We start from the raw sequence: 144,179 nt of genomic DNA, 5'->3' as shown, positions 1-144,179 counted from the left end.
ATTGTTACATTCGTGACCTTATACCAAACATCCTTCATACTGAAGCTTGACTGACTGGCATGCAGATTTGTTTCATAAACAAGTAGTGTTTTCTCTCTAAACAATTCATTGTGAAAAATTTGTCATTGCAAACAGCTTCTGGCAGTTGACCAATTCCTTTCAGATAATCCTTCTTTAAACCAACTGGCCATTAAAATCTAGCCTCCCAACAAAGGCACCAATTGATTCGTAATGGATAATTTGTCTGAATTACCGTAGTTGCTGGATGAGATGGAATAAACCTTGTATATCATAAGAAAAACTAAGTTATCATTTAATTGCCTTTCTCTTATCTAAATAATCTCTAGTAATTTTTAATTCTCTCTTCTTCATGGGAAGCATCTGAACTCACAGCATTTTATAAATCCAGAGGAATATATTTGACTAGAGCTACTGATTAGGTCTTACAGACACATACTTCAGATTTTAGATTATTTTTTCCTTTTATTCTGTGGAAAAAGCCCATAGTCCACAAAAAAAAGTGTTCAGAGTAGCAAAGAATGATTATTATTTAAATTTAATGCAAAAATAGGGAAAGAACATGCAAGCATTCCAATAAATGTAATGCAATGAATGTTTGGAAACAAATAAACAGACATTAAGAGTCTACTCACTTCATATTTGGGGAATGTGAAACTACTAATTATAGTTTGGAACAGTAAGGAGAAGAATATGAATATTCATATATATACTACATTATTAAAATCTTTAAAAATGGCTTATATTGTATTCTTTTACTCTTTTTTCCTCTCAGCAGATTTTAATTTTTCTTATTGATCTCAAATGCTGTTAATAGCTGTAGGTGTGTTGAATCAAATCAATTTATATTGGCTGTATGTGTCAATCATCTCTGGAAAACAGACTGTTAAAGCAAAGTGTTGGATTGAGAAACAGAACAACTGAAATTCTACTCATATTGTCATGATGATAAATTTCTGTTCAGTTTCTTGTGTTCTTTGTGATCTAAAACAATTAACTTCTATTAAGGTGTGATTTCATTTTCTCCTCTGAAAAATGAGGACACTAATCTTTTTGGTCTCCCATGTGGTGCTAACCTCATTGGTGTCTATGAAGGCCATAGGTAATTTGGAGATGAGAGTAACAAAAAGGTCTATAAACAAGATAAAATAAAATGCGTGAAGAAGGAATTGATTTTAGTCAGGACTGACAATATTTCTTGTCAATACTGACATATAAGTTGCATTTTCCATTATTTCTAGATGTTTTACTTAAGCTAAAAAAGCACAGCCTTTCCATCAGTGTTTAGGAGGTCTTACTTATTGGACTATAATCATGTTCTCATGGCTGTGTAACTCCAGGGTAAGTTACAAAGTGGTATATTCTATAAATATACACAAGATGGGTCTTTTTCTGTTTCAGCCTTCTAGACTATGAAATCAAGAACATAAACATCAGAACTAGTAGATGACATGTGAACAAGAGATCTTCTCTGAGGTCTGAGAAACACTCATGTCTCACTGTTTGTCCATTACCTTGTCTCTACTCTGTGACATTACAGCTTTATTTATATACTTTTAAAGAAAAGCATGAAAGTTAAAATTACTAAGAAAATTAAGGCTGCTGTAATTTTCAGACATTTCTTGTATTGAAAATGAAAAAGTTAACTGTAGGACGAAAAGGGGGAGAGAAGATCCTCAACTGGGAGGCTCTCTCCTTCTTTGCGGGTTGCCCCCAGCCACGAACCCAGGTTCCAGCACGGAAGTCACTGATTACTTCTCACAGAGATATGGTCAATGCTTCAAACTTTATTGTAGGGTGAGCAGGGTTATTATACCTTCTCAAGCTACCCGCGCATAGAACAACAGTTTACAATTGGGCAACAGTGGCTGTCCACGTGTCCGAGCCACAGTGCTGATTGGGCAGCAGATGGCATCCACGCAGACAGCAACGGGGAACTCCAATCAATAACGATCTCTTTTCTCCAGCCTAACGGTTACATTCCCAACCGTCACACCTGCAAGGACGTGGAGCCCTTGACCAGGCTGTCTGTAGTGAGCAGGGTGTTGTGCATACAGGCTTCTGTTAAGATGCCATGACCTGATTCCATAAGCCATGTCCCAACAGTTAACAAGATTTTGGATGGCTAAAGGGCTAGAGATAAGGTCAAGCCTAATGTTAATGTAATATTTCTTGTTATTCTGGTCTCAATTTGTTAAATATTACTATGGCATGGACAGAAGTACCTGAAAAAAATTGCATTCTCACTGCCAAATACTATAGCATTAATATGGATGGGGACAAAGAAAAAGCTATAGGTAAATGAAAAATGTTGGTGTAATAATTTCTCTTTCCTTTCTAGACATTCACCAGTATATTATTCCATGACCAGTGTACATGAGCCTTTAGACAATGAACTGTGTATCCATTTAATATCCTGACATTTAGATCATATGCTTTTTAGCTTGAGTTATCATGAGGTTCATATTTGCAAAACTGCTGAAATGTTTACCTTGGCCAAAATTCACTTTTGTTGTTGCCTATATGTTTAAGACATTTATCTAATATGTTATGGTGACTGTTTCACCATACCTGCCTTGGTAGTACAGGTTGTTTGGTTGGGGTTTTTTCAGTCATTGAACATCTAACTTGTAGATCTGGCACATCCTATTGCAGTAGGCTACATATATTATCCTCCAAACCACATGTGTATGCATCCCTGTAACTCCCAAGTTCTGGGTAGTGTACCATATCACCTGCTACAGTCCTGGATGCCTCAGTTCCATTTTTCTCTGTAGTGTGCAAACTATTGGTTGAATAATCATTTTTTCACATGACACAGTATTATTCTCATTTCCTCTGTGGGATATGGATTCTTGGCTTGACTAGGATTATAAATTAAATACAAACAGTATTATTGCAAGTACCTTTCATTTTACAAGCTTGATCCTTGATACATGAGTGTACCAGTGCCAGAGGTACTCTATTTTTACCCATACCCATAATACTTTCTAGCAATTTCACAAGGTATTGGAACAGTCACTAAAAAGGATCCAGAGGAAAACACTGTCTTATAGTACCAGGTAGCTTTAACGCACTTTCAACAAGTGCTAATTCTCAGACCAGATGGGAACTACAAAGCTGCTGAAACACCTGGAAACAGGGTTTGCCAGGAAGTCAGTTGTCATCACTAAAAGCATGTTAGCTACACTCATAGCTGGGTCCTGAGAAAAGTAGAGAAGTTACAACTTCTCAGGTCATGGAGCACCTATGTATCAAAAACCTTCTTGAAATTTTATGTTCAAAATCTCAGTTTAGAATGCATGTTTAAAACTATATCTTAATGCTTAAGTAGTCTCAAAATCTTTTTCACTAAAGTCAGCAAAATCTACTGCATGATATAACAAATTGAGAGCATTTGACCACAGAGCTATTGCACAAGATTTTTGCCACAATGAATATGTGCAAAGAAACATATAGTCTTGATGCATTTGTTCTGCTTTCCAATTTCCTGAGATATTCCTGAAATTAAAGACCTTATGATTAAATAAAGATAATGGATATGGATATGGTGCATAAATATGTGTGTATGATGTGTATGTATAAATATACACATGCACATGCATACCCATGTATGTACTTTATGTACTTAAATAGACATGTAGCTTCCTTCTGTTATCCAGATACCAATCCTGTATGTAACAAAAGAATCCCAGAAACACACTACAAGAATAGTTCTCTAAGAAAAATACCATAATATGCATATCCAGGAACCATTTCTTCCCTTTTCTTCCTGAGAGTAGGAGCTGTATGATTCCATATATGATGTGGTGCTTTTGCTGTTATTTACCTATGTTGCTAATGTTATTTCAAGGATAAAAAATACATGTTTTTATTGAGATTTATGTAACGTCATTGAAGGTGACAGTTTAGTTGAAGGCTATGGAGAATAGAAAACTTTTTATAAGCACATTCCCTTTCAATACAGAACATACTTATAACTTTTATATCCAAGTACAGTCAACTGATAATTCAGAAGCAATTAGTAATAAAAGCTGATTATCATATGGTTTGCATCATGTGTGCTTTAAATCTCTTAACTTCTTTCAGTAAGATCAGTCTTTGGGGCTAATCTCTCCCACATGAGTAATGCTGTAAGATTGCCTTCAATACAGAGCAAATGAGAAATTTTTTAAGTAAAGGTAGAGACTGGATAAATTATAAACCACTTTCTCAGATAAAGGCCATTAGGTAGGTCTGTGTACAAATTTGACACTTTGTTTCCTTGCCTTTGACAGCTGTTTAGAAAGGCTTAAATATACAAGATCTGACTAAAGCTTTCAAAAATTCATCACAGAATATTTGTTAGCCTTGCTCTCTGTGATAGCTGTAGAACAAAGATAATACTCTTCAAATGGAGACAAATTACTGTCTTTCAAAAGATTATCACCAGTCTCAATTGAGTTTCCTCCTACAGCTGAACAGTCAGTGACCTTGTTACCTGCACAAAAAACATACCTGCTAACTTGCATTTACAGGGAGTATGTTTACTTTAACCAGGCTGCTAACAGCTTCATAGGTTTGTTATTATCCTAAATTCTAAATTCAGCTGGCTGAAGGGCAATTTTTCAATTACTTTAATACCATAATGTGTGAGCCTTGGTTAAATTTCAAATAGAGCTTGTGCATACTGATGAGTTGTTCCAAAGACACGCTGAATGTTCAGCAGAGGTAACTCAGCATGGTACTGGAGATTTCCAGGGTGCTGTATGGCACCTACTCCTGCTTCAGCTGAGAGGCTGCCCAGGCAGCTGGCTGCCCTTTCCTTCAGCAAGAAAGGAGCTCTGAACAGATAGTGTGTAGCTGTGTGCCTTTTCAAAGGGCCTGTTTTTGGTTTTATTTCAGCTAAGAATACTTCCATGCCTCCTTATTTGACATAAATGTTTCAGCACTCATTTTTCATATTATAACATGTTGGCTTGACAGGAACTGCACTGCAGGGAGTTGGCACTCAAGCCAGTTATGCCCTGGCTCTTGTTCTTTGCAGAGATGTTGGGGTGGAGGTTAGATTATTATCCCCTAATGGCATTAATTCCTGCACTGTGTGACTTTAGGACTGCCCATACCAGCCCAAGTTCAGCAGAATCAGATTAAACATCACAGCTTTAATATGCAGGTTTTGCAGAGAGAGAGCACTTTTTTTTTCCTATTAACAAGATGATCCTTATTGGAATCAGCACTTCTTGATGTTGCACAATGGCACAGCATGGTAAAAGATGAAGCTGGGGTGAGGAACAGCTCCATCTTCTCTGAAGCAGACTGTGCACTGGTGGGCAAAGCTGTCTGAGCACAGTTCAGAGTCAGTCCTGACATGAAGGTTAAGCCAAGGCCACTGTAATATAAAGCACTTGGCATTACAGTTGGTATATACACTGGAGCTACAAAACTTTCTCTGCTTTCTCCCTCTGTCTTTTTAGTTTAATAGCTATTGGGTTTACTGACTATTTTTTTCATACTTCTTGGATAAAAAAATGCCCATTGTGAATATTTCTGAGTGCTTTGATGCCTCAGTGGCAGTGGAAGTCACCTGGCACCACACAGAATCTGAACATTAACAAAGACATCTTCAAAAATCCCTAAAAATCCTTTTTGCGTATTTCTCAAAATTGTAACCAAGGAAATAGCAATATTTTGCTCTCACCCTAGAATCTGGAAAGATTTAAAGGTCAACAATAAGAATACAAATTAACTATTGTCTCATAGCCTGATGACAAATGTTCATAAAAAACTGCAAAATTATGGGTTTTGTGTTTGACATTCCTTTGCCCTCTTTCATGTCTTATTGTTCTCCCCCTTCTCATGGTTTCTTCTGCTTTTGTGATTACTCAACTGTCCCTGCAACTTTTCCTTATACATTTCTACAGCAGGCTTTGGATAAAAGAAATAAAAAGTCCTGAGCTCTTTCACTCATTTACCCACACTATCGCTGCATGAGTTTATTTTCCCAGGAAACAGTTAAGGGTGCTAAGTGTTTTTATAAACTACAGCAAACTCCAGGATTTGACTGTTGCTTTTGCAAGTGAGCTCATGTGATTTTATTTTTTTAGGGCAGAGGAAAGACTCTGTTTTAATCATATGGCTATGAACTGAGCTTCATTTTCTAAGAAAACAGCACATGAGACTTCCTTCACAAAAAACAACAGTAAAACCTTAGATCCACAGGGTGGGTTTTTTTGTGGGTTTGACACAGAATTATTTTGCATAACTTCAAAGTTATGCTTACAAGGCACAAATATGACAAAGCTAAGCAGATTCTAGTATTTATCTCTTTTTTTTTTTTGCTATGCCATTGGGTCAGTGGAGCTCTGCTTTATGGAGAGATAGCTGTGAATAATCTCTGCATCCTCCTTCCCTTGCGTGATCTGTAAAACAGCCCAGGGCCCTTGGCAGGACTGCTGTACTTATGGGGGTTGCTGTTGCTTGACTTTGCTTTGTAATTACAAGCAAACACCATTAAGTTCTCTGGGTCTGAGGATTGCAATGTATTGCATGGCACACATGCAGGCACAACAACTTCATGCCATCAAGGTAGACAGATCCATGGCATCAGTCACAGGGTCTCTTGTTCAGCTGCCTTCCAGAGCTCACAGCCCTATTCTCCAGGGCAGAAGTCACTCACATGCAAAACTCTGACTCAGGAACCACAGCTGAGTTGCACACTGAAGTAGCCCACAAGTAGCTTCCCTTTATGTACCCTCTCAGGCCAGTGCCACATCTCTAATGGACTACTTGAGTACTACAGACTTGTCTTAACATGGGGCTTCTGAGGGCATCTTTCTTGTTAGATTTCAGCTAGCAGATTTAGTCTGGCCTATGCAAATAGAAACTTGCAGACCAGCTAGCTAGGCTCGCAAATGCAAATTTTGCACATATCTGCAGATGTATATATACTTTCGGTATGCCTCCAAACTGTTCTTTCAAATTTACACAAAAAAGTCTTGAGGAAGAAGTACAAATAATTTTACAGAGTAAAAAGGCTGAGTGTTTTCAATTTTCAACTGAAACCTTCTGTTTTAAGAGACCTCACATTAACAAGGAGCTGCTAGAGAGCATTTTGTTTTCTTTGAAGACATGACTCTGAGATGTTCATCAGAGTACCTCTGGGCACTCTGATAGCACACTATTGAATACCACTGGATAAACTACATAGGAGCCAAAAGAAATTCTGAAATCCTTTATAACATGTGGGCTTTTATTATGTTGCACATGTATTGCTTGTAACACTTATTTTCTTCAGGTTTCTAAGCTGCACATTCTCTTAATCAGTAATTATAACTGTGCTGTTGCTTTGCCTTGCCATATAAGAAATTAAAATGGTTGAGACTAGAATTGTCTTTGATCTCCCTCTCTCTTTTTCTATAATTCATTCTCCCATTACTGTTCTACATGAGAGGCTTGCTATCTTGCTACAGCAAAATATTTTGGGGCAGGTCATATGCATGGAGGGTAGGTCTCAGTACTTTGTTGTTGCCTGTAATAACAAGTGAGCAGGTGATGTCCTGGTTTTCATGTTCCTGCCACTTTCTGGACAAGAACTTCCACCATCAAATACAGGCTAAGCACTTTGATTATTTTAAAGAGTCAGAAATAATGTTGTATATGTAAGCACTTATGTTCTCTAAAAAAAGACTGAGTTTGTGAATTTGATATTTGCAGGTGGGGAGTTATACAATTGTCAGGAGGTAACTGCATGCAGCAAGACTGATCCACTCCCAGCTATGGTAACTCACAACAGGTTACACAAGCTGCTGTATGCAAGGTTTTTCTCCATGATTGCACATCTGACTTTTCAAATTCAAGCCTGAAATACCAGTGATAAATATTTTTGTTTGTTATACAACTCTAGTGGTGTAATTGTTTTACTTATTACTCTTTGTTTTTATTATTTCTCTGTGGTTAACCCCAGGATTCTAGAGGAACTCTTGCTTGTTATATTATTACATGTTAATTTTGCTTATCGTGCACATTTTTCCATTTTCATGACTCAGAAACAAGGCATAGTGAATCTGTTGCAAGTAGAACAGTTAAGAAAAGGTCTGTGACTCCACAGAGTTCTTTGCTCACAGTACAGCCAGTACAAAAATGGTTTGCATAGCACTTTCTTTCAAAAGAAAGCATTCTTTTACAGAAGCATTCTTGAAACCTGGACTATAATCTGTCTCATTCAGAGTGCTTGTTTTGTTGCCTGCTTGTTTGTTGCTTTTGCTTCATTCTTTGCTTTTCCCTCTATCTGTTCATCTCTTGTATGGGCCATTTACTTAAGAGTTGGACTCGATTTTTGTATGTCCCTTCCAGCTCAGAATATTCTGTGATTCCTTACTCTGTGTCTTCTAGTACCTGAGCAGGACCAATCGCCCCTTCTTGTTGAGAGAATGAGAGAAGAAACCTTTTCCTCCATTCATCTTTTCACACCAGGACATCTGGACAATGCTAGTTTTTGTGTAGCATTTAAATTGTTAAATTGATAATGAGCTGAAACTTGTGGGAAGTTATGTAGAACCTTTACAGATAGATCCTAGAACTTGGAGAATATTTATTACAAGTTATTTTAGGCCTCTCAGAGTCCTTCCAAAAGTCTATGAAGCAAAATGTATTTCACTTACTAAATTGGTGGCAAAATCTGAATATTTTTCCAGTGTTCATATTGAAGATTTTATCTGAAGAGTACCAAAAAAATAAAATAACCATATCATTATCCTCAAGGACAGGTCCTCATCTGCTATAAATACATCTAGCCAGATACAATTTTACATGAAAACACACCTTCAGCAATCTCTGAGTGCTCGTAAATGCATTCATCTAACTAGCCAATAACATGACAGAAACTTCAATTTACATATAACACAAGAATTCCTGTATAATTTTCATCATGAACAGTTTATAGCAAATGCCTAAATTGCATTTTGTGATAGCCTGATTGGTCATACTATATAAAACCTCCATGTGCTCAACATAGTGATTCACTCAATAACAGTTGTTCTTGGGAAATTATTATCATTAGGACTTCCTTTCTTCCACTAGTGTCAGCAGTGTTTATGTCTAGCTGCATATTCTTACCTGCAACTATTTTAAATGTTGTATTCATTTAATACCCAGGAAACTTACTCCTACTTCTGTGCTACCACAGGATCATATTGCAGTTGTTTTAACACACTTCCCATATGAAATATACATTTTCGTGTCTATGGCTACTACACTAAGATCAACAGCTCAAGCACTTTATGAGCAAAGTGACACAGGAGTATCAGTGGAATCTAATCCTCCAAACTGGCAGAGTGTAAAGGCAGTATTCCTTCTATATCATGCTATTTTTCTACCCGAATTACCTAAACCAGAATGTTAGAATTCAGTGGGTAAGTTAAGGATCTGCTTCATCACGCAGAACACATTTTTCTTTGCTAATGTGGTAAGGAATGTAGAGAAAATACCCTCCTAAAGCTAAGTGTTTCAATTCAGGTGGTTTTCCAAATTTTATCACCACACCTCTTCCCCAGGTTGCTAAGGGCCAGATTTTCTAAATAACCCTAGCCCCAGCAGACAGCTTTAGATTAGCTAGGTTTGAGAAGGATCCTTGAGTGGACTGCATGTCTCAAAAGGGTGCAGTGCAGCCAGCACATGTAGCACTGATGTTGTCATCCTAGCTGGCCAATTGTCAGCGCAGCCTTGTTCTGAATTTCCAGACTGAAATATCCTCCTGCAGAAGGCTATCTGAAATCTTTCTTTTAAAGATCATTTCTCTCTCCTTTAAATACATCTAGAAAGTATCAAACTTGCAAACAAAATCATCTCATCAGGTGCCACTGTAGCCAAAGGGAAATTAAACCACCACCTCCCTCTTCTTTTTCCATGACAAAATTACCAAATGATAGGGCATTCATGGTCTGAGGTACTCATGAGTCTTTTTGCTGCAGCTATTTTATTTAAAAGAAAATAATATAAGTTTAGTAGGATCACAGAGTGGAAGCAGATTATCTAGAATTTTTTCTGATTCCTGCTTCAGCCTATGCATGTGTCAAAAGATGGACTGATGTATCTTATTAAACTGACAATTATTGTTATATTAATCCTCAAAGGTAGAGTTAGAGAATTGTGGGATTAGATAAGTGCATCAAATACTAACTTTAAAACAGATAAAAATAAACAGGCAAAGCTAAATGCAAAATGATGAGAGTACCACAGTGCACTAAAAGACATTTATTCAGAAAGAAAGGAGGACAAAAGAAAATTGAAGAGAACACAGCTATAAAGACTAAAAACTGAAAACAGTAAGAAAGGAGCTGAAGAGAACAAAGGGCAATAAAAACATTTATGAAAAATTATGAGGCCATTAGATTCCACTGTTAAAACAGGATGGACTTTGTCTGATAAAATGAGATTTCTATCCAATTATTAAGCAAAAGAGCAAATGTGGATCATAACTAAAATGACACCATCTATACTCTCTGGATAATGATTCTGTTTGATCAAAAGCCACAAGAAAATTGTTGAAAGAAATTGAAGAAATACCTTTTCACTCAGTGATTGTTAAAATTTACCTGAAGATATTATTCTGAAGTTTGCTTTCTTTGTGACTGTTACATATTGAAAGGGGAGGAAAATTATCACTGAAGGTCCTTAGACTGAATAGACTAGCTGTCTATGATGTCAGTTAAGCCAGTAGGTGAGGAAATATTTACACAAGCTTGAATTTTTAAATGAGCAAATGTGCTGGTTTAAAAATAAACTGGCAGGAGAAATGAAGCCAACTCAATACAGATTACAAGTCAGCATTACAATTTACTAAAAATATTACAATAAATACAATGGTAGAGAGAAAACTGCTTCTAACACACAGAGATAGATGTATAACCCAGCACCCTGGGATAAGAACAGAACAGTGTTTGCACCTGTGCAGAGCACTGCCTGGTCCCTCTGAGTGCAAAGTAAAAGTAAAGGAAACCTGATGGTCAGGATAATGGTCACAGTTGTATCAGAGTAATGATTGCAGTCCCATCAAGAGTGGCAGTTCTGTTGAAATTCTGGTTCCTCTCTGGATCCAGTCAGTGGTACCAGAAGTCCCAAGAACCAAAGATTATATAAACTCAGGTTCAGGTGGAAATGCCGAGTACCTCTCCCAGGGCAGGGAGTTTCACAGTGTGTGATTTAACCCTGTGAGTCATGGGATATTTTTGAATTCTTTGATGGTCTAGGTTGTTGCAGCTGCCGATTATGCCAGTCCATTATGATCATTAACATTCTCAGGCAGGCTGAGTGTGAAGGTGTTAATGCCTTCCCAGAGGGGAGTTATCACAACTGAGTCATTGGTGTGAAGATAGAAACACTCTCCTGTGTCACTGGGTTCTTGAACACTCAGCTTGTAGCTTTAGGCATCAGGTGTGCCCTGGACAGATGCTGCCAACAATCCATTATTAACAGTTCATCAGAAATGCTATAGAGGGTGTAGACTACACAGTGTTGGTCATACCCACATAATGATAAACTTGTGTTGGCTTCTATGACTGGGACAGCAGACCAAGCTTCACTGCATAATTTTGGGTGTACTTTCAATTCAACTTTTCCTTTTGAGCAAAGAATAGAAAACTCAAAGATGGCAGATACACTCAGTCATCAATTGCTGTTTCAATAATTTATTGTTAAGATATTTTAATAATTGTATCATAAATAGCAACAGAACAAAAACTCAATTCTGGATATTTTATTGTAAAAAAATGGAGCAAATCAATACTAGAATTTCTACTGCATTATTCTTCATCTCAAGAAATGCTTTAAGGAACTACTGAATCTGTTTCTGAGGGATGTCTCCAGCAGCATAAAAGAACCCGCCAAAATGATATTAACTAGTTCAATTAATTCTTTACATTTTTATTAAAATAAGTAATCTAATAATGAAGGTAATTAAGACTTAAATATAGTGATATCAAAATACGAGCTACAAATACAGTAAAACAAAATATATTAGTATTTATATCAATTTTACCGTTTTGTTATTTATTCATTGGCTCAGGGATGAGGTGAATGTCCTCTGTGCCTGAGTAAACCTCCCCTTTACATTCTGAAAAGCTCAGGATTCAATACCCAGCAGGATACTCTTGACTGACATCCAAGTCACACTTTTGAGGAGCCATGCTGGGAGGTGCCTCTGGCCCTTCCACATAAAAAGTGAATTACATTATTCCTGGATTTTATGAAATCTTCAGAGGGATTTCACACGGGAGTAAAGAATGTCGACTGGGAGAAACCAGGAGCAGAAGTTTCAGCAACCATATAAGGAGTCACTGAAGAAAACTTAATCATCCTTGTTGACCCCCTATGAAGCATTTCCATGCCTAGACTTACTGTGAAATAAAAAAAACCAAAAAACTGCCTGTTCTCTTGCATAAGTGGTGTTCATCTGAACACTCTACTCTTTCACACCTTTTTTCAGTTCCCCTAAGACTTTGGTGATTCGCAGCTTTTATTTCTAATAAGTTAACATCCTTTGTCCTGAAGTATATTTGAGTTAACTGCCCTTCGCGATGTAAGAACTGGACAGTCACGTATTCCTGTGGACTTTCTAGTACCCATAATAGCTCCTGCAGAATTCATAACAATGTTCCATGCTATACTTTGGGTAAAACAACAATATATGGAAATTCATTTTTGAAAGTTCGTAACTGCATATATGTATATTGCTTTTCATCAAGCAGCCTTTAAATCTTACAAAATATGCTTGCACACAATGTGCAGCTTTTTCCTATATACATATTTTCTTCTATGTTTACATGGCACTTTTCCTCAGCAGTTCTCCAAGCTCTCCATCCCAAAGGTAATCTTTGCATCTTTTACAGCAGTGAATCTAAAGACAATTTTTCCACTTAAGTCCTCTAAACTGTAAAGCCCAAGTTGTTTTTTTTTTCTTTTTTTTGTTGTTTTTTTTTTTTCTCCTAGCTATGTCATTTTATGCCCTAGGGAGCAGCATGGTCCTCCCAGATCACTAAACCATCCTTGCTGGAGGACCAGTAGTCCTTGGTGTGCAGGTAGAAATAAGCAGGCAAGGACAGATGGAGGGAAGAACCTCTTGCTTCACCATTGAAGAAAACAAGCAACATAATTATAAACTTTACTACACGCAGGTTCCTCAAACATGAGATGACATGAAACACTGAAAGAAATGTTGTGACAGCAGAAGCTGGACCATTTTCTATTTTGGTCTGTATGGGGAAGATTGCACTTTGGTCTCTGACAATATGCAGGTGAGAGGGCAGAGAAAGATCAGTGAGAACATGTACTATTTATTATAGTGCTTCCAGAGGTATATTCTTAGAAGCTGTGGTTTTCTCTATGTGATCAAAGGTAAGGGATCAGTTCAAATGACAACAGTGAGAACCAGTGCTGGTGATCAGCTGTGTTAAGGCAAGTCCTGTTGGCAATTTAGGGAGATTGAGAGGCTATTGGAAAGACATCACTCTAGATTTAGGGAATGCCCACATGGAGATTTTAGGCATGTTATGGAGTCATTCTCCAGGGGAATTTCACATCGTAGTTATTCTACAGATTGTCACGGTCAGATAATGATCAGTCTCAAAGGAATTAAGTTTAGTTTCAAGAGGAGTCTCTGACAATGAAAGACTTGACTTTGCAGTAGTTTAGCCAACTAGTTTCTTCCATGAACTGTGCTGTAAATTCATTGGTCTTTGGGGCATGGCACAAAGTCCTTATCTTTTGTTGGTATTCAGCAAGTCTGAAAATTTGTAAGAGAAGGAGCGAAAGATTACGGAAGATTTTGGTTAATTTTTATGAAGGACTATTGCCAGGCCTCCTTCAGGGTTCTGTGAGAATCTGTTAACAGGAAAATTCATAATAGGCAATTTAATGAATAAGTATTTTTACTGGGAAATGCTACATTTTCTGATTGAGTATTAAATTTTAGAGGATTCCAAGAAGTCTGGATAGTTATCAGAAAATAAAGAAAAATGAAATGAAATAACTAATTCCCATCAGTAAGTGATGCAGATACAAAATGATGGCAAGTATGAATTGAAATGTTTAATGTTGTTTGAAGATCTCCATCACTAAGTCTTCCCATGACAGGCTTATTCCTATAGCAAATATTTTTTAAAAATATTTATTTAAACATTGCAATACCATATGTTTTATATTGCCTAGATTTCCATAAACAGAGCACACATGCATTTTATAGCCTATTGATCTTTTTCTTGTTCTGAACAATGTCTATGGGAGCTTTTCCCCTGACTTTTATTAGAAAGTTTTGGGGTTCATTATTGTGGGGGTTTTTTGTTTTGTTTTTAATTTATTTTTATGTGTTTTGTTTGTTAGGGTTTTGTTTGGTGGGGGTTTTTAGGGTTTTTTGTTGTTGTTTTGTTTGTTTGCTTTTTACAGACTGAACCATATCATGTGCCATTTGAGGAGACTTATACTTTTCTAGGCTATTCCTTACAGTGACTGTGTAGAGTCTGATTATAGTCTAATAGGTTTTTTTTTGTTTGGAGAAGTACTTCTGTCAGTCAGCACCCCAAATGCTCATTTCAGTAAATGACTCTACCCCAAGCCCTGCTAAAGAGACTAAGTGAGGTCAGCTGGGACAACTCTCCTTTCTGTGGGTAGTCCACATCCAGGCTTTACTCGTTTTCTATTCACACACTGAGACCACCAGCTGGAATTCTTCCACTTCTACCATGAGACATATAAAGTAGGACACACTTTTCTGAAAAGTTTCATCCTTAACAGAGGCAGTTAAACAACCTGAATCACAGTCACAAATATATCTCTGAGCAGTTATACTGTTCTTGTCAGATACAGTCAATTAGCAGTTAGAGTTTGTTTGCTATAATGTTAGCCTCCTTTATATAGAAAGGAATTGAGGGAAGAGATCACAGAATTATGGGATGTTAAAGCCATGCTATGAGGTCCAAATATGCCATGCCTCTGCTTTCTTAGCTGCTGGCTGATCCTCTCCAGACTGGTGTCACCTTGCAGTCAGAGTCAGCAGAAGTGCTTGTGCTGTGAGCTGGGATCAGGAAACTGATACAGCTGAAAGACAGCCCAGCATGAACTGTCTGCATGCATTTTCAGATGGATCAATTCCCTCAGCTGCTTTTAGTCTCTGTTTCCCAAATGCTGCTTCTGGCATGCTGCTTGTCTGCACAGTGGAGAGAATGGGTGTGATTTTGGCAGCATTGCCAATTTACAGGTCGCTTCTTAGCCTTTGTCTTGGGAGGACGCACGATGCTGTCCCAGGGGGGATGGAGAGGGCCAGGCCCACCCCTGGCTCACTGGGTATCTCAGGAAAGTAACATGTGTTGTTCTGGGTCACTCCTTTCTGCTTGAGTTTGTCTCCCTGGGGAATAAGTTTATTTTTAAGTAATGTGTAGTTAAGACAGTGGACTTTGTGTGTTCGTTAAGAAGTGGGGAATTTGTTGTTGCAGACTTGTGTGAGTGTATATTTGTACTCTCTTCTAATTGTCTCTTCCTTTCTGTAAAAATAGATGTAGTTTTAGTATAAACGTGGTTTGAAGTTTTTTTTTTCCTTTCCCCTCTGTTTTTCTCCCTTTCCTTGGTGTTAGGAGGGAGGCTTTTCTCTCTGTACTTGGGGGGGGTTAGCAGTTTGCTATCTCAAACATGTGTCATGAAGCCTAAGATTTTTAATAAATGATGAGGCTTCATGACACAAGAGCTCCCTGCATTCTTTTGTCTTATAAATTAGACATGACTGAAAAATTCTGTATACTACTGGTACAGAACTTACAAATAAACTAGGAATGAAAACACACAGGTAATATAGACTTAGTAGTAATTTGATCAGAGTTGCATTTTTCACCTTTCTGTCTCTGTTTATAACATTAAGTCATCCAGTTAAGTCACACCTTATTAGAGTAATATCTTAGTTCTACAGGTTGACCTTTCCTTATCACCTGTTTTAATGACATAAACAGTACCGAATTAAGATAATTTATGGATGCAGGATCTCCTTTTTTAAGATTATCCCAGGTAATGCAGATCTGTTTGGCAGAGCAAATTTTTAAGGTGCATCATGTATATATTTCTAATAATTTGAAAATATCATAGTAGAGAAACATCTTCAAGAAGGAAAAACTGAAGCATCCTGTCATATTCTGAAAGGATTGCATGTCATTTCTAGCATAGTAATGAGAAAGTTAGCATTTGCATTATTTTATATTTCTCCATGCAGACTATCAAGCTTATAATAATTTCAGATTTTTTTCCTCTGGAATATTTTTCAAAATGTTTTATTTCCTGTGACCTGTCCAGAAGAGATCACTAAATTTCACTTGTACTTAAGGAAAAGGGAAATGAACAAAATTTTCCTTGCAATACCGTTCTAAACCATTCTTTTAAGGCCATGTCTTTCATGATAAAACACCACAGAATTCAAACTTCATACTCATTCCTCTAGCAAAAGGTAGCCATTGGAAAAACAAACAAATAAAATGAACAAACAAGCAACAACACCAGCCACAGTTGCAAAAGCTTATGTGAACCATTTGAATAGCATTTGTCTTTAGCAGATATCACTAAAATGAAAGAACAAAATGGAACTCATACATCTGATCTTAACCACTGTTTCCAATAGGTCAAATGTTGACATGGCCAGAGTGGTGTTAGCTGGTAAAGCTGCAGCACTATAGCCCATTGGGAGGTGAAAAGCTTCTACCATCTAAATAAATCCCTGTTATATGTTGATTCAGCTGCTCCTGAATTTTCTGTTTGTTTTGCCTTGCAGAGGTCTAGGTTTTAGGAGCTTGCTTAGAACAATGCTCTGTTTACCTGTGATTTTAAAATGTTGGCTACTTGCTGTATTGCACTTGAAGAGATCTGAACTCAAAAGTTGTGAGTGAATTTTTATGTCTCCCTCTCACCGTGCAGTGGTAACATTGTAAAGAAAAAAAAATCCTTTGCTTGTCACGGCTGATAAAATAAATATGTTTTTCAATCCGTTAGTGATATAATGCTTTCAACAGAGGAGTGAATAATACCAGGTGTTCCGTGGGATAGAGACATTGAACTCACATTTCGTTTCATAGGAAACCATGGAAAAAAGCCATGTTTGCATTCTATAGCTAGAAACAAAGAAGTGCGTACTCCTGAAGTGGCTGCCTTCAGCGTGAAATGTGGAATGAAGGAGGTTTTGTTTACTGTGAGGAATGTCACTACTAAGTTTCTTAATCCTTTGTCAACACCGAGCTAATTCAGCTTTCATAAAGACAGGGTAGGGCAACGAGTAAAATGGACCCGTTACATTCTTCTACTATCTCACTACATTAACATTAGAGTTTTCAGGTTGCTCTGCTGAAAGGGCTGTCTCAGATTTATGTTTTGCAGGGATTTTTTGGCTAAATCTTTGGCAGACTATGCCTTAAGAATATAAGAAAGCAACAGGATATGTCTGTGAAACGAACATGATGAATTTTATAATGATCTCAACTATGCAGTAATAGCAATTAAAAGCTACAATACCACAATGGTCACTACCATTAATGCCCTTAAAGTAATTAGGCCCAGCAGCTGTAGGGTCAAATAAAGACAGCTTTGTAATGACAGTATGACAAAAGAAAATTACTGACATTTTCATCTAAATTATATTCCCTAAATTATTGTCTCAATATTAAATAAATAAAGCTACAGTAATTCAAAGACAAATTACAGATGGAAATTAGCAAAAGTACTTGTTCCAGAGTTGGCTAGTGTTAAAATTTAAATGTAATTAGTAGCCTTTACTCACTGTCTCTGGTTATACATGGTGTTTGACATTTACATTCCTTTGCAACATGCTGACAGCACTAAACGTCTCAGAAGAAAGATTTCATCCACTGGAAGAAAATGGTTCTTCATGTTATAGTGCTTATAACGGACATGGTTACTGCACTGTTCTAATAATAATGACCAGAAAAAGGAATGTGGGAGAGAGAGGTTCTATGCTGTTTTCTTTTCAGTTTTGTGTTCCAAGCCTTTCCTGGAGTCAACGTGAAATGTAATTGCTCTTTTGACCTCTATCTTCTTTCTCCCCTGGTCTGAGGAAGAGCTACACTGGTCGATTATTGCAGGAATGAAAGGCACTCTGACCTTGCCGACCGAACGCCTTGCTGCTTTCAATGTTGCCTATTATGCTGAAAGCAGGCAACTCCTGGAGAGGGTTGAAATCTACAGGAGAGCTGCTTTCCGGGCAGCCTGCCAGCAAGGGCTCGGCAACCGCACGGCAGACACCGCCAAGCAGCGAAGGAAGCCAACTGGGGGAGGGAGAGTGGGAGACTACATCAAAACATTGTTAGCAGAGCTCTCAGATGTTGATCACAGATTGCTTCTTCATTAATAAGACTTTACATCATCCACCTGAAATGAAAATTACCAGAGACGTAAAGGAGACAGAAGAGCACAGTGATAATGTTTTTGTGGAGGAATGTAGCAGTTAAAAATACATAAATAAATAAAAATTTAAAAAAAAAAAAAAAAACAAACAAAAAACCCATACCTTTCCCCAAACCACCACCACCACTACCACTCCCCCTGCCCGAAACAAACCAAACAAACCAAACCCACAGTTTTCACAAGAATAGAGAGATTGTTGCATTAAAAATCTCATCCAAGGAAAATGGGTCAAACATTCATTTCTGTAGCTACACTAACTTGGAAAACTTTCACCAGAAAATCTTCCTTAGCATATTTCTGAAGCTCTAAAAGGGTGGAAAACATACCATCCAGCAAATATTCTCTCTTTTCACATGTGTGTGTGTTTTTATATTTATATATATTTCAGAGACCCAAACCCACAGAATTCACAAAAGTCATAAGATGATATTATTTGAAATTATTTCCTATTACTCTGACTGTAACTTTCTTTGCTCTGACCCAGCTACAATGACCAGCTGAATGAGTTTTGTAATTTGACCTGAAGATAATACAGTCTCAGGTGGAGCTGTTGAAGGCCACTGATAGTGTCAAGATGGTCCATTTTAAATGAAGCTCTCCAAACAGATGTTCGAATAACGTGGGCATTTCATTTAAAAGCAGGGTCTGTCCCAGCAGGGTCACTAGTATTTCAATGTCATCATGATTTGAAGACTGCCTAGAGACTCATACAAAATGAATTGGTCCGCTTTATTTGTTTGCTCTCTCCACCCCTCCCACACCCGCCCCCCCACCCCCCCAAGGTGTTTATCCCTATCACAGAAAAACTCAACTCAAATATGGGCAAGAAACACCGGTGTTGTTTCCCTAAGCTGAAGCAAGGACTTGATGATTGCTAGATCATTCTCACATTCACAGAAGCTAATGCTGTTTACCATAGTGGGAGAGATGCTACCGTAGATTGACAAATGTACCATATCATGCATCCAGCGGTCATGTTGCATGTTCCTCAGTCCTGCTAGATCCTCATGATTACTGCCAGGCTGTGCACAGGGGTGATGTCTGTTCCTTGTGGCAGCAGGTCTAGAATATGCTGGCAAGTGGCTGCCCTACATTGCCTCTTGCCATTCTCCTTCTCAGCTCCAGAAACCAAGGCACATGCTATGTCTTCACTTTCTGTCTTGAGAAGATGGTTATATCAGGTCACTGCAGGTCAGAAAGAGAAGCTCTGCACTACATTGATGCTGTGCTGCTAAGAAGCCTTGAGGAAGGACGAAATCAGTTGTAAGTAATGACCAGAATAGGACATATATTCTCATTGCTTGGGGCAAGGGAGGACCAGCAATGGAGAATCTATCAAAAATTTTTGCACACAGTAAAAATAGCTGACCTTTATGTTAGGAGGAATGCTGTGTATCAAGATGGCACTGAGGTTGTCTGAGTTGATATAAGTTTATCAGCAACTCATTCCATACAGTTATGTCTGTTGGAACTCCGTATCATAAAACTTCTGATTCCTTTTAGGAAATTGTGACTATGACCATTGCTCTCATTTAAGCTCTCTGTGATAAATAAAACTGCCTGCATTCTCCAAATCTTTCAAAGAGAGATTCGTTTTCCAGTCTTTAAATTTCCTTTCTAATTTTTTTTTGCATTTTCTCCAGAATATCAACATCTTGCTTCAACACAGTGCTCTTGTAGAAACCATCCTACTAAAATTACCTTGAACCTTGTTTAAGCATCACCCAGTTCTGTTATTGACTGTTCCCCATAATCCCCAGCTCATTTTTGGAGCTGCTGAAGTACTCTACCCTGAAATACTGGCTTCTATTATTTGTTTCAAGCTGAATAGCTATATAGTATGCCTGATTCCTTTCTCTTTACTTTTGCTGGAAAAAGAAAAGCCGTAGTTTTGTGTCAAAATGAAATGTCATGTTTTAAAATAGTATGTGTAGAGAACCTAAGAGAGCAAATAACAGGGGATACTTTCGTGCAGTTATCATATTTTTGATGGGTTTTCCATGGAACAAATACAGATTATAGACAGGAATTGTTTTATTAACACTTCACCTTACAGTAAAAGGGCATTCACATTGAATACTACTTTTGGTATTATTTTTATTAATACTCAACAATTCAAGAAGCAGCTGCCACATTTAGTGTGGAAATGGGAACATATTGTACAGGCAGAATTGACACAGTAACAAGAATGAAGGAGTCTAGCACACAAATAAGAGTAAATATATTTTCTTCAACACACTGAAGGAGCTAAATGACTTTTCCCCCCATTCTTTACAGAGTTCAAGTCCCTTGAAAACATCTTGCTGCAGCTCAAGTTATTTTGTTTGGAGAAATCTAAAAAGGTTAAACCGACTAACACCACAAAACAAATGGATCAGAGGTATTTGAGCTGTGGAAAGTCAAAGTATTAAATAAATTGTAAGTTCATACTGTGCCAGTTCTTAGTTTTCATTGCCTTAATCTTAAGGATGAAGTAAAATAAAAGTGTGTTGGATAAAAACATAACAAAATAAAAAGGCATGAGTAATGTGACATGACATATAAAATACAACATAATTGTTTCCAGTCAGTCAATTCACATAGAACCTCAGCAAATCAGCTTATTTTTTCTGAAAGCATTCAAAGAACACAAGCTGCCATTTGTATCCTGTATTTTTTTTGCATCTTCCATGCCTGCTACCTAAATGCTTTGTATTGTAGATACAAAATATGAGTTTTGACTGTGAACATGGCAACATATCCAGTATTTTTTGGCAGTATCCCTGGATGCAGTTCTCTGCAATACAAGTACCAGCTTAGCACAAATGGCTTATGAACATATAAAACTACATGCATTTTCAAACCCAAACATTCCTGAATGTTGAATGCACTTTGCATCTGTTGCTTGAGGCGCATATCCTTGTTTTGCCTGCAAATCAGGCAGGTATCTATTCAAAGAGCCTAGAAATGCATGTTGCATAACATGACCTGGCCACTTAGACCTTCACTCCATTAAAAAGCAATAATAAACATATTTTTTCTAAACTATGGTGGTATGTTCACCATGAAATAAAAAAAAAGTTTATAATAAAAAAAAAGTTTAGAAATTATCCTGTAATTTCTACTAATTACTAATTTATAATTACCCTAACAACAACTTTAGGAGGACTTTGTCTTGGTCAATAAAGAAAAACTAAATTGACAAGATACAAGCAATTTTCTAATGTGTGTGTACATTTTGGTGTATGGTCTAATCAGAGTTGTCTTTATTTAAACTTTCACTCTGTTTTGATTGGCATTTTTCTCACTCAGATGATACTTTCTACTCTTAAAGCTCCAAAGAAGGGTGTTAGTGAACTTCATAAAGAATGGAAATGCTGAAAAAGACATTAAAATGTTGGTTCTTCTCCTACCTGTCAAACCCTGTAAGATTCTGGAGTTTTACTGTTATCTTTGAAATGACCTGGGAGAGATGATAAACCTCTGGAAAAAACATGCACAGCTGAGGGCCAAGTGTGTCTATGGGTTCAACAACTGAGCCTGGTGCATATCTGCAATCTGTGCTTGCTCTTTCCTTTATTTTAAAGGTTGAAATATGGCATTTCAAAAACATAATGTCAAATAAGTAATAAGTCTGAATGTTAAGGGTTTGCTGAATATCAGATTTCATTGAAGGAGATAAGAAAGGCATAATTTCTGCAGTATTTGCTAGATTAGGGCTTCTATTTTTGTACGAAGAGTGGCTAGCAGTGCCTTGTCAGCAGACAGGTAGGAGTACAAGAAGCTTCCTTGTGTTCGGTATCAGCAACTTCTGTTTAATTTGCATTTGAGGGTTTTTTTTCCCATAGTGTATTCATTTGCCAGTGACTTAATATGTCCCTGCATAATCAGATAAGAATAGAATAGAATTACTGATGATAACAGGAGGTGGAATAAGGGGATGCCAGCAGAGCAGCCTTTCCATTACCCACTTAATCTGAATAGATCATAATTTCAAGTATCTCAAGTTTGGTTTTATTTCTTTTCCCAAGGCAGAAAGATTTGTTGGTGTTGGGTTTTGCTTTTGTTTTTTTTCCACTCAAAGCTGAGTTTAAAAAAATTAAATGCTGTGAACTGGCTCTGACAGCTACTACATTCTGGGAAGCCGGAAAACAAAGGGCTCATGCTTGCAGCTAGACAAATATGTCATTTACCTCTTCAATCAAATCCAAGAGCAAATTAATTACAGCAATGTAAAAAATATTCTCTGTGAAGCATGAGGGGAAAAAGAAAATCGAAAAAGGCCAGAAAAATTTTGGTCCCAGTGCAGCATACACTTAATGTGTTCAAGTCAATAGTCATAATTGCATTAGAGTAAATGTAAATGTCATAAGCCTTTAGGGTGGTATGTACCATTCATGGGGCAGCCTGCACAGTGAAGGAAGGACTTCTAAACAGCTTTGTCAGCTCCTATTGTGCCTCTAGGGCTCAGAAACTACGTTGAGAGCAGCAGTGCGTAAGGTGCCCTGCCAGACTTGTTGGTGTTCAAGTGATGGTGCCTTGACCTCACCCGGGAGGTTACAGCTGCACTGCAGGGGTTTGTGTTGCAACCAAGGACAATGCTCCAGGCTGCTAAGCAATGTACTTGTGGGCCCTTCTGTAACGATTGGTAAGGGGCACAATGACCAGTAAAAGGCTGCAATATGAAGCTCCAGCATGCTAAAACACCCCACAAAACCCCATGCATGTACCACTAGTAAATTCATCCCTTCTAGTGTCTCTTGGGCAGAGCAACAGTACAAACGCCCTGCTCTGGAGTTTTGTGTTGCATTATTACTTCTAAGCTTCTGTAATTTTCATAGATTTTCCCTTTCAGCTACAATACTTTGTAATGTAGATGAAGCTACTTTTCAATCAGAGAGACAGGTGTTAATGGACAGGATGCAGGAGGCCCAATTTTAAAAACCTGTATGACGTCATTTCATTTGGATTAACTCAGGCCCTTATTTGATTTTTTCTGTACAAATTCTCAGTGAACTCAGTGAGCTACACCATTTAAACACAATAGCTAAAACAGAAAGCGGATATTTCACATATTTATTAATTCGGTTTTAAAAGTGCCATAGTGATTTTAGCAGCAAACTGTAAGCATTTATGCTATGACATAATGAAAGGGCTATGAATATCTATAGCAGTATACATGGAGCTTGAAAGAAGGGGGGGAGGAAAGGATAATAAAATCTGAAAAAAAATAAGGGCAAGTGGAAGGGGAAAGGGAATGGGAAACAGAAATGGAAGGTAAGGTTTGGGAAGGAAAGGCTTGGGAAGGGAAGGCTTGGCAAGGTTTGAGAAGGTTTGGGAAGATTTGGGAAGGGAAGGTTTGGGAAGTTTTGGGAAGGGAATGTTAGGGAAGGTTAGGGAAGGGAAGGTTAGGGAAGGTTAAGGAAGGTAAGGTTAGAGAAGGTTAAGGAAGGGAAGGTTAGGGAAGGTTAAGAAAGGGAAGGTTACGAAAGGTTAAGGGAAGGGAAGGTTGAGGGAAGGGAAGGTTACGGGAAGGAAAGGTTAAGGGAAGGGGAAGGGAAGGGGAAGGGAAGGGGAAGGGGAAAAGGAAAAGGGGAAGGGGAAGGGGAAAAGGAAAAGGGGAAGGGGAAGGAAAAAAGGAGAAGGGGAATGGAAAAAGAGGAAAGGGAAGGGGAAGGGGAAAGGAAAAGGGAAAGGGAAGGCGAAGGGAAGGGAAACAGTCACTAAACATGTGTTATGTGGCAAAATTTAAACAGTTCCTTCAGCCTAAAGCATTCCTATGAATTTTGCTTGGGCCCCTTAAAAATCTTCTTATACATTTCCTATTTGAATATCATCTGCTCAGCAGGAAAGATATGCCAACTATAAACTATTTTGCCTAAGTGACATAAACTACATGACCTTGCACTGGCCTTTGCAAATGATTTGGACCAATGATGTGTTTAATTAGGATTTTAATGAGCGAAATAGATGTTCATATGCTTTTCCAAACCACAATTATGTTCTTCTGCTTTTACTTCCAGATAACTCTACTGACTTTGAGGGATGGACACTTTGCAGGGGAGGGGGGGAAAGCAGTGCAACAGGCCCATGTGAAGTTTGCTGTTGCACACTAGCAGAATTTACAGTACCATGGATTGAGATGCAAGTATAATAAGGTAAGTAACCATGGTGTCTGCTGAAATGGCCTGCCCCCAAAAGGAATACTAAACCCTTGAGAAATGTTTCAGTCACTGTCACTAAAACTAAACTTTTTGACTGTTAATCCTGTTGCATTGAAGAATGCTTGGTCCTGTCACTGAGATCACAAGCATCTCCCTCAAGCAATTCAGCCCAAGAATCACCCCAAGAACTATAATACTATAGTCCTTTCTGAAGAAAGCCTGTACTTGATGCTACCAAGTTCAGTCTTTACAGTAACATTACTTCTAAACTCTCTTTTTTTAGTAACATAATTGAGAAAAAATATATAGCTGTCTCAGCTGAATAGATTTTTCACACTTAGTCCATCACTGTAGTGCTTGAAGATTTAGTGCTGTCTTAAGAACTGAAGTGCTATCTATCTACATACAGACTTGTAGGATTACTCCCTTATATAGAAGTCTGCTTCAGAAGTCACCCTCAGAATTAAGATTATATTAAAAAATTCTAGCTTTGATTACCCCCTAAGTTACCTTCTAATTAGCTAACCACAGAGAAGATGCAGTATGCAAGACAGGTAAAGGTCTGAAATCTAGCACAGCAGAGCATAGAGCAAGAGGGCTGCTTCTGTGGAAACTGGAGCACATGAACACATCTCAGACATTGTTTAATGCACCGGTGCCAAGCTAAGTACAGCTAGCACCTGAGGTAGATACTCATACAGCACAAAAAAAAAAAATCCAAGCAGGATGCTTATTTTAAAGCCTAAAACAGAGAGATTCAGGTTATGGACAGTGTTCAAATCACAGAGAGATCAGGAGGAAAAGGTTTTGCTTCAAGGACAACTTGCTGTGCAGAATTTCTGCCTTTTCATTGCCTTTTATTGGTGCCATTATACTTCATTTAAAAAAAAAACAAACAAAAACAAACAAAAAACAACAACAAAAAGGCATGATCTGACTGTGCCCACACTAAAATGACAATGATTAATTACTAATTCTTCATCCCCTCATGGAGTTTATTTATGACAGGCAAGTCATAAAGTGACAAGAACTAAATGCCTCTGATTGTTAAATATCATTTTGTTCCCTCTGTCTTAAAGATTCTTTTCAAGCACAACACTTCATTCAGTGAATCACTGAACTTATAAGAATCTCAGTTTCACATAAAATTTTCAAAAATAGGCATAACTAGCTTTCATATTTCAACTTTCCCCAGTCCCATAAGGGACTGGTGTCATCCTTCAGGTACCCAGACAATGTCTGGGAATGTCTGTGATTTTCAGAATATAAAATCCTATTTCCACTTTATTTGCACAAAAGCCAATTCTGCATTTTTCCTTAAGTAACAGAAAATATCAAAAGCCATAAGGCATAATTACAGGTCAATATTAGAGTTCCTGCTACATTATTCACACACATTAAGATATGTAATAGCAATTGTCCTACATAACGAAGCCCAAACAGCTCTTATCTTTAAAGATCTTCAAGTGGATATTTATGTGACAATGCTTGTGAAGATAGTAGGTGTGTTCTGCTAGGAAAACCTCTGTGAGTTACTCCTTTCTGAAACTGGCAAAAGGTTTTTTACAAAATCTTGCAGGAATGTCTATGAAGTTGTCATGCAGACAGGAAAAAAACACCAAAACCAAACCCCCTGCATTTTTAAGAAGGATTTTTCATTCGTATAATAAAACTCTAAAACCATAAATAGTTCGGCCATGCTGTATGCTTCCACTGTTCCAGAAGCTGCCGCATATGTTTATTGAATTGGCCCTTTGAGTTGTTAGTGCCAGTTGTCAAATCTGATTGTCAAATCTGATTGTTTTTTAACTAAAAGGGGAACAATTAATTTTGCTTAAAAAGACCCCTAACCTATAGTCCCAGATCCACGTGAGTACACACCTATGTTTAAGATCTATTTTATCAACTTTCTTCTCTAAATTCCAGAAACAATATTAAGGCAATATTTGAGACATACAGCCTTAACGGAAGTTATGACAAACAAAGCCTTTGAACCACAGGGATTTTGATTCAGAATCAACAAAGATGAATATCCATTTCTGCCTGTTGATCAGCCACCAGAAGGTTTCTGAAGAAGTTAACTTTCTTGGAGAAAAGCCACAGACTTAACAAACTGGATCCTCTGTAGTAATAGGATAATCTCAAATAACTGAAAGGCATGGGCTATGGTTTCTGTGGCTGCACAGTAAGGTGGAAGGATCAGACTTTCATCACATGGGTGACCCTTTACTGCTTTGTAAAGGTATCTGATTGCCACTGCCCAAGCAGCTTCAGGGACACAAGCAAGGTTGCTGAGCAGCTTTGTAGAGATTGTGCAATATGTCCAGCCTGGGGCTGAGCTTCCTGCACTGTCTATTGGAGCCTCTGTGAATGGAGACCTGCAACCCCAGGGACTCCTGCTCTCAGATGACCGTGAATATATGAGCTGTAACAGTGAGAAGCATGCAGAAATAGATTCATTATCCTTGCTGATTGTTTTGGTCAATTCTTACTGAGTTGTGAAAAACAGACAAAGTTATCACCTTTATCCCCTTGAAATGTAGGTGGTGATGACAGACATACATAAATTCTGCCAGCAAATTTCACTTTTTCTGCTTTAGTGCTTAGTGGTGACCTATAAAAAAGTTCCATGGGCAATAAGAAAAATACTATGAAGATGAAGGATATGGTCTTATCAATCAGGTGTTCAAATATTTGTTCTTTTTTTTTCCTACAGGTTTTTTTCAAACAACTGCAAATCAAAATCACATTATTTGATTATAATGTCTTATATATCATTCTGTATTATTGCTCGTAGTGTATTCCTTTAGTAGGACACAACACATATCAGTTACTATTTGCAGGTTTGGAGATGTATATATTTGTTACATCTTTCCTGAAAGGCTTGAAAATAAAAGCATTTTCATTTAGTTTATTAAAATTAAGCAAATGACAACATGACTAGTCTTGATTTGCTGTCACTAACTTGGAAATATTTAAATATTATTTTTACTTAGCCTAACCTTTAGTTTTATCTCTGAAATTGATGCTTTTCAGCTCAATTTATGCCTGTCAACAAATACCGATCATAGATGTTGAGCTGGTTCATAATCCAGAGGTACTAGGTTACAATGTGTTGCCATGGAAACTGTGTTTTATTGCATTTTCTCTACTTGATTTAAGACATTTGACAATCATAGCAACTGTTTGCCTGTCTTGCCATATCATAAAATATTCAAAACCACAAACAACCAATGGGGGACATTCACACAGTTCTTAGATGTCACTATAAAAATAAAAAAGAAATTACAACCTTATTTTTAATATGTACCTTTTGTGAATAGTTTATCTCAGAGAATGTCCAAGAGCATTGGAAAATTCAATCAGAGGTTAGTCATCAAATGGACCTGTCTTGCCTGTGGTTCATTTTGTTTATTGCATCATATATCTTTTATGATCACTGGGATTTAGCCTGAAACAGCATTTTCTTTAACAAGAGCCATGTTTCATCTAACGTTGTTTATTGCATCTGAAACATTACTCTTTGAAACCACAGTGCATTTTCAATTGAGCAAAGGTCTGTAACAGAATACAGCATGTCTGTGTTTATTCAGGATCGTGAGTAAAAAATATCCCAGTTCATGTAACATTAATCATTTTGCCAGTGTTCAGCTGAGGTCATTGCCACATTCCTAGCAGTATTAAGCCGAGTCAAGATTAATCATGTACATTAAACCCTGCAAGGAAAGCACGTGCAGAGGATCTGGAATTAGACATTTGGTGAAGGACTAAGAGAGCACTGTAACAAAATATGTTAGCAGTGCTGTAGCAAGCTTTCAGAATGATTTGATATTTTTCCTACTACGTTCTTGTCAGCTCATCTATATTTAAAGCTTTGTTGCTGTCTTCATTTAACTCATTTTTTAGAAGATCTAAATAAAACTATTAAAATCCTTTCCAGAACATATGAATTATTCCCCCCCCCCCTTTTTTTAACTTATTCATAGATTTTAAAAATGCATTAATGTAATCTTTTGTGACTCACATTTGGCTTCTTGCATTTATAAAAAACAGGTAATAAATTCCTGCAGTATTTTACAACTGGAAAGTTAATAATACAATAGTTTTTTAAATCAGTTATCCTTTCATACTTTCTCTTCTTTCTGTATGTGCACATGTTAGTACCATAAAGCTTCATATTTCATGCTGATGTGGCTGCAAATGTAAAATGCTTTTTACATAATGCCTTTATGTTTTACAAGGTAGCCTGTAACAATTCCTTGGACCATTCTTGTAAAATTCCATTAAACATTTGTTCATTTTTATTACATTAGACAATCAAAAAAGGATAATTGAAGGACAAATAATTCCCTCCTGAAACCCCAATGAGAGAACCCTAATATTACATGAATTTTACAGTCAGTTATCTCTTGAGAATATACTGACATGTCAAAAAGATTAGATTTTTTAAAAAATTTGGAAATTTCACCATTGGATAAAAAAAGTCTGCTGCCTTCCTTGGACATACTATAGGTATGTCTTTCCATATCTGGACAGAGAACTTGTATCTGCTGTAGAACTTGGGAATGAATTGTATGGCCTATTATGCTTCAGTAGTATGTAGAATATATATTCTGCTGCAATGGCAGGGATTGGATTTCCTGTACATTGTCCTCTCCAAACCCACACTCTGATGACCTCTTACAAAATGGCTAGGAATGCAATGATTTTGACTGTGCTTATAGTTCTGCCAGAGTTCATGCATGACATTTGAACTGGACTGTGTCCATACCACCTGTCTATCTAGTGGTTTGTCTACTAGATATCTCTGTAATATTTTGGGGTTCTGTCTCCTATTCTAAAAGGGTATTTATGATAAATAAACCAGACTTTCTTGCAGGTTTTTTAAAATCTTTATGGAAAACAAAAGGTAAGAAAACTTAAAAAAAAAAAAAATCACTAGTCTCCCTTTTCTGCGTTTTGCTCCCAAAAACTTAATTAATGCAAGTTAAAAGTCAATTGATAGGGCCATGCAAGCCTGCAGTTCATCCGAGACTAAATTAATAGAATCACAGAGTTATAGAATATGCTGTGTTGGTAGGGGGCCCATCAGGATCATCAAGTCCAGCTCCTGGCCCTGTACAGGACACCTCAAGGATCACACCATGTGCCTGAGAGCATTGTCGAAATGCTTCTTGAACACTGTCAGGCTTGGTGCTGTGATCACTTTCACTGGGGAGCCTGTTCCAGCATCCAACCACTCTCTGGATGAAAAACCTTTTCCTAATATCCAACCTAAACCTTCCCTCACTCAGCTTCGTGTGGTTTCCTTGGGTTCCACCACTGGTGCCCACAGGGAAGGGGTCTGTACCTGCCGCTACACTTCCCCTTGTAAGGATGTTAAAGACCACAGTGAGTCTCCCCTCAGTCTCCTTCTCGCCAGGCTTGAACAGACCAAGTGACCTCAGCTGTTCTTCATATGGCTTCCCCTCCAGGCCCTTCACCATCTTCATGGCCCTCCTTTGGATGCTCTGTAATAGCTTAATGTCTTCTTTTATATTGCAGTGCCCAAAACTGCAAAAAATATTCAAGGTGAGGCCGCCCCAGTGCAGAGCAGAGCGGAGCAGGACCATCACCCTCCTCAACCAGCTGGTGATGTTTTGCCAGATACTCCCAAGACAGAGTTGGCTCTCCTGGCTACCAGGGCTGATTTGTATTCAACTTGCCATTTGTACCAGTACCCATCCCACTGGCTTTAGGTGATGCCATAACATTATGTTGGGCTAGAATTATCACCACAGTTAAAGTTCCATCACTGTAACAACTTGACAATGTTTTTCTGTGGGTTCCTTTCGTTTTTAAGTGATTGATTGATTGATTGATTGATTGAATGACTGATACTCCATTACAGATTTAGAATGAATACTAAGTCCATACCAGTTCTAAGAGGTATTTATCCATGCTCAGCTTTAGAGATGAAGAGACAAAATGAATGTGACAACAATGTCACTAACCAGTTCTGGGTTTGTTAAATTCACAATGAAGAATGCAACTCTTGAAATCTGTCCTAGTTCAGCAGATGGGACCAGTTTATCAAAGCTATGTATTCTACTCCCTCTATTCATTTCTCAAGAACAATGGACCATTTGCAGCAGCTGTCCAGGGCACACCTGACCCCTCAGGTTGTGACCTGGATGTAAAAGACATCTGTGAGATAAGAGCTGTGATAACTCCCCTCCAGGGAGTCGTTAGCACCTTCACATCCAGCCTGAGGGGTCATGTCTGCTAATGGGCCATCAATGATTCCAAAATACCCCATGACTCACAGAGTTAGATCACCCATGGTGTGACTCCCCGCCCTGGAGGAGGTACTAGGTGCTCCCACCTGGACCTGAGGTACCTATCTTGGTGTAAGAAGACTTTAGGGATCTCTCATCGGATTGAGAGGAGGACCAAAACTTCGAGAGGAGGAGACCACCACTTTCAACCAGCTTGCAACCACCCCTCTTCACCAGACTGCAACTGTCAGCTGCACCAACAGGTTTTTTCACTTTGGACTTGGGGGAACCATACAGAGTTCAGCACAGGGGCTAACAAACCCCTTTGTGCTTGTGCCTCAGGGTGCAGGTTTATACTTCTAGGGTTTTGTGGGTTAAAACCAATTTTTGTCTTTGTGCCATTGCATTTATTGTAATATTGTTATTAAATTGTAACTCTGACTTAATAATCTCTTTTGTGTTGTGTTCATTTCTCCTACCAGTTTACCTTTAAACCAGCACAAAATCCTCTGTGGAAGAAAAAAAGAATCTAAGGCTCCTTGTGTGCTAGTGAATGCATCCCAGACTAATGCACTGAGTGCCAAGGGACATACAGCATAAATAGTTTTCATAGGTGACTCTGGTCAACAGAGAAGAAGCCCGAGGTTATAAACATAGTAAGAAATCAGGTCACTTTGTATCAGGCCCATTGTACTTGAAAGAAGTCACAGAAGTCATAATCAAGATTTACTTTGGATTCCCTGAGATTTCTTACAATTTTGGAACACTCTTCTGTAGTCAACAGCCTGGATCTGAATATTCTCTGTGACTTTCCAAACCATATATATCCCAACCATTTATCACTTTCAGCTTACCTCATCATCTCTTACATATGTTGATCTAATGGCCAAACCTCCCTAGTCTGCTATGAAAGCAGGTTTATTTTTTCCCTTCCATTGCTTAGGATTTCCCAAGTGTCTCCATGAGTTCCACCTTGATTTCCTTGCTCTTTTCTTTTTCCACGGAGGAAGCTACTGCAAAATTACTGTTGTCAATTTATAGCACAGTCTTTCTTATGCACTAAACCTCACAGTGCTGATGCTCTAAGGACAGAGGCAGATAATTTCTTTTTACTGTAGTAATACCAGAAGAAGGGGGTTCTATCGCTAGGGTCTGAAAGTTTTTACACCTCTTCCTCTGAATGAGATGCTTTCATGAGTATGTCTTAGCCTGCTCTTGAAAAAATGATTCAGTCTAGGTTATCTTTAAAATGGGGGTGGAGGTGGGGATTTTATTTTTCTTTTTTACAATTTGACCCACATACTGGTGGCAAGTCTCTGTCCTTATAGGACTGTTATATGAAATGACGTAACCCAATTTCACGGCTTATTGCAATTAAAAGGGGTGGTCTTGCAGTTTAAGCCTCGATTTCCTCACCCTCACTCCCATCTAAACTACATGCTACCAATGACACCTTTAGAGGTGACACATCAGGTCCTCTTATTGTGGAGTCCACTCATTCAGTTCACTGACCCATCAGCAAAGTAACCCCACAAAAAAACCAACAGTTTTTGTTGGCTTAACAAACTCCACTGACTCGCTTAGGGGTCAAATGAGTGCCAGAGCTGTGCAATGGAGAGGATGAGACCACACAACGTGAAGGGCTGGAGAAAAAGTGAGAAAACGGGACCTTAAGGAACGGGACTGCCCCTTTTGGCAGCAGCAAGCTCTTAGAGCAGCTGAAGAGCCTGTGTGAGCTGCACCCTCACCGTGCACAAAGGATGCCAACACGAGAAGGTGCAGCAGTGTGCTGTAAAGTCACCCCCCTGCATACTTTGCAGTAACTTCACTTGATCTATAAGTCTTTTGTTCTGTGTTTGTTCTCCAAATTCCCTCCCTGCAGGCAGGTAAGGGAAGTAGCTTCAGCTAATCTCCTTAGCATGCCTATTGTCTGGTTAAAGTACAGTCATTATGTTCAACAAGCCTCCATTGTAACGCGTCTGGGAGAGAGAAGACACAATCCATATGAGTTGAATACCCATTTGCCAGGGCATTCAGAAATACAGCAAACCTGCAAGCTCACCACACTAACCAGAAATGCTAAATCTCGCCCATTCACTCCATTGCTGCATTATGTCAGAGTTCAAATTACTAGACATTGATTAGGTGGGAGAAAAGTTTGCCAGAAAACTTTTCTAGCTGAGTGCACATACATTGCACAGCAGAACATGTCGGAGCCCTTATCTAATTAATTCTGTAATTAGAGACATTGCCCTGTTTTGGAGAGATCAGCCTTTTTGTGAGCACAAGTAATACCAGTGACTGGAACAGAAAATGTGGCTTTGCATTAAATTTTCGGTGACCAGTTTTGACCTTATTCTGTCTAGTAATCAGCAAGAATATTTTACTGGAACCAATGGCTTAACAACAATAGCGGCAGCTCCAGGATATGACTATTGGGCTGTAAACAACAATTGCAGACGAAACAGTTATTTACTAAATCTGTTGCGTCTTATCACTGCACTCCCACGTTTCTTGCCAGAAGATACTAAATATGGCCTCTTCCAGTAAGAATCCCCTCTCAATTACTTCTTCCTAAGTGGGTTCAACAGTGGGGAAGATAGTTTTACTCATCTGCCTCATTTGGGTTGGAGTGATCCAGAGAGTGTTCAGGTTAAGGGGGAATATGATATACTATCCCCAGGCAGATGATAGCGTGTACTTCTTCCACTGCGACAGCGATTGGCAGAGTACATGTCCACCTCCACTGCTCCAGTCTCCCAGAGAGATAACCAGTGATATTTTCAGAGTAAGAAACTTTTAAAAGGAGCAATTACCTAGATATCGTTTTGATAAGCCATTAAAACATTATTCCATTCTAATGATTTGTGTCCGCAAGAGGATGTAAATTAGCAATGGCTTATCAAACTTTACAATTGAAGTTATTTAAAAAGATCTCTGAATAGCAAGTGATTAAAAAGTTATATACATGTATGCATATACACATAGTCACACAAGCACACATATTACTGCAGGCAGAGCTAAAATCAGCTTGGGATTTTTTTTTTCCTCCCATGAGAGAAATGGGTCACACATGTTGTCCAGCTTGAACATTTCAAGGACAGCTGATTGCCAGAAATAATTTTATATTTTATGGTGCTTTATTTCACTTTATATGTAATTTTTCTCATGTGGAGTGCTCAGTGCAATACAAAGGTTTGCCGAGGTTTGGAATACCTATATTCCTCCTGAAACTTGCTATTAACAGAGACTGCTTAAAAGAACTTTTTGCATAGCTGCTGGCTGCTTCCGAAATGCATAAGAAGATTTCAAGGGGGAAAAAAAAAAAAAACAAAACAAAAACTAAACCCACACTACCCCCAAACAAACAAACAAAAACCTCCAAACACTCTTCCCCTAAACCAAACCAAACAAAAAAGTGAAGTTAAAAAGGAATGGACACTAATTCTCCTCATTCTGAGCAGGAGGTATAATGTCTTCATAAAGTAATAATTAAAAAGAAACACAAAACAATGACTGGTGTCTTATCTGGACCTTGCAGCTGTACTTCCCCTTTTTGCATTAGCAGTGTGTGCTCTAAGGTTATGAAAAACCATGAAAATTGCATCTTAAGAGGAGTTTTATTCTTTTTCCTGGGATTTGATTGAAACAGACAGCTACATTTTGTGTATATATAATTAGACAGTAAAATAGGCTTTGAAGGCAGATTTCTGTTTAGTATGTGAGTCACACGCACAACAGTCTTTCATTCAGCAATGAAAGACTGATCTTTTTAATGCCTCAAGTCGCTCAACATGTCTTCTGAATGCTTCATCTTGCAGGAAAGAAAAAAAAAAGAGAGAAGGGAAAAAACCCCACACCAACAACCCTAGCAGCTTTAAAGCCATATTTCTCTCCTTCTTTCTGTTTTTCCCTTGTTTCCCCAAATGAAAAATAATCTGAAAAGCCAATCTAACTGGTCTGTAATGATTTAACCTTATGACAAACTGATTTTTATTGTCTTTCTTTCCAGATTTTTGTCCAGGGCAGCACTGAATGCTGCACCAGCTCTAGGCGTATCTAATCCCTCTCATAAAAGGCCATTGTCATAGTAAAACTGAGACCAATGGCTTTTTCATTCTCTACATCTCAGCTCTCCAAAGTAATAGCAATGGGGTCTCCTCTTCGTGTTTTTCTTTTCAGATGCATAATTTCTCCTTTTAATAAGACTAAAGAAGAGAGAAATAAAAGGGACACAATCACATTTTCCTCAAAGCTCTTTCTATAAATGCCTTCTGGAAAACTAAACTTAGGAACAATTACCTGTATTCTGAGTTGTTGTGACACTGTGTGTGAATATAGCAAAGTAGCCATGGAAGTTTCAGACCATTATGAGGTACATGAATATAATAAGAAGTTGAGCAGGTATTACTTACAACTACGTATTTTCTTCTTAGGATAACACTCTGGCATTCTTCCTCATCCTAAATCCTGTGGAACTATGGATACAATAAGGGCAGTGCAGTGCTCAACACTGGCACAATTCTCATACTTATTCCTTGAAAAGTAATATAGAAGCCATTGTCCACTTATTTTGTGCACTTGCAATACATTCTTAACAATATTTTCTCCAAATCATAACCTTATTTTTGTACAAAGAACAACTCAGACAGCAAATATTCTCCAGAACAAAAAGAAATGCATTTTCCCCCCTAAGTCTTGACCTCAGTGCTAAATGTTTTCATTAATAATATGTTAATGGATTGTATTTCAGAACTAGTTCACCATTTTGAATAGAAGTACAAGAGAGAGTTGGCCTGCATTTGATTACATATTTTATTTGACCTCAGGGGAACGCTTTTAGCCAACAAAATACAAAGTGCTAGATAAAAAGATTTACAGCTAGAAACAGTTCACACAAACTCTTTTCTCCAAAAAGAGACAACTGCATTTTAATGCACTTGATTAATTTTGATGTACTTACACATATCTTTTAGTATCATCATTAAAATTAAAACCCAGCAACACTCTTTAAAATGCTATAAAAATTTGCTTTGGGCAAAATATTAACACAATTGTTTTAATTCTGAGGGCATTACATTTGTGCACTTACAGAGAACTGCAAAATGAAAAAAAAAAATTTATTATAAAAAAATCTATAATTTAATCCTAAATTTCAAATCTGGAGAGAAAGGGAAGGAGGGGTATGTACTCTGCAAAATAATTTTCCATGGTCCAGATTATGGAATAATTTGGAAGTATTCTTGTCTTTTAAGTAGAATTTGGAAGTCCTCTGGGCATTCTTTACAAATATGAGCTAGAGTACACTCTGTAGAAGCAGTGATCCTCACAGAATTTCATCCACATTCTTTTGTAGTGCATCTGCAGGAAGACGGTTGAAACAGCACTTCAGGCTACAGAACACCATAGAAAACCTAAAGCTCCAGAACAAATCCTACACATCTCCTAGGGACTCAAAATTTCTTCGACTAGAATTACAAAAAGTGAACTACATCTTTCTTTTTTCCACATCCCCAGGCACTTCAGGTATCAAGACAAAAAGTCTGCTGCTATCCCTGCTTAAATGGTTTGAAAGAAGAGAGCAGCTTTACATAAGGCAAATAAAGTTGAGACCCATGTGTGATTCTTGGGACTTGTTATTCTTTCCTCTAGTCGCAAAGAAGAGAGTAGTTTCAGTCACTGGAAGGTCTGCTTTAATAGTAGCTATTTGCAATACACGTCTAAATCTAATGCAGATGTTCTTAATCACATTACACTTGATCTCAATATGCTTAAGGAACACAGTCCTCAGGGCACCCTGTAAGGGTAATCATTGTTACACAAAATTACAAATGAGGAAGCAGAAGCTTTGTGATGAGAAGACTCCCATATAATGCAGAGGTTCACCAGCTAAACAGATCACCCCTGCCTTATAATCTGACACAAACAGGGCCAGCTTGAGCACATGCCAATGCTTTAAAGAGGACATATGTGATGTATTCAGTTTAGCGACAACCTCAACTTTTTTCCCTAATAAGAAGAGAGATCAAGCAGATATGGTAATGTTCATTACTTTCTTGTATTATGGCTGTGGTGTGTAGTACCAGCTAAGTTTCATGGCCCTTGCTGTGATACAACTACTACTTATCTGTGTATTCCTTCGAGATTTTAAAAAATTTTTTCTTCATTTTTCAGGCTTTTTTTTTTAATTAAACTTTTGCAATCATACCTCTGTAGAAATATCTAAAGGCTGGATGGGTCACCTCCTCAAACTTCAAGAATGCAGTTTTCCAGTGTATCAGGTAGCTCCTTAGAGAATGTAACATTTGAAAGTGAATAATGTATCATCTGATCATGTCTCATCATCTGCTATAAAACATAGCTGCACTATTTTTGGCTAAGGAATTCAGGATGTTTTACATTCATGCATTACCTTAGCTACCATTTCAAGACGAGATGGCCCAGTCAAAGAAGAATCATGATGTGACACAGTTGAGAACAGACTGCCCCAGTTCCCCATTCCCCACAGTAATGAGATCTTTCTTTCCGTTTTGCATTTACATTGCCCTCTTTACTGTCTCTCTCTCTTGGTCTCAACCCCTTCCCCTCTCCTTCTTTTCTACTGTCTTGCTCCCTATCTTCTCACACTTCTTTTCGAGTAGGTCCCTTCTTGTGCATTGATGGTAAGAAGCTCTCTGTGTTCCTCTCCTGCCCCGATACAGCAAAGGAAAAAACAAAAGACCAAGGACAGTCGGGAAAGTATGAGGGCACAGTTTCCTGCTCTGGTACATGAAGAGAAGATCTTAGAGATACTTTCTTCACTTGCAGCTCCAGTAATCCACATAGTTTGTTAAAATGCTTCTCATCCTGAATATCAAGATCTCTCTGGCATTTGTCTTGTCCCAGAAAATGTATTTTTCTCCTTCCACAAAGTTTTAAAATATACCAGCACTCAACTCTCAAATACATTCTGATAAATTCTTTGGTCAGTTTTCAAGGGTCATTCCTCTTGTTGCTCCTTTCTGTCAAAAATGAGCAGCATGTTTCCTCATTCCTCCCATGAGAATGATATACCTAGCCTTGGCTTTGAAAACTTTAACAGAGTCATTCCTCATTTTACCAGACAGTACACACTCAGCCTCTTAGTCACTTTTATCTTATTCCTAGTATATGCTGTCTGATCTTATCTCTGGCTTATTCCATCTGCTTATCCAACATCATGTATCTTCTTCACATTGGACAAATCCCTCTCAAACCCACTTCTGCTGAACACTCTTTATGCCTAACTAGCTACTTCTCCACAAATGCCATTTCAACACTCCTCTTCCCTCTCCCTGGCCTATGACTCCTAGCCTTTTCTCTAATAAAACGATCCAATCCTATTCACTAAACCTCAGTTTCATTTTGCCATGCTCATTAGTTCTCTCTGAAAATCTGAAGTATGGCACCCACCCACTGGCCTTTTTTCCTTTTGTCACCTTAGCATGACAACAATGTGGATGGGAGCTCTACTGAAATACTGAATCTGCATTCATCATTTCTATTCTAATCAGCTGTGAAACACTACGTTATAAATACTAGGGCCATGACAAAAGACTAACAGATTTTAACATGTATTGCTCGTTTGCTATAGCATACCTTTCCTTATGCAACAACTGCATGTTTTTAATATCATCAGAATGTTTACATAAAGTGCTACATAAATAAATATGCTCCTTAAATTATTAGAGGAGAAATTGACTATCTATACAGTGAACTGAAGGCTCTACTCATGCCTGTAAAAGGTTTGCAGTCCAAATTCTACAGCAGAACTTCATAGAACTGTCGTCACAAAATTGAAAAGGCCTACTAGGTCACTCAGTCCATTCTAAAGTCAAAATGGAGTAATTCCCCACAGTATTTATTTTTGACGCTTTTCCCAGCCTAATTTTCAAGTCTCATGCCATGGGACTGAAGAACTTTGGAACATTATTTCAGTAATGAGCACATTTCATTGTTAGGATTATTTTTTGACATTTATTTTCAATTTTTCTTTTCTTTTCTTTTCTTTTCTTTTCTTTTCTTTTCTTTTCTTTTCTTTTCTTTTCTTTTCTTTTTCTTTTTTTCCCTATTTTTTCTTTTCTTTCTTCTCTTTTTTTCTTCCCCTGTGCTTGCAAAAGGATAGTTTCTATACTGTTTACCTTTTACATTCTCTCTCTCTCCCCCCCCCCCAAAAAAAAAAAAAAGCACATATATACACTCAGAGGCTCTTTCATAAATCATTCCCTCTAGTTGCCAGTTGCCAGGACATTTTTGTTGCTCTTCAATAAACAACATAGCGGCACTTTGCTTCCATACATAACCTGTACTTTTGTGCTGAAACTTCAGACACACCTCTAGATTAGATATCAAATTGAGACTCCGTGTGAATATGCAGATAAATGTAAAAGAGTCTATTGACTGTTCTAAAAAAGAAGGAAACATTGTTACCATTGCTGCTTGGGGGGTGGGGGAAAGTGCCATCTAACAGAAGTATCTGCCAACTATATAATGACTCCTCTGTATGTTTGTATCACCAGTTCCCACACTCTATGGATCACTGGCAGTCAGCAATGCTCTAATAAATTACCCACAATTAATCTGCAGAGCCACTAGTTTGCACACATCAATTAGAAGTTTGTCCACAGAACTGTGGATTAGGCTGTGATAAATTCTGAGAGTTCTAAGGATATGCTGCTAATCCAAAATTTTCAGATCAGTACAATTTCCAGTGGACTGCTTTCAAATCTGCTGTAAGAAACGCTTTATGTGCAAAACGTCGTATGAGAGAGAAACGCCACTCGTTGTTTACCTAATTAGTCTGACAAATAAGCCCTGATGAGAAATGGATTTTTGTCCCCGCTTTAGTGCAAAAGTTGAAGAGAAAGAGAACGATGGTTTAATCTCTGCAGACCTGCTGTTTGTAATGCTGAATTGGAAGCACATACAGATACCCTTGCTCCTGCAGGAACAAAGGGTGCAGTAGAAAGAGGTCGAATAAGGGAAAGTAATTAAGGCTGTGCTGCAAATAATGGTAGGACTGGGTGGCATTTTCAGACATCAGGGTATTTAACACGAGTGATCCTAAAGTTCTTCCTATTAGTGGTACAGGGGCCCCGTCGAGGAGTGAGAACAGCCCTTCCTAAAGCTGTCGGCGAACAAGCATCCGCTGTATCCCGTGTTTTCCCCTGTGCATCCCGCCTGTGGACACAGGTGCCCCGGGCGGCTGAGAGCGCGGACAGCGGGGGCGAGAGGCCCCGCCCGCCTCCAGCGCCGCGCCCCCGCCCCCTTCAGCCAATGAGCGGTAGGGAAAGTGATTTCTGGCGCGGTGATTGGGCGCTGCCCGCCGAGCGCTGGGGGCGCGAGCCGAGCGCAGGTCCCTCCGGCCGCCCCGGGACGGCGAAGCTCCCCCGTCCTGAACCGCCGGGAGCGGCAGAGAGCAGCTCCACACCCCTGCACCTAAGAAAAAGAGGCATTTGCTGGCAATTTTGCACATGTCTGGCAAGATAAAAAATCCCACCCAACCAACCAAAAAATGCCAACGAACCAACCAACCAACCAACCAACCGCTCCCAAAAAACGAAGTGGGGCCGGGAGGGGTGGGGATCTCTTCGGGATTATTAGCGTTCTCCACCTGCACCAGCTAGCACTGGATTTCCTATTTTAGACAAACCACTAATTTATTGGCCTTCTGTCTGTCTGTCTGTCTGTCTTGTAAAATGTACACGAATACAAGGCCGTAATTTATTTTGACGAGTAGGTAGAAATTAAGGTGGAAAAGCTACTAAATCATACAGTAGGAGGCACTGGCTGCTTTTTGAAACACTGACGTTTCCAGCCTGATAACACAATGTGAGTTAAGTGGTCTTTTTGCAGCCACTCATGGGAATCGGCTGCTGCTGATGCACCCACGGGCCTGCAAGCAGAAATGGATAAAGTCCTGCGCTTCGGTAATCATGCGGTACGCTGGACAGGCTCCTTCCCTGCAGTCACACAGGAGGGACATGGGAGAGAGGGGAGGCTTCCCTACGAATTTTGTGATCTAAGGAGGTTTCTAAGGATATTTTACCCGTCAGTTGTCATCTGTGGTTGGAGAAACCCGTCTGTTGCTTTCAGAAATTAAAATGATGGTGTAAGGCAGATAAAGCAAAGGCATTTCTGCAATCTCTCCCAGTGACTGTTCCTTGGCTAGTTAACAGACCATCTATTCAGAAGCAATTTTCTTTGGGCTGAAATTATGTGCTGACCGTAGCAGATCACTTCCCATCACACCCCTTCCCCCACCCAATGCTAAATACAAACTGTCTCCTACTCACTGTATAATAATGTGGAAATGACTGTAATTTCACAGACGAGAAGCAGCCCAAAGTGAAACGTGTCTAAACAGAGGTTGATACTGAAAAATCAGGGTCATTACCTAAATCTGAAAAATACATACTGTAAAGAAACAGGAATAGCGATTCACGACTAAGTAGACTAAAAGTAGGCTTCGTGTTGCTGATCTGAAAATTTTGCTAACCACTGAGTGACATCATTCAAGCATTACACCTGGGAAAAAACTGTGATTTTCAGTATCTTGTAATATTATACGTACTCATTCCCCCACGAATGTCAAATGCTGGGAGCAAGTGGTCCTCCTTGGCAGGAGGCTTGCAGTGTCGCCCAGGCATGTCCGCGGACACACTGGCTGGGAAGGGGCCTCTGGCAGGCCCTCCTTGCGATTACCCCTGCGTTGTCTGAATGTCCGGGCGGGAAAGGAGGGACGTGTTCACTGTTCACACCTCAGCATTTCTTGTTTGCGCTCCCCATGCAGTGCCTTTTTACTTTTTCCTTCTCCCCTCTCCCCCCGCCTCCCTCCTTTGCAATGGCTTAAAAATTTAATTTGATTGAGAGCCTCCTTGACAATGAACTTATTCCTGCTAATAAATCCTTCATTATCAGACCCTGAAGTGGAAGTGTTTTTACTACAGGAGAAGTGGAGCAGGTTCAGTTCGGGCAGCTCCAAGGCTTCCCAAGGGAGAGTGCGCTGCTGACCCTAACACTGGCGTGTGTGAGGCCGGAGGGCCAATCAAGAGCCGGGACTCGCAGGACCGGAAGAGCAACCTTTTCTCCCGAGGCCGCTGGTCACCATGACCTGGTGGGCATGGCATGGTCGGGTGCCACCCCACGGGCGGATTTTACCCCCACATGTCTTGTTTCATCTTCTGCAAAGCCCCCAGTGCAAAGCAAGTTCAAGGGGGGTTGCGCCCCTGGTACCTCTCTGCTAATCGCCCCTTGGGTGGGGAGAGTGTAACGCGGGGACACAAGGGCCCGTGTTTTGCTCAGCTGGATGAGGTCCAAAGAAGTATTTTGTCACCCTGTCATGGATGTGCAGGACATCGTAAATGCCACGCTTTGACTTCTCGCCGGAAACCTTGACTTGGGCAACACGTGCGTTTGGCAAGAAAAACATCCCGTATCGATTTTCACAGAAAGATCAGGCCCAGCGAGATCAAGGGAAAAGGGAAGCAGCGGAAAAAATTAGACTGAACTTAAGGGTATAAAAAGGGATAGGGTGCCTGCGGGGCCAGGGGCAGTCCACGTCCACCGGTGGCCGCGGGCGGCCGCCGGCCACACCCCACCCCTGCCGTCCTCGAAGGGTTAAACGCAATTTAACGCAGTGGTGTAGCATAATGGCTCCCAACGTAAACAAAAGGAATGATTAAGGGGGATATTTTCGAGCTACACAAAGCCCGATAGGGAAGATTTGTGTTACTAATTCCTGTGAAAGGATGTTCACGTGGTAGTTATAGGGTCGCTGGCATTCACACTTCAGTGAGTGCGGCAGTAAATCAGCAGTCTGGAAACAAAACGGTTATTTTCTGCTCCCCCTCCTTCCGAAAAAGTGCAGGGGGGTGACGGGGGAGGGAGGGAAGAAAGGAAGAATAAACCCCAACTGGCCTAACTTTAAGCCATATTGTAAAAACGAACATGAAATAAAATACATAAGGAGCCGAAGAAAATTAATGCAATAAAGGTCTGATTCGAGAGCAGAGCAGCGTTTCGGTGCCCACCCCCAAGCAGAGTTAGGGGTGCTGCCCTGCCCTGAACCTCCCTTGAGCACACTCCTCCAGACACTGTTTGCTTTTCTCCTCCACTAAGCACGAAAATAATCGTACATGTGTATCAGCAGCCCTCTCTCACTGGCTTCAAGCTGTTATAATTTTGAATGAGGGGGCATTTAAAAATTATGACTGAGATTCTAAATTGCCTCTTTGAAACCGGCACAGAAAAATCATTCATCATCGCTTCGAAAACTGCCCTGAAATTAAATTAAAAAGATATGAAGAAGTCTTCCTCCCCACATGTGAGTCTTGGCAGAGCTACTCTCCACCTTGGATTTTCTAATTTTTCCCCCCTTCCTCACGCTCTTTTTTTTTTCTTTTCCCTCTTTTTTTTTCCTCTCCCTAAGCCCTAAATATTATATAGGCTAATTGAAACGGGAAACACGATTTTTATTTGGCTGCCGACTCGGTGTACGCTTGAGGGCTGCGGAGCGAGGAGCTCTGTGTGTACGATGTGAGTGTACAAAGCGTGTCTGTGTCTGCCTGTGCGTGAGTGAGTGCACGATGTGTGAGTGCGTGTTTCTGTCTCTCGCCCTCGCCGGCAGGCAGGAGGACCGGCGGGCCAATCAGAGGGCCCGGTTTCATAAAAGCTGGGTTCTGATTGGCCAGAAGGGAAAGGGCATCGCGAACAAAGAAAAGTCCCTCTCAGGTATCGCGCGGAGCGGAGCTCCCACTCCCCCGCCTCGGCCGCTGTCGTGGGGGCAGCGCCCCTGTCCCCTGTGTGTGTGTGTCAGCCTGGGAGGGGACAGACACATGCCGTTTTTGCCTTCTCTGCCCCGTTTTTATTTTATTGTTTTCTTTTTTCCTGTTGTTTTAATTTTGTTTCTAGAAAGAAAGGAAGGTTCATGGTATTTGGTGCTCTTTTCTTCCAAACACAATAAATCTGTTGAAGACATTAATTTTTTTTTCCTAAAATAAAAAGCGGCTGCAACAAAAACACACTCAATGCAGTTAGAAGGAAAAGGTCAACTCGATCCAATACAGACCGTAAGTACGGTTGCGTGGTGTGTCTATAGCACTTAGAGGGGACTTCTTTTTTTCTCTGCAAAGGGGAGTGTTAAAGAGTTTTGGGAGTTGAGATAACTAGGGTTCTTTGGGATTTTTAAAAGAGAAAAAAAGAATCCCACAAACAGGGCGAGTTATTTGAGGGAAGAGGGTAAAAGCACTGTAGCCACACAAATCATACTTGACAGTGCACTTGGGCGGCGTTAAAGCGTAGTACCTTTTTGGGGTCTTAACAAGGTGGGTGGTGGGTAGATAAAAGTGACACCATTACAGACAAGGCTGCATAGCTGCCCGGCCCCGAGTGCACGGCGCTCGCTCGCAGGAGCGATGGGGCACCGACAGACCGGGAGGCAGCTCGCCCGTCACACGGAAACCGCAGGAACGCGAGGCCGGAGCTGGGGGTGCGTGTGTGGGGTCGCCCCTCCGTGGCGTGGCTCATGCCTTGTCCGCTTCCAGCGCCGTCTCGGCCTCCCAGCCCCGAGCCGCGGGGAAGGGGCAGCACCAAGTTAGCGACGCCCCCGGGGAGACGGCGGGAGCTCCGCGCGGTGTTCCCGGGAGGCAGCGCCGGGGTTCCCGGGGCGTGTGTCCAGCGCAGCGGGGCCCGGCCGAGCCGCGCTCGGCTCCCATCTTGGCGCCGGCCAATGGAGCCCGGCGGCGTCACGTGACGCGGGCGGTGGCCCCGCGCGCCTCCTCCGCGCCGCCCTCCCGCCACCGGCAATTCATTACGGCTTTTAGCTTCCATCGCCGGCTAATTAAAAATACTAAGCTAAAGCGCCGAGACCGTCTGACTTGGGGAAGAGGGGGCGGGGGGGGAGGGGGAGGGGGAAGGGGGGCGGGGGGGGAGGGGAAGAGGATAGCGGTAGACTGCGAGGTTTGCCGAGACAATAAGGTGGGAGCGATCTGTCCCGACAGAAAGGTCGTCTGCTTTATCTCCTTGGACCCTAATTACTGAATTACTTACCGCATGACTGATTAGCCCAAGCTCATGGGTTTTTCCTTATTATTTTTTTCCCCGAGAGAGCAACTCGAAATTCTGATGCGTGCCTGTTTTGTTGGGTTTTGTTGTTTGGGTTTTTTTATTCCTGTTTTTAAAAAGCGCTGATCTAAGGTCAGAGGGGGGAGGGCGGGACGGGCGGGGACAGACACCCCCTCCCCGAAATTCTACCCCTGGGAAAATTTACTTGGTTTGAGAGCACGCAGCCCTTCCTCCCCTCCCACAAAATGTTTTGATAACCGGTTTATCAGATCAGTGATTCCCCTCCCGCTCCTCCTCCTCCTCCTCTTCCTCGCCCCCTCCCCCCGCCCCTCCCCCGGCCGTTTCCCCTCAAGTTACTTCAAGAAATCAGATCTGTCAGGACGGGCGAAAAAAATGCCACTTCCCAACTAACAGGCGGAATCCAGCCCAGATTTTCAGTCCTTTCTTCTTCTTTTTTTCCTTCCTCCCTTTCACTAATTTATCCCGATGTTAGCACATTCTGTCTTGTAACACCCGGGCGCCTGTAGGTTTGTTTCATGGGATCATTACTTACTGATCAGGATGGCTCCCAGGTCCGGGGCTGAAGACGGAGTGTGAAGTTGGGGAAACATTCTTTTTTTTTTTTTTTTTTTTGTAATTACTGTGATGATTATTACCTGTCGGTGCTTATTCAGGAAAAGCAAACAAACAAAAATCTGGTCCTTGATGCTTCACTTCTGAATGTGAAATACTACCTACCAGCTGGTAAAGTTGTGAGGCACAGCATTTTTTTTTCTTTCTTTTTTCTTTTTTCCTTTAAACAAGGAGGGAAAAAAATTAAACAAACAAAAATATCAGGAAAAGGACTTCTGATTCGTGTGCCAAAGTAGGGGGAGATGTTATTGACTGATTTATAATGGCTGAGATGATACTTGCTTTCTACTTGATCACTTGCTCTTTAAGTAAAATGAGGCACAGAGTTGTTGCTGAGACGAGTGGGAACAGCATTTTGATTTGCTGGTTTAATTAAAAAATTATGAAGGATTAAAGGTAAGCATTATGCATATATATATATATAAATATTTCGGCAGTCGACTGTAAAAGGGAGAGATCCCTTTAAAAATCGTTTTAACTAAGCTTTGTCAAACACTCATTTGCGGTCACTGAGGCCACCTTGGTGCAGATCACTTAAAGTGTATGTCTTAATCAGTTTCCTGTACAGTCAGTAATACTATATTTAACAGACCTAACAATTGTGTGACCTATAAGTACATTAGAAATGCTTTTAGAACTGTTATCTTAACAATTTTTTTAAAAAGAAAGAGAATTTTTGGTTTCTTCTCAATTTTTTTAACCTATGGAGTTTAATATTTTCCAGTAAACATTTGTATTTATAGGTTGCTGTTTTTAACAGAAGCTGTATTGTGGCAAGGAAAAGGAGGTTTCCCACTTCCTTTAGCATTCTTTCCTCCCTCTCCGAAGAGATTAAGTGGAAGGGGGGTAAAAGATAATATAGGGGAGTCACAAATCTTCAAGGGTCTGGTTTAAAACCACAAAATCCATGGAATGCAGTGAAGAGTGAATTTGTGTCCTTCCTTTTTTCCCTTTCGTGCCTAGGTGGTGCTCCAAGGGGTTAGATTACAACATGTGCTCCAACAGCTAGGCACCACTTCTAAGACTGTATTTCCTGAGCTTTGTGGATTTAAATCATGTAGTTAATTTTTTTCTCTTTCTTTTTAATTTCCCTTTTTTTTCTTTCGTGGACATGGCTTTGTAATAGAGATTGTGAATGATGGTATTACACCTAGATTAAAGATGCTTACTATAAAAACACCACAGGCACTACCTCTGGTTTAACAAGAAAACAGAGTGTCAATGGTGAATAATTTCGCTCCCTCCTACCTTGCCCCGTTTTTATTGAGTCATGTTATATTTTGGTAACACCTAGACAAATATTTTACTTTTTCCTCCTCACAGGACAAGGTGGATGTGGACTGCACATTGTGAGCCTAGACACACCTGGGGGAGGAGGACAAGAAGTTGAACTTAAGAAAGAGCTCAGCGGAGATAAACGAATGTCCCCACATCTACAAAGGAAAGTTCATCAGATTTTTACTCTAGACATCTCATCTTCAGGATGTCATTGAACACTTCCACTGCAGGAAAAGGTGTGGATCCAAACACAGTTGACACTTATGACAGTGGCGATGATTGGGAAATTGGTGTTGGGAATTTAATAATCGATTTGGACGCCGATTTGGAGAAGGACAGACAGAAATTTGAGATGAATAATTCTACTAGTACCACCAGCAGCACCAACACCAGCTCCAAGGATTGTGGGGGTCTGGCTTCCAGTGGGGCTAATGCGACCTCAGCCTTAGCTGGTGGCCTAAAATTCACTTCTGTTCAGCCCTCTGCTCCCCAGGGGAATTCCTCTCACAAAGAGACTAGCAAATCAAAAGTGAAAAGGAGTAAAACTTCTAAGGATGCTAATAAATCTCTGCCTTCTGCTGCCTTGTATGGGATTCCTGAGATCAGCAGTGCTGGCAAGAAGCAGGAAGTCCAAGGGCGCCCTGGAGAGGCAACTGGCATGAATTCAGCTCTGGGTCAAAGCATGAGCAGTAACCCAAACGGCAATAATAACAACACCAGCAACACCACCACCATTGCGTCTTGTGGGAAAAATAAGGAGGAGAAACCAGGTAAAGCCCTGGGCAGCAGAGGCTCCAAGCGGGATAAGGATGTGGGAAAATCCAGGAAGGACAAGCAGAATGACCTGCAGCAGGGCCACCCCAGTGGCAGTGGGGGTGGCAGTAGCCAAGTCCCCTCTGGGCACCTGTATGGCTTCGGGGCCAAGGGAGGCATTGGTGGAAACAGCAGTCCCTTCCATTGCACCTCCTCTGCTATGGGGGAGGTGAGCAAAAGTACCCCAGATGCAGGGTTAATGGGAAACTCTATTTTGGTAAAGAAGGAAGAGGAGGAGGAGGAGGAGACCCACAGACGAATCAAGAAATTGAAAACAGAAAAGGTAGGACAAAGCTCCTCTCCACCTCTTCTGTGTTTCCCTGTGTCTATAATAAGTGTTCAATGACCGTGCATCTGGCGCCTGTGTTCTTTCTCTCTGCTGTGTATTTGTGACATGCATCTGTTCTCTTTCTCTCTTAAAAAACCCAAAACCAAATGAACCTAGAGACCTCTTGCTTAGACAGAAGACACCATGTTTTCATTGTGCTGCTCTTCCTTATGATTTCCTCTCCCTGTCCTCAGACATGGAGAACGTTTCTGTTTTGTCTGTTCCTTTTGAATGCACTCGCCCAGAAGGAGAAACCCCGAGATGACCCTGTCTGAGCTATCCCCACTTTTAGCAGAGAGCAGCAGCTGTACTAGTGGGATGGCATGTGTTCACAGGCTGGGGGTGCATAGCTGAGGCTCCAGGAACAGCAGCTCTTGTGTGTGCTGACTGTTTTCCACAACACCGGCAGGCATTCGTGGCTGTTCCTCTCCAAAGTCTAAAGGACTCCCTCTCCCTTTCTCTGACCCACTGTCTGGAGCTGAGATTGTGCTTGCGGGAGAAAGCAGGAGGTATCAGCAGAGACCGAGGCTCCGCTGTTGTGCTGTGTGGAGATGCAGGATGCTTACCATGCTGGGGGACTCGCGTGGTTCAGGAGCCCCAGAGGCCTAAGAAGCTGGTGTAGTGGACTGGGAGGAGTGATCCAGCAGGCAGGCGGTGCCGCTTGTCTTCCTGGAAGGAGGATGCTGGGAGGAGAGAAATGCACTTTGTGCTGAGACGTGTGTGTGCAAAACAGCTTTTGGAACAGAGGGGAGCAGTTTGTCTCCTGTCTGGAGGAGTTTTCCTCTCTGAGCAACGCTGGTTCTTGGTTTTGAACTACTCATTTGTTGAGTGTTTGAAATGTATGAAAGAAATCAGACGGGGGTGTGTGTTTTTATTCATTTCTGTTACATTACAAAGGATGCTTTCTGTAAGAATAGCTGGCCACGACGGGAAGGGTGGAGGGGAGAACTTGTTGTCTTTTGTTAACTGCTGGTTCAAGGAGGTTCATGTGTTGGTGGGAATTGTTCTGTCCTTGGGGCAGAAGGCATCTTCTGGGGGCTGAGTGCTAGTGTTGGCCCAGGTACAATGAATTGTACAGGGTTTTAAACAAAGGTAATCTGGTCTGCCTGAAAAATAAAGCAAAGGAACACCTTCCAAATGAACAATCCCAGGGTATTAGTGTGTCTGTATTGTCTTAAATTACCTGCTTTTACAACTTCCTTGCATGAATGTTCAGTAATGGGAAAACTTGGTGTCGGTGTTCACTGTATGGCCTGCAAGTGCCTGGGAGGGCTGAAAGGTGTGGGGGAAAAGTTACGTCCTTTTACAATCAGTTACTGGCTTTTTGTATTTCAGTCATGGTGAAGTTTTTGTAATACTAAGTCGTCTAGGAGATTAGATGTGGGTGTTTGTGACATGAGATATTTGTTAGTCCTGGAGGATAAGGGCTCTTTTCAAGGCAAGGAGCACATTAAATTTCATATTGTATGCATATTATTGCTTTTACGATAGCATATTGCGAATGAATTTGAATGAGCTTTGTGACCTTTTCTAAATGCAGATGAGAACACCAGATTGCTGTGTAATTCATGTGTATATGTTTGTGCTTTGATTTTATGAAAAGTGTTGGTCGCGGCAGAGAGGTGTCCTAAAAATCTCATGGTCTCTTTATTAACTTAGTACAGTAGGCATTTACTTCTGTTGCCAATAGTCTTCAAATTGCAGTTCTCTAATCTGTTTTAACTATCTAGATAAATTGCCCTAATCCGGTCTTCACAATGGCTGTGGTTAAGGAGTCAGAGCCATTTGATTGGATTCAGTGGCTGCCTGGAATGTGGGAGGTACTGCCCTTTTGCAACCTCCTTAGCCTTTTAATCTCTCAGCCAAATGTTCACATTCAACAATTTTGTTTAGCTGGCAATCTGAACATTTCAGTATCTCAAAGGCTGCTGCCATGGCAACAGAGATTAGAAGGTGGTGTAGTTTCTCCTGGTTTTGTGTTCTTTCAACTCTATAGTCACACAGGAAATTGTATGAAGAATCCATAAACGTACGAGTAATCTTATGTGCAATGTAAATGGGATGGCATGCAAATTCAGAGCAAACATGTATGGAGGGGTTCAGCGTCAGTGGTACACTCTGTGTGTTGTGGATGTCTCTCCAGGAGGAGGTCTGGAGCCTGCATTTCCAACGACAGCCACTGCTGTTGGCACACACCGACTTTAATACAGGCTTTGTACATCAGAGTCGTGCAGCCTTGGCCATTGTCTGGCACAATGGTATGCTTCTTCTGCTGTCTTAGGTAACAACCCTTAGCGTTTTTCTTACACAAGAATGTTCCCTTTTAGACAAACAATAATAATAAAGTTTTTTGCTGGCAGTGGTTGATAACTTAAGTCCAGCCAGTGGCAACATTAGTGACATTCGAGTGTTTTATGTTTGTTCTAGTTCTTTTCCTCCCCCAAAATTATTAATAATAATTAGGAAGATAATTTTAAGGATTTTAGATTCCCAAAGTGTTATTGCTTTGACTGTTTATGCACTAATATATATATATGCAAAGCACCTTGTCTCTGTAGGTAAATACATAATTTTCAAGCCTGCATGTTAAAATCAATTTCCAGTTACCTTAGTTTTGTGCAGGACATGTCTTGTGAAGTGGTAAGTTTCCTCTTTCATGCCTACTGATTCAAAATCTACAGGTTTTCATATGTGATGTGGAATACAATATTGCATTTGTTTACTGTTTGTGAAAAGCTTGAAGCAGATTCCCAGGAGTTGTAGTCACTGTTTAGCTTTCACAGCATGCTTCAATGTCTATTTTTAGTCTATTTACTCTGTTTCCTTGCTGTGGAAAGTCATGTAAAACATGGTAAGTTGGATCTTACGAAGCCTAATTAAATCAATGACTGTGTTCTGCTCGCTCTTTTATGCAGAAATCACAAGTATGTTGTAAAAGTCGCCACTCCCCTTATATGTGGACAAAGTCAAAATATGCTGTAATTCTTAGATGTTTGAGCTAGCTATATTCGTGCAGTCCATTTTGTGGTTAAGCCACCAGTGACATGTCTGAATAAGTAGCTTTGACAGGTAGGCTAACCACTCCTAAGATTTTTTGTGCTAAAATCTGTCTCCATTTTCCATTTCTCATCCATGCCGTTTTTAGCACAGTTAGTAACTGTTTGTCAGCATGAACTCTTCATCTGTTTCAACTAAGTTTTTTATATCTTTAACAGCTGTTACATTGAAAAGTGTTCAGTGTATCTATAAAAACTGCTTTATGTGGGTTGGGGGACATTTTGGGATTCAATCACAGTTTACTCTGAGACATGGGAAAACTGTATATGGCATGTGAAAATCAGTATGTTTACATGAAAATAATACAGAAGATACAAAGCTGTAATCAGAGGTATTTAGTTATAGTTCTAAATATATCAGTCTAGTGATACACCAGGATAGAAGCTCAGTGCTTCTCGTTAAGACTGCATTTCACATTTGGAAATTGTCTTCAGCCAATTAACATGTTGGCTAGTGTTCTTTATTTTGTTTATTTATTTATTTATTTAATGGCAGTATTTGAGTGTGTTTTGCACTTCATCAGGAACCTCTGGGTGCATTTTACCTATTGATGTAAAGCATTTAAGTACATGGTTTGATTAATGAGATGTTATAGAGATATGTTTTTCATGTACTTTTCTTGCCCGCCTTGTGTGTAGTTTATTCACTGTGAAATAAAAGGGCAGGGAGGTCACTTGCTGTAATTAAAGGACAAAGTCTATTGTTGTTTGACAGCAAACTGTTTTGAAAGCTACATAAGGGATTTAGCTGTTAAAAACATTGATAACCATGGGTATCTAACAATAAGCACAGCTCAAGGTTCTTAAAGCTCAGTAGTGCTGTCTAGTAGTGTGAAGGTGCTTTTTGAGCTGGGTGAAGAGGTGTTGCCCTTTGGCTGAGGAAAGCTTTCCGTGTGAACCTGCTGACCTCTGCCAATATGTATGACCAGATGTACTATTGAATTCCTGTGCAAAGCAATAGTTAGCGTAGCACAATGGAGACTGGTCTAGAACATCTATCAAATAAAGTAGGGAAGCTGATAACCCTAGTCGGAACTACCGGAAAAACACTTAATTTTGGGCATTGGTAATTTTACAATTTTAATAACTGCATAAATACCCAGTAAAAACAAAAGGATTGATCGTCCAGATGTCATGAGGTTAACCATGTTCTCCATGTTAAAGGGCTTTCCTGCAAGACTGTTTCAATTATAGCCATATAAAGACTTGATTTTCCAAAGTAGCATTTTATAGTCCAATAAGTGAAATGTATGTTAAAAGTGCTAAGCAAAATCTCCCGTAACCATAGAGGTGTTCAATAACTTGGAAAGTACCATCTGTTCCTAGTTTTCAGCATAAGCCCAGGAACTGAATAGCTGCTGAGATTTGCTCGTATTTTTTCAACTCTCTTTCTTTTTTTAATTATTATCATCATTATTTTAAAAAGTTCACCTGGCACTTTATAGAAGCTTTCTGAAATGCAGTATTACAGAAGAGACTGTGAAAACACATGTTCGTACATACAGTTAACCAGTTCCACTTTCATTTAAAGAGATTTCCAGAAGCTCAGTCATTGAAGAATTTATAATAGTGAATCACCTCCTGCAGGCAAACACAATAAGGGTCAGTTCTTCAAAGGTCTTACTATTCAGGTAGAATGTGATTTACTCTGTCTTTCCTTGCGAAGTAAAAGGAGGGGCGGGGGGGGGGGCATGCCCCCTCCCCCACCGAAAAAAGTAAAAAAAATCCCAAGAAACAAACTCTCAAAGGATAACTTTAGCAAGCTTTTATCAGTTACCTAATGACATATGATAAAACCATTGACTAAAATTTTCCATGCAGATTTTTCTGCTCTTCAGAGAAGTGTTCTAGAATTGTTGATAGGGAGAAAATTACTCTTTTAAAGATAACTTGTTCTAAACTGTTAGGCAATGAGATTCTTGGCTGAAGCCTATGAGCCCTGGATAAAACGCCATCCGGCCTTTGTCTGAGGTCTTTTGCTGAAGCTAATGACTGGTCTTGTGCCGCCCTGAGATAAATGACATTATCTCTGAGTGGTCTGACAGGAAACAGACATGTTAATGGTGAAGCTGCGGGGAGGATCTGCTGTAGCTCTGACAAAAGAGTAAAGCTTGGGCCCCTGGTTGTGATCATTAACGCAGAAAGCATTCCAGCTTCTTCTACTAGGGCCTTCGTAATTGAAAAGCTATTTTATCGACAACACTTTAAATCATAAATCTGAAATGTGCAGTTCTTCGTGTGTGCTGAAACTCATGCCATTTCCCCCTCTTTTTTCCCCCACATAAGAAATGGATGATCTTTGCAAGTACTGACATTTCTGTGAGATCCTGTGGTCTGTTTTCTGTTAACTGGGCATATCCTTTGCACGTTGAATGCAGGTTAACCTTTATGTGCTCTGTGTTAGCAATGCAATTTGCATTTCTAAAAGTAGGTTGAAAGAATTAAAAATAAAAAAAATTGTATTTCTCAACATCTTACATGGTTATTGGTGCATGTGGTGTTGAGCACATTTTACGAGCATAATCAGAAATATCAAAGTGGAAGTACTAAGGCTTCAGTTATCCTTCACTTTTAGATCAATTTTGGGTAAGGATATATATATTTTGGATTTCTGTCACCCACCCTGAAAAAGGTTAGATTGCTTCTGCGGGAATTTAGGTGGCTTTTTGTCATTGCCACATGGTCTGTATTCCTCAGATGTAGTACTCACTTTTTGAATGGCATGTCAGCTACATGTTCCGGATTTGTTTCATGATATGCAGTTGGAATTGCTGAGTATAATCATGTTTTCGAGTCTACCGTGCTCTGAGCTAAGGTACTTTGCATGGATGATCCAACAGCCAGGTAACTATTCATGTAAACTATAACAGCTTTGTATTGTACCTATATGATGTTCTAATATACATGGTGATATGTTGCTGTGTTCCCTGAAACAGATTATCTGACTTTTTAACTGTACTTTATTTATTACAACAGAAATATATGTTCCCGTGAGTCCTCAGGGTCACATCTGTGGATCTGTAGATGCAGTGACTTCAGCTGAAGGACTGGCCATAGGTTTTGCTAAACCTAGTGTTTGGTTTAGTGTGTTTACATGACAAGGAGTTATTTTTGTTGCCTAACGGTCACAGAAAATGTATAGATCTTGTTTAAAGCAATGTGGTCTGTACATAACATTCTATGTTGGGTGAAAGACAGCAAAATGGTCTTCCATGAAAATGTCTGATAATGCATAATAGCAAAAAGTAAATACCTTTTTTAAAAATCAACAAAGTTAATGTGTATTTATACATTTTCTTCTTCATAAACCATTTTCTTCTCCTCTTGCCCCAGAGTATTTCTTCCTAGTGCAGCTCCTTTGCAGTGCAGCCTTTCACCAAAGTGAGCAATAACACAAGCTATCATTCTTTAATTTGCTTAAAAGTATGTTTGAAACATGGTAATCTTAATAATTACCAGTTTTCATAGCAGGACTTCACGGGTTTTCTTAAATGAGATTTTAAATAATGAGATTTGTTAAATTATGATTGCATTCTTGAATTAAAACCACAATTTACTGAAGGCCATTTGGGCAAATAGGAAGGTCAGCAATGATTTTTGGTTGTGCTGTAGGATTTCAGTAAGTACTCTACTGAACTTTCTCTTTTAGTTCTTACAAAGTGTCTTGGCAATTAGAATAAAGCCTTTACATTTGAATGAAAGGCTGTGAAACTATTCAGAGCCACTTGACTGACAAGCAAGTTCTTTGTAATTTTTTTTTTCTTTTTTGGAAAAGCTGAGAGAAATATCAAGGGAGTGGGAATAGGTAGTTTCCTGTGATGCTCCTGTTTGCATGTTACGTGTGCACATCTGCAATATATATACTTACAGATATTAAGAGTGCTTGAGTAAACAACGTAAGTGAACAATGTAGCAACACAAGTTGCATGGAATGAAGTAGAATTGATGGCTGTATATATAGGTTTTCCAGCTCTAGGGCCACTATGATGTTGATTAAATTTTCTAAAATCTTAAGCCAATGTTGCAAATAACAGTTGCATTTAGTGACAGAGATTTGTAATGTGTCTGCTTTTACTCTAAGATGGCAAATACTGCTAAATCTCCAGATGAAAGGATCAACTTCTGTAGCATCCGCCAGTAACCTCTACTGGGAATTAAATGTGAAGCTCTTTGTTTCGCTAATTTTGAAGTGAAAATCTGCTGTGTTGAATTGTATATAATTTATGATAAATCTTTCTCAACCAGTCTTCAGAAGAAAAATATCAAATATTTGTTTCCCTTCTAATTCTTCCTAGCCTAAATCTTATTTCTGTGCACCAACCCAGCTTGGCTGAGGTGTTTGTCTCCTGAGAAACTCTCACTAAATAATAATGTAAGGAAAATTACCTCATCAGGATGTTTGAAGCATATGCCAATAGTGGCATGTGAATGCAGTTTTTGCAGTCAAAAGAGCAAACTAAAATTTTATGGTTGTGATTACTTGGTGTTTTCAAAATACTAGTATTGGAGTTTTTGAATTGTCTTGTCATGTTAACCTAAAAGCAGATGGCATAACACCAGAAAAGTGTACTTTTACTTAAAGAAACTTTAGAGGTTTTGACATGTTTTCTTTTTCTCTTATTTCCCTCATGGCTTTTTTTTTATTGAAGAGTAACATGAGGAGACCTGGTAGCAATTTTATTGCTTTCCCATAACAGTTTGAAATAATAGCATGGTCTTTGGTTGCCAGTCAAATTTCCACCAGTCAGCTTGATTCTGTTTTTTATCATGTGGCAGAGGAATATAAAAAGTATATGTTTGTAGTTTGTCCTCAGAAACTGCCTCGTTTTTCATGCTTCAATTCGCAACAGAAGACTAAGCTCCAATTGGTCACACTTTTGTAAACTCCAAGGGCCTGCTTTCTTCATTCTGATAAAAGAAGGCACCACGTTTAAGCTCTGTTTCCCAGGAAAATTTGAGGCACATCTGGCCTCTTTAACTGTGTTCACTAGACAGTTTGATTTTGCACACATTCAGTCATTTGCATTATTCATTGAATTAATTCAGGGATTTTGTTAAGCCCATCCCCCCAAACACAAGTTCATGCTATTCAAATGCCACCTTTATTGATGAATTTCAGTGATGCTGTGCTGAACTATAGTAGAAATAGGACTGTGGGTACCACCGTTGCATGTTACAGAAGCATTTCCAACGACTGCTTCCCTCAAGCAGTAAGAAGAGCAAAAAGCAAATTGTAATCTCTTTTCTCACTGTGTGCAGGGCCAGACCGAATTATTTTTGGATTTCCTGTCATCTCTTTGGCTGATTTCTCTGGATGGCTTATGTTAAAAACAACAATAATGTTTGAATTGGGAGGGTTTGGCCTTTGGGCTTTCATTCTTCATGGAGAACTGTTTATTTGACTGTGGTTCGCCACACTACATGGATAGCACTATCAAATCTGTGCTTTATTATAGGCTTTTAGCAGTAAAGTAATGGAGGTAGTTGCATATTTTAGGGTTCAATGTTCTCGCCAATTTTTCCTTTTCGAAGGAGGGAAATGAAACTAGATCAGTATCTCTTCATCAAAAGGTAATAACTAGAAGCAAATACAATTAGAAATGGACCTCATTACTCTGCTGACCTTTGTTTTGCTGGTAGGAGTTTTAAATACAATTCAATAAATGTTGAGGGGGTTGTTCAGTTAGTTTGCACTGATGGCAAGGGTCTAATACTCCAGGAGTATTTATGGTGGATATAAAGAACATACTTGACATAAAGTTTTACTAACTAATTTTTGACTTGGGTTTAATGCTAGGCACTCTGTGTTGAATTGCACTGGAGTTCTGGAATTTGAAGGAGAACACTGCTGCATTTTGAGAATAGTGAAGGTGATTGTTCTACACCCTGTGTTACCGAAAAGCCTAAATTCATGTTCTTGCCCACTTCAGCCAGTAGAAAGGTACAGTGTTATGCAATAGTGTTACTAGATGCTGTTAAAGGACAAGATTGTATATGTGTATGTCTGTGTATGTGTGTATATCAATATATATATTCACATATATGTGGGAGTGTATATATATCTTTATCGTACATACATGCACATGAAAAAAGAGCTGCTACTGTTTTATAAATACAGCAAGAGTTTTGGCTAATAGTTTTATTTACATTTCATGCCCAGATCTTTTAACAGTCTTTCCTGTGACGCTGCAATGGATGCCAAACACTGAAGGAGAGAGCTAGCAGCTGTTGCCATTACAGTATTGGTACATTAGCCTCTGCACTTTATTTTCATTTTATAGTCTCCTCCAAACTTTCCCGATCACTCTCTAAAAAGGCTTTCCCCCTCCTGCCTCTGAATTTATCTTTCTGTGGAGTTCTGTGTTATTCTTAGCTTTAAAAACATAAAATCTGTGTGATTTTTTTTTTCTCCTAAGAGCTTCTTGCTTTTACTCACACTGAGCAAGGGCTCCTTTCTCATCTAAAGTAACGTGTTATGTCAGTGTAAACCCTTACCTGAGATGAGTCCAGGTTACAAAACAGGCTCCAGTATGACCAGTTTGATTATTCTTGTAACAATTTGAGCTGCTGTATGATTTATTTTTTTTTGCATGCTACCTTGAATAGTTTCATTCATTCTTGCTCTTACCTTCACCATCTCTCCGAAAATAATTGTTTCATGGCTGTATGCTCTTATTGCTAAGATATGACTGAAAACTGCATGCAGTGCAGTGAAGCACATTCATTTTCATCTAGTACCCGTTTATTGCCTTGAGCACTGTAAATCTGTCAGCTCTTCACGATGCTTTCACCTCTTTCTTCATTTGCTCTAGCTTCTAGTTTGACTATGTTCCCCTGAGGCAGAATTCTAATCTGGTTCCAATTAGTTGCAAAATGTGACTCAAATTTCCACATTATGGCTGCTGTTTTACTTGCACGCAAACATCTAGAAACAAATTAATGCTGTTGAATATTTATTTTTGAGCCTTCAGATTTACTCTGGGTAGAAGAGTTGTCAACTATTTTCAAACTACTTCCAAGATTTCTATTTTTCCTCAAACTGAAATATTTATTAGTGGTTTAAAATGCCTCTTACTGCTTAATTTTTACAAAACCTAGTAAGTAATTGAAGATATATTGTATTGCAATAAGTTAAAGAAGTTAGTGTTTGAATTTGTGTGAGATTGGTATGCCAGTTTAGGATAGGAGGCACCTCTTCTTGGCAGCATTATCACTATTTATTAATTAATTCATTTCATACATACATACATACCAAACTACCTTTAACTAGTTTTTCAGGTCAGACATATTTATCTGACACTTGTCTGGCTGCCATGTATTATCTGCAGCTCCAGAAACTGTTATTTCACTGGGGGACAGAAACAGACTTTGATGATTCTTAATAGGTACAGCTAATTAAAATCCTCTGTGTGTCCTTTCCTATATATCTGTGCTTGTGTGTGCATCCATATATGAGTACATGGATGTACCTTAAAAATCTTATATATAAACTGAGTTTTCAGGGTTTTCCTGTAGCATTCATATTCCTTTGAGTAGCTGCAGTAGGAATATGGTCTTTGATGTATCTTTTGAAGTAGTGAAATTTTGAGTGGAAAGTGTGGAAATCGGAATTAAAACACCGAGGAGAGGATTGGAATCTAAGTGGGAGTCTGAACTTCCTTATTCAGGACAAACTAACATTAGAGGCTCTGTCACAATTCAGCCATATTGCCTGTCCACCTCTTATACCTTATATCTAGTTGTGTATACAGACAAACACAGAGTATTTGATTCAAATATACTAGTAGCTAAACTTGTAGGTGAAAATCTTTAGTGGAGATTAGCACTCTAAAGCTTGGCAGATTGATGTCAGCACCCTAGTAGACTTTAAACAGATTTTCAGAATTTCATTAGAAGTGTGTTGCTTAACTTGAAATTACTAAGTACCTTTCATTTCTAAATGAGATTTACACCTGTAAATTTAGCTTTTAATTTACAATACTTCACTTATTTATTATTTAGCCCTATGTTGTTCGTATAAACATCTACACAAGTCAAACACACACATCCTTAGTTTGCAGTCCCTGAGAACTTATTTTCCACCAAGAATAAAAATGTAAAAATAGAGATAAAGGAGAATTATCTTGATGTTATTTTATTTTCTCTTGATTCGTGAGTGACTCTAACTGCAGAGATGAAAAAGCTAACATGTTATTTATTTCTCTAAAGGTTTTACTTCTAGTATATTCCTGTGATTCACAACATCATTCTATAAAGAAACAATATTTGCAAACATTGTGAAATATTGCAGCAGCATGACATTTTTTTCTCATACTACATCAAAGTGTTTGAGGTTGGGCTTTGTAGCCTATGGTGAATTGCAGTTCCTGTGATTGTCAGGTATTGAAAAAAAGCACACGATTAAAATTTGAGTGAAATGCATGTATTGGCAGCTTACAATTACTGACTTAAAGATATCCAGAGTGATTAACCAGTTCAGCACATAAAAAACCCACCCCCACACATACACTTGTATGTGTACACACGCATACACATGTAGCCACAGTGCTTCAGAGAAGCATTAAATGTTTTTGTTGACAGCTTATAGTTTTATAAACTCTAAATGAGCTTATTGCCTTTTAACCAGCACTAAATAATAGAAGAACCTATGAGCCTCCACACTGGACAGCAGCCAAGCAGCCAAAGAAAGAAAGTTTAAAAAAAATAGACGTGAATGGTTTAACTGTAGAGCAAATCATTTGTTTACAGATTAAGAGCTATTTGGTAGCTATATCCTATGGACAAGGAGGTGAAAGAATGAGGCACTCTAAGGTACAGGAAATGAGCTTTATATTTTGTGACTAAGTCCTGCTATTTTTGCTTCCTCCTAAAGCAGAGGAGGCAAGGAAAAGATAAATTGTTTAACAGCAAAGAGTGCTGAGCAAACTGCACATATTAAGTAGGAACAAAAGGGTGGGAGAAGGGAAGTGTTGGTGCACTTTACATGATGACAGGAACCTGACAACTGGAGCTGCTTCCAGCTAAGGGGCACCAGTCTGTGGCAAGAAGAGCTGCCCTATTTTGTTTTCCATCTGAATAGGGTGGAGGAGAAATGATTCTGTTAATCTGAGCAAACATAATACATTTTCTTGAACCTCACTCCCCAGTATGCATTTTGGCTTGCTTACTACAACTGCCCCACCCTTTTTTTTTCTTCTTTTTCTCCTCTCTCCTTTTTAAGAGCAAGGTTTTTAAATGGCCCTTTGTTTCAGTATCATAATTAATTAGCTGACAGTTCAAATGGTTAGGAGGTGCTTGTGGTTTCTTCTTTAATGTTGTACAACATTTCTTTAAAGACTTGTTTACTGGTGGCCTGGAAATTTGAAGATATCATTTTCATGAGTCATTGGTTTAAAGATCAAAGCCGAGAAAGCATTATAGCAGAAGTGGAGTAACTTCTGCAATAAACATTGTTTAAGTTTCTTCAGTTGAATTTCCTTTTTTCAGCAATTTTTTAACCTTTCAATCTTTTTACCTTTTCAGTTCAATTTTCTGTGACTTATTCTGTGTAATTTTCCTCATGATCATTACTGTGAAAATGATGCAAAGTCCAAATAAGGAAACAGGTCCATAGGCCATAGAAAATAAAACATTTTATTTATACGTAAATAGCTGCCAATAGCTTGGTAGGGAAAGCCTTCTGAGAAAATGTGTCATGATTATTAGTGTTAAAATTAGCTTTGATTTGATCTGATTATAAAACTTCCCAAGAATATGTTTGACCTATGTAAAACAACTATTCCATTCTCCATCTTCAGTAGTCATAGTAATTTGCATGAGAAAAGGAGTAAACATAGCTGAGTTTGTCTAGTTGGGTTTGATCATCTGTAGTAATAAAACACATTTTTATTTTGAACCCCTTTTAATAAAACAGATCACTTAGTTTTTTATCTCTTTGGCTAGTGGCAGGTTTGTGTAAAGAAAAATTAGAAGATGCATGTAAAAAAGAACTTGTCAGTTGTTCATATTTGAAATCCAATATGGGAACAGGCAAGGTTTTAGTGTACATTATGTTGTATAATTTTCCTATGGGGATAAGGAAAAAGTTAAGGAGCTTCAGGTGTGACCTTTGAAGTGCTTTGCAATGCTGTGCATTGTTTCTTTTCATATTGCTTGATTGAAATTCACTGACAGTATAAAAAATACTGCTCTCTGCTTATGTATAAACAGAGAAGGTTGCCAGTAGGTTGTGCTATTAAAATTATTTTCCCTCAAACTGTAGTCTGTTCATTAGTAACCCTAAGAACAGTATTCTTCAAATTTAGTTTCTTCTGCATTTCCAGATCACAAGAATGAGAGATAGTGTACGGGGAAGTGCATGTAGTGGTATTCCCTAGTAACAGGCCACTTACCCCGTTGCATTTAGGCACAGAATCTGGTTGCTTCCAAATGACCATTAACATCTCCACAGAAAGAATGCTGCCATGAGTGTTATGTAAGAATTGTGTCTTTTATATGCACTCTAATTATACACGTATTTGTGTATGTTTATGTCCCTTTGTATTCTTCCTAGGCTGTGAAATTACTATTTCTATTGGAACATTAAACTAGACTTTTATCTGATATGTGTTTGGTAAAATGAGCCTTGACATATTTGAAATGATTGAAAGCAGAGTTCTCAGTGACTATTAAAGAACTTTACATTATGGGCTAGTATTGTGATTTTATTCACATTGTACTTTAAAACCTGTATAATGTGATGAGAACAATTTTACTGTTGTTACTACTGCTAACAGATACATGGATGGTCTTCACACTGCAAGTTAAAAGTTATAACATTGAAGTAACTGGTGAATTTTCATATATTCTCAAGACAAAATTATTCTTTTTTTTTGGGGGGGGGGGGTGGGGTGTGTGGAGAGGAAGAGGTGGAGATTGTGTGAGCTGTAACTAGTACTAGTCAAATTCACTCCAGACTACATCTTTCATTTTTGATCAATGTAGGGAAGTATGTAATAGAACGTTAAGGGTTTACTTTAGCAGTAGTACCATATCTGAATGCTTTTAAAGACTTAATGAACTTGTCTGTATCCTTGGTAAAAAACAATGATTGAGCAATGTTGCCCTGAATGTGAGTCTCAGTAAATTCAAAAGGAAATTTGCAGTATAAATCAACAATTTAAAACAAAAAAAATTATTTCATTTCAGGATTTTAAGAAATTTGATGCTAGTTTCATTTATATTATTGTTCTTGGAAGCCAAAGGGCTGGCAAAAGTCTGAGATAGAGAAAGTTGCTGACAATTTATTTCAGTAATATAACAGTAATTTTGGATAATATTTATGGTGGCATAAAAGCTCCTTTTTCTTATAATTATCCTTATCATCTTTTAATCCTTTGAAGAAGAGCCATGCAGGTACAATATTACATTTAGAACTGAGTGTGGGGCGAGTGTTGTAACTTGCACTAACAAATTTTAAGATTTTACAGGGGACAAACCTGTTTTAAGTTTAAATACAGAGGTTAGAGTACAATTTCCTCTGACCTATTTGGCCTGCATTTGTATTGCCCATAGGTGATTTTGATCTGATCTTGACACTTGCAGAAAGGCGTTACTGTGCTTTTGTGAAAAAAAATCAAGTCAATGGATGAGGAGTGTGGTGCCTTTGTGGTTCATTCGTGTACTTCTAGTATTTTCAGTATTTTGACTTAGAGAAGGTCATCTGATCTGGAAGTTGAAAGTCAGTGTACCAGGTTTGCCAGGTAATTAGGTTATTTGTTTAAGTCACTGATAAATTTGTAGAACATTTGTAGACAGACCAGACTATGAGCAGGGAGGAAATATCAGTTACTTTCAGATTAAGTGAATCTCCTTATAAATTGGAGCTTTATTTAAAATTGTAGCCCACTTTAGAGTTGAATTACTGCATTTATTGTTTTGGGGTACATTAGCAAAATGTCATTACAAGTTTTTAAATTAGGGAAACATAATTTCTTAGGTCTGGTTTAAGTCAGGCTTTGCTTAGAGGAATGAGCGACTAACTCCTCTTACTGGACTACATCTGTTTTTATTTAGTCCTGTACACACAAAGTCACATTTTTGCTCAGTTCTCCTACAATAGGTTTTGCACAATGGTCTTGCAAAAGAGTCCCTGCATATGTCTTGGCTGTACCCTACTCTTTGAGTCTGCATAAGCATGAACCTGTATTTGTGAAATGTGTAGGAATGGAGCAGTGCCAGGACAAAACTGGAAACTGACTACCAAAGAGTGTGCCTCAGCCCGCAGATAGCAGTGGAACAGTTTTGTTAGGTTTCTGAAAATGTGACTTGAGCTATATTCCTACTGGGGGTTCTAACAGCATTTACCCCAAATATTATCAATACTCATTGCAGATGAGTATTTTTACAGTGTGGGCCATTCCCTAGCCTGCATGAAAAACATAGTCCAGGTGATCACAAATAGTATGCTTTTTCTAACCCAATGTTCAAGTTGACTGGGCTGAAAGGTGAAGTTACAAAGGCAATGTGAAGGGAAAGGCAGTGATCTCCAGAGTCGGTGTGGTGGGGCTGGTGATGAGTAGCTAGATTTGATACCCTCCTTTCAGTGTACCTCAGCTGCAGCTGTAAAATGATATGTGACTCCAGCCTAAGTGTATTGAGTAAATTTGGGCATTTAGACTGTCGTTTGCAGTCTCCTGGATAAACAGAGTAATTGATTAAAAAAGTAAACATTACATTGGCTGCTTTCTTCATGGAGGCCATCACTACACTATATGTAATTCTTTCTCCTTTCCACAAGCTGAGTGATAATTCTTACTTCTGCTTGCATTTGTAAGATACTATTTCCTTGCCTTTAAATTTTGCATTGTAGTTCCTTTCTAATACTTTGGCTATTCTGCATTCAGTGTTAGTAGAGGAGGTAGAATATGTGGAGAAAACTTTCCGCAAGACCCTCCTGTTCATTTTAGAAGTAGTCAAGTCTCTGGTTCTCTGGTGTACTCTGTCAGTTTTCCCCGTTGTTTCTATGAACTTATCAACTGGTTACTGAGGAGAGAAAAGTGCTTTCAAATTACTAGGAAAATGTGTTGTGAAACCGCAAAAATGAAGTCCCTAGGGTAAGCTGTGTGTGTATCTGGAATGCACTGTCAAGACTTTCCTTTTTAAAAAGCTTTCATTAACTTGAAAGGACAGTGCTTGTAGAAACCTGGTTGCTGAAATCCTTGTCTCTTTTGCTCTCTGTTTTTTAAGTCTCCATCTGGGTCTCAACCCTAATGTCAACATATCTTTAGTACAATTTGAAATTTCTTGTCTGCCTCTCTGGTGCCTCTGGACGTAACTAAGACTATCCCACAAGGACAGAGTTTTCAGGCATAATGGTATGAGTTGGAGCTGAGTCACCCTTCAGTTCTTCAGAGGAAGCTCTTTTTTTTTTTTGAGTGAGATTGGGGTAGGAGGGGGTTGAGCAACATCTATCTTGAGTTCGTAAGGAAGTTTTTTTTCAGTGGATTTTTTTTTTTTGGTGTTTGCGGTTTTTTGCCCATTTCCACACTTTACACCAGACTCTGGAAAACATTTTATGTAGCTGGCACAAGGCAGGAACAGCCTTGTCTTTATTGTATTCTTGAGTGCTAAACAGACATTTGGTCCTTCATTGGTCTGGTGATTGCCCTGTGTATCCGGTGAAACAGTTAAGGGTAACTAACCTATGGAAATAGGTAAGAAAGTGATGCAGTTTGGCAGATGCTGTTCTTATGTGCAAATCTGTGCTGTTCAGGGATCCAGGTGTGACTATGGAAATGGCATTTTGTTCTACTGCATTTAATTCTCAAATCTATTCCATGATAAGGACATAAAAAAGCACCTCTTTTAAAGGAAGAGGAAGCAAGTGTAAGCCTTTGGTGAGGGAAGGACAGTCTCTCCATTGACTGTTACCCACTTGAAGCTGTGGCACAGAGTGACTCTTGGCTTCCTTGTCCTTCTGAGGCCTCAGCCAGATACTGATGCTGCTGTGTTTAGAGCTGAAATGTAGATTCTCAGTAACCATTATAAATTAGCAAACATTTTTATGTTCATTCCTCTTACATGTGTTTTCACAGTGCAGAGGAAGCAAAGGCACTAATTACCAGAGTAATTAGTTTTTTCTCCAGTATGCCACCATTTCCAGATAGATGCTTATGTTTGTAGTAACTTGGATTTCAAGCTGTTTTCATCTCAGCAAGAGAAACCTAAGAAACAGAAAAGATATATATTTACTGCGTACATACTGAGGGCTGAAAGTAAAACATTGTCCTGGTTACCTCTGTTTGAACTTTTCATGGCTTAAACTGGCACCATCGCTATTTCTTCCAGAGCTTCCTCTTCAAATTTGTACATACAGATATGGTGATGCCAAAATTCTCGGTCAATCCCGGACAATAAAGAACTGCTCAAAGAGTTTTACTCAGTTAAGCAGCAGGTATTTATTTATTCACGCTGGCGGGGAGAGAGGGGTTTACCAGTGCATGACCCAGTCCTCCTGCCGTGCTGTGTCAGCTTACACATTTTACACCTTACTCTACTACATATGCAAAGCGATGGACTGAGGAATGTGATACATATGCATAAGCAAGTGGGAACTTTTCATACATATGCATAATTAAGCGGGAACTCTTCGTGTACATGTGCCTATAGGCGTACCTGGGGTGGTGTTTTGCGCTGCGCCTGTGCAGTCAGTGCTGTCCTTGAGCAGGGGCCGCACGAGTGGACGGTTTAGCGGCTCATCGTCGCTTACACTTCCAACCTCTGTGTTGGATGCATGCTCTGTGCCGTCGCTGCCCCCTGGAAAGCCCCTTGCTTCTTTTATCTGTTCTCTAGCTGCTTTAGCTGAATTCTGATTGGATAACCTTAAATTAAGTTCTATTTTAGTTTATGCCAAGCCTTGTGGCATCTGGGAGGAGATACATTTTCATCTAGTGTATTCCATAGCCATTAGCTTTTCTCATATGTACAGTCAGAAAGCCCACCACCCCCAACCAAAACTTAAATCTCACAGCTAAAATCCCCAAAGTTATATAAAATATTTAAAGTGTCTTATGTGTACAATTTCCTATCAATAGTAGGAGTTAGGCTGATGACAGACTCCATTTACAGGGTGGTAGCTTGATTGATCAGTCCTGAGAAATGTGCTTTTAGGTAGTTGTAGAGACAAAGATATTTAATGTGTGAGGAAAACGAGCACAGTAATAACAGTACTTCTCCGGGGACACCCCCTTGTCGCGGGGGAGAAGCTTGCATGCCCTCATGAGGTTGAGAGCTATGCTGGAGGTGGTTTGTGCCGCCAGTAGGGTCTCCCATGCCAGACAGGTCTCAGTTGAAGTGTCAGACAAAGTGTGTTCACGGGCAGGATGGGCTCGCCAGCCGTCTGGCAACCATCCTAGGAGAAGGACAACTCCAACCCAAACCCGGGCAGATGGAGCTCGCTTAGCCCTGTAAGGCTGCCCATCTAAGAGAAAGATACTCTAACCAAACCTACGTCCTGAGGTATTCGTTGTCACCGTCCAAGCTCGCTAGGCCGTGGCAGATGAACCTTAGGAGTAAAGGGTGGGGCCAGTTCTGCGCATGCTGTGCCTCACCTAAAAAAGCCATTGCGCAGGCTTGAAGGGTTCACCCACATTGCAAAGCCCTGTAGCGACAGGTGAGGGTCGGAAACGGCAGGTGATAGGAAGCAGCTGGAAGCCGCAGACCCAACCCTGCATGCAGGCGGTTCAGGATATGGGTCATTAGAGACTTGACCCCGGAGATGACGGGCTCTTGCGGCAGCATCCTGAAGGAGAAAAGACAACGCAGAAAGAACCGTTCCTTGCCAATGTCACCTAGAGAGACGTTCCGCTGTGCCTTTTGTGACCGGACCTGACCGGACCTGCCTATCCCGTATCGGCCTTTTTAGCCACCAGCACGCTTGCAGCAAGCGTGGGTAGTGCCCTTCTCAAATCTTCGTTCGCGAAGCCTGGCCATGAGTTGGGGAATAACAGTAGTTTCCAGACTGTTTTACTTTGTCTCGCCTAATTAAGGATGAGAGTTGTTTTAATAAGCCACAAATACGTATTGTGTAGAGAGTCATAGTTGCTTCCATAGAACTAAACTTGAAGGAGTGTGCATAATTGGAGTAAATATTATGGTGTGATGGGCATGGTTGTAAATCTTCTGCATCTAAAAAGGGGCGTGTGTCTTTGGTTTACCTACAAAATCTGTGATTAATTTAGTGGATAAAAACGTTGCCTTTGAGTATCAAACAGTTTCAAAGCTATGGTGACAGTGTTTGTTCACAAGCTGTTAACTTTCCGAAAAGTCACTGTATCTCAATGATGTTTATAGGATCAGCATGTTGTTCAATAAGCAAATTCTTCGCCTTAATTAAAACGCGAGTCTTATAATCTTAAAATACAATTATCTGACTTTTAAAAGAACGGCTTGTACGGCTCGTCTGTGTCACTATTATAATGAAATAGAAATCAAAATCTGATACTTGAGTACGTTTTTTTCTCTTAAGTGTGGAGATCTTTTCCCTGCGTGTCACCGCTGTTACAGTCAGGGGTGTTTTCAGTATTAAAATTTGAATACCTCCTCTTCAGTGTGGCGCCTCACTCGTAAGAGAAGAGTGGGTCGTCACACTTAGTCCTTACCGCTGAATAAAGTTGTTTTTGATTGTAACTTTACAGATTAGCAGTTCCTTACTTCCCATACTGCTCTCCAAAGCACTGGAGTAGCCTAAAATGGCCGCAGATCATGATGTATGGCTGCTCTTGTGAAGCTGCAGCTGTGAATCTCAAAGAGGATGTAACCATGCAGAATCGCTCTTTTAGATGGTCATTAGCGCTGCATAAGTACAAGCCTCTTTTTCAGATAGCATTTATTCTTCACGGTTCTCCTACTAGTATGTGATGGCAATGTCATTTGCCAACCATTGAATAACAATGAATGTTTTATTGAAGTACAGTATTCTGAACCAGTGCTTTTTTTAAAGCTGTTTAAGTGCTTAATTTTCGTTTGACTGCTCCTTTTCATGCAAATGCGAGTGTAGCTGAAAAAGCCTATACATCCTCCTCCCTTGTTTTTGTGTGATGTATTGGACTGAACTGAAGGTTTGTGTGTGGCAGAAGGAAACAGCATAATTTATCAGTTATTCACTGACATCCTATCCTATTCCACTTTTAGTTGTCGTTTCATTTTTCTCAGAACAACCACGTGCAAAAAAAACCCTGAAAGAGAAATCTTCCTGTGTGGTACTAAGGAAAAAAGCAAGTCAAGAAACAGCCTCTTAGTTTCTCCTAAAAGCCCCCAAGCAGTGGGAAGACTAAAGAAAATACTACCATTTTTTTGGTGAATGACAAGTGGAATTGGGTCTAAGTAATTTCAATGTGCCGTTATTTCTTTTTCAAGGATCAAAAAGCACTTGGAGGAATTACGAGTTCATTTATGAAGGGCAGGTTTTTAATGTGGTTAACACCTACAACTATGGTAAGATTTTTTTAAACAGGCTTTCACCTACTTTTGCCTTTATGAGAATGTGAGGGGAAAAATCATGCACCCAGTGTGCTTGGTCCTTTTGAGCACCTCACCCCTTGTTTGATTTGTGAGCTGTGTTGAAAATCTGGCATCAGTTTTGGGTTTTAAGTTCTAATTGAATAAAGTACACAGTCTGGCCATAAGCTTCATGATACACTGAAGGAAGAGAGAGGGGAAAAAAGATATCCTCATTTTATAGTCACGGAAATAGAGATGGCGAGATCATAGAGGATATATTTCTATACTGAATAGTTCCTTCAAAGGTGGCTTTTAAGGCCTAAATATAGACCAAACAAATGTGTGTGTGTTCTCAGAATTCCCAGGTTTTACAACCACAGAGCAAATGCTGACATTATGGCATGAAAATTAGCCGTGCCGTGCCATTGGAACTGACTGTATCAATTCCCATATTATCATCAGAATCTCTTCACGTGATTTGGGAATATGAAATAATATTCACTTCTTTGGCAGCCAAAGAACATATACTGTGGTCTTTTTATGGAGCAGTAAACAAATACTCCTCAGAATTGAAGTGACATTATACTAACTTTAATAAAATGCATTATGATTCCCTTATAAACAACATTGGAAGCAAGTGGTCAATCGTCAGAAGACACTCAAAGTTAATCTAGGCTAGGGTAGCTTAAATACATATTTCTTTGCTATGTAAGAGCGAAGAATTTTGTGTATCATGCCTATTGAGATCAAGGACACTTCTGTTTATCTAAATTCTTTTTGCCCTTTTTTCTCTACAGAAAAGCTAGATTGAAGCATAAAAATGGGTATGGAGTTGTTTGGTTGTATTTGAAGATCCACTGATTCTGTTTCTGTATCTTGGATGTCTGTGTATGCTCTTTCCATTGTGTGTATGTGTGTGTGTGTGTGTGTGTGTGTGCGCGCACGCTGCCTTTCTCTATCCTCATCCAAGCAATGCATCATCAGGTATCATTGATCCAGTCTTTTCTGGTTGGCCATTAGTCATATTGATTCTTCAGTTTAAAGGAAGCTGTGTTCTCAATGCAGTTCAACAATACAGTATCAGAGTCTGACACATAAACATTGTTGACATCAAAGAGACTTTGCAAAAATGTGGAATTTTACAGAAATACAAACTGAGTTGTATTTCACCTTTTGTATTTGAGATGGGGAAAGGAAACCTGAGTAGGTTGGTTTTAATGTCCAAGCGGAGTGAAATTCCAGAAGCAAATAAAAAACAATGGCAAGAAAATTTAACACCTTGATTTTCAGTTACATAAAATATTAGTAATAATACAAGCAAGGTTAATTTTTAATCTGTTAGTATTCCTTTAATGTAATTCACTATAGATACAATTGTTAATATTTTTAGGTGGAGTACCTCTCTCAAAATTGAGAAATAAGCATGATATTAATTTCAGTATCTGAAAGTAGTGTTTTGAACGACTTTCTTTGTAGGTAGGCTTTGAATTAAAATATCACTTACGTGCACGTTAAGAACTCTGGTCAACCAGTGCACTTTTTAGGTTTTATTGTAGTACACTACTTGCTTTAATCCATTTAATCATTCCAAGAGTCAGTCCAATAAGAAAGAAAGGAAAAGTAGTGGAGGTGTAATAAACACTGATTTAATTTTTACAGCACAGTATATTTATAGAACTATAAAATTGTATGATTAGCCAACTCATTAACACTGTCTTAAAGCAAGTAAGTGTTTAGAGCTTGCCACACTTAGTGCTGAAAACCTTTTTAATAGTAAATTAAAAAAGTAATCGGTGTTTCTTGGGATAAAGATTGTACTGCTTTGCATCATTAGGAGCTCTGTGTTAGGGCTGTCATCCCATTATTCCATTCTAATGCATTCCCTGTTTTACAGCACCTCTGTCAACATGGTTTCGACACCTCCTTCGAAGTGGTGCCATGTAGAACCTGCACAGCAATGTACAGGATTGCCACCAAAAATAACTTAAGTGCTGCCCTCCACTTTATAAGAGGGTTTCTTTTCACTGGTTTTATCCTGCATTTATTGTTAGTGATTTAGGAGGCATAGTAAGAGCTAATCCAAGAGTCATTCCAGTCACCTAAAGTCTGGTTTTCTGGTAGGATCCCAGTGACTCAGGCACTATGTTAGTTGTTTATGCTCTTAATTTTCAGTGATGATTTAAGAGAGATCTAATTACCTAGCATGAGAAGACATCTGAAAATTCCTAGTTTTTTGTGTGCAGGCTGTTCAGTGCTTTTCTGAAAATGTTACCTTTAAGTTGGAAAAAGTCTTGCTTCTGTTTTGAGTAGTCTAAAAATAGATAAAGAGTCTCTTTAATTTACTAGTTTCTGGGGGGCCACTCCTGTCAAACTTAACTCGTGTCACTTAGTGCACTTAACTCAAAGCTTAACTCACAGACTTAGTGTACTAAGTCGAACATTTGGTATTAGTTTGTATTAGTTCTTCAGTTTTGAAAACAGTGTTAGAGAATGCTTGGAAGACAAATTTCCTCTCAGCCAGCTTGAGAAAAACATGGTCTCATAATAAATTAAACTTCTTTTCAATCAGAAGTCCCCCCCCCCCCCATCAGCTGTACAATGTGGTTGAATCACTTTCTTGTTTTATTATGCATTTACCAAGTTATTTCTGTGGAAGAGGTGTGCCTAAGAAATGTTTTCCCAGGTTGGCTTTTAAGCAATTGAATTGCAAAATCACTAGTTGGCATAGAATGACAAAGAGGGAACATACTGAAATTAAAATCCTGAGATGCTTTAGGGTTAGGCTCTTAGTGTGGTGTTCTTTTTTCGGTATGTATCAGAGAGTATCTTTTAGAATAGTAAAGGTATTCCCAAACATGTCTAGGGTAAGATAAAATACATTTCCAAAATTATGTCTGCTGTTAAGCTGCACATGATAGATCTTTAAGGAGTCTGGTGTTGTTCCAGGTACTATTTCTGCTATGGGAAAATCAGTGCAAACAGAAATTAGCAAAGGACTCTAACACACATTATTAAAGTATCAGCCATCAGTAGTGCTTAATCAAGTGAGTTTATGATGTTGCACTTTTCTAGCAGCAGTTGCCCGTCTCCATGACCATGCTGACAGAATGATTGTGTGAGTCTTTTTCACCTTTGGTGCCAAGCATACATGTAGCCTGTGGTTCCACCTCTGCAGAAACTGATTTCAGACTGAGCTTGTCACTGTCACACTTTCCCATGAACCTTGTATAACTAAGGGGTGTGCCAAGATCAGTACCACTAGAAGTGTGAGGCAAGTTGTGGGATTTTCTTCTGGCCAGATAGAAGTTTTCCGCAGGTTCACATGCAGTAACACAAGGACTGATACAAGACTGTATCCTTAGTTAAAATTGTCATTACAAGTGTCCCTGAAGCAGTAAAGCTGTGGAAGCTAGCATTGCCATGGTTGCCTGAGCAAACAGTCTGGGACTGTTATCTCTTTGCTCCAGCTGTTTACTAAAAAGGGGAGTTCCACGATGTGAATCTGGTGCTTGAAACACTTCCTGCCTGTGTTTGCTTCCTTGAGTAGTTAAGACTCTCTTAGCTGTGTCAATTTGACTAGCAGCATGCCATCCTTGCAGTAGGATATGTATGTGTAATACTTCAGGTAGGAACAAGTGAAGAGGATGACTGTCTAGAAGACAAAGTGGAAACTTTTAAAACTGGTTAATCTGAAAAAAGTTATGTATTGTGGAGCTGTGCCTAGAGCTACTGGCTCTAGGACAGCAAGGACAGTTGAAATGGTTCCTGCTTCTTGCTTCCTCTTTGCTCAGGGCTTCATCACTGGCAGTAACTGAGGCAGCTTATATTAAAGGTAGCTCTGGAACACCCCACAAATGAAATTTTTTCTTCCCTTAAATAGACAGTATTTGTAGAATTGAATACACATTGTTTGGCGCCATTCTGTAAGACCTCTCTATTTTTAGCCCCTTGAGTAGAGACTAGATAGACTATCAATAAACAGTGATGAGATTAAACTATCCAGTTAAAATTTCTTCATTTAAAGTGCCAGCAACAAGTTGTTTGAGGTACATCTTTATAAGGATGTTTCCTTTTGTGCAGAGGAATAATTGTTCCCTTTGGAGTTAAATTCTTGTCTTGCTTCCATATATAAGAAGAGTAAACCACCCTGCATAGAACTCAGTAAGAAAAGCATAATTGTGGATTTTTTTTCACATATTTGAAGATCAAAATTAATGGGAACCAACTGGGGGAAAATGGCTCTTCAGAAAACACATCACACACGAGGTGGAGGGTAGTGCAAAAAGCCTTTATTCAACAGGAGATGAGACCTTTAAAATGGTAGGCTCAGAGAGGGGCTTATAAGTGGTGGAAACTTAAGAGGGATAGGGTAAAGCACTTGTCTGTCAAGTGTTTCTGAAGGCTCTCTATCACCAGCACCTTGAGGGGGGGGGAGCTCTGGGAGGTCCACCCTGCCCCATACTTGGGGTTCCATTGTGCTTGGCTGGCAGTGCCGGCTCTGAGACCCCATCTTGTTGCAGGGGTCCCTCCTGCCTCTTCCTCGCCGTGTCCCCCTCCTGGCAGTTGGGCTTGAAGGTGCGGTGGGGGCTCAAGTGTTTAACTGTTACAGCCAATGAGAGGATCTGAGGGCGAGTTCAGGAACTCAGTCACAATAGGCTCAGGGACGGAGACGGGCAGCCCAGATAATCAATAGAGGCTCAGGGATGGAGGCTGTACGGGCAGAAGAGACTGGCACACTCCTGTCAGACCTCTGTTCATGCCGGGGCTCCAGGAAGGGCTGCCATGGCTTGTGCCGCTCTAGGACTAATGGTGTCTGCCATGGCAGGGTGGGGGAGGGGATGCAGGGGTGCCCTGGTCTTGGGGGAACCATCATGGCACCTCCACGGCATGGACCACTAGGAAAAACGCAGGGAAAAACAAACGGAGAGGAGCAGGGAACATGGGGGATGTGAGAGACTTCAGGTCCTTGGGGGGTTCCATCTCAGCGTATCCCAACACAAAATGAACCTGAAGTTGAGTTGGTAGTGTTTGTACTTTAGTTTTCCAAAGTCATTAGCAAAACAGAGTAAATGGATGCCTTGAAGGCTGGCTTATTTGTAAATAATAAGTAGCTCTTGTTTTGAGGGAGTAAAAAAGTCATCAAGCATTTCTGTGCATGAATGTTCATTTCCAAGTATCTGAGTAATAGTTGCAGAATTGATATATTCAGGAAAGCAACACATAGAAGTTGTCGCCTTTGTCCACTAAATAGAGCTTTTTCAGCCTTTCACAACTTCCCATCTGTTAATGAAAAACATTTTCTAAGAAATTGGCAGCTTCATGCTTTGTAGCTGATGCCAGCTTTTTTCATGGACCGGTTCAAGGCAGAGCAAAGGGAAAAATGCATTGGTTTAGTGCGTGATTACTCTGACAAGCTTTCACATTGCCCCTCCTCTTATTAATATTCTTTTTGATGTGAGCTTGTAAAACAGAGGATTGGCTGTTAATCTCTGGGATCTCAAGGGCTTTTGGCAGTGGCCCATAATTGATGTGTTCACATGGCTGTTGTCTGACTACTAATGAGTAGACAGCAGTGTTATCTCCCAGCTAAATCAGTGTTGCTTATAAATCACACTTGATAAACTGCAGTTTCATTTCTTCAAAGGATCTGTACATGTCTGTATAGGTTGATACAACTGCAGAGTTGCTTCATGATGTCATGACAGCTTAGATTAGGTTTATTTTTTTGAGAAAGATATTTGAATTTCTACCGAGCATACAGATACGGGTTTTTTTGTTTGTTTGTTTGGGTTTTTTTCTTTATTATAAGCTCATTATGCAGTGGATAGAATAGAAAGTATATGCACAGTTAGGGCAGAGCAAGGACTAGAATGTGGAAGTAACAGGAGAATATAACATAAAAAGTGAAATACTTGGACTGCTTTATTTGAAAAGATAGGTAGCTTCTTTTGCAGCAGGTGTTGATCACACTGTTACACTATAAAAATAATCTATGAGAGTGTATGAAAGGACATACTGAAAACCAAGTGTTTCAAAAATGATATGTGGGATTTTCTGGTTGAAGTTGGATCCTTTGCGTGCCTCTTTTATTTCTCAGCAAGACAGGAATTATAAGCCCTTACTCAGACTCTTCAAATATAAACTTCTGTGTGTGTTTGGATTCCTACAGAGCAGGGTAGTGAGTATCTCAAGGTACTAAATCAAAATCATAATGAAAAATGATTTTGAGATAGAGATGTGAAAACAGAGATCTCAGTGTGACCTTATTCCAAGCCACTGAAACAACAAAAATTGGCTGTCTGTTAGGTAACCTGTAATCAGATAATTTGTTGTAGATAGTGTAGATGGTCCTATGAAAAAGAACTAAGAAAACATTAAAACTGGGTTTCTTCTCCCTCCCTACCAAAACTGAATGTCGAGTAGGTAAGCAAATTTTGAAAGGTCTCCCCTGCTGAATTTGTTTCTTGTATTTGCGTTCACAGTGTAAGATTAATCCTTCAGTCTCATTGTTAAGGGTTATTGAACACTTTGCATACATACTGTGTTCAGTTTAGAAGAGAAAAACACTAACACAGGAATTTGGAGGGAATAGACATTAGCACTTTCCTCCTCAGAAGGATTACTTTCCTTTTAAAAATACTCACTGTACATGTGTAATTTGCAGAATTTTTAAAGAACTCTTTATTTGAAATGCTAACTACTTTTCTCCCAGATAAAACAACCACTACAGTCCAAATGCTGCCCATAGTCAAGTTTCAGTGGAACTACTCTGCATTTATACCAATTGGATAAAAAAGATGTCATAAATTGTTTTTCCTGAAAAAACTGTAAATGCATCAAACTGCATTTGAGAATTAAGGTGATTTTATTTTAACTGTAGATATGCAACAATGGGTGATTTCAGGGAGGGCTAAACACTACTGCTTCTATTCTTTTTTCAATTGAACTATCACAGTGGAAAGGGAAGCTGAAAGATCTTTTCAGAAGTGTTTCCTTTAGTGACTTGCTAAATAATATTATGTATGTCCCATTCTTAAAAGTAATAATACTGTCTTGTCTTATAAATAAAATTAGTACAAAGTATCCTACACTTGATGGTGTTTGTAGCTAGATACTAAAGTTGGCCTAAGAAATGTAAAGAAAAACTAACTGATACAGGATCTGTACCCTAACAAAAAACACAAACCAGAGTCCTAGGGCAATAATACAGGAATATATTATCCAAATACCCTAAAAACCCTAAGGGATAGATAAATTAAAAATTTTAAGGTCTGTAGACATGAATAAATACAGGGCCATCAAGTCAAATGCTCAATTTTCAGAATATGCCAAAAATGTTATCTGTAAGAATCTGGTCAGGCAAGTAAAAGCTTTGGTATACACAGACCATCAAGGAAGTTTGGGTCTGTTTCTGAGCGTTATAAAGGTTCTTTGACAAACTTCTGGAGGAAAAATAATAGTTCAGTTGATTCTTCCCAACAAAATTTTATTGAATTGAGGAAGCAACAGTCTGAGTCACATCATATGCAACTTTGCTCTTGCAAAGTGAGTGGTGGGCAATTGGGTGAAAGGCAACAGTAGGCCAGTGACATGCAGAAAGTCAAAAAGGTACGAGGAAGCAATTTCTCTTCCGGGTTTTGTTTGTCACTCTGTTATACATTGTGGATTTCTGGAAAAACTCACAAAGTTACATGGATGAAAATTTGTAATGAAACTGTTGAATAGTGCAATCAAATTATCTTCCTATACACAATTAAGAGTGAGAAATTTTTCCTTGGTCGGTTGGTGTTTTGACATGTCATAGAGCAACCATGCCTTCTTTCTTGGGTCAAAGTCTCACAATTTTTAGAAATAAACTTTGGAAAATTCAGGATAACATTTGTTTATAATGCTGTGAAATTTTCATAAGCAAATACCTTATCTATGTTGAGGCTCAAACCCCTGAAATATTGAGTGTAGCTGAAACTTTGAAAGAAAAAAAGGAGATTGTCATCTTGAAAATTAATTTTTTTCTTTAAAATAAAAAGCTTCTAAAGGGTCCCATAACTTGATAAAGCAGTACCTAAGCCTCACTAGCAAATGGATGTGTTTATTTTTTTGCCGTATTCTGTTGCATTACACTGACAGATACTGGACAAAATCTAACACATATTCTAAGCCCAGGCAAATCAGAGAAATTCCTTTCTTGACTGTTCCAAAATGGAATAAAGTGCACCTCTCTGCACAGGGAAAGTTGTCTTGGGAGAACTTTAGTACTTGTTTGTTTTGTGTTAAAGCCTAAAAAATGCATGCTGGCTGACTGTAGAAAAGTTTGGAAGTGCCGATTGAAGACTTGACCAGGAGAAATCGATTCAGTGCAGAGAGATGTTCTAGAGACAATTGTCTCAAAGGACATGTTTTTCTTGGGCTGAATGAGAAGAAATGTCTTTACTAGAAATGTGCAAGGGGTGATCTGGGCATCCTCCCAGGACTCTGCCAAGCATTAGAGTTGACATACAGTTTTTCACAGGTATAGCCTTGGCAGAAGGATGTTACTGGCAGCTGTCAAATGCTAATCTTTCTCACAGTAAAATGGGTGAATGGCTTTGGGAATTCCCAAGCATCTGAGCTAGAACAGGAGATATAATAAAGGACAAGAAAGTTTCCTTGTCTTATGTTTAGCACCACTGTGCTTCAATAGATTCTACTCAAAGCTTTGACCTTTCATCATGGTCTTTATTGTATATTAATGCTGTCCTAAAAATAAAATACCAGCATTGTCTTGTCTGTGGAGGTGCTGCAGATACAGTCACATAAGGTCTGAAGAGATCTGGAGATTAGTATGTAAAAGGAACATGCAACTGTCGAAAGATCAGGAGTTTGGAGAACTGTGTGTGTTGGTTAATGCAGCTGATGGAGGTGGCATAGAATATCTTGAGTACAAGGGAGATTTTTCTTCTTTGTTCTTGTAGCAATAGTTTAGTAGCACAACAGGAGTTCTAAGTGGATTTTTTCCACCTAATAACAAATGCTCACAATATTGACATAATTCAAGACATGAAGGATTTGCTGATTTACTAGGGAAAAGTGTCAGTTTCTGTTAGAGTGTCTTTTTGTTCTCTCCTACTACTCAGTTGATTGAAGTGGAGAAGTTATTTTTAAGAGTAGAAAATACTTGAAAACTCCAATTAGATGCTATTTGTGTTACTCGTTCAACACAATTATGCATCAGGTTTCTTGTCCATACCACAATATTTGTAAAGCATAAGCTTTTAAAATTATTATTGGTAGTAGTAGAAGTAGTAGTAGTGAGATTTTAAAGACTGAAACTTGAATGAAATTTAGGCAGTGTGAATACTCTTCATCCTACTTTTATATTTAAGCTCTTATGATTCTCAACTAAGTTGACCAAACTAATAAGTTTTTTAGTGCCCCTAACATGCCTGTGTTTTGAATGTGAGCCTTGTAATGGATATGTCTGTCCTATGACAGAAATTCTTTTCTGCATCCATGTCTTGTAGTATTTCTTATTTTCTATGTATGCCCTTCACAACATTGACCTTTCTTTTCTCCAACAATTTGATGTAAAACGTTTGAAGAAAATGAAATATAATTTCTGTTAGGCATGGTGACCAGATGCTTCTGAATTGGCCTCTTAAGTGAATTTATATGCAAAAATACTGAACTGAAATTGAGATTTTTCAGATAAAATGGAGATTCTTTATAGGAGTAATTTGTGTTACATAGTAGAATATGAAGGAATAGCTTTAGTTTTTAGAGGTGTAAATTCTTCATGTGACAAGGTTTATAGCAAGAAATGTAAAGATCAGTGAGATGTCTAGAAATAAAGACATGTTGCTGAGCACACAGACTTTTTTCATGTCCCATTCTCTGACATTTGTTTTCTTCTGAAGTAGTTTCATTGATTGCATTAGAATTACTTCTGATTTATGATGTTGTGCATGAGATTACAATGAGGTCTTCTGGGCTCAATGTTGCTTTAGAAAATTAAGGTAGACTCAAGCATACTTTATGTAAAAACAAGCTAGTCTCCTTTCACCTTAAAATCTAGAGAAAGAAATTTGTAGGACACAAAACTTCCATATAGGGCTTAATTCCTTTATTTTTTTTTTCATTTTCAGACATAGTGATTCTATGAAGTGTTAATTCATAATTTAAAAAGCTTGTCAATGCAATTTTCAAGGTTTCAAAGTTTCTTATTCCTTTCAGTCTTTATGTTGTTGTCTTTTTGAAAAGAAAGACTTTGTTTTGCAAATAGTCAGGCTTTGTTTTTTTATGTAGATCCTGTAATAGGGTTTGGATCTTCTTTTCACATTCTTTCTGCTAATGTGGATGTTCCCTCTGGGAATGCTTACAGTAGATTGTTTTTTTCCCTCAATTTAAAAAGCGGTGCTTTCTTGGGTGGGCTTATATTTAGCCTTAAACCTGCTGCTCTGCCTTTTGCCAGTCTGTGTGTTGGTATATGGGTTAAAAGGCTTTTGACGTGTACAGAACCACCTGTGGGGGACACAGCAGTAGTGTATGACCCCATTTGATCATAGATTGGTAGATTATATAATTATTGAGATCTAACTTCACCAATATGTCATGATTAAATTAGGAAGGTGAATTTTGATAAGCAGAACTTGATTCCAGCATATAAAGTGCCTGAGCACCTGAGGGAGAACCTTGTTTATTAGAAAGTGTTGCCTAATTATAGTTAAGATGGTATTTCTTTTCTTTTCCATGTGCTCTTTCTCATACTGACTAATGTTCACAGCCACCAAGATAGATTTTTTTTTCTTTTTTTTTTTTTTTGGTAAATGTTCAGGGAAAAGAATGCTTTGTGGAGCAGTGACTACACTGCTTGGCAGGCAGTCTTCATTTTCTGAGAGCTTTCTACTAGTAAACATCACAGCCCTCTGATACAATCAAATACTTGGCAGTGGAAAACTGCGATGAATAACACTGCAAGCTTTGTAGCCTTTGTCACCAATCAGCTTTCAAAAGCTCTTGAAATTAGGAAAAGAAAATACTGCTTGAGTATTTCTGTCTTTTTGTATTACTTTCACTGTGTGTATAAAAAGAGCATCTATGTAAATAACCTTCCTTAGATTCTGATTTTCAGTCTCATATTGGAATCTCCTGTTAGATAAACAGCAAGGCTACTGCTCTGTGTGCACCAACACCTGGGAATAATAATGAAAAAATAACAGTGAGAAACTACAGTGCATCTGTTCTTGACATTAACTTTCCTCAGTCTGTCAGATTGCCACCACCAGATGTAAGTCTTACGTGCCTTTTTTTCCACTGGATACTGGGAGCTTTCCTGCCTCTCTTTGCCTCTAATGGCTTATAGGAGTGCCCTTTGGAGAATTCATGAAAAAATTGTGTCACCACAGTGATTGCTAGGAACCACCACTTTGCTGTCCTGATCTTATGATTATGCAGCAAGATGGGATAATTTTAAAACATGGAAAACTGGAGCAATATTTAAGCCTAGCATATTTTTTTCTTGTGACTAAGGTCATATTTATGCAATGAACATGCACCTTGGGGACAGTAAATGTCCACTTAATTCTCGACCAAAGGTATAGTGTTTTAATTCACAGAGCAACAGCCCCTTTTACTTCAAGGGCCACTATTCGACCTTGTCCTAGGTAGCTGTTTCTAGTGGAAAACATGGACATTTATTAGGTTTAAATAAGCCAGAACTGAGTACAAATATTTGTAACAAAGAATTTAATAGGGTACACTGTCAGATCCGTGCTTAGCTCCCACTCACTCTTTGTAATACTCATAAAATGGAAAACACATCAGCTAATTTAGTCTACATTCATTTAAAACATTGCCTAGTTTACTATGGCAATAGGAAACCCTGGGGTTTTTTTTCCTTTAATTTTGTGATGAGTATGTCTTATGGAAGAATGGTGTTGCGTGTGTAGTAGGAGGTTTTGCACAGCTTTACAAAACACCATGTAAAATATCAAGCAGGCCATTCATCAGCGGTTCTTGGTTTTATAAAGGGATGTTGCTTAGGTTTTCTTGAGTGCTAGGCTTCATTTACCTACCAGTCACTAATCCTGCTTCTCTTCTGATTTGAAGTAAGGTGTGCTAACAGCTCTTCTAAATTATGCCTGGGGTACACAGTGACCCTGTTTTCATTGACAGAGCACCATTACGCAGTCAGTGCCAGGGAGCAGGGCTCTGTGCCATCCAACCATGTGTTTCCACTTGGCATCAGACAGCCAGAATCTGTGTAGCAGAGTCAGTGTCTCCCTATGCTAGGCATACACAGTTATGGGTTTGTGTGATGCACACCATTAGATATTGCAAGTAAAAGCTGCTCCTGGAGGTCAGTTCATATTTGACTTGCCCGTGTGCATTTAAGTGTGCACTGCAAAACATTCTGCCTGTGCTTTAAGCTCTGCAACTCTGTTAGCATAAAGAGAAGAATAATGATACTGTTGCTTGACTGCATTGTTCTTATGCTATAGGAACTCTGCTTTAATTTGTAGAGTTTTGATGATATTAGTAGGTTTTTACTTCTGAAGGATGCTTCTGTTTTGGTGTTGTTTTGCGCTGGTTTTTTTCTTTTTTTTTTTCACTTTGTTTTACCTCTAACCTGAAGATTTAGTTCTAAATAAAAAGAAACCCCTATAAATGAGGACCAGTTTGGAGAAGATTGTAGTTACAGATCCCTCCTCTCTCCTCCCTAGTTCTAGTGTAGTTGAGATCAAAATCCATGCTGGTTGTACAAAGATCATACAAAACATTTTTGCAAAGTTCTTGATAAGTATTAATCACACTTATGGCTTGGGCGCACAGTAAAAAGCCTTGGCTTTCAGTTTGTAAGTGTGAATAATGCTCAAAGCAAAGAATTGTTAAAAAGGCCTGTGGTAATAATTGTTACAATTTTTAGAAAATTCTTTTAAATTTGATTTCCATTTTATTTTCTCAGTGTGATGAAGTGACCTCCTCTGTGATACAAAAATTGTGCAATACAAGGATGATACACTTTAGTCTGTCCTTCTTTTTGTATTCCCATTTAGCTTTACAAGAAAGCAAAATTAACTTCGATCAGCATTAGAATGAAACCTAGATGATGTACAATGAGTTATTGTGTGTTTTCTGTTGCATCTTCTTACAAGGTCTAGTATTAAAAATATCATAGACTTGAAGACATTTGGTCATCTATTTGAATGCAGCTAGGAAGCAGCCATTTAAAAAAAAATCATTAGATTGAAGGGTGATTTCTTTGTGTGATATCTATGATCCAGAAGGCCAAATAAACAAGTTTTAGGTGATTTAGCTACTTGAATAGGCACACTCATATCCTCATCTAGCTATCTTTTTTGTGACAAATGACCTAATGGCCATAGTAAAACATTGAAAACCCTTGGGCCAAATCTTTATTAAGAAAATCTGCTAAGTATACTGGAAGTCATATGGGAAAGATAGCTTCTTCACGTCATATAGAGATATTGTCTGTGTGAATTATCTATGTACAGACTGTCTGGCAAGTTGTATTCTTCCAAATATGCCTTTTTTTTAAACCTTGAGAAATTAGGTGGCTTGGATAGATTCTTATAAAAGTCCTCATCTGTTATTTCAAGTAGAAAGATGTAAATGTTGGCTGTAAGCTATTAGATGGGTGATCCTAATGTATTTTAAATGATTGGAAGACAAGAAATTATATTTGCTGCCATATGGATATTAGAACTGTTCCAACTGCTAATTTTCCTGTGATGCACATGAAAGAATGACATTTATGTCTTTGTACTGTCTTTATAAATGTTTCTCTTTAAATAGAAAATTACATTTCCAGTTTGCAAAATTAATTTTCATCCACAAATCAGTCTCAGCACCAAGAAAAAAGTGACCTTAATGTTTACTTTAAAGGTGTATTATTATTTCATATTAGCAGTCTATGACAACAGGGAATAGTCTAGTAGAAACTTAGCAAGTTGTCTTGTTTAGCATGATTTTTGTACTTAATTTTTCATGTGCAGCATTTGGTTTGATGTCAAAAAAATTGAACTCATAAGACTGAAATTACTCATGATAGACCAAATTCCTGCATACAGAAATGCAGTCTCAGCAAACTGGGCTTTCTTTATTTTTTTTTCTCTTTTAAACTCTTACAGCACCATTATAGTAAGTTTATCTGTTGTTTTCAGGTTGATCCCCTGTTTACAGTGCCTGCACCTCCACCTCCGATTTCCAGCAGTATCACACCTCAGATTCTGCCTTCCTACTTTTCCCCATCTTCATCCAATATTGCAGCACCAGTCGAGCAGCTTTTGGTACGGACTCGTTCAGTGGGTGTAAACACTTGCGAGGTTGGAGTACTAACAGAACCCGAATGCCTTGGACCCTGTGAGCCTGGGACCAGCGTGAACTTGGAAGGAATTGTGTGGCATGAAACTGAAGAAGGTAAATTGTTTTTTCCATTAGGTTTAACTGTGAGATGTTGTCAGCAAGGAGGAGACTGCTGTACGTGCCTTGATGATAACTGAAGGCTTGCTAGTCTGTTGGGACATCATGGTGTACAATGGCAGTCACAGCTTTATGGCTCAACTAGTGAGTTTTTCTTTTGAAAACAAATGGCAGGGTTTTTTTATAATATAATACAAATGACCTACCATGTAACCCAGCATAAAGTAGAAGTGTTTCCTCTTGCTGTATTAGGAAAAGCATATGGAGAAATTGGTAATAGAATAGCTTAAATGTGCTATTTAAATGTACGTCATGAGGGAGTGTATATGTGATGGGAATGGATATATGAATATTTTAGATGAAAACTTAGAAAGTTGAATATTTTGGAATTTAGGCACTCTGCTGTTATGAAATGCCACCATTATGTAAAAACAGAAGTCTCAAGAGACCCCATCAAATTCACTTTGGTGTGACTATTGTTTGCATTTTGGTTACTTGAAATATAACAATTTAAGAAGAAAGTGTTCTTGCTTGAAGAACAGTGTTCGATATGGTGAAGAAGTGATTTTTAAACCAAAGTGATTTGTTTAATATCCTTTGAAGGCATTTGTCCAAGTAGGAGTGCTGGAGAGCTTTGGGGAGCACTAAGCATTGATTTGCTATGATTTAGAACAAAGTAAGTAGAAAGAGGATTATGATGTGATATGCAGATTTTTCCATTTTGGTTTCAAAAGGCTCATTAATAACTTTCTTGTGCTAAAAATACTGCATGTGTACACTAAATTTCTGTAACTTTTGGTTTAATAATATCAGATGTCTCCATTTATACCTGTCTGACAGTCTTCCTGTGATTTTTCTTGCGTTGCTTTTGAAGATTAATTTTCAGTGATATACCTTCCTCAACATTGAAAACAAGATTATTTACAGAATTATATACTGACAGAATACAACAGTGTATAGCTTCATGATAAATCCTGACATACTTCAAACCATATGCAAAACGGCTTTTGGTCCTTTGCAGTGATATATAAGACTTCACCAAACTGCTCCACGATGTCCTCTCAAAAATCAATAGAGTCAGATTTACTTGCTTTTATATGCTTTCATCCATCCATCTTTCTCTCTGTGTATGTCTACAGCAGATTCGCAAGGTAGATTGATCCTTTTAGATTCTTTTTAAAGCACAGTATAAATCCTGTTTTAAAATATCCCTGCAGAGGTGACTGCCCTTAGCAACTCCAGTCTTCCTTGACTGGCCTGCATTAAATAGAGTTGGAATGTGTGGGCGTTAACTGTGTTGACATGAAAGAGCAGTCGCTGTTACTGGTGTTACTCTTACTGAATAAACTCAACTTCTGACTCCTACTGAATTTAAGAAGCTTTACTTGTGAGGGGTTTGGCACCAGAAATTAAGTATTAAAAGAGTGTATTCTGGTCAGGATGACATTCCATTTACCAGTATCTCAGCACTCTACTGGTTTTAAAAACTCCTTTTGGTTAATGGAAGTTAACTGTCTCAGCCTTTTCCTACTTTGTCTAAAACAATTATTGGAAACAACTCAGTTCAGTAATGGCATGATTAAGCGAAATGGTTTTGAATGCGCTGTGAATGTTTTCACAGCTTTGCAAATAGTGTTTGGCAACACTGCAGCTATGAATGACTACAAATACAGATAAGATGGGATTCTAAAATACTCTAGAAATATAGCTAGAATGTAGATTAAGAAACCGAAGATAATTGATTTGATTTCATATTGTGTGGTTTGGTACTATGCTCTTTGTATTTGACTGTTTCAGACCCTGCTGACTGAAGAAAATAACACAAGTTTGACTGTTTATTCCCTGTGTTCGTAATCAACACTGTATTATGAAAAATGAATTCCTAATGATAATTTTGCATTTTAATTAAGTTTTGATGTTTAGGGCACACATATATGTATATATTTAACTGTTTCCAAATTTTCTGATATGTTCAGGAAAGGACTGTATAGTACCTTGCGTGACGCCATTTCTGCCAAATTCTAGGAAACGGTACAGATGGGCCTTCTATTTATCTTTAATAGAAAAAGGATTATCAGATACTCATTTTCTCCAGTTAGGATTTTGACTTTAGGGCAAAACATAACCTTGCCTAAAGTGGTGTAAATCCAGATTATGCTAACTGAAGACTTTGTAACCAGGTACATCTAAAACCATCTTGTTGTTCATAATAACCAACTGACATGCAAATTTCTTTTGTGATGTTAATATGTTTCTTCTAGTGTTGACTCCCTTTACTCCTTTGCAAACCTTAATAAAAACACATGTGCAAACTGATGTTTTCGTAGCTTTTTATATTATTCAATAGCTTTTTAACATAAAACAATTCTAAGAAGTAAAATATAAAAATTTCTAATGTTGACTTGTCTTTTGAGACATTTGTATTATTTTGTATCTGCTTTGTATACTCTCTAAAATGAGTTGTGAGGTGGTAGGGATAGGCTTTTCTGCCTACTCAATGGCATGTAAGAACTATGAACCAAATGTGCTGCAGCAACTGGTTGTGGGAATGCAAATATAGAAAGGATGTGGTGAACCACAGTTATTAGAGCAAGAATAATAGAGTGAGTGGAGAAAGATAAAATCAAATAGTTTATGTAGAACTCATTATTAGCATAAATGTAACATACACTTTATAGAAAAGAAGGCATATAAATGAAAATTTATGTTTATGAGGGTGTCTGAAATACGGTATGTTTAACAAGTTAACGCATTCAGTTACATTTGTTCTTTGAGCTGAAAAAAAGAATGATGTTTGGGTTTGCTAGTTATATTTGTAAGATAATCACTCCAGGGTGGCAGGGGAAGAAAGCAACATTGGAGTTCCGACAAAATTGGAAGATGAAAAAAAGCGTTATTACTACAGCTTTTTTCATTCATTCCACACCAGTCTATTCCATTGACTTAATTTAATAAATCAGACCTTTTTTTCTATGGTCATTTAATCTTAACATATGTAGAGGAAAGCTGGCATGTGAAGTCTGTGACATTTTATTACAAGGGTTGGTAACTATAGCTGGTTACTCACGTGATTGACAGACTGCTGGTTATTATTTGGGTTTTTCTCAGTTGCTCTACTGCCTTGTGTAATGTTTCATGTGTATGCTGTAGGCATTGTCATGTGCATAACAACCTTGTTTGGATATAACTTGGTAATGTGTCCGAAGTAGTGTTAATGGCTGTAAAAAAGAGCACTGAAGGAATTGGCTGAGTCTACTCTGTAGGAGAGGAGTGAAAAATGAATTTGGGCAAGTCAATTTTAAACTGGCAGCTGATGCAGATATTTGACACCAGAAACTATCATGCAGGAAAAGTCCTTCACAAAAAAAAAAACTTGGTAGTGTTAATTTCGACTATATATTTTGGTTTGGTTGGTTATAATAAATCTCCGGGAAACAGCTGCTAGAAGTCCGTATTACTATACTGAGAAAAAAGGCTTATCTAGAATCAGGTACTTGGTAAATCATGTAACTACCTTCTGGGGAAACAGTTTGAAGAGAGCATTAATTGTTTCTTACTGCCTGGAGGAAACAAAAATGACCTAGAAAAAAGGGAAACTGCCAACCAACTTTCTAAATTGCCTAGAGCTCCCTTTTTTGTTTAGCTTCTCACATGCAGTTGCCCTGGGTCATGTCCCGTTTTTGGTTCTGCATCTAGTAGTAGAGTCTGCCTTTAGAATTGAGAAGCACTAGTTCTGATGATGGCTTGTTTTTTTGAAAACTGTGTGGGAGACAGCCATCCGTCACCTTACTGCCTTTGTGTGCAGAATAAGCTGCCTACATGCGGCGCCGGAGTTCTCACATTGCTGCATTTACATTCTTCCTCTTTGTGCAGTTTGGGTACAACCTGCTGTTGTTCAGTAACAAATAACGGGGAAATGAGTTGTATTTTTTTAAGGGTCATCTTACCAGGATTAGCCTGATGATTTTTATAGAAAAATCTCAATAACTTGAAACTAGTTGCCAAATATAAGAAACAGGAGTCTGCTGGATCTCAGAAATCTGATGGGATCCTCTTCAGGGTATTTCAAGTTTATTGTGGCATCAGTTCTGACAGTATTTTGCAGACATTTTCAGTAGAAAGGAGTACACTTAGATGACAGAGGCATGTAGAGTATGGGTTTCCCAGTTTGCCACTTTTGCAATTAATATGCATAAATGTTTTGAAAACATATCTGTTGCACAGAGCTGATCTAGATTCTTCCATGCCTTACTTACTATGTGGTCTTAGTTTTGCAAAAACTGATTTAAAGAAATCTAGATATTGATAATAAAGCACAGTTTTATTACAGTTTGGCCAAGGCCGGGGTCACGCAGAGCTCATGCACCAAAGTACGTGTCTACTGTATACAAAAAATTCCAGTAATTTTTATACAGGTAGCTTTGAATTTTATCTCTTACAGACATTCGTTAGGTTTACATATGTTTTCTACTATAAGGATGTTATATAACATAGTATAATTTTAAACACAAACCCTCTCCACCCCTCACTGTCCAGGTTTCTGTTCTTCTGCTGTACTTGAGAACGTGCTAAAGGCACTTCTCTTACCAGCCTTATATTCAAGCAAGCCCCTAATTCCCTTTTATCTCATCTGCCCACATGCAGGCTTAAGTCTCTTTTACTTTGGCTAATGGCAGCCTCAGGGCAAGCCCCGCCCCTACCCCCAGCCCCCAACAGCCACATTTTCGGGAAGTCACACTAAATTCAAAATGTTGTAGTAACACAGTTAAACTTTCGTGCTATATTATTTTATTCCTGTTTCAAAACTACTTTAAAAGAACAGTCTGTTTCAAATGTCTTTGGTTATATATGCATTTTTATATGTGTGTATAAGTAAGGGTGCGTATATGTCAATAGAATTAGAATAATGAGAAGTAGTCTGACTGCCTATTGTTCCTGCTAGCAATTTCTGTGGTTTAAAAACTTTCTTACTTTCACAAATACATAAGGCATGATGAAACAATGAAACTAGTAATGTTGAAAGCCATGTCAAATATGTAAGGAAACAAATGTAGAATTTAAAGAGTTTTAAGAATCTGTTTTATCAAAGAACTTTACAACCATTCACAGAAATTCAGAGAAACATGATTAAATCACACTGTTGTTTTGAGCTCAAGCAAGTTTTATTGAGAGAGGCAATATTCTTTATTAAACCAGCTGATACAGTTGTAAAAAACAGGTACACTTTCAGACTGTTGTATTTATATTCTGTCTTCTCTGTGTGATGTAGGCCATTGACTTGTTGAGTACAGGAGGTGGAGGTTTGGTCTTGCTAACCACCATATTTAGTTTAGAATTGAAAGACAGTGGATATATTTATATGGCAGAAGCATAAAGATAGACATTGCTCAAAAATGAGGCTTTGTTATGTCCAGGTTACAGAGAAGTGGTTTGTGAAGAAAGTAAGTTTTTTTGGCTAGCTACATTAATAGAACACCTAAACCCCAGCTATTTTCTACTGTAATGTGAGTCATCTCCTGGCCCAATGTGAACATCGCCCAGTAACAAAATGTCATCTGTTCAGAAAAAGTCTTTACATGTTTTTATATTTTGAGGTGCTGTGTTTACTTCTTCCTCTTTCTACTGTCTGTGATACCAGACCCAGTAAATCAATGGATTTAAGGAGGCTTAGATACGAGATTCTTTATAGACCTCAAAGGCACTTGGAGTCTGACACCTAATATTGTTACGTAGAAACTTGTAGGAGATGATAAATGGGCTGAATCTTAGTCTTGCAAAAAATGTTTGTGGTTTATGGAAGCTCTGCCTACTTTACAAAAGGAGTCTGGAGATTGCACTTTGAGATGTACACAAAATATCTTAGTAAAGTTTTAAGAGTTTAAACTGTGAGATGGATTAAGCTGTAGTTAAACTGCAGTTTGTTGGATCTGAAGAGACCTTTTTGATAATATTAACAGTCTGACCTTATGAGAGTACGCACATTTAGGGACATAAATCCTGACATTGTCCTGTAACTGGCTTCTGACCTGATTGTAGTGAGCTTTCTTGAAACATACAGTGCTCGCCAGTGTTAGAGGCAAGGAGTGCCTTGTACTTGTAGTCTGTTTTATACTATTTTCATCTAAAATAGATGAAGCAAATGGTAATTTTAGAATATACATAGAAGCCCCTCAAATGGTTTTAAACCATTGGGACTGACACTATGAACCAAGTGCATGTGGTTGTGATATGGCTCTAATGAGTTGCCATGAACCAGCTGGGCTGTGATAACCAAATCTTTGCAGGCCCTTTGTTCGCAGCAAACAGTAGATAAATCATGTCAGTGTAAACCTTCTCAGTGAAGCAGAAATGCAAAATAGGTTATGGATGGTCCCTGCTGGCAGAGGAAGGGAGATAATATATCAGAGAGAAAATATTTTTACTTCCTTCAGTTTCATTTTGATTCTTTTCTGAAGCACTTATTTCCCCAAAAATCTTCAATTAAGTATAAATTTAAGTTTAAAGCTTTTTATCTAGGTGATGAAAAGCATGACAGATTGGTGAAGATCTGTAAAAGAAAATTAAAAAAAAAGTGAGATGAAGACAGAACCATTGCTATTTCCCAGGCTTTTAAAATGCAGCAGAGAAATTATGCTACTTTGTCACCCCTTCCATTCCTTCCCAACACCACCATTGATTCAGATTTTTGAAAACTGCTGACCAACACTGGGAGAAAAGCATTTAGGAAACTTGTGCTGTAAAATTGATATTTTAAATGTCAGTGTTCCTCCTTGAACATAAGCACACCATGGAGTCTAACTAGTGGTAGTGCTACAATTTTGTTTAGACAGACTGTATGTCTCTGTTGCATCGAGGGTTGTGTGATTTGTTTACTCCCTCATGCTTCTCTTTTTGCTTCACTCTTACAGATACTTATTTAACGATAACAGAGCATAGCCACAGTACTAGTCATGAGAACTGACCTGCTTATCTAAAGGGAACTGGCAAATGTGAGTTTACAGCTCAGCGAGTAACTGGGTGCAATTCTCCTGGTAAAACTCAAAGCATAGAATGAAAAAACAAATTTCAGACAGTGCTTACATAAAAGACTGCTCCAGGGGAAAACTCCCTGTGCTACTTGTACATATATAGAAAATTATCCGTATTACAAACAAGCATATAGGGGCATGGAGGGTGCCTAGAAAAAACAAAGGATAATTGAGATTGGAAACATTTGCTTGGAACTATTTGAATGTAAAATTTAGCCTGCTCAAGCACTGAGGTTATGAACACTGAAGGAGTTGCTTTAAGAAAAGCAACCTATTTTGAGCTCAAAAGCAAAGTCTCATAGCAGCAGACTGCTTCAAAGTGAGACTGTTCCAGTACATACTTGGAACATGTTATGTTTGGATTTGTAGACAGCAGGGAGAGAGATGACTGCTAATGAATTGTGGATGTGTGCAAGTGGTTTTTTAGAAAATAAATACCATTGGAGTAAGGAATGAAAGCACAACTGAAATGGTATCGTTAGTTGGTGTGGTTCAGTGATTAAGACAATTATTTAAAGGTGTTCTCACAGTCACTCTAACTTTTGTACATAGTTTAACTGGTTAGGACAAGCTGTTGTCTTCCAGTTTTGTTACACTCCTAATCAGTGCCAGCCTCGTGCAGTGGTAAATGAGAGATTCTCTTAGTTGATGGACTGCAAGTTTTTGCAGATGAATATGAATTTTAAAAATATTCCTTTTTCAGTGTTTCAGGTTACATAGTGAAAAATTGCCTTTGGCATCGTGCCTAACTTCTCTGTGTAAAATCAGTGACTGGCCTAACATCCAGCTTTCCATTTTTGTGAACAGGGGAAACTTTTATATTTTGTCATCCTGACTCATATAATTATTTCTAGTTATTACAGAAGTAGTAGTAAGTAGCTACTAGCCTGGAACTTTTGGTGGCAAGTGGCAATCAAAAAAGCAGAAGGGAAAATTCAGTTTAAAAATTTTGAACGGTGAAGAGCTCTCTGACTGTCAGGGTTAACAAAAGATTACAGCTTACATTTTTGTTCTAAAAGAGGGAACAAGAAATGAAGAGCATGAAAATGTAGAGGTTGAGTCTTAAGAAAAAAAAATAAAAGCTGAAGGGAAGCGGCTTTCTTGATTTAATCTGAAAAATTAGGTCTAGATTTACTAAAGCTAGTGTTGCAGTGGAAACACAGTTGAGATTCAGCAAGTTTATATCCCCATGTGCCATGAAATTTAGGATTAAAAACACCCAGAAACATCTGGGATAAAACCCCAAAGGCTGGTACTAAAACACTTCAATTTGTTGTTTGTTTTTTTTTTTAATGTTTTTCCTAAGGAGAGTCACCTAAAGCAAAAACACTTATATGTCCATCAAAATGAACACTGATTTGTATTTAATTGCAGCAAACTTAAAGGAATTTAAAGATGATATTGCTATGGAAATAAAAGGCTGTCAAATTAACTTTCAAGGTCAGATTTTACCACCCTTGATGAAGATTTAATCAGAATAAAAAAGAATGTTTAAGAAAAACCTTTTCCCCTGCCTTTTTTCCCCCCTTATTTTGAGATGTCAATTGCTTTTTAGGCTTAGTTGGAGTGTTTACTGGGGCTTTGCTTGGGGCAGTATTTTAGTGTTAAGGGATTTTGTTTTGTTTGAGTTTTGTTATTTCTGTTCGAGTGTTAGAGTCAATAAGGCCGTTTGCTATTTCTCTATTGTTTTAGCTAATAGTAGAAAGATCTCCCTTAATAAAATGGAACTGACATTAGTTGTCAGGAGATGACACTTCTGTAGCCAGACCTTATCACTGAGGATAAATGTTGTGGAGAGTCAGTTTCAAGACGGGTAGTTCCAGATCAATCTTCAATTAGTCTAGAGGTGGGATTTTTTCCCCCAGTCACTTAAAACTTATTCATTTAAGTAGGTTGAAACAAATAATTGTGTTTTACTGCCTGTTTGCTTTCCCCTGCAGTGACTGAACCTGTACTTCTTAACCTTGCATTCATATAGAGCTGGCTTTTGTGGATCTTTAAAAGCCTGAGGCTATGAGACCTGCTCTAGCTGGGATTTAGAAACAGTAAGTCTCAGATTTCATTAAAGGAGCTGTTTTCCTTAGGGAAGAGAGAAGCTGTCAACTTTTAGCAGAGTATGACTTCTAGTGTATTACAGATTTTAAAACAAAACTCATTTTAAAGGTTATTTTCTACAGTTCTATTGAAGTTACGACTGTAGTTTCTGTGGAGAATTTTTGCAATTAGTTAATATTGCTTCTTGAGAAATTTTGTTCAAATGCCATCTGTGACAGTGAAGCCAGTATAAATTTGTCTGCATCCAAGCCAGTTTCATCCAGAGGAACCTCTAGCTATGCATAGACCATGTAGCTTCAGAGTAAAGAGAATCACTGGTTACAAGACTGAGCAATTAAAAAAAGAATAATAAAAAAACTGTTGCTGTTTTGCAGTATTCTCAGCTACAGACCTGTATTTAGAGGTGATATAACCTGAAGGAAAGCCAGTGGATGCTACTAACATTCATTATTTAATGAAAATCAGATTATTTTTGTAGAATTCTGAGAGGATGGCATTTCCGCATAGTCCACACACACTTGAAAAAACCCTCTAATTTTTCTACTATTGTTTTCCTTGATAGTCTTACAAAAATTAAGAATTCAGCATTTTCAAGCACCTCAGACATTGTGTAACTCTTATGTGGTAAAATAATTTAGTTCTTTGACTAAGAAAGAGCTTAGTCAATTTCTGAGCTCTTTCAACTTCATCATTTTTTGCAAACCCCATCTGGGCCCCACTTCTTTCAGTGTGCAGGGCTATTTAAGATGGGAGTGAAAGATCGTGGATTTGAAATATAGTGACATAGTTGTTTGTTCATTGAGTTGGCTAGTCGAGGTTGGTTAGAAACAGATTTGTCTGAGCAATTATTCAAACATACTTTAGGGGGGAAAGAAAATGTGCCAGCAATGTTGTCCTCCCATCCTCCCAAGTACTGGTGGAAGGCTGAGATATCTTCTGGCCAGTGCATCAGAGTGGAGGCATTCATGGGATCACAGGCATTTTCTTCCAGTCTAGGTCTTTAGGAAACTTCCTAACTTACTTTTTTTTTGGTTGATTGGTTGGGTTTTTTGGGGGGGAGGGTGGGTAGGGCAGGCTGTGGATGCATCCCAAAAGCTGGATGGACTGGCTTCCTTTAATTTTCCTTATTCCAACACTTAGACTTCTAGGGGCCTCAGCCACTGTGCTCTTAAGTTGAGGTACTGCTTCTAGCTGAACAGGGAAACTGTAAGTGCCAGGGGACTTAAGGTGGATTTTAAATTATTGTACCTCCCCTGCAAACACCTTCCTATTGACAGTGGGGATGAAGTTGTATAGCATTTTAGTAATTCATTTCTTGATACCCACTGAAAGGTTTTCTACCATACCTGACAGTCAGTTTCTCCCTCAGATAAAGATTAAAGGTTATCAACTTGTGCATTTTTTGAAATATAAAGAAGTAGGCTAACAACATTTCTTTTTACTGTGATTCTGCCCACACAAGTGACACATGAAATTAGTAAAAATAAAGTGGAAGACTCTGGATGGGTAGGAGCAAATCTGTGCTTCAAGGCAGTGGGTGGTGATTACAAATGGTTCTGTTGGTCTAGACAAGCAAGTGACAGGAAATAACTTAGAGAAAATGTTTTCATATCCCCAAAGCGTTACCTTTGAGAGTCACAGTTAGTAATGTTGTGAAAAGACATTTGGACAGACAGCTTGATGCAGGCAAAGCTGCTAATTTGTTTTCAGCTTCAAGGAGATTTAGAGTCTTTGCATCTTTGGCAGTAACACAGAATGTAATTGTTTCCCTTTCCCTTAATCTTCAGTCTAGATGCACTGGCTTAGTGTAGCTAGGAAAGGCTGGAATGTTAACAGACTTAGCTACACCAGATAGCTTACCATAACAGGCGAGGAGAAGTTACTGCAGCACTCTTGACTTTCTAGTATGTGAGGAGTATGTTCTATTCAGTGTTACATCTAGTGGCAGAAACCCTTTTGCACGGAATGGAAAATAAATTGGTGGGTATGAAAAGGTGACAGAATTAATGTTCTTGCACTGGCACTGGCAACATTACTCAGTTTTTAGGGGCTCTCTGTAAATAACAGCTTTGCTTTCATCTATTTTCTGCCTCTTTCACAGAGGTAATTTTGTAATGCTACAATTCTTAACTAGTTTAAAAAAAACCCTTCACCCAGAGATTTGCTTTCCTGTTACTCAGTTTGGCATTGTTTGTGAGCAGCAGCTGCTTAAATTTTTGAAATATGTGCCATTAACATACCACTGGTTTAAATTTAGCTCAATTCACCAAAACGGCAATCTTCAGAGAAGGGATATAGCACGTCATTGAGCAATAAAATTATTTAGTCAATCCAGTGGTTAAGCTTGGGTCAGCTTTGAAGGGTAAATTTCATTGCTGGGATACATTCTTGGCAGTGAATGAATGCATGAGTAATCTGTCTTTAAACCTTAAGATGCACAATAGACACAATAACTCTTAACTTGAACTCTTGAGAGTGGGTTGATTTATGGTCAGCTTTTGAAAGTGCTCCTAGTCAAATTATTTTTTAATCTGTGAATTAGAAACCTGTAGTATATTAATTACTGTATACCATTGCCATGGTAGACAGAAAAAAAACCTGTGCAAGTCTTCATGAAGCGTTTTTAATTTACATATTAAGAGGAAAAAGTAATGACTTTGACATGGTACATTGCCATAAACCGAAAACGACTTGGCAGGTCTCCAGCAGACAAATAGCTGAAGGCGTTGTTGGCCTTAACTGCTCAGCCAGTTGATCTGTGTGAGTTACCTCCCATTTAGCAGAGGCAACAGCGGGGATTGTATGTTCTCCTCAGTGCCAACAAGTTCACAAATAAGCCACCACTGGGTTAATTTACATTAATGCTGTGATTGTGAGTGACCAAGGATCTGACAGACAATTTTGCTCTCTTCCCTCTTCCAAGGTCCATAGCCTCGGGCTGATGTACAGAATGGTATAACATTCACTACCTCAAGATTTGGCCAAGTTGATCTGCTGGAGGGCACCGTTTGCTAGAAGGATCAAGGCTCTTTTGTGATCGGCAGTAGTCTTGGCACAGCAACTTTTCAATGCTGAGAAGGAGGGAACTCTTGACACAATACCCCTTTCAGAGCTATTGTGTCTACATTGCACAGTGCTAGCAATGTTTACTGAGCAATGTTCACTGATTGTTTTGAGGCATTCTGCATGATTAAAATTATGTCATGGAAGTTGGGGTTTTTTAGGGAGTTCTGAGGATTAGCTACAGAAGGAGCAATTTGATTTTATTCTTTCAGCTAACAGGCCAGGCAGATGGGAAAGCAGACCTGGAGTAGTTTTGCTGGCTGACTGCCACGGTTCTGTAAATTTTGAGTTGTATGGATTTGTAACAGTTTTATTTTTCCCTTTTTGGAAATGTAAGTCTTTGGGAAATTAATTGCTGGTTTCCTGTGAAATGTGCACTTGTAAAATAAATGCTGTAGCCGTGTGTGATGCAGACCCTGTGTTGTGTCAATTAGGAAAAGTGACATCAGCAAACTCCGTAGACTGTCAAAGGCTAAAGCACTTTTCAAGGCATCGTTCCTTCACAACTCTCCAGAGAAAGGATTAAAAAATGACAGAAATTTGAACTGCAGTTCAGTACAGTTTTATTACATGCCTTTGCCATTCAAAAGACACGGGGCTTGTAATTCTACCCAAATGAGACTTTTTATTTGACTTACACTGATTTGTATTAGAAATTAAGAAGACATTCAAATGTTCAAAATCTGTATTAATAACTGTGAATTGATCAAAACTTGGAAATCCTAAATTTAAGATTCCACAGAGGAAAGAGGAAAACTATAACCCATGTTTCACCTTTGGTCTTTCTCCCATCACTTTTTGCTATTCCCTGCACCTCCACACCGGAATGACCATCAAGAAAAGAGTTACTTAAGCATTTATTAACTGTGGTATTGATGATGACATAGCCACTAATTACATGCTGAGAGAGCTACATTTACCAGTAAAAAATGCTAGGGATTGAATCACATGACTGTCAGTCTGGGTCGTGGTTCTTTTTTTGTAGCTTTTTCCCTGGAAATCTAAAGAACTCAGATTCTTACTGCTGAACATTTGGATCTTCAAGATCAAAAGGCCTTTCCTTCAAAGAGCTTCATGTTGTTATTTAAATGATAATTGGATCTATCTTCAGTTTGACTGTGAGCATTTTAACTTTAGTAGACTTGGGATTTTCATTATTTTCAGTGCTTTCTTCTAATGCAGGAGGTGATTTGGGGAATAAAAAAGATTAATTGCAAATTTGGAAGCTAGTTACTGGTGACAAAAGTTGATAATTTTTGGGAAGGGATATAGGCTATTTCAGCAACATGTGTTTCATAATGAATGATTTTGCTTCTGTAATAATCTGTCTCTTTACTGGTAACTTTTGCATCTGAGTAGTTCTTTGCTGACAGGTGAATGTCTCTGTATAGCGTGGATTGTGAAGTAGACATAAATTATGGGATTTGTTAAACTATTTGCCTGCAAACTTTCAGCTTAATACAGTACTCTCTGGAGAGAAGGTCATGGCCATGAAACTCTGATCTCCAGGGAGGCAGTGCTTAAAGAAAAAAAATCTTTGGTGTATATCGTCTACTGTAATCTTCAATACTTTCTGGTGTAGAAAAAGCTATGGTCTAATCATGTCTTTGGAAGATAGAACCAATATTTTACTTTAATTCCCACTGACTCTTTGCTGAATTGAACTTCAGTTTCTTTCTTGTTAAGTCAGCTGTCAGTGTGGTGAAGAAACTTTGTAATGCAAAATATGCGCAGGTATTCCCCCTGGAAATGCCAAAGCAGGCGGAAAAAAAAATGGTTTATTTTGGAGGTGAGGATGCTGAAAACTTACAAGACCTCACAGTGCTGCGAGATATCACTGGGCCTCAGGAAAAGGCAATTCCCATGGTCTTCCAGGGCTTTTTATCCTCTCTGTGTCCTCCAGGATCCTCTCCAGCCCAGGATGCCTTGTACATATTTGCAAACGTTATCTGTCCTGCATACCAGAAAGAGAGAGTGCTCGCTCACAACCCTCTCTGCAACTTTCTCTGGAATGCAGAAGGGAAAGCAAAAAAATCTATCTAACCCTCTTGAGAGAGACACTTTGCAGGCAGGAAATGCTTCGTAAGCAAAAAGAAGTTCTAGCTACCCATTACAAATTCTTCCAAAAGCACATCTATCCCTAGAAACATGAAAACTGCTATCATTGTTATCCAGGAAAGACTAAAATACTTTTCCCAACAAATGTAGTGCTACATGCTATGGCTGTCACTGTAGTAAATGAACTGGTAGTGAACAACATGATGAGACAGAACTGTATTTCCTGTTCTTGGCAACGTGGTTTCCATTTTTGCTTGGGAGGGACCCCAAAACACTCTTGGATATAATTGCTGTTAAAGTGGACAAACTGCATTCAGGATTTAAAATGTCTTTGTGCTAAACATTAAACAAGAACCTGCAGACCTGTTTCAGAGAAATAAGTAGTTGAATGTGACAGTTTTTAAAATGCAACAGTACAATTTATGTATGTAAAGGAAAGGCATCTGCAGAGTCTGCATAGGCGTCTTTGTGTTACAGCATCAAGGGTTGCATTAGGAAGCTCTGGTGTTTTCTAATGATGTTAGATGTATCTTCCCATTGACAAGTTTATTTTCTACTGGCTTTAGACTACCCAACATCACATCTAACCTGAAACCTTTTTTTCCCTGCAGTCTCTTTCCTACCTTCCCTCAAATGGATGGTGCATGTTTATCCATGTTCTTGCTTTCTGTTCACGGAGGTATCCAGCTGGGAAAATATAGTGTGTTCAATACTTTCTGCCTTCAACTGACATTTCTCATAAATTGCAACAGAAACACTGCTATCAGCAGCTAAATAGCAGGTAGAATACAGCTCTACATAGCAAGTCTCAGCAAGACACAGAAACTATGGTTACCAAATTTTCAAAGAGAAAAGGTTGGGAGGCAAAGTTTTTATATAACTGGAGAAGGGGGATGAGAAACATTTTAAATGGATTCACTGAAAGCTGCCTTTTTATAAAATGGGCTTATAGGGACTGACTCAGCGGCTTCAGCATTTGCTTTTTGTTGAATTGTTGTTTTAGAAGACCTCACAAGAGGTTTCTATTGTAAGCAGTGCAAAACAGTTTTTTCTAGTTGGTCCTTAAAATACCTCTACTCTCCACACCCATTCCTTGAAATACTTTTTGGAAAATACATGATACTTACCGCTGCTGTAGTATAAGGTGTTTATTACAGAAAGCCTGGGTCAGCCACAGTGCATTTATGCAGGAAATACAGTTTTGGTGTAAATAGGCTAGTAAATAGCATTATGTTCCTAATCACAGGATTTAATAAGTTTCCGTTTTGCCTTCAGCTCTTCTTAAACCCAAATCTTGACTGAAAAAGGTTAGAAAACAACCTCACAACATAGCTTGGAAAATATATCACAGTACTGATTCAGGTTTTTGTAGGTTTTTTAGGTCTTTTTCATGTCTGAGTTTTTGTTGTTCGTTGGTTGGCTTTGTTGTTGTTTTGAAGGGGGTTTTTTTAGTTTATTTAGGAAGGATATTAAGTCAGATGAGATCTTCTTTATCATAAGTTGCTCTTGTGACCAACATTTTGTTCTTTGTGACCCTGGCAGAAAGGGCAGGAAATGATCTTAAATTGTGGCAAGAGAGATTCAAGTGAGACATTAGGAAAGCCTTTCTAACAGCAAAGATAAGGAGGCTGTGGAGTAGGTTGTCTAGCAGTTCATGGAGTTTTCCTTTAGAGGAAAAAGTTTTCCTTTAGAGGAAAACTTGTATGAATGCTTTTCAGGTTAGATGCTGATGCTGCTTCATAAGTAGGAGGGGTGGAGGTGGACTGGTCAACCCTTGAAGTCCTCTAAGCCCTGTAGTCCAGTTCTGACAACAGGATAGTTCATAATTGATTCTGTGTTTTGTTTTGTTTGGGTGTTGTTTTGGTTTTTTTAGTTTTTTTTTCACTTCTCACATGGGCATTTCCTAGGAAATTAGGACATGGTATGTCACCTTTGTTGTTTTTTTTTTTTTTTTAGATTTAAAATGAATTGAACAGCATTAGTGAAATATTTTTAAATGGTCATTAAAAAAAATGTGCTGCCTAAACCAGGACTATATATAAATTATAGCAGAGACCTATTAATCAAGGACTCCTGGAAGTCAAATACGGAACAGAGAACAATTTTCTTATGGACAGCCTAGTAATGAAGAGACCAGCTGTCGAGTCAACACAGCTGAAAGAAGGAGGAGTTAGTGGTGCAGGTGCATTTTTCTGGACAGTTACCTCTATGGCTTTGGCTATGCTTAATTTTTCTTACTAGTACCTAGCTAGTAAATATCTCATAATTTTAAAGGATGCTTCTCCAGGAACCTTTGTGTTTCTGTAACACAATCTTTTAAAGCTGTCTTATGAGGAATGAGAGAAGACAGTGTTACAAACATAGTACAGCACATCAAGATCCAAGAATACTACCAAGTCTGAGTGAGGCATGTAAATAACACTAATCTTCCTTCTCTGAGGACAGCTATTGGTTTTTGTTTGAAAAGTAATAAGGACATAGGACTCTTCTCCTTCAGTTTATGAAACTTTTTTCAGTGGAATATGTTTTTTCAGCAGTAAATATTTATTAGGATTTTTGTTTGTTTATTTCATGGGGGGGATTGGTTGTCTGCTGAGTTCTGCTTGGAGAGAAAGAAAATAAACAACTCTTCAAGGTCTCAGAGGTATGGCCAGGTCTGTTTTACTTATGCCATCTATAAGAAAGTTGGCAGACAGCCTTCAAGAGATAGAATTTCCCTCTTAGTCTTTCCACTTTTCTCATTCTTTCCTACCATCTATTGGTAATAGTATGTAAGCTTTTAAGAGTTCTGTGTTTTTTCCTTTAGCTTACTTCCGTGTAGCAGAGAAAGGGTAATAGTGAGCTTTACCAATAATGTCCTCTTGGGTTCATCATTCATTTTGCATCTTTCTGCAGTTTTCACTTAAACTCCTGAAGTTTTATGAAGTCTAAATATCTCATACTAATTTCTCACTTGGTCTGCCATATACTTTTGTCATGGGCAGTCATTATCTGTTTGGTTACCTAATCATGACTCTTATCGACAGTGAGCAGTTGGCTTAGAAATACATTGCATTCCTCTGTCTAGAACCTGGAAGAGAAAGGGGATGTTTTCTCATGGGAAAGAGGATGTTTTTCTCTGCAAGAGAAAAGCCCAAGTTTCTCTAATAGTATTGTAGATAGCTAGTTTACTAATCTCCCATTGAGATCTTGAACAAAAGAAATCTTTAACCGATGACATATAACTTTTGGTTGTGCTTGCTACAATCTCTAGGCAGGGCAAGTGAGATGTAGAATCAGAAAAGTAAGTTTAAGCAATTTTATCTAGATGGAATTTCATCTTTTGTGTCTGCAGTGGCTGTCATTGAGAATATCTGGAATCCAGATAAATTTGAAAGATTCCTTATGCACTGCCTTTGCTTGCAAAAACAAAGACTGAAATTGGCTTAGATATTTTTGGAAGCTTTCTCCTTCACTGTGATAGGACTGTTCAACATGTAGGTGGGAAATCCTTTGGAGAGAATCTTTTTACTCTCTAAATGTTTCTGATAATCTCCTGCAAAGTCTTCTACGGCCTGTTCTCCATGGATGTCTGTGGGCTCATTTTCCTCAGCAATTCTCAAATATACTAGAAGTGGACATGCTTAACCTCTAAAGACAGATCAGAGACAAAAATAGGTCTTAATTTTTCTAAAACACTGACTGTTGATTTGTGAATTTTAAAACTACTTGGAATAAACTTAGTGGATGTAATTTTGGATGGAACTGTTTCTGAAGTACCTTAAAGTTGAGCGGCTGAGAGAATCATGTGCATTTTACTTGGTTAAGGGATGTTTTTCTTCCACTAGATTTGTCTTTTGTCATTTTTCATCTGAAATACTGGGTCAAGTATTTGCACTAGTCTATAGATGATTAAAGCTAATAGTAAAATAATATTTTCAAAAAACCTTCATGTAACTTTTTGAAAAGAATGGTTGTTAAATTCATGTTTAGGGAATACAAATTATTTCATGAAAGTGCTTATACCTTCAGGATCCTATCAGTGTAAACAAAATATGGAGTATTTATGAACTCTCGGTTAAGTTTGCATTTTTGATAGACCAAGTGTGGGTTTTGGTGTTCTCAGAAATAGTTCTCTTTCACTAAGCAGTTTTATCAAGAAAGGGAAAAAAGGTTTTTTTCAGGGGACAGAAGCTAAAAGTAGTATAAGCTTGAAAAACTTAGGGAAAGTTAGAATGCATCTCTTGGGACACAAAGAATATTCACCCAAGGGGTTTTTCCATAGAATCCTACTGTTTTTAAAACCTTTGAATGAAGGATAAAGGTAACAGCTTTCTGCCAGCCTACCAATACTGTTAGGTGGAAAGAGACCTCAAAAACCTGATGTGGGTTTCCTTTGGTGTAGCTCTTCTGTATCCTCTAGCCTTCTTCCTTGGAATCTGATTACATTCACCAAGCAGCCTTTTAATTTGTCTATCCCCAAAAGGTTTTCTCTTAAAAAAAAAAAAGGGTGCTTCTGATTGTGCATTATGCATGCACCTATGCAAAGGGAAAACAAGGCTTCTCCTTTAACAGGATTCTAACTGGATCTGGGATGTCTGTAGTATGGTGAAGGGGAAAAGACATAATCTCTACAAATGTTTTCCGTGATGAAAAGTCAAGTTTACTTTTTTTTTTTGAGTAGTCTGGTAGTTATTTTAGGTAGTTTCAGATCTTTGTGAGAAATACATCCGTTTCTATTTTTAAATCTGCAGTCCTCAAATCTTCACTGGTGTTCTGTGTTTCAAAGACAAGTCTCTTCCTTCTGTGGAGTTTTCATAGATAATTTTCTTTCTCAAAATGGCATTTGCAGAAGATCTTCAACCAGAACCGGAAAGGTCTTCCAGAAGAAAACACCCTTACCAATGGACACCAATCCTGCTTTTGTTCAGTTCCCAAAAGAGGCAGAAAGACCTTCATCTTCTTCTGCCCCTTCATAGTTAAAACAAATCTATGTTCTTACCTTGATCCCTAGTACTCTCTTCTGTCTTTGTTACAAGGCACACTCCATGAGAAAGAAACCCAGCCTCTGTAATCCAAGTAACTAGTTGACTGAAATACTCAAAGATCATTGGCAGAACCTCTGAACACAGTGAAACTATGAGGAAAAGGTATTGCGGATGGGTCCAAAGGAGACCGCACACACCAATATGGTGTTCAGGCAAATCCCAACTTTATTCAAATTAGACAACATTTATAACCTGAGATAACCCCGCCCCGGGCACAGCACATCTGACTCCACAGGCTAAGGTTAGAAACATGTACTTACAAGGTAAAGTCCAAAGCTTCTTCCGGGTGAGATTGCTGGGCTTGTTGTTGTTTGACCTCTGAGTCCAGTGTCACGTGGTTCTTCTGGACCCACCGGAGACATTGGGCAGCAACAACAAGGTGCCACAGCCTTCGCTGTATTCTGGGTGAGGAGGCAGGCTTCTGCCAGAGATTGAGAAAGGCAGCCAACGGTCATTCCTTTCACACCTTCCCAAAGTGTTACAACTTCTTGTTGTGGCATCTGCTGTTACTGCATTTGGTTGTCTACTGCTCAGAAATGTGATCCATCAACAAGAACCCATGGGTGGAGACATATGGAAGTCTGACCTTTTTCCCATTGCCACCCTTTTTCTGTCAGTGCTGCCATCTTTCTGATTAAATGCCCTGAATCTGAGAGGTCCTACTCTATCCTTCTCTCTAAGTGCTCTTAATCTGCTGGTGAATATTGCACTGCAAGTACAAGGGAGAAAAAAATACAGTACTGTTTTTGCTGATTAATTTTGTTTCAGATGTTCATCTTTGTAGAATCACAGAGTACACTGAGTTGGAAGGGACCCATGAGGATCATCAAATTCCAACTCCTGGCCCTGCACAGGATTTTCCAAGAATCACACCATGTGCCTGAGAGTGTTGTCCAAATACTTTTTGAACTCACATGGGCATGATGCTGTGACCACTTCCTGGGGGAGTCTATTCACCACTCTGTCCACATAACCAGGGCTGTCCTGTCCCATGTGCAGAATCCAACACTTTCCCTTGTGAAGGTTCACATGGTTGGTGGTTGCCAATCTCTTCATCTTCAGGCGACTTTGTCTCCTGAAACACAGACTCCTCTCTAAGCCAGATAGGTGAGTTAAAAGATTCTAACTCTACAAATAGTGTGGAAAGCAAGAGAGCAGTCCTTCCATGCAGTTATCTCCTAGCCTACAGGAGCTATATCCACCTCCATAAATCTCCACAATCTCCAGCGGTATAAGGAAAAATAAATTGACCTAATACGTTTTTGAAACCACTTTCACAGATTAGGACTGAGGTAGCTAGATTTTGTAAGGGTTAGATACATCATACTGGCATTTCATGAAAGGGGAGGTCTATATGAGGCGTGCAGATTTTTACATGTAGTAAATGGTGGCATCATTTCCCTTGCTTCCATCCTGACAGAAACCATTAGCTGCAGTAGATTAGCTGCCGTCTGAGTAGAAGTTGTTCTGACAAGGATGATCATGTAATGAGTCAGCTGTAGTTTTATATTAGGAGGGAGATCAGAAAATTAATGCATCAGAGGATTTGAAGAAAGAACAAAACACTCCCAGAAGCCTTGCTTTCATGGCTTGTCAGAAGCAGCTTTCTGTGGTCAGAGAGAACATAAATGACAATAAAACATGCAGTGAAGAGTTGTACTTAATCTGACTAAATACTATGCATAAAGTCTTTATCAGTCTTCTCTGCTCCTGCTGTTGCAAGACTATATTTTCAGCATTCAATGCACTTCCCTCTCCCTCTTGTTTCTAGTCAGGGCAAAAATTCCAATTTGTTGACATTTTCGGTATCATAAATAGAGGATAAAGGGTAAGACCAGTATGATCTCTGGTGACAGTTACCCTAGTTCAGACATGACATTTCTTCTCTCCCCCCCCCCCCCCTCCCCCCCATCAATTACACTGCGTTACTAAGCACAATTCACAGTGTAGTGGTGATCCAAGTTCACAAGCACTGTTATCACAAAGATGGGTACTTCAGGCAGGAAAAAACAGTTCATCATTTCAGCTCAACCCAAGACAATGGGAAAGATGGGAAATCAGAATGTTCCTTGCCAAACTTTATAAAGAAGTAGCAGGTGAGGAGTGGAAATCAGAATTTGGCTTTTGGTCAACATACAGTGCTCTCTCCGTCATGAATCTACATAACAGAATGAAGGGGAGAATTTTCCTCATTATTTCATGTGACAAGAAAGTGAAACAAACCACATAGCTTGTACTACAAAGTTTTTATTGCTTCATAAATTTTATTGAGATAGAAATTAACCAGTTTCCTCTGTGTTTTCATTTGTGTTTATTGACATAGGGGAAGCTCATCTGTGTTCAAGAACAGATCTGTTTTCTGTTAGAAAAGGCTGCACTTCAGAGATATTTTTAATACTATCGTGTATTAACTTGATACACCATGCTTAAGAATCTGTGGTTTGGGATTTTTAATTTAACAGCAATGCTTTTTCTACCTGATTGGTTTTATGATAAGCAGTGAAGTGTCATGAAAGAGGTATGAAATTATAAGAAGATCACTGTGAGCTGCAACAGATGTGCCAAAATCAAGAAATACTTATATGTGTTTCCAAACACTTTTCCACGCTTGCGTCCACCTTAAGTCTGCTGCCATGTTTGCTGAAGCATTTGAATGATGTTTTCCTGCTCATTGAGAGAGGAAGATATAACCATGGGCATTTTACATTGTGGCACATATATTCAGGAATGTCTTTCATTTAAGCTGTATTACTTGTTAAGATTTTTAAGCTGCCCTAATACATACAGAACTTACACAGCTTTATTTGTGTGCTTCAATAAAGGCATGTCCGTATTTAAAATGAAAGCTTAATGATGTGTGACTATCTGAAAAACGAAAATGTATAGGCAGAGCCCTTGAAACATCACCCATTTTTTTCTCTATACAATAATGATTGTACAAGATGGGATTTGCATCTCTGAGCAATGAGTTAAATACTTCCAAATCTCCTTGAAATCAGTCTTGTGTGTTCACGCATGCAGGTTGAAAACCATGACTTTGAGATTTATGTTCTGTGAATAAAATTTACGTTCCCTGAAAAGCAAATAAGGCTGTCATTTCATGCTTCCTAACCTTCATTGTCTATTTTGCTTCAGCATGCAGAAGCCCAATGCGCCTGCGCACAGTTTAAAGGAACAGCTTTCTCCTCTGTTGATTTTTGTTTTATAAAAGCCCTGTTTTCTTTATTGCCTTTATCTATTACATTGTAAAATTTATTTAAGCAGTGATAAATTTGTCTTTTGAGCCTAGAGTCCAAAAGAGTAACTGTCATCAGGCTTTTGGTAGAAGATTTGTTGGATATGTCTGTTCATTAAATTGCAGGGAACTGTGGGTGAGGCTAGCTGTCTAAAGCTGCTGCGAGTAGGTGGGTTATGGGCTGTACTTATTGAATATACATCATCAGGGAGATAAATGTGCTTCAGCAGCCTTTTGTTTTGTTCAGCTAAAATGGGTGTTGATTTTGGGAAGCTCAGCAAAATCACTGTCATTTTTCTAAATTAGATATTCATCCTACAGAGCACCCATGAAAAACAGCATTTAGGTTAAATATAGCAGCGTTACTTTTTGGCTTTATAAATTGACAAGAATAGCATTACATTTATTTCCCATAGAAAAAATTGCTAAAGCTGAACTCGGTGGCTGTGAGTGAGAGCTAATTGACAGCACTGTAAACAGCAGTCCTTGTACACTGCAAATGTAGTCACGGGTGCTGCAGCACTTAGCTTTTCACACTGCTTGGCCAGTTTTTCGCAGCCATGTTTTATGTCCCTGTAGGGACAAAAACTTTAATGTTAGTAGTATTTTAAAGGCAGAGAATAAGAGAATATTCATAAGGTTGAAAATGAAGTTACTAATATGGTGACTGACTGATCCACAGTAGCTACATAAATAAATTGAAAGGCCTCCTTTATTTTTAATTTTCATTATGCTCTTCCAGCACTACCTGTGCTTACTGCTCTGTTTATTTAGGTGTCTACCAAAATAACTGAAACTTCACCACAGACTGGAAACAAACTATTTGGTGGACTATGAATTATGAGTTGTTCTTATACTTCAGGGTGTAAATATGCTTCCATCTGAATGTCATGGAGGGAGGGGAATACTTCATTTGAAACAAGCTTTTAGTCTGCACTTGATCTCCTCTGGGTTTGTATGAAAAGCCACATTTGACTGAATGACAGCAGCTGAAAAGGCAAGCTGCTGTGTCAGAGGATTTAGCAGAAGCAAACTGCAGTTCTTTCAGCCAGCACCTTCCTAGTTCAGTGCACTTGTGAAGTTGGAGCACTAAAAATATGTGGATAAAAGTTTAATTGAAATTATCTCTCACTATCTTAGTACTGCTATGCAGGTTTCAAAGAGTAAATAAATATTCATTTATGGCTATCAATTTCTTCTCTGTAATTTAAAATGAGATTATTCTTTCCTAAAAGCTACAGCTAAGTTAATTAAAAAAAAAACCTCAAACCAACCAAAACAAAACAGCAACCCCAACCCAAAAAACTGTACATACTCTCTTCCTTCTAGCTCTTAAAAATAAAGGAAAACTCATCTCTCAAGTTACTTCAGTTGGTTTCTGCTATTTGGTCAAAAGTTCCATTCCTATCAAAACACATCCATAAAAAGCGACTTGTTTTTTGTTTCAATTTTAACTTTGATAAAGAGGGAAAAAAAGCCAAGGAGACTTTGCCAACTGTAAAATTTAGCCATATTACACAATGTTGAAATTTTCACACCAAAAGGGTTTTCTTTGTATGTGGTGACAGCACCTGTTGATGGTTTAAACTTAATAGTAATAATGAATGATTAATGTTTTCAAAGACAAGTATTTTTCTGTGTAGGAGTCCCACTTAAATGATGTTCAAACCTCAGAAAAGCACTAGTAAAAAATGATGTCATGATTAGTTCTCAAAGTGTTCTTCCATTTTGAACATAATGTGATACTGATTTTGAAATACTATAGAGTGGTTAAAGAAAAACATACCCATTTGTCCACACTTAGCCTAGCATGATTCCTCAAAGGATAATTTTAATCAAATCTGTTATGGTCACTGGTTTTCTAATACGCAAGCTATGGTACAGTACATGACAACATTTGTATGACAGTTTTGTGTGACTGAAAGGTTGCCCTTCTTGGTTTGCATAAAATTATCATAGAAAATCTTTCTTGGTATGTAAAGGTAATCAGTCTAGCTATTTCAGTGTTACACCTTTTTGCACACAAGTCTGAGTCTTAGGGACTGATCTTTGTTACCGATGATTATTAGCAATTAGGAATGTGTTACTTTCAGGAAAGGCTTTTGGGCCATTGTTGTACAGCTCAGAGTCAATAAACTCTGAGATGCTCGCAAAAGCCTTTTGTTCTCATTGAAGCCTTGTACTTGCTCTAACTTCATCAGAGCAGAGAAAAAAAAAAGAATAATGTGAACAATAGGAGCCATGGAGTTTGATTTAGCCCTAATGTGAGGAGGCTGTAAAAGCTGTCAGGGAGCTTGATGGATTGGCTCTTGGGCTGCCCTCCTCAGTGCAAAGTAATAATGTTCCTGCCTCTTGTGAGAGTGCTGGATGTGTCACCTGGGTCGTAGCTTATCAGCCTCAGGGGCCAACATTTCAGATGAGGCCCAAGTGCAGTTAATGATGTATACAGAAATTTGTGTGTAGATTCTGGAATAAGACAAGCTTTATTTTGAAACTGTTTGTCTGACCAAGAAAATAATAAGGTCATGTCTGAAAGTCCAGTCCTTTTTTTTTTCCTTTTCTTTCAATGACATGGGAAAATAGTTTCCCAATATTGAAAAGTGTGTTTCTGTCATCATATTGGTTGTAGTTTTGATGAGGAAGGGCATGCCTATGATAATCCTTTGAAGGATGTTACATTGCAAAAATAAATGTAGGCATTTTAACTGATTCCTGGAATTCAAAGTTTTTGCTTACATTTTGCACAACACTGTCTTCAGTGTCTAAATAGTTTTGTTTCTAAACCTATGAGGGTCAAAGGTTTATCAGCTCTAGTGCATGAAAAAGCCAAGAGAAGCTGTAGTAGAGTCATAGATCACAGCAGGTCTGGGTAAACTAGCCAGTCTGTTATTAGTAAGTGAACAAATTGGGCAGCATACACAAGGGACACTTAAAGGCAAATTTTCAACCAGTTGCTGGGAAGAGAAGCCTAACAGAAACTACATTGATCACTAGTGGGAAATAGTTTTGCTGGGAGCTTGCCTTTGCATTGCATGAGTATAGATGAACAGCTGCAATAAGCCAACTGGTTAACTAGATCTTTTACTAGTTTATCCACTTGGGAGGTAATTTAAAATACAGGACGAAAATCATGGTGAACTTCTCTACAGAACTATGACACATGTATCAAAGTAGGTTAGTTGATAAGTAGCTCACTTTTGTTCTGTCCCAACAAAATGTCTGCTTTGCTTCAGTATAAGCTAAGCCCTTTTACCTTTCCTCTGCTCGGGGAGAACACTATTAGTCACAGTTCATTAGGCTTGTTTACAAAACTAAACTGGTATCTTAAATGTGTAACTGAAATACTCTAATTGCTTGGGGCATCTTTTCCACCACAGAAATACAAGAATTTTATAATAGGAAAGACAGTGCTGCTTACTATTTTCAGACCCAAATAACAAGCTTGTGGGATAAGAGCTGTAAAACTTACGTAGCATTTAGCGCTGACAAAGTATAATATTTGTTTTGTTGTTTTCAAATCTAGAAGGTGGCATTTCAAGCATAGTTTTGGTTTTAATCTCTTAATTAGAGCAACAAAAGATCTTAAAATGAGGTTACACCAAATCCTGAACTGAAGCAATTATGTGTGAAGGAGAGCCCCAGATGTGTAAGGTTCTCAATCTGCTTCTCCTAGACCAAGGAAAAAGTGAAGTGGTGGGCGTTGCCATACTAAACTGATTCCTTTTTGGTGTATCAGTGGAAAAGAGGTAGAGGAAACAGAATTCCTCATTTACAGTTGCAGTTTTCATAGAATTCATATATTCACCCAGTGCTTGACTATACACCACTTTTATCTTTATGTATGTTGATGTGAAGTTTTTTGGTGTCATATTATTATATTAAGATTTTAATAGAGTTTATATCTACAAGCATAAAAGATGTGTTCCCTGCAAGTCCCACACACTGAACAAAAGAAGAAGAGATGCTTGTCTCCTGTTAGCTGTAGTAAGAAAATCCACAGGTGTTCTGTAAAAGAAGTCCTATATGTTATTTCCCTATCCTTTGTCCTGGTTGTACCTGTTTTAGGTGTTTACTTTTCCAAGGCTGACAACAATGAAGTCTTCATGAAATAAGTGAAGCTTAATGCAGAGAGAGAGAAATGTAAAATGCAGTTCACTAGATTTCAGTGTTTCAGCCACTGCTTTAAATTGCTATTTAAAATTGCAGTGAGTGAAATAATAGAGAAGTTATCATGTTTAGTAACTGCAGTTGGCCTTTGTAAAGAATTGCTTGTTAGGAGGCTTTATGGTTTACTGAGGCCACAGCTGGCTGTCAGTAGAGCTACAGGAATGTATTCTCTCTTGGGCCTGGTAGAGCTAGAAATGAAAAGGATCCAAAGCTGGCACAAAAGCAAATAAATGCTTTGACTTTAAATAAAGCATCATAATTTATAAGGGGCTCTGCTTCTGAATCCCACTGAGGTACATAGATCAGCAGCTGCTCTTTGAGGTTGAGCAGAACTGTCTGCCTGGCTTGACTGTAATTCTGGTATCTGCATTCTACAAATCTGGAAGCATTTTCATGGTTTGGGATGGGAATTGTTTATTTATTCATGCTGTTTCTTTTCCATAAATTCTATCTCTTCTGTCTTCCATTCCTTTATGTTTCATTAGCTACTCTACTGTTTGATAAATAATTGTACCAGTGTTTGCACCTGGTAGCTCTTTATCATGATGTAGAGCTCTGGGGAACTAATCACCAGAGACACCTGAAGGTTTATAGGTTCATTTAGTCATCTGTTGTTTGTTTGGGTTTTACTCATCAAGTGAATTGTTCCTTCTGTAGCAGAGTTCAGAGCTGGGATACAAACTTCTATTGAGATGTCCTAATACTCACATTAGGAATAAAAACAAAAATGTGTGAGCTCCTTAAGAGATTTTGGGGTTTTGGTTTGCCTTTCTTTAAATTTATAGGGACACATACACACATACATTTATACCAACTTCCCTATTTCTGCAGCTGTTTCTCAACAGTCTGCTGATGAAAACACTATTTCTGTGTTCAGGTGCCTGAGACGAAGAATAGAAATGAGACAGATAATTCTTAAAAGGAACTCTTGAATGCTTGTTTGGGTGAGAAAAAAATTGTTTTGGTTTTCCCTTTTTTGGTCATACTTCTCATATTAAAACAATAACACTTGCCCCTACGCTTCAGGCTTCTTTTGTTTTGCTATGTACTTTCTTTTAAAGGAAAGAAGTTTGGGAGAGAAGTAGCTGAAGAGATCCTGTAATTAATATGAAGTGCAGGAAGCAAGTGTGACAGATTAGTTGAAAAGCCCTGTGTTCTGTTGCTTATCTCAACTGACATACGGTGCTAGAGTACAAGCAAAGGCAGTGGATTGTCGGGCTTCTTTTTCTTTTGCTCAACAAGTAGTCAGAAGAGTGTCCATGGTTCAACCGACCAGCAATACAGAAGTTGAAATAACGCTCCTTGAGAAGTGAGTGAGAAATTCAGGGGATTAAAGAGCAGCATTTCCTTCTTCTGAAATAGAGACTATGTGACACATTTCAGTGTCAGGCTATGTGAATCACAGTTAAGATTACTGAAGTAAAAGATAAAAAATCTGCTAGAAACAAACTATTTCTGAAACAGATTTGGTTTTCTTCAGAACACACAGATGTTAAATGATTTTGAACTTGCATTTTTAGTATGAGCTGAAATAAAGTAAGACTGCAGTTTCATTCTCAAGCTGCAGTAAAGCAGTGAAGTTGTTCAGTTACTTTGCCTGAAGAAAAGGAAAGTTTTGCACAAGAATCAAATCTTTAGTTTTACTCCAGAGGTCAGAAACCTATAGCCAGCTAATAACACAATTGCTGTTAACAATTGCTGTTAGCACTGCAAACATGTGGTCTGACATTCAAGAGGTGTAACAGCAATTTATCAAAAAAAAGTTTTCCTAGTCCTGCCAAAATCTAATGCTTTTGATGTAAATCTGGCAGGAGAAAATTGTGTGAGTCGCTGTGGCTTCATAGTTTTCAAAATCACCACTCTAAATGGCTCATACTTTAGTAGAACTATTTAGTTGAGGATTAATCAACAAGCCACTTGGGAACCAATCTGATGTGCTTTCTGGGATATTACCCAGTTTTCATTGAGTCTTTTATTAGTTTTTTAATGAGTGTGAAATTTAGCCTTTTATTTGATTAGGACTTGTAATACTTCTTTCAGCTCTCTATTTGCATTTAGATCTTGGTCACTGGTTATTTGTTAAGCAGACTGCCTTTAGGAGAAATATACACTGAAAAAAATTTGAAGTGTCATTGTTATTATAACTATTAAGGGACATGAGTTCTTTAATTAGATGCTGCCTTGTTTTCCAGGGCCAACCTGTCTCCAGCATTTCAGTCATAGCTTTGTCCAGAGGCACTACCATTTCAGCTTACCCTCAGCAATGTCTTCCTAACATGCTGGGTTTTTTTTATACTAAAGCTGGGAAAGGATAATGTTGCTAGGAAGGCAAGAAAAAGAAATGAAACCAGAGCTTTTTTAGCTGACCATTCAACTGAATATTGACCAGCTGTCTTCATGAGAAAGAAATAGATGTTGGTAAATAAGCTAAAGTTTAGTTTTCCAAGAAGTTCAATGATTTTCCCAAATCAATACAGCCTATCAGGCTTCAGAACAAAGGCTGCAGGAGACATGACAGTGATGGAAGTGGGTTGTGTTCTTTTGTGTATTAAGCACGTAGGTTCATGGGGAAACAATAGTTCTTCAAGTATTTTAGTGTTTATTCTTTTATGTACATTGGGCTAAACTTCTAGATTAAGAAAATCTATTAAAATTATTATTAGGTGGAATGAAAAACATTTTTCCTTGATGATCCAAGTCCATGGTTTCAAGAGGTACTCCTCACTGTATAATTGCTGCTGCTTTTTTGAATATTAGGGGGAGTATATATAATGTAAACCCAGGGAAAATAAGCTCTGTGTGTGTCATTGTTAAAGGTATAACAGCTTATTTTCAAATTAGGGCAGTGGTTACTACTTCAATATATTTTAACAAAGACTTAATAACGAAACAGAAAATAAAGGATATGACATTTGAATAAAGTATCTGTGAAATTTACGTTGCCATTACTCAGAACTTAACTGAAGATCACACAAATACGAACTTACTTTGTTATGCTGTTGCAGAAAGTGATGTAGTTTAAAATCCAGCTTTAGCCACCAGCAGGATATTAACTAAAATAGCAGGCTTTAGCCTCTCAGCCCAATAACCTTTAAGCTTGCTATGCTTTCATAAAATACAAAATGAACACCACAGCTTAGTGCCTTAAAGGTTTGTGACTGTACCAGCAGTATTTGATTAAGCTTCTTTTCCTTAATTCTTTCCAATTTTCTCATCTTCATTGCTCTACAGTATTTGTTCATATTAAAGTCCAGTGCTCAGAATGACTAATTGCAGATCTGTGCTCTAGATAGTTTGATTACAGGATGTGGTTAGAGTGACTTCATTCACTACAGCATCAGGGCTCTTAAAACAAAACAAACTAAAAAAAACGCACCACTTTCATTTCCAAAGTACCTGACAATCACTACATTCTCAGGCTTGCCAATGTTAATCCTTGTTACCTGTGCACCTGCTGTAGCTGAAGTTCTTGTGCCATGCTAGACAGTGTGTGATTAAAGTAGTAAATAAACTGTATGTCTACCAGATTAGCATTCAGTGTAGAAGACTTGGCTTCATAAGTAGAATGTTTACTGTTAATTTTACTTCTTGATGGAAGTGTGTGTGTGGCTTCGCGAACGAAGATTTGGGAAGGGCTCTCCCCACGTGTGTGTGCCCTTTCAGCCTGAGCAGTGGATTTTTTAGGTGAGGCACAGCGTGCGCGGAACTGGCCCCACCGTTTAAGTCCTGAGGTTCATCTGCCACAGCCGAGTGAGCTTGGACAGTGACAGTGAAGTCCTCAGGCCTAGAACCTACAGCACCCAGCATTTCCCAGGAGGTCTCCCATCCAAGTACTAATCCGGGGCTGACCCTGCTTAGCTTCTGAGATCTGACAGGATCGGATGTCAGGGAGACATTTAACTGCCTTGATGGAAGTAATCAGTGAGAAATAAGCTATTTGCATTGCAAGTCTAATATAAACATTGTTATGTGGATTTTATGCCTGGATGAATTGCAGGTGTATATGTGGATCTGGGATTGATGATGGTGTGGTGGTGGGTATGGTGGTTGTGAGGCAAATGAGTTATACTGCTCTCACAAAACCAATAGCAATAAAAAAGCTTGTGATAATCGTTAAGAATATAGATTTTCATCTTGCAGCTTTTTTCACTTCATACACTTTAGTTCTTGTTAGAAAGTTATGGCAAATGTGGGACTAAGGAAATTGCAGTGCCACATGTAGAATTACCATGTTTAATCCACGGTAGTGGGTATACTCAGTGATAACAGATAGTCCATGCTTTGGCTATCCCAGGCATGTCTCTGTTATATAAGGCTGGGACAAAAGGCAAATAGAATTTGACTTGCAAGCAAATTTGTGGTTTCACTAATCACAAAGATACAAAAAATTGATTTTGCTGTAATCATCAAGTGGTTATATGATGCTTTCCCAATACTGAATATTGCATCTCAACCTTAAAGAACTATCATGTCACAGAGATTTTTATAACCAGAATGATCGTATTAACTTTTAAAGAAGTAGTCTTGCAAAAATACTGCAAAGCAAAATATACTTTGGAGATCTTCCTCTGGTGTCAGCAAGTTTTCTTAAAAGAATATTCAGAATAGTAAAGGCAGTATGCAAAATTTTTCATTTTGGAATTTTGAGCACATAGGACTCCACTGATGTTTAAACATAAGTTAACTAAGTTCTAGTTAACAATTTGAAAGATCATGTAAATATTCTTCAACAAGTCAGTTACAAAAGTGTTCAGAAAGACTTGTGCAGATCTGTTTCCTCCAGAATTGTGTAGATATTTTTGGCCAGACTGTCTGCTAAGAACAGAGGAAACAGCTTCTTATACAAAAATGAAGGCATACTCATTCACCCATTGAGATAACTGGTCTTCTGAGTTCTATGGGAAAACAATCAACTTGAACTAAAACAGGATTTTGTAGCATTTGCTGTGATCTGAACAAAAAAGCAGTCTATACTGTGAACATTAAGTCAGGCTTTCCAGTCTGATTGAGTAATGTCTACTTATATTTGAATTTGACCATGTTTCTTTTCTAAAGCCAGTGTTTTAAAATGCTGAGGCCTGCATTAAAGATAGTAATGTGATAATTTGATTCCAACCACATGAAGTAATTTTTAAAGTCTTGAATACAAAGCATAAAAAATCTTGGTTTATGTTCATTGCAGAGAACAGAGTCAAGAAAGCAAAGAGATTAGAATTTGGTTTAGACTAGATACTTTCTATTGTTTTTTTCGATGGAGGTACATCTAAAAAGCAAGAGCAGATCCAAGCAACAAGCATAACGTGGCTGGTAGAAGTGCAGGGCCAAAGTAGTCAACATGAGTGGTATCCTTGCTTGGTATTGAAGAGACCATGTGATTATGATGTCTAGCAAATGGTTTAGTTAGTTTGTTTCCAATTTGTGATAATGTATTTAATTCTGTGAATACAGATATTAGTAAATAGCAAAGTTTTAGTTCTGATCTTTGTTACTCAGCCACTGGAAAGGAGGAAGAGGGGACAGGAAGGAGAACAGATACATCACATCCATAGAACTCATAAAAAGTGCTTCTTTATATGGATTTCTGATATTATTTTATTACAGATCACTTTTGTGACATGTGGCTTTTCATTCCATAACAATATCCAAGTGCATATTGTCACAATTGTTTGGTACAATTTATCTATCAGAAGTGCTTATATAAAATGGTTTTGTGCTCTCTAGTCATGTGTTAGTTTTTCCTGTTTGAGAAGTTTTTTGCCTTGAATGCTGTGGTTGTGAATATGATGAGTTAAATAAAAAACTCATAGTGTCATATGTACTGTGAAGGAAAAACAGCAAGGTACAGAATCTTTTCTTGCTCCTAATAGGCTCATGAAATTAGCCTTGATGTAAAGGAGGGCCTTGTATTGACAGTGGCGGGCACCAGATGACATCCTCTGTATATCACAGTCATACATCAATGCTTTTGGGGTATGATCCTGCCTTAGTTAATAATGGATTTTGGCAGAAAAGGTACATTAGCTGAACTTTGAAACTTCTCAGTAACATGACTCTGTTTTCTTGTGATATGAGCCCATTTTGTAATTCCCACATATGAAAACATTACTGCTTATTGTATCTACTCAATAATAAATAGTAGCATGAGTGGTAACATTGGTACGTTTAATTTCCTTATTCTTGATTGCTTTAATTTAGAACATATGATGCTTAAGACTGCAGAATATATTACTAATTTCAGATGTACTGTAACTGTTACATAGTTTGCAAATGAAATGATAAACCAAATTAAGAAATTTACACCCTGATTTGGGAAGGTAAGTTTTTCTCTATTACAGCTGACTCTTGTGAACTGTGCTCTGGTAACTGATCAAACTCTCTGAGTTGACACCCTTACTTGGTGAAAGAAGCTTTTGCATGTAGTCTAAATATATTCACTATTGTTCATCCAACCTCACAAGAACAGAATCAGATATTTTGCTAAGTTTCCTCCTGAATTTGAATCTTAAAGAGTCCCAATACCCTCAAGGATACTGCATTAGAAGTATCTGGGTTTTTTCACCATCCTTCAGTAACAGGTATTTTAAAAAGTTTATCCTCTTTGGCTTTTTTTAAGAGGAAAATATGTATTCAGACAGTATGAAACCTCTGGGTTCCTCAGACTGTTTTTGAATTTTCTCTCTTGCTCAGGCAATGATAAATAAATTATTGTTGCATGATGAGTAGTCTAATATATACTGTAATGTAAGAGGAAGTCTTATTAAAGGGCTTGAGACAGACCCAGTAAGGTTTGTTCCTGTAAGTGATACATTACCTCACAAGATGAAGGAAGTATGAGGGAAGCTATGCACCAGGACACACACGCACAAACAGAGGAGCTGGAACAACCCAGAGAAGGGTTAGTGCACCTATGACTGCATGCTGAGTGTACTCAAAGGCAATATTCAGGGGGGAGATGAAGATTGCTCTAGTGCTGTTGTTGTTCTGCCTCGGAGATAGTGCAGAGGTTCTTGTTTGGAGCTGGAACTCTGTGCCAGGACAAATAGTACCCCCTCACTTGGTGTGGCAAGAATAATCCTTTCTCTTCAGTACTGCATGGTGGGGATTACCACCTCAGTTATCTCCATTTTCATTTTCCAGTGCTTTGATCTAGTAAGCCTCCACCAGTTTCGTGTTTTGTTAGATTGGTCTTACTGATATGTTGCTTACATTCTCTTAACCCATTTCTGTGATAACCTTAGAAGAGTAAATGAGTTACCTTCCCTGCCAATTCTGTAGAATCTTACTTGTGGTTGAGCAATGTGCTGTCCATTAGGAAAAGGAAATTTATTCCTTGCCACAGCTACTCTAACACAGCATGGAGATTAATAGTCTTTCCCACGTACATAGGACCTTTGCTAAGAGTAACAAATTGACTGAGATGCAAAATGTAACTGACTTTAAGGGAGTTGAAATACTGACTTTGTTATACTGGAAGGTCATCTGAATGTCTGCTAAGAAGTACTGAAATATGTATTGATTTCAGGGGCTTTTATTATTATCCCTATTCTATGCCTTCTACTTTGCCCTTTTTTCTATCAATAGGTAACAGAATATCCCTAGGGCTGGTATATAAATTAATAAATGAATAAAGTACACATAGAGATCAACAAGACTAAAAATATCAAGGAAGATGGATGCTTAGGTCAGAATAAACCTTCATTAAAAAAAATCTCACACTCCAAAATTCCCAAACCCAAACTACCTTGGGAAAAATAAATGGCACAGATAATTCTTCAGTAATACTCTGTGGGATGTCAAAAAGCCCTTCTCTTGCTTTGTACTTTTAACAGACTGGACAAATACTGGTATGTAGGCAGGAGGGAGCAATGGTGTTGCTGTGGGGGGATGGACTGCATGACATAATAGAATTTAACAGTGGAAAATACCTGTAATTTTCACTTGGAGCCTTATGGATTCACAGATGACAAGCTGTTACAGCAGAAGGAGGGCATCAAGGTCACCAGAGAAACACCTTTCTAATCTCCCCTCTCTAGTGTGCGAGTGGCATGTGGGAACATATCTTGAAGATGCTCATTGCAAGAAACACCATTTCCACCAACAGTATTTCCTCTGTGGCTGTATTGGAGTGTTCTCTGCCTCCTCTCTGGCCCCAAGCACCCCCCTGCTGCCTCAATGCCTGTGGAGGGGAAGAGGGTAAAGCAGCCTTGGTGTCTTTGCACATCACTTAGTTTGCGTAAGTTGTAAAAATATGGCATGGTGTTTAAACCCTGATCACAGAATCACAGGATTAGTTAGGCTGGGAAATACCTCCAAGATCATCAAGTCCAACCTGTAACCGAGCAACACCATGCTGGAACACTACCATACCAACTCCACCGTGGCACTAAGTGCCACATCCAGTACTCTCTTAAAGCACCCCTAGAAACAGTGACACCACCATCATCCTTCTAGGTACTCAAATCCTGTCTGTGACCCTGGTTAGAAGTTCTCTTTATCTTTCACGCTTCAGACCAGATCACCCCAGCCTACACAAGTTCAGTCACATAATCTTAATGGCAACAAGAAACCATAGGGGGGATAAATTTCAAATCTGTCACAGAGAATTTTCAAGGAAATCCCTTCTTCCCTTGTACCTCTGCTAATAACACTTAAGATACTTCTCTGCTGCTAAAAGACCGCAGCTGGTTGCATGTTAACTTCACCTCAGAGCAGCAGAGAGGGATGGTTTTAGTGCAAAATTAGAAACTGTGCTGTTAAGACAAAGCAAAAAGGCAGGCTGGAAACATTCTGGCAAAATGCCATCATCATATCTGTTACAGAAACGCTGCAGATAGAATAAGGGAAGTGTAGAGGAAAAACAAATCACAAGGCTGGCAGCTGCGAGTTGGTGTCTTCACACTTCTTATAAATTGGGAACATTTTGTATTGCGCCTTTCTTTGATAGCTAAAATGTATTTTTTATTTCAGTGTTTGTTCTAATGAGATGTCTGGTTTAATAATACCACCTTGTTTTTATCGGTGGCAGTCAATAAATTAAAGGGGTCATTATGCTGACTAGTCCATAACATGATGATAAATTATGTGAAGAAGTGTTTGAGGGTAACCTGAAAACATTTGAATTACATCCTCCCCATTTATTTTCTTGTTGCTTATGATATCCTTACCATTCATACATTTTATAGGGATAATTCAAATAAACAAAAAATAGAATTCTGCTTTAGGTGGGCAGACAGATTTACGTTTAATAAAAGTCACAAGTGAAAAAGCAATTAGATTATGGTATGTTTTTAAAGGGTCCTTCTTCCAATGTGTATATATTCCAATTATTCTTAGCTTTACAGTGTTTATGTCTACTCCCTTGCTTTCCAAAGAGGAAAAAGCAAGGCAAATAATACATGTTTCCAGCTATATCTGCTGAACAAAAATTGCAGTGCAGATGTGTGTATATTTGTGTGTTTGGATATATGCAATTTCAAATAAATAGAAACATCATTATCATATTGTTCAAAGCAAAGCAGATTCTTGTCAGTTACCTACTGATTCAGACACTAACTGGTGCTTGGTTTATGCTGGCTGGCTGCCAAGTTAAAGCAATTATGTGCAATAATAGCAAAATTAAGAGTGAGTGTTGCTATTTTACAGCAGGACACGGCAAAACCCATTTCCTCTGTCGGCTGTATCTTGATTACACACACAGTGACACAGACACGTTCTCTTACACACGTACACATGTGTGCACACACTTTTGTTCTTTGTTTTTTGCTGTCTTTCCTGTGGTCACTGAGGTCACTGAAACCAGAAAAGAGGAAGAGTATAGACCACAGTGTTTAAAAGTAACTGAGAATAAGGGTCTCACTTCATATGGAAGGAGAGAAAAACAAAACAAAACCAAAAGCAAACCAACCAAAAAAAAAAACCACACCCAAAAAGAAACAAATTAAAAAAAAAAGAGAGAGAGAAACTAAAAGCTTATCCCAATTAATGTTCTAACTGTGATAATACTTTCTTTTGCTCCCACTGGCAGGTGTCCTAGTTGTAAATGTTACATGGAGGAACAAGACTTATGTGGGAACACTTCTGGACTGCACAAAGCATGACTGGGCCCCTCCTAGGTAGGCAAACTTTCTGATTCTGTTTTTTCTCTACAATATTTAACCCCCTATCTCGGTCAAGAGACTGTACAGAGATTAGTAAAACACAGCTGGTTATAATTGAAAACATACACCAATAAAATGAGTAGTTCTGTCTTCCGATTTGAAATGTGGAGTCGAAATTCTTTTTTACTTTCCTTTTGTATTTTTGAGAGGGAAGGGAAAATACATGGGACTCAGTGAGATGGCTCAGTTATTTTAGAAATGCATTTCTGTAAATTTGGAAAATTTTTCACTGCATTGTTCTAATTAGCTGGATCTGTCCTTACCATTTTTGTAATTTTTTAATGACTTTCCCTTTGAGACTGTAATATTCTTATTTATCAGAAGGACATCTTTCCTTTAACATATATGATGGTTGTATTGTGGGAAGCAGTAGTGTTATTTGTTTTTTTGGTTCACGACTCCTGGTGATGAAATCTCTTTTTTGTACAGGTTTTGTGAATCACCAACAAGTGACCTGGAAATGCGTGGAGGGCGAGGCAGGGGAAAGCGGGCAAGGTCCGCTGCAGCTGTCACTGTACCTGGGAATGATGCAAGTTTTGCAGAGTCTAGAGGACTTCAGAATAAGAATCGAGGTGGTGCCAATGGGAAGGGGAGGAGGGGCAGCCTTAACTCAAGTGGGCGCAGAACACCCCCAAACTGTGCCATGGATGAAGTAAAAGCAAGCCCCTCATCCACAAACAAGAGGAAAACTAAGCCTCCTATGGAGCTAGATTTAAACTCCAGTTCGGAGGACAACAAATCTGGAAAACGTGTTCGTACAAACTCTAGAAGCACTCCCACCACCCCACAGGGGAAACCTGAGACTAATTTTTTGGACCAAGGCTGCTCTTCTCCAGTGCTGATTGACTGTCCTCACCCCAACTGCAACAAAAAGTACAAGCACATTAATGGATTACGCTATCATCAGGCTCATGCACATTTAGACCCAGAAAACAAACTGGAGTTTGAGCCTGACAGTGAAGACAAAATTTCAGACTGTGAGGAAGCATTGAGTAATGTGGCACTTGAATGCAGTGAGCAAAGCACAAATTTGCCAGGCTTTGATCCACTAAAAGCACCAACATCTCCTTCCTCCATTGCTACCCCAGGGACCCCCAAGGGAAAGAGGGAAATGACCAGCAATGGCCCTGGTTCAGTTATCAGTTCCAAAATGGGCAAGAATTCAGGAAAAAAGAAGGGTCTGAACAGTGAACTGAACAGCCTTCCAATAATTTCTAATATGGCAGCCACACTGGATAATTGCTCAGTAACAGATGGCAATTTGCAAACCGAAATGCCGAAATTGGACGCTGAAGGCTTAATTGACAAGAGGAGTTTGGGTGATAAAGGCAAGAAATCAAACAGCTGCAAAGTGGATAAAAACCTTTCCAAACTGAAAACAGCCAGGCCCATTGCCCCAGCACCAGCACCAACTCCTCCCCAGTTAATAGCTATACCTACTACAGCCTTTACAACCACTACTACAGGGACAATACCGGGACTGCCCTCTCTAACAACTACTATTGTTCAGGCTACACCAAAGAGCCCTCCACTGAAACCTATTCAACCAAAGCCCACAATTATGGGAGAGCCAAGCACTGTAAATCCAGCTCTCACATCACTCAAGGACAAAAAGAGAAAGGAAAAGCGAAAACTGAAGGACAAAGAAAGCAAAGAGACGGGCAGCCCCAAGATGGATTCTAAGTTGGGAAAGCTGGAGGATTCAAAAGTGTCTGGGAAAGACTTATCTGGACATTTTTTAAAGGACCATCTCAACAAGAATGAAGTGCTAGCTAATGGACTGTCAGAGTCTCAAGAGAGCAGGATGGCAAGTATTAAGGCTGAAGCTGATAAAGTTTACACATTCACAGACAATGCGCCCAGCCCTTCCATAGGGAGTGCCTCCAGGATGGAATGTAGCACTTTGGTGAATGGACAATCTGCCATGGCGCCACTGCACGTGTTAACACAAAACGGTGCAGATAGCACGGCTGCTAAAACAAACAGCCCTGCTTACTCGGATATTTCTGATGCAGCTGATGATGGTGGCTCTGACAGCAGATCCGAGGGCATGAGGTCAAAGGCAAACTCTCCATCAGATATTATTTCTAATAAAGATGGTGTTGTAAAAGGACATTCTTCAACCACAGCACAATCAGTTCAAGCAAAAGAGTCTCATTCTCCCTATTACCATGGCTATGATCCTTATTATTCCCCAAGTTACTTGCACTCTGGACAGGTCAGTGTCCCAGCAGCTGGGAACACCAGTACCCCACAGGGACTGAAGATCAAAAAAGAGGCTGAGGAAGAGGCTGAAAAGAAGGAGAAGGCAGAAGCATCAGATGCCAAGAAAAGTGAAAGCACTTCTTCTAATTTGCAGCCACAACATCAGTCAGTAATAACACAAAGACACCCTGCACTTGCTCAGTCACTTTATTATGGACAGTATGCCTATGGGCTCTATATGGACCAAAAGTCCTTAATGGCCTCTAACCCTGCTTACAGGCAGCAGTATGAAAAATACTATGAGGACCAGAGACTAGCAGAACAGAAATTGGCACAAACTGGGAGAGACTGTGAAAGGAAGAGTGACCCTCCCTTGAAGGAAATTGGGAAGGATGACAGCAAGCAGAAGAATATTCCATCTGCCACTATTTCAAAGGCCCCTTCAACTCCAGAGTCCAGTAAAAATAACACTAAAATAGGGTCATCAGTTCCCAACAAAGGTGAGGAGACAAGCAAATCACAGATCCTTTCCAATCACCAGCAGCAGCTTCAGTCTGACAGTTTAAAAGCGAAACAAATGGAAAACCACCAGCTTATAAAGGAGGCGGTGGACATGAAATCTGTTATGGACTCCATGAAGCAAACAGGAGTAGATCCAACCACAAGATTCAAACAGGTGAGATCACAGGTAAAAGAGCAAGAGAGTATTGATTTATCTGTAAGTTGTGTGAAATTCTCTCCCTAATGCTGATATGTTCTCTTCTATCTTCAGCCAAACAATCTCCACCATCCTTTTTTCAAGGTGCATGGTATTGTAGTCTATGAACAGACCAACAGACTTTCCCAGTTTTGCTCTTTGAAAAGAATAAAAAAAAAATAAAAAAATCTAGTAAGATGGTGACATAACTGAGGCTTAAGACCTGAATAGACTATTTTAAATTGTATGCATGAATAAAATGGAATTAGATTTCTCTTTTAGATGTAAATTCCAAGCATTTTGCTTGGTTCAGAAATGAGAAATTTCAAGCAAAATAAGCAGTTTTCATTGTGAGAGGACTTCAAGTAGATTTGAAACATTATTTGAAGTATTTCGGTTTTTTTTAAATGACATTTGGCATTTACTAAAGATGGGTGAGCTGTTTCTTTGAAGAGTTGGCTTGAAGCACAGTTCTTTATCTTAACCCAAGGTGACCTTTTTGAAGCAGGTAAGTTCCCCTTCACTCCTAAACCAACCTCAAGCCCTTACAGACCTACACAGTGGTGAAATCCTCTCACCATTGAAGTCAGTGATAGTTTTTCTATTGACTTCAGTGGAACCAGAATTTTATCCAGTGGCTTCATGCTGACCTACCTAGTGTCACATTGCTTTCATTTGAGGCAATGTGACTGTCTCTTTACACTGAGTTGGAGGATCAATGCTTGATGCTTTCATGTTCTGGGGTGTGGTATATCCCAGACTTCACCCTTGTGGGCTGTCTTTCAAGATACACTGGGATCACGGGAGTTATGGAGCTCTAAAGGAAGTGGGATGGTACAGTTCTAAGCAGGAGAAGATTTTTGCTGATTCAAATGAGTATTTGAACCAGACTGCCCAAGCCTATAGTTCTGTGCTTTTATTTCTGTGGCGTGTGCCACAAATGTTTCTGAATTGAAGACAATATTTACAATTAGCTCTTGCATATTCTGTATTAGAAAAAAGAAGTCTTACTGTTCCTTCTCAGGACGGATTTGGTATGCTGTTGTAAAGAACTCACATACATATGACATGTTTATAAATTGGTTTGTGTAATATATTGTATAAAAAGGTATTTAGAGTGCCCAGTACATGTTCTTTAAGCCATGTGGTCCTGATCCTGTAAGTACTTACCTATGTGTAATTTTACAAACTTGAAATAAGAGTTTCAGCTGAAGAAGTCTGCATTAATGTCTGACTTCTGCTGATTCCCAAATATTTGTGATACCAGAGGCGGCATCTTTCCAGCTAGATCAGTTTTTCTTATGCATTATTCCAAGTATTCTAAGTGGCACATTATTAGACAGCTTGAATTTTAATTTTTTGGTTCACAGATATTTTTTGCTCTCTAGTGGGAACATCTCTCTTTGGGCTTTAATTAAAATGTTTTATGAATAGCATGGTCTCAGGACTTTTACAATACATGTGTGTTTCATGATTAAACTAGTCAAAGGCATGAAGGAGGGTATAAGATGAGGCAATTGAATTAAATTTTGGTAATTGTCTTGATGCCTAAGAATTTAATGTAATTTTAGAAGGTTTTAGAATTATATAGGCTCTATTAAGTTACTCTGATTTTAAGTGCACATATTGAGTGCCTTTCTCACCAGTTTGGGAGCTATTCTCAGGCTCAACCAAGGCCATATGTTTTTGAGAAGCCACTTGGAAGATAACAGGAGACAAACAACAGAAGAAGGCCCAACTGCCCCCCCATGAAGAAGGGGGCAGATTGACAGGCCTTTTGGGTGGGCATTCAAGACAAATAAGAGTACTGATTGGATGTTAATAAGGGGTATAAAACCTGTAAACTTCCTGATCAGGGGGTCAGACCCCTCTGGGTTTGAACCTTGGAAGCTTCCAATAACAAAACCCTGTATACCTTTCTCCATTAACTTGTCTCCAGAGTGTCTCTGTTCACAGGGGTATGAGATCTGGAGGCAACAGTTGCTTGCTTCTTCATGGGAGTATTGGTTTGACTTTGAGCTCAAGGCACTCTGTAGCAAGCAAACCTCTCCTCTATGTAATAGAGGTATTAAAACAGCTATTAAAAATATATTAAGTATGGGAAATATCAATAATGAACTTATTTCAACACCCAAGTTCGTAACAACTTTTTTATTCTCTGTATTAGGATCCAGATTTACGGACATGGCATCATTATGTCTATCAGCCCAAGTACCTTGATCAGCAAAAATCAGAAGAACTTGAGCGCGAGAAAAAGTTAAAAGAAGACAGCCCTAGAAAAACACCTAACAAGGAAAGTTCCCTGCCTAACCTTCCTGTCTCATTAGCAAGCATTAAAGAGGAGCCTAAAGAGGTCAAGCGTTCTGATTCTCAATCAGTGGATGAGAGCAAGATAAAAAGTGATGATCAAAAGACTCCTATAAATTGGAAGGACTCTCGGGGTGCTAGAGTAGCAGTTTCCTCACCAATGAGTCAGCATCAGTCATATATCCAGTACTTGCATGCTTATCCGTATCCACAGATGTACGATCCCAACCATCCAGCCTATCGCGCAGTCTCTCCTGTCCTAATGCACAGCTATCCTGGTATGTATTCTGAAACTTGCCTTGCACCATAGTTAAGATTTGCACCCTCAGGTTGCAGTAAAGCCTGCATTTTAGTATTTCTTTTAGTAGCCAGGGTAAATTAGATGCTTCATGGGTGACATTGTGTTGCTGATGAAACAGATTTAATACAAGATGTTCCTTTTATGAACTCTCACAGTTCCCAGCTACAGGTCTCTCAACCCTTGACAGTCTGCTATTGCTGTTAGATTGACACATAGTTTATTGCCTATAAAAATACTCTCTAAACACTTACTGTCAGAAACATTATAGTTACTGTTCCTTTCACCTAGAGAGGACCCATAAATGTCTGAAATGGCTATCAACTGAACGCTCTTTATATTCTCCATTCATCAGGGTAAATTAGGTGATGAAATTGAAGAGCAGAGATGCCTTTTGATAGTCTTGTGGTCTACTTTTGCTGTTATCCTCTCTTCTGATATTCCCTTCTCCTACCTTGATGTAACCAAAATGTAAAAACAGTAACTTGATGTGGTATTTATTGTTTACCTGCAGGAGCCTATCTCTCTCCAGGATTTCATTATCCAGTTTATGGGAAGATGTCAGGGAGAGAAGAGACAGAGAAGGTCAATACGAGCCCGAGCATCAATGCAAAATCAACCACTGAGTCCAAAGCACTGGATTTACTCCAGCAGCATGCCAGCCAGTATCGCAGCAAGTCACCTGTTGTAAGTCTTTGTGTGTTGTTACTAAAGAGGATTATATATGGGAAGGGGTAGAGAAAGAACATAATTTTAAGAAGCACACAATCTGGCATAAAACTGTGAATGTGTGATTCTTCTTTATAGTACAGCTTAAAATAAAAGCAATTTATAGTCAGGATGCTTCTGTGGCATAAACTGGAAGTGACACATACAACAGAGTTCTGTGCTCAGAATCTTCCTATCTTGAATGGACTCATTGAAATATGAATTCAGAGATACATCCTGGGGCGCAGTTTATTGCAATTAAACAGGAAGCTCCTGTTTGGAAACAGATAATGAAATGAGAAGTTGGGCTATGGGATTTGGTAATATCCCCTTCTTGTATTTGCCAAGAATCCACATCTTCCAAGTACCAGAATACCAGTCCCCATTTCTAAAGATTTACATGTTGGAATAAATACTAATTTTTCACTTTCAGATAAGTGGGTGCTAGTTTTAATTGTGAACAAGTCACAGACTGTAATTCTTTTTTTTAAAAGATTTTTCTGGCTATTCAGTCAGGCTTGATCTCTTGAGTGCTCTAGAGGCTTGACTTACTTACATCAGCTTTCAGCAGCTCAGCTAGGTTGTCCAGGCACTGGCAAGCCAACCAGTCTTCAGGGAGCCCAAAACCAAAAGTCATCATGCTGGCTTCAAGCTGCAGGCTGTTGCCTCAAAATCTCTGTGCCTTGGAAAATCTGCCATTAGCCAGAAAGACTAGCTTTAGGTTAGAATCAGTAGGAATACTTCTTCATAAAAATTAACTTCATTATTTGTATTCAAAAAGTTTTTGAGAGGTAGTGGCAAGTATGGTTTTCTTGTGATTTCATCCCTTTTAAAATTCCCACATCGGTTTTCTTTCATTTTCTGTTACTAGCCTGTGGAAAAATCAGCAGCTGAGCGTGAACGGGAAGCAGAAAGGGAACGAGACCGCCATTCTCCTTTTAGCCAGCGGCATCTCCATACGCACCATCATACACATGTTGGAATGGGTTACCCCCTCATACCTGGACAATATGACCCATTTCAAGGTGAGCAGAAAATGTACAATGGTGGGATCAGCTTTCCTCAAGGAATTGTTGCCTGAACATTGGAAATCACGCCTACATGAAGCATTTTGAACAGATCCCGTTGTTAAATCATAATTGCTTTACATTTAGAAGGAAGGCTTGAAAATTTACAGTATATACTAACAGTGTATTATTAGCTTCATGTCTGAGAAATACCAAGGTTTTTTTCCAAAACTGGTTGTCAGAGCATTATTAAAGATGTACCAGTTAGGCTGTCATTCCCATGAATGTTTTGATTCCTCCCACAACTGACATTAACTGTCTGAAAGACAGTAGAAAAATCCAAACCAAACAACCACATTTTTGTATAATTAGGGTTGTGTAAGCAATGGAGAAAGTGTAGCAAAGACAAAAGCATTTTATACTGAACATATTTTATGTACAAGGCATTGCAGTCACAAGGGTTTGTGCTTGTTATAAGTCAACCCTCTGAAAGAGGACTCTGTGTTTTGGCAAATACTGTGCCTGAAGTTGAAGTTAGGGCAAAAGCACAGTAAGATACGATTTATTCTCCCTAGGTTTTACACCAGTCTTTGAATGCTTTTTCTCTAAATGTGGACTCTAGCTGAATGAAGAAGAGATTTCTTCCCATGCAGCAAAGTATGTGCTACCACAATTGGTGTCTAAATGACATTATTTCTAATGTTCACTTGGTGCCTCTGCGCTTATTTTTATTGTGTAAAAGCCTTGACATTTCTCAGTTTGATTCAGTTATTCCATATGCCTTTTGGGATGCATTATGCTTGTTCAGTAGCAAAACTAAAAATTGTAAGTTATTATTGAAGTATTGTATTCTGAGCAGATGGCATGTCGTTTCTGTAATTCACTGTGTTTTTTGATTCTTCTTGTTTCCTGGTACCTGTAATTTCTATTGAGGTTGCTATTCATACAAACCACTTAGCATCATGCAGTGCAGTGTTTGGAAAGGAAAGCAGTAAACAGAAATGCTGTAATTTCTTGTAAAATATCCGCCAAGGACGATTCCGTTTATTATATAAAGATATATTGATCACACCAGGCAGACTGGAATATTTACCATTTATGTAGCATTAAGCCCCACTATTTTCTAGCTCTTTGCCTTAGAGATGCTTCCTACCATTTCTCTAAGCACAAAAATCCATTAAAACCAGACTTAGTTCAACATTCCTTTTTTTCTTCTTTCCCTCAGGATTGACCTCTGCTGCCCTTGTTGCCACTCAGCAGGTGGCTGCACAGGCATCTGCATCTGGTATGTTTCCTGCACAAAGAAGGTAAATAGCCAGTAAATTATATATCATAGCATAGAGAGGAGAAAGAAAATCATAGATATTTTATCCTGATGGTCTGCAGCTCCACATATGACACAGTTTTGAAGTTTGAGGAAAAACTTGGTATTTGGGTTAATTGCAGTTTTGTTTTCTTTAAGGCGACATTTTGTCCTTAGTTGTGTCCTTTAACTGTAACATAGGTCATTAAGAAAGAACAAGTAGTCTGTCTCCTGAGATTTTTCCATTGACTGTGTTTTAAGGATTTGTATTAAGATAAAAGAAGTGATTATGAAATATAATTTGAAATCCAAATTTTTTTAGAATGAATTTAATAATAAGTTGGTTCCGTTTATGATGAGGAAAACTGAGAATTTTATCTATTCTGCAAGTCTGCCTTTTTTGCTATTTTGCTTTCAGAGAAGTTTGTTTGGGAGCCCACTAGAGACAACAGCTTATTTAAGTTACTTCCACACATTTGCCTCACAGTTATTTTCTAGGTTTTCAGGTAGAATTTACTTGTAAGGTATTACCCTTACTCTTCAAGAGGAAAGACACTCTCCTGTATTATAGTGATCCCATCTCAAACAAAAAACCCAAAGAATCTTGACAGTTAGAGTTTTGTTCATTACTACCATGTAAAGCCTCGGAGTTTAATGTATTAAATAGTACTGTAAAGTTCCATGGTTTTGAGTGTCTTTCTGAAAGCTGACTCTGAAAACAAGCAACCATGAAAGGCTCTTAGCCGGAATTGAGTAAGAAAGGTTTGTAGCCCTGAAAGACCTGATGGATGGTAGGGTGTCAGTACCCCACAAGATAAATCCTGGCACAGGTTTACTTCTATGTTGTTCCTGGCAGGGGAGGGTTTAGGACATGGCCTGCCATCTTTTTTTCCTGAGTTTGAGAACAATTGTACAGATTTCATTTCATGATGTATCCAAGGTGCAGGAAAAATAGTGTGAAGAAGAAATGCTGATTACTAAACATTCTTCTTTCTCTTTTCAGAGAATGATGAATTTGGGGATGAACATTGTCATGTGACTGGATCACATGAGGAAGCGCTTTATTACAGACATCAGTTCCATGGTGTTAATTTGAAATGCCTTAATGGCAGGCAAAAACCAGTCATTTCATTTTTGTAAATTGCAGATTTTATCACAGAGTAACAAATGTTGCTGTAATTAGACTTCTGTTTTTTTATAAATATATATATATGCGTATATATATATACATATATATATAAAAATATATATATATTCTTTACTTTTTTTGTATCAGTACCAAGGCTCGCACACAGGGTCTGCTGCTAAGTTGCGAACCACACAGTAAATGGAGATAGGTATTTGTCATGTTTAGAAAGCGTTAACCACAAAAGGCTGTTCTGTTTTTTTTTTCTTTTCTTGTTCCTTTTCATTTTCTTTTTTTTTCCTTTCCAACTGTAAATAAGTAATACTATGTATCAGTGTGCCTGAACCTTGCATACCCTTCTGATATTTCCCACAAGCTCTCAGAGAGGCTAACTGTGGTGACACTTTGGTACAATGTAGATGTCTATTTGGTGGTTCCTATTAAGATGCATCAGTGTAAAATGTTACTGTATTCACTGTTTCATTGTAATTGTGTATTGTGAAAAATATACCTTTGGAAGGCATGGGGATTCTAGTACCACAAAAACTGTGTTGTATATAATGTATAGATTTTAAATTGAGATAATGAGCATCTGTGAATAATGAAATGTCTTTTTTGATAATCTTGAATGGCAGATAACCTAATAGCCTGCATACAAGAAGACATCTGTGATTGTTCTATTACTTGAATAGTCCTGCAGTCTTTTTTTTGATGTTTACAATTACCCAGATTTAGAGGAGAGACTTTAATGCCATTACCTGTTTACTTGTTTTATGCTGTAATCTAGTTTATTTTATGTAAAACGTATATCAAATACTTTCTTTTTTTTACTTGCCTTAAATAACTTGGCAATCAGAATATAGAAAAAAAGTTGTGGATTTTTTTTAAAATTTCTAGGTGTGTCAATGGGCCACTTTGAAAGGTGTGTCATAGCTGTAGATAGCAGAGACTGCAGCAGCAGCACAGCTACAAATTGTGTTCTTGCTGGGCCTGTGCCATCGTCCTCTCCCAGCAGGAGATGCAGGACCCAAACCAGGTGGCAGTGGACCTCTTTCAGTTGACCGTGACAGGCTCAAAAAAGGCCCATAGTAACACTGTGGATGGTATTAGTGGAACTGAAATCTCTAATACCTCTTTTAGAGCAGCTTTGTATGCTATAAATTATAGGCAATTTTTTCTTATATCTGTATTGCCCCCCTTTCCCCAAATTAACCAGATACCTAAAAACAGAGGAGCTTTCAATTACAAAAAATAAATTGCGTTGCTGTGCTTAACCTGCATTACCACAAAATAGATATTTTATGTGGCTATACAGTCTGTTTTGTTACAATGTGGTTAACACAGTACACAATAATATGAAATCACTAATCATGACATGAAAAGACATCAGATTTCTTGGTGAGAATTTGGGGCTTTAACTTTTGTCTTTTTCTGCATATCTCAGTTACACTGATTGTCAAAACTGGTTTTTTAAAGTTTTACTGTTTTTTTTTTGTTTCATGTTTTGTTTGTGGGTTTTGGTATTGGGTTTTTTTGGGGTTTTTTTGTTTGGTTTTTTTTTGACAGGGTGAATTACTGCAAGTTAAAGGTTGTTCTTGAAGTTGATTCCGTTTCTTCTACCTTGTGAATACCTAATACAGAAGGATGAATTAAAGATTCCCAACAGACAAGCACACTTGGACTTTTTATATTACTATGATGAATCTGCCATTAATATTGCTATAATTGTTTTATTTTTATAGGCATAAAATCAGTTCCCTTAGTGAATAGTTACAAGGTTTATTGATTTTTACTACACATCATTCATCTGTGGCTTACTATTATTGTCTTGTTATGAACACATTCAGAAGTATCACAGTGGTGACATCCTACAAGTTAGCCTCATAAAAAATGGGAAGGAAGGGGTGTTTTCTTTGAAAAAGGGGATATTGTGAATGCAGGGCTCTTGAAATAATAAATGCCTTATTACTTCTATAGTAAAGGCTCAGATGGCTTTTGTATTGAAATGTACCATTGTTTTTTTTTTGTTCCCACGTAGAACATTAATACTTCCAGAGCAAAACAGATCTTATAAATTCACACTTGGTGATTTTGATTTAGTATGGTTTGAGTGTCAGAAGTAACTGGAATAAATTACCCTGCTTGATACTGGGTAAGCAACAGTTAAAACTACAGTGAATGTTACAGTTTTATTGTATCCTTGAAGTCTGTAAGAGTGGCTGACATCCATTGCTATTTATTGTCTTCTTCCACTTTAGATTATTGTCTTCCTTTTGGTTTAACACTTCCATCTGACCTCCTTAAGGGCTGGGCCACAGTGAGTGTAACTCTGGTTCAGCACTTCCCAAAGCCAGTGGGATACATGTCCAAGCACAGATGTGCAGTTGCTTGGTCATCTTACCACTATGTGAGCGCCCAAAGGATGAGCAAACTGAAGCAGTAACACAGATGACAATTTACACACTTGGGAAGTAAGAGCTGCAGAGGCTGGTCACTGGAAACAGGGGCAGCAGAATCATCATGATACACATACATTTGCACTCTTTTCCACAGGATGAGCTTATACTTTTGTTACCTCTAGGTGACACTTCTACCACTCCACCCTTCCAGAAGCAGCTATCAGTGACCTTGCTCCTATCCTTTATCCAGATATTGCTGAATGTCTTGAAAAGGTGAAGCTGGGTTTATGCATTGCATTTATTTGAGTTTCTAGTCTGCGTAAATACAGCTAGAGAAAATAAAGATCTGTCAAGTGGGAGCCCATCATACACCAAAAATAAACCAACAAAGGAGCTACAGCCTGTAGTGGTTGCACTGTGAAAAAATGCATGTGAACAGAGTAGGGATGGGTTGGTTTTTGAGCAGTCATATAGATCTAGGGGCTGAAGCAGCACAAGGGTCTAACTGTGTGAGCTGGCTGGCTTCCAGGGCTAGACTAGATGTGGTAAAAACAGGGGCTAGAAGTAACATATATCCAGTTTTGTAATTTTAGATTCCCTGGTGGCTATTGGGAGAACAGATCTAATTCTGTGCGGTACCATCACCTCCTTGCTTCTGAAAGTTGCACTGGTTAGGCTTAACCATTGGGTCGTTAGTCCCACTTGTCACTCTGACAAGTGCTGTCAGAATAAGGGCCTCCAAAGGACATGAAGTTAGAGAATCCCTGAATCTGTCCTAAAGCACACACCAGGAATTTTTGATAGCAGGAAAACTGGTGTAATCACAGTGGCTGTCTGCAGCTCACCACCCTGGCTCTTTTGAGGTAATCAGGGAGAGTCAAGCAGGGAATCTAGTTCATATTTCTTTCTGGCATTAGTGTCTTGCCACTATGTTTATCACAACTGGCAAATGTACTGTCCTCAGCTTTCTGTCTCATAATCTCTAATGTTTCCTTGCCACACGTCTGTCTCCTCATTTCTCCTCTCTCCTCTCTATGCTACTTGCCCACTTAAGGGGCCCTTTTACATCCATCTGATATTATCAAAACTCTTCTTGCACATCTAAAAGCCTTCTGCATACATTTGTGATTTTGACTCTTGATTATTTCTCTCTTTCCTTTTATCACAGTTCTTCCTTTGACCTGGTGCCCTTTTCTGTATCTTACACTGTGCTAATGTATCCTGCCTCTCTTTAGACTAAAGTGTTTGGGACAGAGAACATATCTCACTTCAAATTCATACACCATAGTTCATATTCATAGTTACCTCTGGAATAATAGCTATAACGGCTCATAGATGATAGCACAAGATGCCATGAGTAGCTGGGACAAACCGCCTTTAACAAGGAGCAAAAAAAAAGCCTACAGTTTTCAAAGGTTGTTTTGAAATCATCTCATGACTCAAAATTGTGAATGATATCAAGCCCACACAGAAGTCTGAAGCTGTATCTCCCTGCATCAGAGGGAACTGGAGACATACAGACATTACTTAATGTGCCAGCATTGTTCTGCTTTAGAAAGAGAGCTCCGATTTCAGTTTTAGCACTTTAGGTAGCTTTCTGTAGTAAACACTCTGTAGCATTACTGTTACAGTCCTCCTTCATGAAGTTTTTTTTCTTAGGTCAGTATTTTTTAAGTTCTTCTGCCTTTTCTGCAAGGTGGTTTTCTTTTTTTTTTCTTTTTTTTTTCTTTTTTTAAATTCTTTTGGAGAAAGGGTGGAAAGCTTACTATTACCAAGAAGTGCAAGAGGCATTCATTAGGAGAAGAGACATCAGCTGAAGTTGTGCATGGCGTAGTGGGGGAGAGATAGATACCATTAAAATCCTAACACTGGCAGTTAGTAATTTTTGTGCAATTTATGCTAAATAGGGTTTTTAACTTCAGTAGCAACTCTGAAATGTCTTTTCTGAACTATTGAATTAGCAAACTTAAGGATTTAGCAAAGGTAATTATTGTTTGCAGCCTAAGAATATTTGTCATGCAGAAAAGTTAATCTCCACCATGGTATAATAGAGAAATGCTCTGGGGACTTCAAAATCATATTGTTTTTACAGGCAAATGAACTTCTACAGACCAAGCTGATACTTGTAGTTCAGTTCCACCAGGCTCACAGAAGTTTCAGCAGCATTCTGTGGTCATTTTGGGTGGTATAATGATGTATTATTAATTAATTACATGATTTCTGTCATTTGAATTTTCTAATGGTAGAATGGTGTTTACTTACTACTCTGACCATAATGGTGCAGGATTTGCTCAAGGAACAGTGCAGCAATGGCTGATAAATAAAACCAGTAGGCAAAGACTCACTGAAAACCTGTTTAAACCTTTAATGCAGAAGACCAATTTTAAAGTATCCATCTTGTCAAGTAAAGTAAATGACTGCAGTTCTCCAGTGCCCTGAGGGCATTACCAAGCCTCGCTTGCCCTGCCCAGCCTCCCATGGAGGTTCCTCGCCCCACCCTTCCTGGGCCCAGAACTCCCATTTCAGTCCAAGCTGTGGCTGTTCATTCCTGACCCAGGGATACAGATGCCTTGGGCTAGAGCTGCACTGTAGTTTTCTTGCACCCTGGCTGGTGTCGGTGGAACGGGACCTGCCAACCTCCAGGAGCTCCCAGCCCTGGCTGCACCTTCAGAATGAACAAGGATGTGCAGTTTCTGCTCTTATGGGTCTTGTGTTCAGGCTGTTTCTTTCAGAACTGTGTGCAGGGAACGGGCTCCAGTAAGTCCTTTGCTAACATTTTCTGAAATAGACAAATAAGGTTGAAGAGGAATTTTGGGTTTATATATATCAAATTAAACTCTTACAGAATATTGGAAATGAGGAGTGGAATAAAAAGCCCGAGACTGAAGAACCCCGTGCATAGTTAATGACTGCCATGAATAAACAGTCTTTTTATCCTTAATTTTTAACCCTTTTAGTATAAATAGGATAAACTTGAGTTTGAGAGTCCGACTGGCACTAAAAATATCTTGAGGGTAGAGGGACATTTTTTTTCTTTCCAAATGTGTGTGACTGAAAGGGGCAAGATTTGAAATTAGCTGTCAAAGGAGCTGGTTCTTGATATATGTTCTCGAAGTAGGCCCCTTTCTTACACAGAATATGTTTCTTATTGCCAAGCTCCCTATTCAGCAGTGGTCTGCTCTGCTGGCTGCTTCACCAAGATGAGTACCTCCTTCCTGTGGTCTCTCTGTTCCCCAGAAGAGAGTGGGAGGAACCAGTTAAAAGGCTGCATGGACTGTGTGGACAGTTGAAGTTTGTGCTTTTCCTTTGGGTACTTGCCAGAGAAAGGTTTTTTATAATCTTTTGTCTACACCTTTCCCCAATTTTGTCACTAAGTCAGCTTAAACATTTGCAGTGATGAGCCCCATCAAACCACTGATTTTTAAGCAGAGCTCCAGACAAAAAAGATTATTGACATTTTAATGACACAATATGTCTCCCCATGCTGTATATTGGAAGATAACAGTTTCATACCAAGCTTTGCTGCAAGTATCTATGGTCCTAATTCATGATCTTCCTACCTGATAATAAGATAATTTCCTTTAAAAGAGAAAATGCCAAATACTCAGACCCTGAGTGACTTGTGGCTTTGTTGAAAACTGTTGACCACTTTTACCTTTGATCTGACAAAATCTGTCCCCATTTTTGGAGTTACTTCTGTAAAGAACTGTAGAAGAAACTGCCGTAGAAAGAAAACACTAAAAATAGCAAGTCATAGTCCTGTTCTCTATCCTAGAACACTTCTCAGTAGGCTTAAGCAGGCTTTGCTTCTGCAACTCAGATAGATTTGGTCCTTTGAGGCAGAGCATTTAATTGCTATTCCATGTAGCTTCTTACTTCTTCCTTGAGCACATACACATGTAAGTCTTTCTCATGTACTCTCTCCCCTTTTTTAGGGGGTCGCACATAAGTGCTATATAATTTGATACCAGTTTGCTTAGCGATTTCTTTTGTAGGGCATTGGCAATAAAATCGCTCTCTATGATACCAATGACTGCTCAGCCTTAAAGTTTTATATCTGCACTTCATAGTAGGTCACAAGCTTTTAAAACCTGTCCCACTTAATAAAAGGGTTAGTGAACATATACTAAAATGCTATTTTATTAAAGAAGAACAGTATATATATGTCAGTGTGTTGGTCTGACAAATAATTCAGGATACACACAGAAAGGGGAGGAACCAATTAAAACTGGTCCACATGGGTGGGGAGCACAGGAAGTATTAACATAAAAGTGACCTGGATGAAAAACTTCTGAGTCTGTTCTAAAGACTCTGTTTCTCACACTGTGGTCTGAAAAACAAGGATTTGGAAAGTCATGGGTTCAGCATGACCACCCAAGATCACAACAAACAGAGGCATTGCATAAATCACTGAGCAAGCACATGTGAGTCCCCAGACACTGATACTACAAACTGCAATGAGTCCTAGTAAAGCAAGCTCTGGCACCTGACAGGCAGAGCTGCGTTATGAAGTTAACATGAAGCTAATGCCCTTGGGGCAGATCTGACTGTTCAGCACTTGGGCGCTTGCTACAGTCTCATATGTCACTGGCTTATGAGCTACCATCTCAGTATGTTCTGCTTTCCTTGGTGGCAAAGGCCTGCACCATCTAGAGACAGGGTGGTTACAATCCAAAGAGTGGTGAGAGTTATCTTAACATGTCTGAGGGACTTACAGAGGCTAAGACAGGATAAAGCATGAGGCAGTCTTCAAGTATGGCCTCACAACTTTGTCCTTAGAAGGCATCATACCTGTTCCAGTACTTGCATGTAACTCGCCTGCCCCAAAGGAACATGCTTTCTCTGGTATCAGGCTGAGATACACTGAGAATACAACTTCTTTGTCTGCCATCTGAAGGCAGGAGTAAATTATAGAGAAAGAACTTAATTCAGAGTAGAAAATTACCAGCCAGGAGACTGTGCGTGGCAAACCAGAAGTGTGTGTCTCCAGTTACAATTCCTCTCGTGGCAGTAAGTTGAAACCCTTGGTACCATCCTCTTTCATTGTTTGTTATCATTATTAGTTCTTACATTCTTTTAGTGCTTATTAAAAGGCAATATTAGATTACTAGTCATCAATGTAAAGGGCCTATGTCTCCTCATTAATTGGCTGATACTTGTTTGGCTGCTCTGTTTTTAAAGATTAGCACTTCAGTGTGCAGCTTAGGTGAGCTCTAAGGTGAACTTCAGGATGCAGTATTTTGTATGTTCCTAAGTTCAAAATTGGAACTGTAATTTCAAATTAAGTGCCACACATATTTCATAAAGTTTTATGGGCTTGGGGTTTTGTTCTTTAGGCTTTTTGATTGTTTGGTTTTTTGGTGTTGTTTTTTTGTTTTAAATCTTGTTCATTTGAGAGGCAAAAATAGGCTTCCAGGAATTCAATTTTGACAGTTTGGGGTTTCCTTCCCCTTCCTCCCCCCACTGTTTCATCAAAAGGACAAAATGAATCCACAGATCATTCAGATTCTTGGCATCACTGATTTCATGGAGATAGCCTTTATCAATAATACTATTATCCCTCTGACTCACACTAAAGCTCATTTGACTGGGATGCTTTGATCAGTAGGATGAGTTGAAAACCCTGTCTATGTTGAATCTGTAAGACAAACACAGGATACTTTTCCGGAGGTTTTATCAGGGTAGCTGGGAGCAGTTAGGGATGCAGACCACATCCCCATCTCCCTCCTGCAACCCTGCACCCCTTTTAGATTATGCTTTGCCCCTGGGTTGCTGCTTATGTTTACTATCCATTAGTCCCTAGCGATAGGATCAGCGTCGGGTGCTCTACCTGAATCAACAGTGCAATTACTTGTATCTTCTGACACTATCAAAAGCAAATTGCTAACTAATCACCAAGGAAAGCAGACTTAAGAGCTACAAATAGTTCTGTGACCAGCGTAGTTAATAAAGACCAGTTTTCAGTGGAAGCCTATTCACCCTAAGGCGACTGAAGGCACACACCAAGACCCTGAATTGCCTTGTCCGTGAGCTGCTTTTTGCTGATGATGCCGCCCTCGTTGCTCACACAGAAGCAGCTCTGCAACGCCTAACATCTTGCTTTGCAGAGGCTGCTGAGTTTTTAGGCTGGAAGTCAGCTTGAAGACAGAAGTTCTCTACCAGCCTGCACCTCAGGAATTCTTCCATCATCCTCACATCACCATAGGCAATTCAGAGCTTAAGTCAGTCCAGCAGTTCACCTATCTGGGAAGTTTCATTTCCTCTGATGGTAAGATCGACAAAGAGATAGACAACAGACTAGCACAGGCATACAGAGCCTTTGGAAGATTCCATAAAAGAGTCTGGTCCAATAAACACCCGAAGAAAAGTACAAAGATCAGTGTCTACAGAGCCATTGTTCTGTCTGCTCTCTTATATGGGTCTGAATCCTGGGTCATCTATTGCCACCACCTGCGGTTTCTCCAACGCTTCCATCAGCGCTGCCTCCGTTTAATCCTAAACTGGTCTGATTACATGACCAATGTGTCTGTTCTTGAACAGGCAGGGGTCAGCAGTATCGAGGCCATGCTGATGAGAACGCAGCTGCGCTGGGCAGGGCTCGTCTCCAGGATGAAGGAGATTTGCCTCCCAAAGATTGTGCTCTATGGTGAACTCACCACCGGCTGCCACAAGAGAGGAGCCCCGAAGAAGAGATACAAGGACTCCCTGAAACAACACCTCAGCCTTGGCCATATTGACTGCCAGCAATGGTCCACTCTGGCCTCCAACTGGGATTCATGGAGACACACCATTCACAACGCTGCTGCTTCCTTTGAGAATGCACGGAGAGTCAGTCTCGAGGAAAAAAGACAATGCAGAAATAACCGTTCCTCACCAATATCACCTAAAGAGATGTTCCACTGTGCCTTTTGTGACCGGACCTGCCTATCCCGTATCGGCCTTTTTAGCCACCAGCACGCTTGCAGCAAGCGTGGGTAATGCCCTTCCCAAATCTTCCTTCGGGAAGCCGAGCCATGATGATGATGATGATGATGATGACTCTCAGATGTTCAATAAAGTGTGAACTTCTTAAATTTTTCCTGAATGAGGCCACTAACAGGCCATCTCTCCTTTGTCTTTTCACCAATACTTGTGAAATTAAAGTGTCTTGTAGGCATGATGTGGCCACAGGAATTGTAAATGAGAGCTTTGCACGGCCTTGTGTGTGTCTTCTGAGCAGTCAGAAACCTTAAGGATGACAGTGAATATAACAGAATCTTTTCTGCTCATAAAGATGGGATGTGTTCAGGGCCAAGCATGGACCTTTTCTGTCAGATCACTCCAGTGTCTTGTACCATTCTCTGCACCACAAACAAGATGCAAAACATCTCCAGTGTCATAGCTGTTGTAAAGAAAAGTAACTGGTTCACAATTTGTTTTGGTTTAGGGTGAAGTTATAAACAAGGGAAACTGAAATAAACTTCGGGGATGGCTCTTGAATCCTAAATCCATCAATAACCACAAGAATATATAACTTGGAAGTAGTCTATTATATTTCTGTATTTAGCTACAGGCTTTACATAGGCAAAAAAGGACCCCGGATTTAAGAAAAGTTATGGCTGTAGTATTTGTTAATGCTTTTGGGCGTAACAATCAACAATTTTTTTTTGCTTGTTTGTTTAATAATAATCTACTTAGCATACAAAAAAGAACAAAGTTATTTTTGAAAGCTCTGGGTAGTAACAATATAATAGTTTCATTATCTAAAGCTGAGTTGCAAAAAAAGACAAAAAAATGCCTTTTATGCATGCTGAAGAGCTTTTCAGTTTCGAAAAAATCAATACTATATCCTCACTAATGTTGACTTGCATAAAATATTGACTATAGTCACACTGGTGGTCTTATAAAGACTTAAGAGCAATCTTGGTTATCTGAAAAGTTCTGTTTTTTCCCTTTCCTGATAGAGTAATGAAAGGGCAACTAAAAAACCAGAATTGTATAGTTATTTTATAACTGGCACTAACAAATTTCACCAATTACAGAGTCCATTCTGTAAGCAATGTATGTGTGGCTCTCAATTAATCTAGTGTACCTCCAGGCAAGGTCTAAATCAGTTGGATACAGCTAAAGCAATTTGCACACAGCTAAAAGCAAATTGGAAAATAAGTGTTCCACTCTACTGCCTATCTTTTCAAGCCAAATACACAATCAGTATTCTGGCAGCACCACTCTGTCATGTTATTTGCAACTATCAATTTTAATTATAACAATTATTGATTAGTTGGGAAAGTGAATAATCTAATGTTCAAATGAGGTTGGCATGGCTGCTGGGGATCATTTTTCCCTTTCATGCACACATACATTCAGTGTTACGACATATCAAGTAAAGAATATAACTGCACCACAGTGATGAGGCCAGATAACTATCATTGAACTTGCAGCTGTGACTTTTTTTTTGTCTTGTATTTTGTTTGTAACAAGCCTCCAGTTTTAGAATTTACCACTCTGCTGTACAGAAAGGTTGATGTAAATTGAATTAGGGCATGAGAGGACTCACGGATGGCACAGGGAAATACTTTCAAATTTGGGCACCTGAAGTCAGACTAGAGTGTTCCTGCTGCCCATTAACACAAGCTATTTTGCTGACCTCTTTACTGCTAGGCTCAAGCTGTTTCTTGTAGAACAATGCTTCTCTTGGAACAGAAAAAGGAAATATCCAGCCCTCGCTGCACTAACAAGAGCTTTGTGTGTTTCAGCTAAATAAATAGCTGGGGAAAGGGGGCATCCTTTCTTGAACAGGGTTACAGCCACAAAGACTGAACATGAAGTTTCTGTATTTGAGTTTGTGGTACAGGTGTATCTCCACTTCTAATAAACCGCCCTGTGTGATGTTGCTGAACATCGAAACATGCTGTTGCCATTTGAAGTGACCCAGTAAACATTCAGCTAATAATTACTGTAATCCAAAGAAGCCCTTCAAGTGTGCTGCACACTGCTTCTGCTGAGGCTTGGAGAGCAACAGGAGTGTTTTCCTGTCACCCGTGCTCTGCACCCTGATGGTTGATTGAGTCCACTTTACTGGAGACACATCCTGTTGTGCACAGCTGCCCCTGACTGTCCTGGGCTGCACCGACCTCAGTTGGGGGATGCTTTGGGCACAGCCTCACCACCTGGTTGGCTGCTTCTTACATGGACACAACTTCTGTTTTTTAAAAAGGTAAGGACAGTAACTGGTCTTAGCAATATCCTCAGCTCTGGCATACCACTGAGTTCAGAGGAGTGGGATCAGATCCAAGATCACAGCATTACCCATTTACCTGCTTTTGAGTTTAAAGCAGTACACTAAGTGTAGTGAATAAAAGATGTTTTTGTGCAGTTTTGCAAATAATGGCCAATGGATAACTGGGATATTAGGTGGTACATTGCACTGTTGCGGTGAAACTGGATAAATGTGAAATTGGGAAGGTCAGCTGCTGCAATTAGTTATCAAGTGAGAATAATTCCAAAGACATGGACAAGGACTTAGCTATGTATCTCCCACTGTCTTGACAAAGCCTAGGACAGCTAATCACCTGCTTTGAAAATGTGAGGGAATGAATCCTTGAGTTGGAGAAGAAGATCTCTCTGCCTAATCAGCAGCCAAAAAAATGTGCTTACGGTGCCTTATAGTGAAATGGAAAAGAAAAAAAAAAAAGGGAAAAAATAGCAAAGACATGAGAATGAATCTTGAGTGTGGCCTACATGGGAATGCCAGTGTCTGATAACAAAACTGCTCTCTCAGATAAAAAACCCAGTGGAAGGCTTAGATAAATATGCATATATATTAGACCATCTAGGGATCAGATACAGCTTTAGCACATGTGCACACACAGTAATACTGTTTTTCAGCTTTCCTCCTGCTCTGTCTTTGGCCTTTCTGAACTCTTTTGGTTAGAGTTTAAATTATTTTACCCCGCCCACCAAAGCTTCCAACCAGCTCAACTTAGTGCTGCACAAACACACCTCCATAGAGGATCATATCCCTAGTGTCTTCACTCTTCCTTTCTTTCTCTTTCACTGTGTTGAGGAAAAAAAAGCGCCAAATACAGCAATTTTCTGTCTAGTAGTACCTATCACTATAGTATCTTGTAACAGAGAATCATGAAAAGTTGTAGACTGCAGTCTTAATCTGGTATATAACAGTGTGATTTGTATTTTGTTAAACCATGAATTCATAGTCTCACAGCTTCTTCATTATTTAAGACATAGTATTAATTTTAAAATTGCTGTGCCTGTCCATATCTTTGGGATCAGAAATGTACCTCAAGGGATCCTGCTCCGTCTGCAAAAAGTGCTTTTCACTTCAGATTAATATATTTTCATAGGGCCTGTCAGCCTATGCAGATGGAGCAGGCCTCAAACCACACAGGGTCAAGTAGGAGCCCAATTAGGCAGAGTTATTTTTAAGTTCTAGAGGGCACAGGGTCAGCACACTGGAGAGATTTAAGCACCTAAAGATGTAGATAGGTGCCTCATATTTTCAGAAGTGCTATCACACTGTAGTCAAGGGGAGTTAGGCATCTGGCAACTATCTCGTGAAACTCATTTTGAGATTCCTTCAAAGAACCTGAATGCTTTTGGAAATCCAGATTTTCTTGCCACATAATTGAAGCCACCAATGGTTTCACTCTGCCAGTACCACAGTCTCAGATCTGCTGTGATTTAGCTTCATGGCCAAGATCCCTGTGGCAGCCCCTGGACATGCTTACAAAGCTGCCAGGAGGCAGGAAAGCTGATGGACACAGGTGAGCCAGCTGCACTCAGGCATGGCATAAGGATCTCTAATCTGCTCTGTACCCTGGATGAGGGAAGGTCAAAGAAAATAAACTCAACCACTTTCCAGCTAGCTCCATCATCGATAGTGGCCACAGGTAAATGCCTACAGAAGAGCAAGAGTAGGAAAGGTATCTCAGCTAATACTCTTCCATCTTCTGACAATTTTCAGTCAGGGTGTTTTCTAGTGTAGTTTCTTCATGCAATAATTTACAACCTTTTTTTTTTTTTTCTAAAGTGCTTTTTCAATCTTCTCTCAAATTCAATGTGAGTTTTTTGTATCCAGAATGTCCCCGTTTGCCAAGGAGTTTCCCACATGCATTGCCCATTGCCCTCTTTGTGTCTTGGATACAGTCCTTCTTACCTTTGTTTTTGACCCTGGATTCTTGTACTGGAAGTAAGGAAAACCAACTTTTTTCTTAGTCATCTTCCCTCTATATCTCATGATTTTATAGACTCTAACATATTCCACTTTAAGTCATCTTTGTTCCACACTAAAGACTCTTAGCCTACTTTTTTTTTAATTTTTTCCTATGTGGAATGTATTAATAATCCTTGTCATTCTTGTCTGAAATTTTTCTATTTGTAATATATTCCTTATAGTTTTAGAGACCCATAGCTATCTTGCCACTGTAGAATAACCCATTAATTCCTACTTTAACTTCCTAATTTTAGCAAGTTGACTTTCCAACATGTGTTTTTTATAGTGGTGAGTCTCTTTTAAAGGCATGCTGAAGGTCCCTGTCAAAAGCTTTTTGGAAAGGCAAGTAGGCAGTATCATAGGGGCAAACTGTTTGAATCACCCTTTTCCATATGCTCATTGATTCCCCAACTGTCTAGAGGTTTGTAAGTCAGGACTTCCTTTGCCAGAAATGGTATACAGGAACCAAGCTTGAAAATGCATCCAGCATGAAAGGGAAGTAAATTCTCTTAGGAGTACTTTGACATTTTAATCTTATGCTGTGAATTGTCTTGAGATTTTAGACACACTTGGAACAGGGCAGATGAGACATAGTCCTTAGGAGTCTTTTTAAAAGGAAGCAACTTAGGAAAACGAGAATTGTGTACACTCAGCCACACTTTACTAAATCTACCCCCTTGTTTTGCTCTTAGAATCACAAAATAATTTCTGTGGGAAGAGACCTGTGAAGGTGTGTAGTCCAGCATCCAGCTCAAAGAAGTTTTGATTAGAAGAGGTTGCTCAGGGCTGAAGAAATTTATTTTCAAGGATGGATATCCTATACCTCTCTAGACTTCTGTTCCAGTATTTCACCACTTTCACGGGGAAAATTACCTGCATCATACCCAGTTGAATTTTCCCATGTTCCAGCTTGTATCTTTTGTCTTTTCTTCTATCCCTGTCTAGCTTTGTGAAGGGCTTTCTCTACATCCTTCCATCAGATAGCCATAAACAGCAGTCAAATCACCCTTCCTCCTTCCTTTCTCAAGACTGATCAAACCCAGTTCTTTTTAGCTACAAAGAGGGGATGTGGTGGTCTGACTCCACCACCAGCAGTGGCATGTTTCAGTTCTTGTTCTTAGTAATGAATGGAACAGGACCAGGATGTGAGTTTTCTCCACATGGAGTTGGAATAAACCCTTAACAAGTTTTTTAATT

The 144,179-nt window shown here is 38.8% G+C and overlaps 1 protein-coding gene across 3 annotated transcripts; it reads left to right on the top strand.

Moving 5' to 3' along the window:
• Nucleotides 1–45,899: 45,899 nt before the first annotated feature.
• On the top strand, nt 45,900–131,339 carry ZNF608 (zinc finger protein 608). Of its 3 annotated transcripts, none has more exons than XM_071581393.1 (10): nt 45,900–45,952; nt 46,880–47,930; nt 82,672–82,927; nt 119,588–119,675; nt 120,150–122,601; nt 124,790–125,207; nt 125,742–125,914; nt 126,807–126,960; nt 128,168–128,227; nt 129,249–131,339. In XM_071581393.1, the coding sequence occupies exons 2-10, from the start codon at nt 47,040–47,042 to the stop codon at nt 129,383–129,385; spliced, it is 4,629 nt and encodes a 1,542-aa protein (XP_071437494.1). In that variant the 5' UTR covers nt 45,900–45,952; nt 46,880–47,039; the 3' UTR covers nt 129,386–131,339. The 3 variants fall into 3 exon arrangements, with proteins under 3 accessions (XP_071437494.1, XP_071437495.1, XP_071437496.1); XM_071581394.1 differs by having other exon boundaries at nt 128,168–128,249; nt 129,249–129,323; XM_071581395.1 differs by lacking the exon at nt 129,249–131,339 and having other exon boundaries at nt 128,168–128,320.
• Nucleotides 131,340–144,179: the final 12,840 nt, after the last annotated feature.

The sequence above is a fragment of the Pithys albifrons genome, chromosome Z (assembly GCF_047495875.1).
Source record: "Pithys albifrons albifrons isolate INPA30051 chromosome Z, PitAlb_v1, whole genome shotgun sequence".
Taxonomy (NCBI): Eukaryota; Metazoa; Chordata; class Aves; order Passeriformes; family Thamnophilidae; genus Pithys; species Pithys albifrons.
This window is presented reverse-complemented; position numbering and strand designations above follow the sequence as displayed.

Coding starts and splice junctions, on each gene's coding strand:
- ZNF608 (XM_071581393.1), top strand. CDS start 47,040: ATGTCATTGAACACTTCCACTGCAGGAAAAGGTGTGGATCCAAACACA. Junction 122,602..124,789: donor CAACCACAAGATTCAAACAG/GTGAGATCACAG, acceptor TCTCTGTATTAG/GATCCAGATTTACGGACATG. Junction 125,208..125,741: donor CCTAATGCACAGCTATCCTG/GTATGTATTCTG, acceptor GTTTACCTGCAG/GAGCCTATCTCTCTCCAGGA.